Source organism: Idiotropiscis lumnitzeri, chromosome 9 (assembly GCF_059441095.1).
Source record: "Idiotropiscis lumnitzeri isolate Australia: NSW breed Sydney's pygmy pipehorse chromosome 9, RoL_Ilum_1.0, whole genome shotgun sequence".
Classification (NCBI taxonomy): domain Eukaryota; kingdom Metazoa; phylum Chordata; class Actinopteri; order Syngnathiformes; family Syngnathidae; genus Idiotropiscis; species Idiotropiscis lumnitzeri.
The window spans coordinates 8501005-8606818 of NC_142399.1; the positions used below are offsets into that span (position 1 = coordinate 8501005).

General features: G+C 40.9%; 9 protein-coding genes and 1 non-coding gene across 18 annotated transcripts; 7 read left to right on the forward strand and 3 right to left on the reverse strand.

Annotated features, from left to right (window-relative positions):
* Window positions 1-268: 268 nt before the first annotated feature.
* Window positions 269-19285, reverse strand: sgms1a (sphingomyelin synthase 1a). 2 transcript variants are annotated; one of them, XM_088304245.1, is made up of 6 exons: window positions 19130-19285; window positions 6197-7051; window positions 5110-5227; window positions 4829-4982; window positions 3547-3713; window positions 269-2912 (listed from the first exon to the last, which is right to left on the reverse strand). In XM_088304245.1, the coding sequence occupies exons 2-6, from the start codon at window positions 6796-6798 to the stop codon at window positions 2736-2738; spliced, it is 1218 nt and encodes a 405-aa protein (XP_088160371.1). In that variant the 5' UTR covers window positions 6799-7051; window positions 19130-19285; the 3' UTR covers window positions 269-2735. The 2 variants fall into 2 exon arrangements, with proteins under 2 accessions (XP_088160371.1, XP_088160372.1); XM_088304246.1 differs by lacking the exon at window positions 19130-19285 and adding an exon at window positions 12889-12906.
* On the forward strand, window positions 18382-24704 carry LOC148330115 (multiple inositol polyphosphate phosphatase 1-like). 3 transcript variants are annotated; one of them, XM_088304242.1, is made up of 6 exons: window positions 18382-18554; window positions 19924-20725; window positions 22056-22250; window positions 22585-22682; window positions 23046-23176; window positions 23903-24704. In XM_088304242.1, exons 2-6 carry the CDS (start codon window positions 20149-20151, stop codon window positions 24306-24308), a joined length of 1407 nt encoding a protein of 468 aa, XP_088160368.1. In that variant the 5' UTR covers window positions 18382-18554; window positions 19924-20148; the 3' UTR covers window positions 24309-24704. The 3 variants fall into 3 exon arrangements, with proteins under 3 accessions (XP_088160368.1, XP_088160369.1, XP_088160370.1); XM_088304243.1 differs by lacking the exon at window positions 18382-18554 and adding an exon at window positions 18578-19083; XM_088304244.1 differs by lacking the exon at window positions 18382-18554 and adding an exon at window positions 19129-19668.
* Window positions 24705-26754: 2050 nt separating this feature from the next.
* Window positions 26755-40744, forward strand: LOC148330116 (bifunctional 3'-phosphoadenosine 5'-phosphosulfate synthase 2-like). Its single transcript, XM_088304241.1, has 12 exons — window positions 26755-26993; window positions 29555-29669; window positions 30142-30377; window positions 31468-31606; window positions 31746-31864; window positions 33136-33249; window positions 34148-34259; window positions 34602-34807; window positions 35494-35629; window positions 36584-36852; window positions 38212-38441; window positions 39360-40744. Exons 1-12 carry the CDS (start codon window positions 26967-26969, stop codon window positions 39499-39501), a joined length of 1845 nt encoding a protein of 614 aa, XP_088160367.1. The 5' UTR covers window positions 26755-26966; the 3' UTR covers window positions 39502-40744.
* A 2924-nt stretch (window positions 40745-43668) lies between these two features.
* On the forward strand, window positions 43669-61142 carry LOC148330117 (phosphatidylinositol 3,4,5-trisphosphate 3-phosphatase and dual-specificity protein phosphatase PTEN). Of its 2 annotated transcripts, XM_088305061.1 has the most exons (10): window positions 43669-44410; window positions 53527-53611; window positions 53705-53749; window positions 53827-53870; window positions 54474-54712; window positions 55611-55752; window positions 56998-57066; window positions 57398-57564; window positions 58862-59167; window positions 60000-61142. In XM_088305061.1, exons 1-10 carry the CDS (start codon window positions 44332-44334, stop codon window positions 60183-60185), a joined length of 1362 nt encoding a protein of 453 aa, XP_088161187.1. In that variant the 5' UTR covers window positions 43669-44331; the 3' UTR covers window positions 60186-61142. The 2 variants fall into 2 exon arrangements, with proteins under 2 accessions (XP_088161187.1, XP_088161188.1); XM_088305062.1 differs by lacking the exon at window positions 56998-57066.
* Window positions 61143-69615: 8473 nt separating this feature from the next.
* trnak-cuu (transfer RNA lysine (anticodon CUU)) lies at window positions 69616-69688 on the forward strand. The gene has a single exon. It is a non-coding gene; the product is annotated as a tRNA-Lys (tRNA).
* An 8886-nt stretch (window positions 69689-78574) lies between these two features.
* fas (Fas cell surface death receptor) lies at window positions 78575-82559 on the forward strand. Its single transcript, XM_088304847.1, has 9 exons — window positions 78575-78692; window positions 78940-79040; window positions 79845-79982; window positions 80072-80192; window positions 80269-80339; window positions 80417-80506; window positions 80604-80650; window positions 81073-81091; window positions 81177-82559. Exons 1-9 carry the CDS (start codon window positions 78616-78618, stop codon window positions 81455-81457), a joined length of 945 nt encoding a protein of 314 aa, XP_088160973.1. The 5' UTR covers window positions 78575-78615; the 3' UTR covers window positions 81458-82559.
* A 563-nt stretch (window positions 82560-83122) lies between these two features.
* On the forward strand, window positions 83123-87862 carry itprip (inositol 1,4,5-trisphosphate receptor interacting protein). Its single transcript, XM_088304914.1, has 2 exons — window positions 83123-83263; window positions 85058-87862. Exon 2 carries the CDS (start codon window positions 85125-85127, stop codon window positions 86709-86711), a length of 1587 nt encoding a protein of 528 aa, XP_088161040.1. The 5' UTR covers window positions 83123-83263; window positions 85058-85124; the 3' UTR covers window positions 86712-87862.
* A 284-nt stretch (window positions 87863-88146) lies between these two features.
* LOC148330121 (glutathione S-transferase omega-1-like) lies at window positions 88147-90207 on the reverse strand. Its single transcript, XM_088304685.1, has 6 exons — window positions 90044-90207; window positions 89186-89294; window positions 88896-89118; window positions 88710-88811; window positions 88516-88622; window positions 88147-88409 (listed from the first exon to the last, which is right to left on the reverse strand). Exons 1-6 carry the CDS (start codon window positions 90069-90071, stop codon window positions 88259-88261), a joined length of 720 nt encoding a protein of 239 aa, XP_088160811.1. The 5' UTR covers window positions 90072-90207; the 3' UTR covers window positions 88147-88258.
* Window positions 90208-90277: 70 nt separating this feature from the next.
* cfap43 (cilia and flagella associated protein 43) lies at window positions 90278-101522 on the forward strand. 5 transcript variants are annotated; one of them, XM_088305650.1, is made up of 22 exons: window positions 90278-90356; window positions 91413-91515; window positions 91671-91748; window positions 91846-91971; window positions 92038-92142; window positions 92214-92321; window positions 92694-92867; window positions 93973-94179; window positions 94268-94354; window positions 95458-95538; window positions 95678-95806; window positions 95886-96005; window positions 96621-96728; window positions 96828-96914; window positions 96988-97076; window positions 97172-97295; window positions 97893-98005; window positions 98248-98407; window positions 98481-98645; window positions 100228-100305; window positions 101002-101155; window positions 101230-101522. In XM_088305650.1, exons 2-22 carry the CDS (start codon window positions 91459-91461, stop codon window positions 101403-101405), a joined length of 2526 nt encoding a protein of 841 aa, XP_088161776.1. In that variant the 5' UTR covers window positions 90278-90356; window positions 91413-91458; the 3' UTR covers window positions 101406-101522. The 5 variants fall into 5 exon arrangements, with proteins under 5 accessions (XP_088161776.1, XP_088161779.1, XP_088161780.1 ...); XM_088305653.1 differs by having other exon boundaries at window positions 92697-92867; XM_088305654.1 differs by having other exon boundaries at window positions 92700-92867.
* On the reverse strand, window positions 101409-103197 carry sfr1 (SWI5-dependent homologous recombination repair protein 1). Its single transcript, XM_088305655.1, has 3 exons — window positions 102914-103197; window positions 102086-102448; window positions 101409-102018 (listed from the first exon to the last, which is right to left on the reverse strand). The coding sequence occupies exons 1-3, from the start codon at window positions 102989-102991 to the stop codon at window positions 101830-101832; spliced, it is 630 nt and encodes a 209-aa protein (XP_088161781.1). The 5' UTR covers window positions 102992-103197; the 3' UTR covers window positions 101409-101829.
* Window positions 103198-105814: the final 2617 nt, after the last annotated feature.

The following is a 105814-nucleotide window of genomic DNA, read 5'->3' on the forward strand; positions in this document are numbered from 1 at the left end:
CCACTGTCTTTGGCCCACGCCCACACACTTTCTATTTTATCGTGCAAACATTACTCGTTAATTAAAAAAAAAAAGGGTGGGGGGGTGACTTTGGATGCAACATCTCAAGTGTAAAGTTTGAATGAACTAGAAATCAGTACAGGAAACAAAAAGTAGTTTACCTCAAATGATGCAACTCAATGTGTCCACCTGTTGGCTACTTGTGGAACTGCCATGACGTCATTCTTTCAGCTGCACGACTAGAAATGACTTCACTGAGAATCCAATGCTATATAATAAAACCTTTTTATTCAAGGGTATCCCCATGTAGATTCCTTTATCATATCTTACAAATAGATGGTATATGCACAAAACGAGACAAACTGCGTGTACAGATGAACATACAAACAAGGTAATTAAAAACAACGACAAAAAAAAAAAAAAAAACAACAGCTTGATTGGCAAACCAAAGAGACAAATGTCTTCTCCGCCTTTCATCAAACATTATTACAGTCCAATTTGGACAATTAGTTCAACCTAATCACTACATGGCTGCACATGACGAACATGTTGTGCTCTTGTGGAAAACATAAGAGATGATTGGACAACATCGGTAGAAACACTGCTAAGCTTTTTGAACTGTGTGCAAAGTCACAACAAAATGTCCCTAACCTTCTCCCTTTGAAATGCTTGATAAAAGAAGAAAAAAAAACTGTTGTTTATCTGTAACCTATAACAAGGGATTTGAACTTGAAATTAAATTGTCAGGTTTTCAGCCTTTGAGCATCAAGGGATCATTCACATTCACATTCAAGGAAAATGACATCATTCCCACTTCACACCACCGTCTTGTCTCCTTTCAAGACATCTCACGCAAGGATTGTTTTGTCAGTATGCTTGGAAGACGGGTGAAGTAAAAATACACCGTCTTCAAATTGAAAAGTGAAGAACAGGTGTGGGGAAGCTGTGATTAAAAAAAAAAAGTAAATAAATACACTGCTCACAAATATTCTGGGTTATCAGTCCTTTGGATGAAATTTCCGGTTGAACTTAAAAAGCCCACGATCCCGATTTGTTTGTGGGCAACAATGATGCAAGAACCAAACAAATTTTTGGGGAGGTGTTTTCTAACAGTTCCTCTGAGGTAGATTCCCCAGCCCTGTTCTGTGTATGAAGCACATTCAGAACCATTTCAGTCACGCCTTAAGCTACTGTTTCACTCTGTAAACTATTTAAACACTTGACTAGAACCTTCAATGAACATTCTCTAAGCAGGAAGTGATGCTTAAGAAGGGGTACACGCGGACCGATTTTTAGGCCCAATTTGATGATGATCAAGGAAGTCAACATTGGTCCGATGTCTCTGAAGGATTATCCTTTGGTGAGGTGTGTTAGGAGTGATTTTATTTAAAGCCATCTCTGATCAACTAAGACCAACGTTAACCCAGTTAATGGAAAAGCCGTTGTAACCTCGTCAGGTCCATGAACTAGTACACTATTTGTTCTCACCATTAAGACAATACAGCACGTTCAAAGAACAAAATGACACTACCGCTTATGGTCGACCTTTCACCTTTTAGTTAATATTTTTGATATCCTACTTAATGGACGATGTGTGACAAGAGCAGTAAAAACACTATTCTGTAATCATGTCAGGGCTCTCTCACATAAAAAAAAAATGTTTAAGACATTGAAAAGCGGTAAGCGTGTACCCCACTTTAGCGCTGGTGTTGCTTCAAAACTTAACTCGATATATGAAATGAGACAGACATTAAAAAAAAATTAACAGTCGCAATTCCTGTTATCCAAAAGGACATCATAAAGCATCAATAAATACACAGGCGGGACATGTTTCACACTCTAATTTGGGGAAGACCAATCTTGCAGTAAGGCTGGCATTTTCTTTTTTTTGTTTTGTTTTTTGGGGTGGGGGTTTACATTCATGGGGACAAACCGGACCCCTTGTGACTTCAATGTAGCCCAAGGGATGAAAGACACGCGGTACTTGAAGTTGTTCCACAATCAAGCAAGAAAAGGCACTGTGATATTTTGTTATAGATCCTTAGAATTTCTTGGAAAAAGGTAAAAAGCTTAAAAAAAAAATCAAATAAAATAAATCTTTTGGCGGAATTTTCCTTTTCTTGAAAAATAATCATGCTTAGAAAAATAGTTATTTGCACCTTTGACTCATTTGAGTAAATTTAGATTACAAAAACGTACTACTTAATAATAATTTTTTTAAAATGCAGGTGACATTTTTACGTCAAATATGGTTACTGTCCAACAAAAAAAATATATTTTTTTAAAATCTCAAATTTTTCTTTGTATTGGGGATTTAAAAAAAAGGATGCTTTTTAATTGGACAGCTATGACTGGGAGAGGGAAAAGCATAAAGACAGAAAGAAATATGATTTTGTGCTAAGTGCAAGGGGTAAAAAAAATGTTTGTGAGATACATTAACATTACTGAAGGTAATTTTTTAAATGCTCGAAACTCTTAAGTCATACACAAAGAGGACGATATACCAAAACATAAGAAATATTAGACAAAAAGAGAATAAAAATACAAACAGATAAAGGATGTGATAGGAGAGAAAAAGAGGGATCACCTGCTTTTAGATGAAGGAGGGGAAGGACTGCGCTACAACAAAACAGTACGTTCCTCCATAATAATAAAAAATTTAAAACAAAACAAACAAAAAAAAAACAGCACTTTTGGAATTCACAGTCCTGCCTGTCGTGGGGTCGCGGCGAGCGTCACTGGACCTCTAGCCGGCTGTACATGACGCCGCGGTTCCACTGCACAGTTCGCACCCACGGCGGCAGCTGGTAGGAGCGCGGCACGAGACCGCTGACGTTCTCCTCCAAGTACTGGAAGGGCCGATACCACCACACCCGCGAGAAGAGGTTATTCTGCGTCGTCTCTTTCAGTGACTGGTGAGCACAAAATACACGGAACATATTTGTGTACAGGTAGCGATGGAAAGGTATGAAAATGTCACAGTTACCATGACGCAAATCATCACGAATACTGGCATCATGAAGGTTAACGTTCGGGAAAAAAATGAAGGCACCATCATTTTTGTTCGCATGAGTTTTTTTTTTGTTTTTTTTTTAATAATTCTGTTGAACAAAAATTCAAAAGCATTTTTTAAATTCAAGTTAAAATGTGTGACCACTGTGGGGATGTCTATTATTAACTGAAGGATACCAACAATTTTGACGATAAGTAGTAGAGAGAATAGACGGATTTCAAGATGATTAGATTTGATTTAGAGCTGATAATACAAGTTCTTGCCCATGGCTTCAAAGCGGAGGTTTGTCTGCTAGCCCGTGACTCAAGTCAGGAAGACTTGCACTTCAGGGCTGAAGTCTTACATGATACTAGTGGTTTGAGGTATTTTTTGGCTCACATTAGAAATTGCACAACTTTAGGGGTTTCTGACTTGAGATATATTCCATATTTAAGGCAAGCGCAAGCATAATGAGATTTAATTGTCTCATAACATTTTTTTCCTTCATTATAACAGAAAATGGGAACATAAATAATGCTGCATGCCGCATTCACCTGCTGGTTGGCCATCGTGTGGTACCACCAGAAGAGGCGTGTAGTGATAAAGTAGGCCACAACTACATCCACAGTGTAGTGGTCGTGCGCCAGAAGGATGCAGAAGACTCCCACGGCGCTCAAGGTCCAGCAGAACCAGTGGTACCACCAGAACCGTCTGGGGGAATCTGCCCAAAAAACATATTGGTTATAATATTCGTTAAAGGAGGTCACTGATGGTGCAGTGGTACACTCGCCCGAGTTGTGTGCGGGCAGCGTGGGTTCAGTTCGCACTCAGTGATGGTGTCTATGTCTGCCCTGTGACTGGCTGGCGACCAGTTCAGGGTGTAGTGCTCCTTTCGCCCGTAGTCAGCTGGGATAGGCTCCAGCACCCTCCCGCGACCCTCTACAGGATAAGCGGTGTGGATAATGACAATGACACGTTTGTTAAAGGGAACCCCCCCCCCCCCCCCAAAAAAAAAATCTTATTGGCGTGCATATACAAAATAGTTGGGTCTCTGGAGCCTCTGCCCACCCATGAAGTGGGAAATTAAACCTTTTATTAGCTCCATATTCCTAAAAATGTTCCTGTGAGCGAGCTGCTCTGCACTTCCACCCCTCATAACTAAAAACGAAACAAAACTTTGCAAAGTAACTGCCCCCAAACAGTTTCTCAACCAACGACATAACAGGGCAAGTTGCAAAATACATGCCCCTTCAAGGCAAATATCCAACACCTGATTTATGCAGTGTCTACAGTAATTACATTTTCTTCACACTTTTACCAATTAAAAAAAGTAATTAAAAAAAGGCATTTCACTTCATTTCAATGGGGGTAACTGATTTGCCATGCAATTACATTGAGTTAATAGCGTGGTTTCAGAGCAATTTTACTTGCAAGTCAGGGTAGCAGTATCTCCTTTAAAAATTTTTTAAAAAGATGCAGTAGTTTAATTCTCCACCAGAGGTCGCTATTGCATCAGTCGGGCAATCTCATTCAAATTGGCCAGGAAGATAAAAATATCAGCTCATAAAAACTTTCACAAGTCGACCCTGTTGCTCTTAAAATGCCTGGTGTAAAAAACGGCCAAGCGTGCTGAGGAACAGAAAATAGTGTCACGCAACCATGCAGGGACGTGAGAATGAAACCAACATGCAGCGTGCTAGCGGTTAGTCAAATATGTACAGTCAGTTTCCTGTGTGACTCCATTTCATGGCACACTTTAGAGAAGTGTTACTTTTTTGACTTTCAGTCTTGCATTTCATAACGGACATTTGTAGCGAGTCGAGTATCGTGACTTACACTCCTTGATGAAGAGGTATGTTAGCGTTAGCATGACCGTGTGGCCGCTGTACAGGTAATCTCCGCACATGGTGTGGGAGCCAGTGATGGAGAGGCCCCCACCAGCAATCATCTTCATCACTCTCCTCATCTGCGCTTCCCAGTCTCCCAGAAGCTGAAAGCATCACAGGCGCGTGCACACTTAATCATTGCAACAGATATTTACGCATGAGTTTCCACAATGACTGACAGGTTTTGGTCACTAATCCATTGAGGCCAATTAAGGCTGCAGTGTATCATACCTTCGGGGAGCATTTGAAATGCATCCCAGGGACAGGCAGAGTGGTGATGTACATGGTAATACACCGATACAAATAAAGTGTACCCACAATGAAAAAGAAGCGCCTGCCGATGATTGACCTGGAAAAATAAATAACCAAGTTACGTTTTAAGTACAGCAGTATTTCTCGAACATTTTAGAAATTAGAAATCCCTTTATTGTCATTGTACTCAAGTGTGCAACGAGATTAGATTTAAAGTAAATGCCACCAGTAAAAATTCTTAGCAATCCAAGTACCACCAGAATGACCAACATTGCAATATGTAGACTAAATGTTAACCCAAAACAAGGCAAAGATTTTAATTCCTATTTATTAATGTTAGAATCCACAGTAACATTATGCTTAGTACTTTCAACTTTAACCCCAACCCCTGCTCACAGGTGTGGTGTTACGTGCCCTTCCAGTTATTAAAAAAAAGTTAATCTATGCAAATGTGTTGGTTTTAAATGGAAATGAACAAATACAAATACGCTGTACTGGATTTAAAACAAACGAGTTTCAGCAAAGTTTGCAAATTCAATACAGTTTTCTGAAATTCAGTGGTGAGTGAATCGCTGCTACATACAGCAAGTGTCTAACTAGAAAAGGGTTCACAGGTCAGATTATGTTACTTTTTATTACTGTAAATTTGCCAAAATCTATCCTTTAAAAATTACAATAATAAAAAGCAGGGACACTCATATGACGTATTAGGTAAGGGACACTAAATGCAACTGCCTCACACCAAAAAGTGCAACTCAGCTTCTTAGCTACACGACGTCATTGTAAACTAAGCTGATATTTCATTTTAAATTTCGAAAATAGTAACACTGTCTCTGTATGTTCCATTTGGTTCCCTTACTGAAACTAACTGTGACCTTAAAACCAAGGATCATACCAAACTGGGATTTTTGGCGTGCCATTCCACCCCTAGAAATTCACATTTAGCTGGTTTGACATTCCTGCGGTATACGGCACTTCCAAAAATTGTTGATTAAGCTTTTCTATTATTGGGAGGGCTTTATTTGTTGCTACCTATAGAATGGGTTGTGAAGATTAAAACCAGTACCTGTGCTTAAGGACAGCCCACTGTATGAGCCACAGCGCCACCAGCAGCATGCCATTAATCTCGCAGATGGAGAAGGCCCATTCTCTCCGGTTGAACAGGTCGAAAAACTTGTCGGGCAGCGGCGGGGTGTGCTCTTTCGTCGGCACCCTCTCGTGGACCACCGATATCACGATGGTGGTGGTGACAAAGCACACTACCGCGTAGACGAACGCCACGCCTGTCTTGCCCCACTCAGATGGGAAGGTGGTGCGCGAGGCCTCCATCGGAGGGATGGGAATGTGCACCATCTCCGCCGTCCGCAAGGTGCCATTCCTCTGAGGTTTAATCGTCCCGTTGGGCAGGCCGCCGGCGTGCCCGTTCGCGTGGCCGTTCTTGTGCGCCTCAATGTGGGTCTCGATCCGCAACGTCTCCAGACGCTCCAGCAGCTGCTGCCCGCTGTCTGACGACACCAGCAGGAGCGGCGGCGTGTGGAAGTCGTCCCGCGTAAGCCGCAGCAAGGCGGCGCCGTCCGTCCGGCGGAGGGCGTCTATGTACTCCGGCATGCCCTCTTTGCTAAGCCATTCGGCGACGTCCTCGGCGGACCACGAAGCTACCTTGGTCATCTTGGCCGGTGGCCGCGTGCTCGGATGGCAGGTGAAGGGTCGCAGAGAGGTTCGGCGCTCTTAGAGGGCAGTCTTAAGTCCACACCGGCTCCGGTGCATGCTGTTTATAAAGATGTCCTTTATTAGTCCCACAATGGGGAAATTTGAAATGGAGCATCGAATAGGTGGTGGTGGGGAGGGGGGGCACCCGGAGGGACCCCTTGTTGTCAAGGTCAAAAGGTAGATGTCCAGGTTGTTTTTCTACGCCGCACACCTGTCGAAGAAAATAAATGCTTTACTACATCACATAGCACAAGGCACTTTGATCCTCAGTGTAGAGAAAGTATTCCTGCTTCAAAGTAGCCTTTTAACCAAAAGCAGCCCTTGGCAAGTCTCTTTTTACCGTTTTATTTTTTTAATCTCGTCTTTTCATCATTGGCACACGGCCACTTAAACTTCATTCACCAAAGGTGACTTTTGGACAACTCCCGACCACAAATCTACAATCTTTGCAAAATTAGCACATTTCTAAAACTACAAGACATATCATTTATTACTCACTGAAACCGGTAAGTCACAAGTTCTGCTATTTGACCTTTTTGCATGTGTGACACATTACGAAACTTTTGAGCCTTTTTTTTTTTGTGTATCAACTCAAACACATGTAACCACGAAGAAAAACAAATATGCGCATTAGTGGACATATTGTATTAAAGTAGAAATTTGTCAGCTGATTCGAGGTTAACTAGAGGCCAGAGATGTTATGAAGGGAAAAGGAAAACATGAACAGTGGACATTTCCAAGGCCCCTGAGGGACACAATTTAGGGGAAATTATGAAGTTAAACTTGGAGTAAACAGCATCATGAAAGTAATTCCATGCTTTGTTTCATTTTTTTTTTTTTTTTTTGACTCAGCAATGGACGTGCAATATGTATCAGAAACTTTGTCTTCAGCTAACTAATATTTTTATAATTAGGTATTCTACAGATTGGGCCATTGATTAACCAATTGGCAATGCAAAATAATACTCAATTTGTTACGCCCCTTGTTATCAAAGTTAAGTTGTTTTTCCGGTTATTATGATAATTATGAAGGGCGGCACGATGGCCTCACATTGCAGAGGTTGTGTGGAGGTTGCATGTTCTCTTTGTGCCTGCATGGGTTTTCTCTGGGTACTCCGGTTTCCTCCCAAATTCCCAAAACATACACGGTAGGACGACTGAACACTCTAAATGGTCAGTAGGCGTGATAGTCCGCATGGATGCTTGTTTGTCTTTGTGTGCCCTGCAATTAGCTGGCAACCAGTTCAGTATCCCGCCTACTGCCCGAAGACAGCTGGGATAGGCTCCAGCACGCCCGCAACCCTCGTGAGGAAAAAAAGCGGCTCAGAAAATGGATGGATGGATATTATTATTCACAATTGGTTAAAACATCCACCAACCCAACCAAAATGGACAACTTCTTGCTCAATTCCGGGCATTGGTTCTTGAGACTTTTTGTCAATCCGGATATGATAAAGATGACACAATATTTCATGTCAAAATGTGAAACTGTTATAATTATTTTATCCATACATTTTCTCCACTGCTTATCCTGTACAGAGTCACAGGAAGTAGACATACACTTTAAAAGAAAATACATTTACAGTATTTGAAATGCAGTACAGGCAGGAAGACATCTCTTTCCAAACTGCCAGAAACCCTTATTTTTTATGATTATTTTTTTTTTTTTTTTAGAAGTGATTTACTTCTCGTAAATCTGATTATGAAACACACTGGGCAACAGATCATACAACAAGCAATGTAACCTTGACATTCATCGTTTGCATTTTCATGATATCATTTGTTTACAGAGCGTGATATCCGTGATGGACACCGGGTGGTTCTGCTAGAGGCCGGGAGGTAGCGTGAGGTAGAGTTGGCGGTCAGTCAGACAGGAGGGAAATGAGAGGATGGGAGGGTGGGGAAGAGGGGGCACATAAATAAAGGAGAAGGTCGACACTAAGGCCGCCCCACCCCTGGAAAGGCTGCTTTAGCTCAGCTCAGAGCAGACAGCCGCCACAGAGGGATCAGTACCTCGTGGTGCGGCCCAACACATCCTCTGTGGTTGCAGAGCTGAGCAAACGACAGGTGGGAGGTGCCACCTGTCATCACACTTATTCCGACCGAGATACAGAAAACAACTAACAGTTGTGTTTTCAAAAACAAACATGGATCTGGCCGTGTGACAAGCCAGCTGCGTAGCAGCCGTGTGAGGCTGTGCGAGAGAACATTACTTTACAGAGATAAAGAACATGAGACAAAGAGCACTTAGACCAATCTGAGATTAGCTGTCAATGACTCAGCGGTGTGCCGAGGACCGACCTTTGGTCTGTGAATCGGCTTACAGCTGGCGCGCTGAGAAAATAAGCTCACCTCAAGTGTACTAGCGACAGGAAATGCACTATAATCCCAAAAGTGGGTATGATCCAGAAATCTGGAACGTGTTTGTGCAGTCACATTAAGCAGTGCTTTACTCTCACTTTCGTTGGTTGCAGAATTGAAAGAACAAAAAACGCGCTAATTACAGGCAACTGAACACCTCTGAATAGTTACAACAACAACAACAACAAAAAACATTACCTTACATTCACAATCACAAGTAAAGAAAACACTCGTGCTCACTTAATGACCGGCTTCATAGTACTGATTATCCAGGACTGAGCCATGTTGCAAGCTTCCCAAAAGCCCAACAAGAACCTCACTAAAGCTGGGCGTCAATGGGTGGACTCAAAAACAAAGGCTGTCTGGACAATACTCCTATTCGGAAAAAAAGTACCGATACCACTTTACCAAGCTGACATATACTGCAGCCGTTGTGAGAGATACTTATGCAGTGGAAGTCAACCCAAAAATATTCTTTGTAATAAAAGGGCATAAAATGAAAGGGCAAAAGCAAAGTTGACGATACATCCACATCCCTACTTGTTACTCCATTTTTGGCTGTTATTTCTTCTTTGTCCCTTATAAACGTATCCACTTCTTTTGCGTGGTGCTCCCTTGCATTCAAACTAATAAACCCATCCATCATCTGAGCCGCTTCTCCTCACAAGGGTTGCGGGGGTGCTGGAGCCTACCCCAGGGATCTTCGGCCAGTAGGCGGGGTACACTCTGAACGGGTTGCCAGCCAATTGCAGGCCACACAAAGACGACCGACCATCCGTGCTCACAAACACACCCAGGGGAAATTCGGAGGGTTCAATCAAGCTACCATGCATGTTTTTGGAGGAAACTGGAGTGTCCGGAGAAAGTTCACGCAGGTACGGGGAGAACATGCAAACTCCACACAGGAAGGTTGGAGTCGGAATCCAACCCTGCACCCCTGAACTGCGAGGCCATCGTGCTAACCAGTCGACCACCGTGCCGCCGACTAAGAAACTGCATCACTAAAATGCTTTGTGTTAGCAGCTGCATTCACGTGAAAGGTGTGGAAAGACTGTTGGACAATCATACAGATGGATGTTAAATTGTCTACAAAGTATTGTATTTGAATAAAACACTAAAAGTTGATTTTGGTAAAAATAAAAACATTTATCACATTGGCATGACATTGTTGCATATTGAAAAACGGCACTTTTGTATGGATAACTATTCAATGGTACGATGTCTCAAAAAAAAAAAAAAAAAAAATTAAAAGGGGGTATCACACTGCATCCAAAGCTAAAACAACGCCAGAGCGGTGCTCAGATTCTAATAATATTACAGACAATAACGTCAAATCAAATATAGTTCAATTGCAAAGCATAATCAAAAACCAAGAACTATTCAGCCCTAACACAAAACTTACTTGAAACGGTAGATTGAACATTCAAGGTCACCCACCGCCTGAATAAATATTTATCATTTCGAAATATGGCTCTTTGTCTTGGTGGTGCGTTAACTGACCACAACTTCCCAGTCATACTATTCATGCACATATGTGTTTACTCAAGGCAAACAAGCCACACAGCACTGACAACATTCAGTTACCGGAGGTGAAAAGAAAGTTTCCAGCCCGTTTTGTATAATTACGATTATTATCAGTATTTCTGGCTACAAAGCATTACAGCAGTGACAACCAGCGTTTGAAAGAGCAACAGTCACAAGAAGCTGAACTTTGAGTCGTAATAGCGCTCACGCAGAAGCACGTCGTTATCGGCGACTGGCTGGAGATGATAAAAGGAAAAGTGATATAAAAAAAACGATTTGGTGAGGTTTACCTGCTCTTTATTTTATTATGCTGCATTTATTTACTCTGGCTTAATTCATTTTCAATCAAAATTTGGTATTTGCCGGATTGACCGCAGCACAATAGTTGAATTTGGATATAATCGGAACTAAAGCAAACATTAACTCTACTTTCGCTTTTCATTTGGCATTGTCACCAAAGTCTTATATCATCCAAAGTATAGACTCATTTATTAAATCGACATGTCTGCACTGCTCATCTTAACTGTGGCATCAGTTTTTTCCCCAAACATGTAGCAAACACCAGCTGTGGTATTTGTTGAACATCTGCGACTTCTAACGAAAACAAAAAGAGCACTTGCCCTGCATGCGTTACATTTTTCCACTATGAAAATTCAGTGGGGCCGAGTAGAGCGAGAGAACCACAGGGCAGTGCACGTGATGCAACCAGAAAAAGATCCCACCCAGGAGGACAATACGTCAAGCTGACACAAACATAAACACGCCATCCGCGCCTCGTCTTTATGAAGCTCGGAGTGGAAGCAAATGAGTCATTTGGGAGATGTTTTGAAAAGGTCTTGGCAGAGGATACGAGACTGGAGATTGCTTTTTGTGTCGTGGAACTGAAATACGGCAGAGAATCTAAAAAGCACACTGAACGTCGTCTGTGCTTTGTCCTCAAGAAATCTGTTGAGCTCTAATTAAGTATGCTGCTCACAAATATTGTACCGTGGATACGCTAGGTGATGACGTGCACTGCTGTTGATCCACTTACTGATGGATCCATTTCTACGTTTTTGAGTCTGCGGGGTCATTGGTCGAAATGTGTCATTATTCTCAAAAGCCATTGACATTGCAACTCCATACAACCATTTAAGCCAGTCACTGCCAGCCCAGGTAAAATGGACTTTTTGACCTCTATACCAGTCAATGGCAGTGAATGTTAACATGCATTCGTCAAACATCTTCGGAAAAAGAAAGTCGCACATAACTGCAGCGTTTTAATACATTCATTGCTGATATCGACATCAAGCGTTTGCCGTCGCTCGGCCGGTTTTCTTTCTTTTGAGTAGCAAGCAATTAAATCACGGTTCTTGAGTTGTTTGGGGCACTTTCAAATGATGCCTTTTCTCATTAAAGTTAAATGAGTTTAAAGAGGCTTTTATTGTTTAAATTGTAATGATCATTGACTTGCACTAAACGTGTAGGACAGTTAATAATGTCAAAATGTTGCTTAAAACACTTCTTTTGAAATTGAGGACCCTGTAAATCAGTGATTCCCAAAGTATAGTGCGCGGGAAACGATAAACTGTGCCCAGAGCGCTTCACAAAAGCTCACATTGACTCACTCGTACACTAAAGGGCAGTTGCCGCCCAGCAAGGCGCCACCTGGCCCACGGGGAGAAAAATTAGCATTCGATGTATCGCCCAAGGACACTTTGACAGTGGACAGCGAAGAATCATTGCCTTCTCAATGTGTGTGCAGTTAATCTTTAAGAAATGTTTGAACATCAGGAACAAATTTTCCTTGACCATTATATTTTAATTGACTCAAGAACAGTTTAATTATTATCCAGAGTAAACTGTCATGTGCATTGTACCGTAACAGTGGCTAAAGTATATTAAATATACTTGATAAGGAGTACACATACGACTTGCACCATTGCTTTAACTACATGGTACGTGGAGAACTACTGTACATATTTTGGGAAACATTTCAGGGATTATTAAATCTAATTTCCATTCATTCCTATGGGAGAACTGAACATTCGCGCACGGATCGTGTTCAACATGACATTGTTTAGAAAAATTCTTTCATCCTTTCTGCTCTCGACAACGCAACGGGATTGGCCTCGCAGGATTTGACAACTGTGTCACACACTTGTCAACGCTTTCTTTTCTCACCTTTTCCTTCTGCCTGCCTCATTCTAGCCCGTGTGATCAGGAGCCAGCGCCGATGCCTGTTGCCGCCGCCGCTCCCAACATTTGCTTCCCGTTGCACATTGCAGTCAGTTTTGTTTTATTTCCTGTCCTCCAAAAAAAAAAAAAAAAAAAAAAAATGCATGTTGTGATTTGGAAACTAGTCAAGGCAAAGCCACCTGATTTTTTGGGGTGGTTTTGACATCAAAATGGTGTCCAAACCTTAGGGTATAGTCCTTCAAGATGATTCTCAAATTAGTTCATTAATATGTCACATAAAAGAAGATCGATGTCAATGGGCAGCAAGGAGGAAAAAGAATAAAAAAAATTCTAAATGTTTGCTATAACTACTTTTCAATACAAAAACTGTAAATCACGTTCCAAAAAAACAATTGCCCCTGAGCCCACTTTAAAAAGGGAGTGTTTTGTTATTCATTGTCCAAAAGGGTGTGGATCTTTGATTGAGACATATTTTTTCTCCCCCCAAACAATGGCATCCTGTTACAGGGTGTTTACTTTGTGGGCTAAAGGTTGAGACTCTCACCTGTATCGCTTTACACTTGGCATACAAATACGCGACAGGTTCAATCTCACACAACTGCAACTCCACTTGGTAACTGTGTGTGCAACCTTTGGAAAATTCAGTTTTGAGCTATTAAGCAATCGAAAAACTCCATATGCTAGTGTTTATTTTTAACTTGCACTCCCCTTGATGACGTTGGGTTGGCGTTATTAGCAAGAAATATGAGTAATGTTGTTGGAAACGCTCCTCTACACACCCCAAATCAAGTCTGCAAGGATTTCTGCAGTAAGTGACAAAAATCAACAAAAGTCCAAACAAATTGTGTGCTGTAGAATCTGTTCTGGAAATTTGTAAAACAATGTGTTCGTTTCATAAACGATACATTTAGTGGTTCAACAATGTTGTAGGCATATAATGTTAAACTGCACCTGCATTATTCCAAACAACATTGCCACAAATCCATTGGCAACCTAATTAACAGGAATTACATCATGTTGATTGTAAAATTAAACAATCGTTTATTTAGAGCATGGCATTAAAAAAAAAAAAGGTGTGCTGAGATTTAGTAGCTAATGCGATGTTGCTGACAACAGTGCCCCCCGACCCTGCTGTTAAAAGAGGACAAGGTGCTCTCCAGGATGCTATATTTAGCCACACGAGGCCCTTTTTATTGATCGTTGTGGACAAATGACTGCTCAAACCCAATAAAGAAAATAAGCGATCATTGCCGCCTGATTAAATTCCACAGAAATCTTTAAGATCTTTAAGTGCTTGGGGCAAACAGTTGTGAATCCAGCTGTAGGGATTCTAAACAACAACACAGCATACTATACGGTGCCATGTCCTTGGCTCATTGTGGACAGATCAATGTCTGGGCATGATTTAGGAGAGGTTTAGTACAACATGGCAACATCATTTGTTAATAAAAGCAGCAACCTAACCACCTCCCATGTTTCCCGTGCAGTGAAGCCCTGCATGCCTATCGTTTTTATATATTCATTTTTGGAATGGGTTTTTACAGGACTCAGGCAAGTCTGAATTTATTGTTGCACGCATTCAGTGTCGTATCAGTGGTGCAAAGAAGAGTCAGACGGATCCCAACTTAAGTCTCGTCAGAACTGTTGTTCCCACAGAAAATAGGATGCCTAGAGTTGTACAGTATGCTTTGTTTGCATGTGTTACTACTCCGTGTATAAAGTAGCAGTTGTTTCAATAACAATGGGACAAAAGTTCCCAATAGTTGTCAAAATGCTGAGTCAGGTTTTGAACGGCCACTTCAACCTGAGTACAACACATCAATAATTTTGAAAATCGGAGCATGGATTCAGGAGAATTTGAGTATTTGGTGTCTGAAAATAATTGAAGGTTTTGTGCAATATCATCTGTAGAACACGTAAAAAAAAATCTTCAAATTAGAGTAAAACAGTACACCATTGTTTATAGTCAACATATCCCTGCAGTAAAGTGGGATTCACAGCTATCATATCACTATGTACAATGACTACCAGCTAAAACCAGGAGACTAACTTATTGCAGCGGAATATTTGCTCACAAGACCTGGGTCCAATCATCCCGAACAAATAAGCAAATACACGTCATCCTCCAGAACTTAGCAACCACACTGTATCACCAACAACTTGAATGAAAAGGCCATAAAGAGACAGCGACTCCTGCGGAAGCCTCGAGGGAGCAGAGCAACCTAGCCATCTGCTAATGAGGAAGCCTGTTGTAGTTTTATAAGCCCCTGATTAGGATGGCAGGCCTGTATGGCCTTGGGGGAGAAGCACAAGTTGCAGATTGTCTCTGTTCGATTCAATGTCCTGCACACACCACACTGTGGGACTTGTTGTCAACAGGAAACCATTAGAGTGCATTTAGCTCATCCTTGTATTTACACGGGGTATGTCTGCGTGGCGGCTTAAAAGTAAGCAATTACGCTAATTATGTACATATGAATTATTAATTGTAACAGAGAAGGAGAATATTGATAGCTTTTCATGTAACAAGCATCAGAAAAGGCCTACATTTTCATGACTTAAATTGAAATTGAAGCACCATCATGCCTTGTGCATTTCGACGTTAAGTTTTGCGTGACTGCAGTAACAGCCCAAGTGGAAAAATTATCACTAAAGGTTCAAAGCACCGACGTAACTGTTTCAGAAACTTGGGAGTTGGCACGACAATGCTTTAAGATATTTTACTGACCATCAAGCAGTTTGTTAAACAGGGGTGCCCATAAGTGGTGCGCCAGTGCGCATAAGCACGGGAAATTGAATGAAGAAGGGAGGCGTGTGACAAGCGACGTGGCGACGGGTTTGAAAAGGTTGGGTTTCCACTAACGGCTAAAATCATTGTGACGGTGGCTAAACGTGTCGATGAAGGGCCATTAGCAAACCAGTAATCTCCTTGCTGCCACGACGTCAACGGTCTATGAAAATATGTCCTTCCGTGAAAGTGGTCTGTGGTGCAAAAAACAAGATTGGACACTGGACTACCGCCCTACAGAACTGTGCATAGTAAGCTAGCTAGCCTTGTTGAGATGTGTTGAGTCTGTAGGTTCAACCATGAGGTCGGTGGGAATAAATAAACGAGCACCAAACGACAACCTCTGGTGCTCAATTAAGAACCACACCAAAATGGTTACGAGCACTCCTGACGATAAATATATGTAGGACGTGATTGTATTGTCATTTTATGTACTGTATATTTTGTTCATGAAATGGCAATACATGATGTACACTTTTTCCGTCCCACAGAGAAACCAGATTAGTAGTTTGGGAAACTCAGCCTGATAAGCCAACAGCACTTAAGGGAAAACTAGAGTCTTTGAAGGTAGCCCATAAAATGAAACTTGATCACATTTTATGGATGTGGCCGACAGATGGTCAGACGCTGATTTTAGAAAAAGTATAAACAACTGGCATCAAGTTGGTCTTGGGCCAAAACCTAACACATGTGTTGTTGTAAAAACAGAACACCAACACAATATGTTTTTCATCTACTCAGATTTTGTACTGTGTTCCATTTCAAAAGTAGGACAATGTAAGAAATGCGGTAATAAGACACCGCTTAGGTATTTAGGGTTTAGGCAAATAGCAATTAGGGCTTGACAATATTTCAGCAGAAATCTAACAAACTGACAAATTTGAGACACAGTGGAAGGCAACGGAGGGAATAAAGACTACTATTGTAAACAAACGACTACAAGTCACAACAGGAGGATCCCTCAGCTCACGAAAGCAGTGCTGCTGAGAATGCCTTTCATGAAATGCATTTCGGCAACCATGTCGCTGTGTATTTGTTACTCCGCTGCAAAAACTCTGTCCTTAATTTATTGTGGTCTTGTGTTTTTCCTCAAGTACCGTACACAAAAGTAGGCTAAAGCCAGCATTCCAAAAAGCAGTTGTGGGCCACAGGAAACCGGGACATCATGCGAGTGGGAGTAGAACTTCATGTGTTTCTAATTATGGCACAATAAAAATAAAAGCTATTTTTTCCATTCTTTGGGAGGGCAACTACGAGGGAAACAAAATGCTCAATCACTAACAGCAAGCTCTAAGTAGTAAAAACTTTGTGTGACCAAAGGATGGCAAAAAGCCATCTTGTTAACAGAATTCGGCACAGAGTGCAGTTGGTGCCAGAAGAGTATTTTTTTTTCATTGGGTATTCAAAGAAAATATTGTGCAAAGGTTCACCAAGTCACATGCAGGCAGGCTTGGGCACGAAATAAATTTGCGTGAACAGCAAAAATGTCAGCATGTACTAATTGCAACATCATGATCATCAACACAGCGGTATGTTGGTGTCAACTTAGCCGCCATTTTTGTGACTTAAGCTGTCAGTTAGAAGATGATAACCTGGAAATGGAAGAGAAAGCCTGCACTGATATAAGCAGGGGCTATTCATAATTAAAGTTCAACGCCACCGTCAAAAGTCGACATAGCAAAGAGTGTAATCCTCACGAACCAGGACATAAAAATAAAATGAACTGCTCTGAATTTGTATTCGAAAGTAGCACAAAAGTCAACTTTCAAAATTGGCGCTTTCACTTTAGAAAAACGACATATGCGATCGACAAGACTGATGGTCACTACTTGAGCGTTGCACGTGCCCTTGAGCACAGCACTGAGCGTTACTAGGAAGCAATACATCTATCTAAGACAGATAATATTCTTCCATGCCAACAGCTGTTGATTAAGTATACCAATGACTCTTTGTCATTGATGTAAACTGAGAGTAGTGTTTCCCCACTGCTGAATCATCATACATCCGGACAGAAACGTCATTGTTTCCACCAAAGAGTGGAGGAAACCGTGTGCTGTCGCTGCTTGTGGACAGTCAGATATTCTTTTCTTTGGCAGTGACACATTCTGGCAACAATAAACTCCTTTGACTCAACTTCGATGTTTTGCCTCCCAACTTAACATTGACTGCAGGGCGCTGTTAATGCTCCGCCTGAGAGAAGTTGCTTTCTCAACACAAAAAAAATTTAAATAAATCCCTATGACGATTTGGTTGCGCACACATATACTGTAAAATATATAAATCCACCCATTCAAGAGATTCAATTCTTATAGGAAGGCTTTCCACAGGGAGCGTACTTGTGAGAATTTTTTTTAAAAAAATTTTCCAGAGCGCATTTGCGAGGTCACAAACTGATGCTGGAAAATATCACCTGTCTCTCTATCTCCGCTCTAATTCAGAGCTAAACTTTCTCAGTCAGGAACTATCAGATGCTCAGGGAATTGTGAGCTGGGCTGACAAAATCTCACCTATTTCAAAGCTGGTACCATGTAAATCAATTAATTTGTGAAATTTTACGCATACATACATAATGCCAGTCCGTCGTTAATGACCAATTAATAAATACAATATTTTTTTTAAAAAGCACAAAAAAGCTGAAACCTATTAGTAAATGTAATGGGGAGGAAACGTTCACTTGGTCCCGCCCTGTTTCACCGACCCAGTTCTAGTTTAAACCTAACAACCCTGCGCCACAGTCTAAAGCGAGCTTTACTAGTACTACCTCAAGTAAATATTTACCAAGGGGCGAGCCTCGGTGTGGGTGCTTTACTGCCCCAGTGAAACGTTAGCCGACACACCTGTGACATAGACATTCGTCCACACGGTAGGTTCATTTACACGCTAAAAAAGACACACAGGCCGCATGTACACGAAGGGTTCGGGCCGATCGCGACGATGTGTTGTGAGGCTTAAGGGGCTTAGAGACTGGAAAACCTAAAATAGACGAGCTCGGCTATTTTAGCTAGCTCGCTGCGTTAGCAAAAAATAAATACACACGAGAGACCGTTAGCAGGCTCAATCCCGCACCGGATTACATTTACTAAAGTGCTAAACTACCACCGCAAACACTATCAGCTACGTCATGCCACGTTCGAACAACAAAACGGAATACGGCAAGACGGTCACTCTAAATCGGCGTCATCGTTCGTGCACGGCGCGACCTGACAACAACAATGTTCGGCTCCTTCACAAGGCTAGGGAGCAACTTAGGTTAACCGCATGTTGACCGTCAAACTGGGGCGAACGTGTGGATGTCAACAGGAACGAAAGAGGAGCGGAATTTCCAAAGAATCGGAGCCACATTCATTGGCTTGGTGTTGACTGACCGACCGACGAGTTCTCATCACTCGCGGGTGAGACGACTGCCTTCGTCGTTTGATAATGTCATAATTCGTTTACCTTGCCGTAGAATCTTTGAACTCGTCCTCTTCGGCGTGTCGCGGTGACCACTGCGACGCGCAAGTCGTCACTCTTGTTAAATCCAACTAACGTCCTCTCGAGTAGGCGCTTAACAACAGTACAGAGAAGTAGGGAGTCCTTACGTGACGTCACGCATGCTGCATTCGGCTGCTCTCGGAGAACGTCAACTCAATCCGCCCTTTGAGGAATAACATCTTACTCCCTGTTATTTCGTGACGTATAAACATTCTTGAATTCTCAAGCGGTAACTTGTAATGTAATATAGTGTTTATTTTGTATAAAAGTGGCAGCGCCACAAAGCATCGCGCACAGAAGTAGTCACATGTTGGATCCCGTGAGAAGTAAGTGAACACAACAGCAGTGCACAACCACGCAGAGAATGCAAAGCTGGAGTTTGATCAGCTTCGAGGGTTCTTGCAGCCATCTGTTGGCCAAAAAATGTAGTTTACACTTAGACTAAAAAAGTAAGCTATTTAGCATGAACTGTTATTGCTGCACAGAATAATGGAACCAGTCAGGTCAGTCCTATCTATAACATAGGCCAAAAATATATGTTTTACATTCTCAACTGGATGCATAGGTGTTACAAAAAAGATGTGATACGGCACCCACGTCAACTTTATACTGGTTGCCAGCTGGATTTGGAAGGGGAAACAAGGGCATTGTCTCACATTTACTGCAAGTTGAATGGCATTCTTGTCCCGTTTGCTGATCTTGGTGAACACGTTTTAAATATCTTGTGTGATAACTTGAAATACTGTTTTCTTTTACAGATTAAACATGTTGAATTGACCACTTGAGCATGTCACATAACAGAGTACCTGCAGTACAGATAAAACTCTATCACTTCTGCATGATTTAGAAGCCAAAGTTCAGGTTGTGAAACTCTCCTCAGTGCAACACGTTTTTTTTTGTCCTTTAAACGGGCAACACATTTTTTGGGGTCTTTTAAACAAACTCTTGGACTGGACAGCATTGTTTTTGGACGAGGCTGAATCATGCAGATCAACATTTGGAGGATCCTCATTGTTTACTTGGTAGGAACTCTAAGCTATTCCAGCTGTTTTCTCAACAAAGCCAGTCCAAGTATTCCAAGGATCGCCAAATATTTTGGCACAAAAGGGCGCTATGAAGAAGTGAACCCCCATCTTTTAGAGGACATCCTGGCTGTCAACACTTCCATCCTGCAGCCCCCATCTCCACAATGCCGTCCCATTCATCTGACCGGTATTCTCAGACATGGCACGAGATACCCGACGAGCGCGATCCTCAAGCACATGCAAAAGATGTACAATGCGGTAAAAAGTGCCACGCCTGGCCAAGAGAGCTGGGTGTGCGAGATCCAGACTCGTTGGAGCATGTGGTATCCTGATGACATGGATGGTCGGTTAGCCCGGAAAGGCGTGGATGATCTCAAACATCTGGCAGTCAGGCTGTCCAAGCTGTTCCCCACGCTGCTTTCTGAGGAGAACCTTCGAGGAGGATTTGTGAAGTTTATAAGCAGCTCCAAGCACAGGTGCATCAACAGCACGCTGTCCTTCATGGCGGGACTGACAGAGCTGTGGGATATTCAAGGTACTCAACGCTCAATGCAGCTTTATTTCTATGGCATTTTAGCAACAACCGCAGCTGTAAAAAAAAAAAAAAAGTGCTGAAGAAAAAACATAATATAAATGACACTGGGAAACAATTTTAAAAAATCATTGGTTAGATTTTTATGCTTAGTAAAACAAAAATTGGCATGATGATTCCAAAATTGCAGTGTTTTTTTTTTTTCTAGCACGTCAAGTTTTTTTTCTCTACAGTTTATCCTCCACATAAGCAAAATTCCACTGATTAGCGGTAGTAAGACAATAGAAGAGCTGATTGGAATCATCAACAAATATGTGGCAACTTGTTAGTGCAGTCACAACGGAGAGAGTGCAGTGAGAGGTGTGTGCAGCTCCCATTGGGTCAGTAGTATCAATATCTGCAAAAAGTAGGGCTGGCTTTTCTCTTAACGGTGTAACCTTGGGCCTACCGTTGTAAATTATATGTTCCATGCAGCCCCACTAATCAAAACACGGCATTCTGATTAATATTGCGTTTCTGATGCTGGTGGATTTTGTCGCATAACTCATCTTCCACTAAAGCAAAATCAACCAGAATGCCATGTTTAGACTAGTGAATGCATATAGAACATATTATTGCAAATAATTGTCGCGGGTTAGCTTCCCCTTTAAGCTTCTAGATGCGTCATGAACCAGTTGTTGTGATTATTGAGCCCTCTAGATGGCGCACTCTGTTCAACATAGAATATATCAAGAGGAGTAAAAGAAATGCAATCGATTTATGAAGCATCTTGAAGCTTCATTTTGCCATCGCTCACTGTCAGCCCTAACTCAACAAAAAAAAAAATCTTCCAATGTAATAGATATAATACATAAAATATTATTTTCAATTTAAACTAAACAGTCTCGTTTACGTTGACATTCAGCATACAGGAGGTGCAAAGTTTTATTCCATCCTAGTTGCACACTCCACTCGCTTGTGTTGGTAGGTGAGAGAGAGAGAAGCAAGATTGAAGTCAGCTGTATGAGGACGCCGAGATAAAAAATGTCTCTGGTCGGTATGCTGAAATTGTAATCTCGTGATCACAGCATGCAATGCTCATGAGATAAATGAATAAATAAGCTAAAGTAAATAATGAAATGTAAAAACTGAAGAAAAAAAACTGTCTTTACTTTGCATTATGTTAAGTCATCAAAAGACAGTTAACATAAAAACAAGAAGAAAGCTAACTGACATTGATGGCAAATTGATGGAACATCCGCATGGTATCAATCTATTTACCTGTGTGGTCAGATACTATGACCAGCGACTTTATGCAAACACACTAACTGTTACTTCCCTGTCACCAACTTAGATCAGACATTTGACTACGAGGTGAATGACGCACTAATGAAGCATTTTACCCACTGCACCAAGTTTGTGGAGGACGTTGTCAGGAACCCCTTAGCCCTGATGGAGGTCGATAAGTTCAAAGAGGGACCAGAGATGAGGATGGTCCGGGAGAAGATAGCGAACCAACTCGGAGTCCCCTACCGGAACATCACAGCCGGTTAGTGGTGTGATTTCCTTTCGAAGACATTCTGAGTTCTAGGACGCTCATATTTCTGTTCAAAACAGTGATCACAATGTCATAAAAGTATGCAGACTCAGCACTTTTTAAATAATAGATCGGTTCCTCTTGAGAGAATTTTCAGAATGACATTTAATGCCGCAAGAGGCTATGGAGCAACACAATATATTTCACGCTATGAAATGCACAAGTAGTAGCATTGGCCAGAAAGGGATAACGTAAACAAGCGCCAAGCTTGAGTCTTTAAATTTTTACAAACCAATTCAGTCATTTCACAAAATGTTTCCTGCATGCTCATCTAATTTCTCCACAGACATGGCTGATGCTGCAATGAATCTTTGTGCCTACGAGTTGGCCATCAAGACAGTCAACTCTCCCTGGTGTCAGAGCTTGGATGAGGTTGACGCAAAGGTATGGGGACAGAAAATTGTAGGGGTGCGTAGACATGAAAATTATGCTTGACGAAGTAGCAATTATTTTTCAGCAGTCTGAGGGAAACCGAGGCCTTCTCAGTTCGAGCTTCCAATTGTACAACCCAAGCGGCATTTTGGCTGTACATGCTTAAGTCATTGGCCCACTAAACCCACAATGCATTTAATTATCAGCTTTGTCACAGTGGTTAGTCCTTGACAAACAAGCCGACATTATTCACATCACAAAAGACGTTTTGTCTCCGAGCTGACCTCCAGCTCAGGTAGCCTGAAACGTTACCTAGCATAGTGGAGGACTTAATGTGAAGACCACCTTGCCTTACATTTTTTTTGGGGTCAACAGATAGTGGAGTATGCGAATGACTTGAGGCAATTCTGGAAAAGAAGCTACGGTCACGATATTAACAGAAAGTCCAGTTGTATTTTATTCCATGATGTCTTCAGTCGTCTGGACCAAGCGGCCAGCGAAAACAAGTGAGTAAAATGTCCGTCAACCTGAGTCTCTTTCTGACTATATAAGTTTCAAAGGTGCCTTGACTTCCAATTTATGAGTTTTTTTTTTAGTCATGCTGTAGCTGGGGGGGGGCAGTAAGTAAGTGTCCTTACATGTGGTTACGGAGAACCAGCTGCTGATGCATTTGCAGCAATTTATTGAATGGGACAAACAGTCACAATTATATATAAAAAAAAAAAAAAAAACTGTTGCATGGAGCTGCTATGACCGCAACTCCCACAACGCAGATACAGCTCTTGACATCAAACACATTAAAAAAAAAATCTTTACATTCACTTTTATGTTTTACGGTAAACATGGGCTATTTGCAGCGAATAGAGACCAAACTGTGAATGGAGAAAATCTGCTAGGGTTTTCCACAAAATAGTAGCAAAGGACTACTTTTGTGCAAATTCAAGTTCAACTGACTTTCCTTTGCACCAAAATACCAACAAATGGCATCTAAGAAATATTCCTATGGCCTCAGCACAAAATTTGAGTTTTCAGCAAATAACAGAGGACATATTCTGAATATTCCTGAATACCAAACCTGACAACCTCACTGTTAGCAAAAAGCTGTGAATAATTGATTCTCCCTTTATATTGCTATTTTAAAAAAAAATCTGAAAAAACACAAATAGGCAGGGAATTAGGTCAAAACCATTTCTCCCTCATTCTTAAAAGGATCCTCTTCCAAAACAATTTAGGTCCGGCCAACAGGTGAACGAAGCAGTGACGATCCAAGTCGGCCACGGAGAGACCCTCCTTCCGCTGTACACCCTCCTGGGCTTCTTCAAGGACGCCAAACCCCTGACATCGTCAAACTACGACTCACAACACCAACGCTCTTTTCGCCCCAGCTTGGCGCTACCATACGCGGCTAACCTGCTACTAGCGCTGTACGACTGCGGAGAAAGCGACTTGAGGTTGCAGCCACTGATTAATGAGAAACCAGTGAGCTTCCCTGGTTTGACTGAGAGTCAGCAGGCATCCATGCCGCTGTATAAAGACGTCAAAGAACACTACAAGGAACTCATCCAAGGCTGTGACTTTGAGACGGAGTGTGAACTTTTCAATAGACCTAATCAATTTTTAATTAAAGAGGCCTTGTAAATGCTACCTCTTCAAAAATACAAGACAGGAACACATGTGGAAATAGAATGTACAATTTCAACATGAGAAGTGTGTCAACACAAATACCTCAAAAGAAACAATTTTGGGATAAACAGTAATATGAGTCAAATTGTTTACATCCACAAGTGTGTACATTTAGTATTACCTCAATTAATTCAGTTGTGCCTTGAAATATGAATTTATTTTTTTTTTGGTGGAAAAATAAAAGTAAAAAATAGCTGTTCTGCAAAGCGCTTTGTTGGCGCTACAACTGCTGTGAAAGCGCTATATGAATAAAGATGGATTAGCTTAGATCAGTGGTGGGTGGTCAAGGTCTTCTCTGCTGGCCTAACAAAATAAACATATCCTATGATAAAAGTTTATCATATCACATTATATCCCAGTGTTCTATTTTTAGGTTGGAGTTTTTATCCAATCACAATTCAGCTAGCTTGTGTTGCCCCGCAGATTTCAGAGTTCGGTATGCCTTCAGATCGAACTGTGTGGGCGTCTGTGCTGTGTGAGTGAACGGGCTCTTAGAGTTGATAGACAGTTGCAACAGCCAATCAGATCACAAGTTGGTGACAGTAAGGCCTTCTCACAGGCCCCACGCTGAAGGTGACTTAACGAGCCTCGTGATTCGATACTCACTTGTGCGAGGGCAGCGCTATGCAGAATCAACAAATACACACCAGATGACCAGACAACGGTTCGAAAGTCTAAAATATAAATCTTGATTTTTAAACCCACAATGGGCGAAGGAGGGAAACGTGTGGATTTGATTGCAGATATACTTGCAAGGCCTTTTTCAATACGGACCTTTCAAGAGAAGCTAGCTGAGGTCGTCCAACACCCAAACGTGCGTAAGTGTGTATATATTATTTCTCCAGCCTAACAGCATAATCTATGTACCTAAAATCACTTCCGCAGTTCCTCATTCTCATATAAATCCGCCACGGAGAGGTAAATGCTTTTGAGATGTTGAAGTGGTCATGGGTAGGATGTCCACATGAATTTTGGTGCCAATTGATCACAGTTTTTGGACATAATAAGCAATGAAAGCACAATGATTTCCAATTGAGTTTGCAATTGGTAGCGTTGATAATCGGTACATTCAGTGACTCTTGCAGTCCCATGCGAAGAGCAGAGGTGGGTGCGGACATATTCCTCATTAAAAGTAGGTGTTTTTCAAGTCGTCACTTACTTCCTAATTTCTCTAAAAGGAATAGATAAAGAAAACTAAATTAAGTCTCATGATAAGAATAATAGAGAAACTGGCCTTGTTCGGGAAAAATTGGCCATCTTGGATCTTGTCTAAGGCAAAGGTGTGATTGAAGCATGCATGCAATTATCTGTACTGTTTAGTTTAAATATAAATTTATACAGGGCACTCCCAAGTATGACAGCTTGAAGCCTTTTTTGGAGGGGGGGGCGGTCGGTCAATATTTGCAAAATTGGTTGCAATGGTGAGGTGAATCGAATTTAGTTCAGTTTCCACTGGCAAGTCAACACAAAATGCAGCCAAATGACAGTTCGAATTATTTCAAAAGCGAGACCACTCGTATCTTAAGGCACCACTGTCGTTAGTTTCTGAAAAGTAAATATCAGTGGTCATTTCCGAAACGGGATAATAGCCATATTTTACAAGGAACAACCTAGCCATGAGTGCACACTCCAAACTTAAGATACAATGCTCAGACCGAAACCTGGGATACAATAGAATAATACTTCACGCAGCTGTAGCTGTAACAAAGCACTTCAAAGAATATTCAAAGATTGCATTTTTTCCACAGAACAAACAAAACTCATCAATGCACAGCTGCATAAGTAGAGGCAAATATATTAAAGTGTGTGCACTTGGCGATGTAAAACAATATCTTTACATCCCAGAATGTTTTTTTTTGACAAACTTAACATTGAAATTTTACATGTATGGCTCTGTTGGTTAAACGTGACAGAATATAAATGTACAAGTGTGGGTTTAGGCTCACCATGTTTAAAACGTGTATTTTATTATAGCGTGTCCCAGCCCAGTGACATAAACACACTTTAATTATAGCTTTACGTTTTTTAGTGAACGACGTTGTAAACTGTAAGTTAACACAATTTTGTATAAACAAGCAGGCTTGGATGCGAACAGTCAAGCTAACCCAGCTAGCATGGAAGTAAATGTTATGCCCCGCGGCGACGAATTACTTAAAAGGCTCTTTTTACAATTCCCTCTCGGGACCGAGTTAAAGTTCCGAGATGAGACGTAATACTATAATGAGTAATGAAATACAAAAAACAGCTGGACTCCAATTGTATGCACACCGTAATGCCCGGCGACGGTTCTGCCGGGTTCGAGGAGGCTCCGCCGGCCCACTCGTGTCGTCTCGCTACGGCATTGGCCAACTAACTTCGGCTAAATTATGTGGATGCGGGCGGAGGAGGGAGGAGGAAGGCAGGCTGTGGAGGCTGGGCCAGCCAGCGGAATGCTACGTGTCTTGGAGGCCCTTTTAAAAGCCGCCCTCGTCGGCTTTGGTGACCGGAGCCCAAAAAAAAAAAAAAAAAAAAAAGTTTATCGACGACTGACTGCAGCTCCATCCCAGGCCCCGTGAGCTAAGCGCAGCGAGCCCGGTGTCTAGCAGCCCATCGGCGGCGTCGCCCTCGTCGGAAATGTCCGGAGTGAAGAAGCCTCGTACGGTAAGAGCCAGAGCTAATCACCCGAAAGTTGTCATCCAATTCGCTGAGGAGGTTTGTCAAAACACGTCGATTTATTTTTAATCGGTATAACTTGTTCGAAGTTTGTATTCTTAACAGTACCCCCGCCGGACACTTCATTAGGCACACCTGCAGAAGCATACGAGAGCCAACACAATTGTGTTGAACTGTCTGCTTTGATAACAATGACTTCATTCAAGATGAATTAATATAACAGTGTGTTCATTATTGCGGTTATACATGGCGATTATAAAACCTACGCCTTCTTGATCTAGTGTTCTACACCGCTGACGGAAACAACCACTAAAATGAGCATAATATTAAATCACAATTGAGCCACAATGCCAAACATATAAATGTACAACTCTTGCATTGTCTCTCATTAAATTTGCCAAGTGGACTAGTGACTAGTCAGCACAAATTACCCCCTAAAGACATTGTCCGCCCGCCCCCCTAAAAAGAAAGATACAATACAATACAACTTTACGTATATAGCGAATTTAACATTCCTTCATTTTGATCTAAGTGCATTAAAATAATATTTTTAAAAACATCGTCATCCTCTGTACTATCGGGTGTGATGTTGCGCGCCTTTGGCGACTCTGAATGGGCGTCTTGTTGTTGTTGCCATGAATTCATGTCAGTATGCCCTATTCATAAGGTGGGATGAGAAAGAGGCCACTGTTGAACACACTCAGGCATCAGATGCAGCTCAAGACAGTTTCGATGGACAGGGTAGAAGGTATCATCGAATATGAGTAGCAACTTTTAAAATAATAATATTGAAAAGGTCAAGTACAATTCGAGTCAACGGGATGCCGGATTTTTTTTCTCTCCTGGGTCTTATGGGGGGTTGAGAAAATAATGTATAAAAATCCTGTATCTTTAGAATGTCAAATAAAATGCTAGACGGGATTAACTGGTGCTACACAGATTTCTGACGGGGTGATGGCCAGTGCAGAGAGTCGATGACAACAACTTCATGCTTTTAAATGGACTGCGAAATTAAGATACACAAGTAGATGAAAACTCAAATAGCATGTAAAATTGCTGGCGAACACGCACCAATTATTAACCTATGGTATTTTTGTAATCAAAATAACACGTTTTCTTGAAGCGCTTTGAGTACTGAAAATAGAAAAGTGACAGCCAAATTGTTTGCGGTTAAAAGGAACGACATGTTTTTTATTGGAATAGGTTCAATACACTCAGCCAAATACAATTATCCTTACAAGTTTATTTAATCCACACTTTTAAAGATCCAATAAAGCACATGGTAATGCTAACAGTCTGCTTCAGGGATGGAACTACGGAGCACCTTGAGAAGCTACAAAGAGCACCACAGTCAAGGATTCAGTACAGTAGTGCACATTTACAGGATCCAGGGAGGTGGCGCTAAGAGTGGATCCAAGAAGGTGACATGTGAACCCGATTGCTGCCACATCATCTCTGGCCTTGCAAGCAGCACACTGGACACATTGTACAGTCCGTCTAGCCACCTCCACCACCATTCCTTCCATGCCTCTCACACTCACCACCTCCCCTCAGCAAGTCAATACAGCCCCTTTCATAAAAGATCCTGGTCCATGTAGACACTTGGGACCTGAGCGGGCTACTTGGACTCACTCTTTCATCACAACTGGGAGAAAAAAAAATAAAAGTGGTGTATTTTTCAAAGAGGCTGGAAAGTGGAAAAAGGTTGGAATATTACAACCAATGCAACGTAGCATTGGGATGGGCCCGGTCCACGTATCGAGTGCAGGGAGAAAGCAAAAGCAAAGCATGAATTTGACTCTGACGAATTTGTGACTGGATATACAAGAGTGGAAGACATGACATGAGTCAGAATGAACTGGTTCAAATTAGCTACCGGTTAAGACTTTGATTGGTTGTTTTCCGCTGAGTATTGGAGAGGAACAAACGCTTTGCATCATGTCTTGGAAATGACACGTGTGATTCACATCACTTTTCCCTTATAAAACCTAAGATGACCTTTTTTTTTTTTTGGAAAAGGTCCCAAAACATTCCACCCACAAATGCTCGACATTTCTTCTTTTTGTTGCGTCATGTTTTATCTCACAAATTTCGATTGGCCTCTGGAGGACTTGGGGAAAAAAAAAAGTTTCCCCACCCAGGTTATAAAGTCAAGCTACACATACATTATGTTTCATTTAATGGGATTTTCTTCTCCTACGGTATGTTCTACCCTACTGTGTACACTGAAGAAAGCAAAGATACCTTCGGGGACAATGGAGTCCATCGATCAATGTAAAGCCACATGTTATACAAACAGAATTATGACAATGTAAAGAGGGGGTGGAGCAGGACATGATAGTTTGCATGGTCACGTTTTTACCCTCAACATTGTCCGCTTTTGTGTCAATGTCATTGCATCGAATAACTGAGTTTTTTAGACTGAAGGTCAGATGTTACCAAATAATCAAGAAAAATAAGATGCAGCAGTCAAGTTGCGCAAATCTGTCTTTAACAGGAAGTAAACCAGTTGACGTGACGCTTCTGTCTTTTCTCGTCTTCCTTTACAGAACCTCAACAGGTCTACCAATGTGGTCTACCAGGCCCACCACGTCAGTCGCAGCAAGAGGGGGCAGGTTGTGGGCACCAGGGGAGGGTTCAGAGGGTGCACCATCTGGCTCACAGGTAAATCACATCATACAAATGTTTTTTTTTTTCTTTTTGAGTAACGATTCTAAACAATGACAAGGGTTTTACAAAGTTTTACTTTACTGGGAACCAAATCTCCATCATTGGGTTTGTGGAAGATATTTTCTCTCAAGTATGAAAAAAATAATGTTACATTCTCTTACCTCACAGGAGAGGAGGTGGGGAGGAAAGAGGGAAATGGCAGTAAAAGAGTCTAAAATACAGTCGGGGGCAAGAGATGAGTTACACACTAGTTGCAGTTTAACCAAATGCGACGGTGTAGAAATATGTTTCAAGTCAAGAGTTCAACATTTCTACAGAGATTTCCGCGCTGATCCCCGTGAATTTCAAAGTACTCGAGCTTGAAAAGAGAATGTTCTAGAGCATGCTGACTTCTTAGTAGCAAACATCATATCCGAGGTTGTAGGGCGAGTAACTTTTATTTGACATTCCCTCTTCCTCCTACCAGGTTTGTCTGGTGCTGGAAAAACTACCATCAGTTTTGCCCTGGAAGAGTTCCTTGTATCCCATGCCATCCCTTGCTACTCCCTGGACGGCGACAACATTCGTCACGGCCTGAACAAGAATTTGGGCTTCTCAGCCGTGGACCGCGAGGAGAACATCCGTCGCATCGCTGAGGTGGCCCGACTGTTTGCGGACGCCGGACTTGTTTGCATCACCAGCTTCATCTCCCCCTTTACCAAGGTCAGAATATTTATTGCAACGTGCAAGGTCATCTTGGATAAATAAATGCTTCGCCTCAAATAGATTAATTTCCTATTGTAGGCATTTTACTAGAGGAAAAAAAATCACAGAAACCCACCAAATTGAAATGTCACTAAAATCAGGTTAATTATCTAATTTACTGCCATTGACGGCAAAAGACGTCAAAGGTCCATTTTATTTTTACTCGGCATTTGACAGTTTATGAATTATTGTATGAATATAAAATATATCTCATATATTACTTATATATTTCTTAATTATTCATTTAAAAAATGCAAATGACCAAGTAAAGGTCCGGTAGTCGCAGTAGATAAATGCTTCTCACGACTATTACTCGCATCAAATACAATTTCCACAAATATTTTCTTCTGCTGTGTTTGAGGCCAACTTTACAATGACTAAATAATCGCACCACCCCTTAAATACACCACGACGCTACATTCCAAATGATTTTGCAAATGTTTTGTTTGAACCTGATTTTCCTAAGTAATTAATGGAATTGACTGTCATCTTAATTCTTATTTCACCAAACGTTCTAGTATAATTGGATTTTTATTTTTTTTTTGGGAGCAAGCCTCCCAATTTATAGCAAACTGCCCCCCCGCCCCCCCCCCCAAAAAAAAAAAATATGCACAGTAGCAAAACATTTCTCACATTGTGAAGAATTAATAATAGCCATTTGTTGTATTTACTCTTTGTTTGACGACAACTAAGGTACTTTGATCTATTTTTTTTTGTTTTTACTGGGGGGATACGTTTGAATTAAGCTATAACGGTTGATGTCTTGAAAATTACGCTGAGTCATTTGCATAGACTTCTTCGGATAAGCAGATAATATAAATTCTCTAATAATTTAGAACTCAGTGTAGTCACACCTTTTTTTTCCCTTAAGCCTTTAATAAATCACCTTTACCGTGACATCTGATGCCAACACGTGTATAGAAACACCTGGTAGCTGAATAGATAATTGCCCTGTGCCACTAAATGAGCCAATCTGACTTTTTTTTTTTTTTTTGGGCTAACATTATCAGCCTTTTGTTGAGCATATGCGTCGTTATTTTCCTCACAGGATCGTAACGAGGCCAGGAAAATCCACGCAAGCGCCGGGCTACCATTTTTTGAAGTGTTTATCCACGCTCCATTGGAGGTGTGTGAGAGCAGAGATGTAAAAGGACTCTACAAGAAGGCTCGGGCTGGCGAGATTAAAGGTTCTGTTCCATGGCATTTAACATGCGGCACACATGTTCCCACCCTGTTCTCAATCATCATTCAAGACGAATAACGGACTGCCTCCAGTGTTGTAACAGCATTTGTGTTTTTTTTTTTTTTACACTGTTCCATTGGCAGGCTTCACAGGAATCGACTCAGACTACGAGCGCCCCGAGGCGCCGGAGTTACTGTTGAAAACTGGAGAGCTCTCAGTGAATGAGTGCCTCGAACAAGTGCTGGAGATGCTGCGCGAGCAGGTGGGTGTGACACGTATTCACGCTTTGTCTCTTTTAGCCTGTTTGACTAGGAATGGAATAACCACAACGCAGTGGTTTGACAAATATGCACAAGGTTGAATTCGTGTCATGTAAAACGGCATGCTCAAATATCCTGCATCTGACGGCGATAAGCGCAAACAGCGATAAAGACTAAGCGACACACAAATGAGTGTATTGCTAAATAAATCCCTACGAGTACATCAGCCGACATGCGTCACAGGACGGTTTCCAAGAAGTTGTTGCCACATATCTTATGTGGCTTTGTGGCGACCTGTGACATTATACATCATTATTGTAAATCATCCAGTCACAAGTTGAATAATCACAGGAGGTTGAACATTACAGTGAATTAGAAGGCAGTTTTCAAACCGCAAACCTCCTGTGATTAATTTCTGTCTTTCGGTATGCTTTGAATTTTATGTATGGTAGATATTTATTTATTTATTTAATCATTTATATAATGTCTAGTTAATATCTGCGTAGTCTAAATGTTTACAGTACATATCAGTTTATAATTATTATATATATATATATATATATATATATATATATATATTTTATAAATAGGTATGGTGCCCCCCCCCCCCCCCCAAAAAAAAAAAACCGCAGGTAGAGAGACACCTGCTGGTCATTTGAAGAATCACATTACCTTTTATAATGGTGTGGCAAAAAGAACACAAGTTATGGGGCATTCATTGTCCTAAATAATAATTATAAATAATAATAATAATAATGAAAAAAATAGGCATATTTGTTTTTTTGGACAAAGCTTTATACCCTTTTAGAGGTGATATTAATTTGACAAGTGAACGTTTCCAAAGAGGTCCACGTATATGCCTTTCAGTGACTCTTCCCGTCCTCCTATCTCTGTTGTAACCTGCTGATGACAGCATAGTGTCAAATGTGAACATCGTGATGAAGAGGACTGTTCAAATGGCGATTCGAATTCAAGCAGGATATGCAATGTAACACTTTTGCTGCTCTGCTGCATGTTTGAGAAGATGAAATTCAGTTTGTCTTGTAAAGGTTAAAGGGCATCTCAAATCGGTTCTTAGCCTCATTTAAAAAATAAAACCAGTGAACTGGTTCTGTCGGCAGCCTAAGTTACCATGGCGATGAACTCTGCTCCAAAGAGAGCTCTCTGAATGGATGTTTTTTGTGTTGTGTTTTGAAAAGGAAAATATGATTACACCATGCCATTCAATATCTTACGACCACGCTCTGACATTAATTTCTGTCTTTTCATGTAGAACATTGTGCCGGGTGAGATCATGGAGGAGGCCAACGAACTATTTGTCCCGGAGAACAGGCTGCATCTCGCTGTGGCCGATGCAAGCACGCTGCCTACCATAAGCATCACCAAGGTAACCCGTCTCTCCGCTGCCTATTTTGGCCTTATTTCTCACGCCGCACAGCAGACAGACACACGGTTTTGATAGCAGACATGTTTTGAAAATCCCTGATGAATTTGCCGCTTCTTGTCTCAGTGACATTCAAACTAAGGCTGCGTTTACACGATGTTCGCATCCCAGTACATTCCCTGCCAGACAGCAACGTCGTTCGGATGGGGTCTCCCACGCTCAGTCAAGGTCTTATACTTGATACTGACACTCAATGATAGAATTACTTTTCTATCAACAACTACTTCACTAGCTCTTGTCCCCAAAAAGATCCTGTTTTGGATTGCTTTTGTCGTAATATGTACTGTCAGGTTTAGTTTTGTGCACCCCAGTTTACCCTCGGCCGACTAAGTTTGTCGACCGCACCATGACTGCAAATGTTTTGACATTTTAAAGATCTTGCAGAGGACCCACGGCAATCAAGGCCTGTCATGTTTGCCTATCGTTCCCCTGCATTGTCTCACAACTCGCGTTTTGTCTCAGGTGGCCTGAAACAAGGCCACATAGTGTAACAAGAAGAATCAGTGAGGATGTATATTTTTTTGCTTTAGGATTATTTCTTTTTTCTGATTATATTTTACTATGTTTTCCTTCAACTCAATATTATTTGATACAGCGAGGTATTGCAAGCAAATGTCTTCTTTTTGTTGAAAAGAATAAAATATTAGAATTGTCCACTAGAATATCAACTTGCCACTTGATTGGTTAAAAAAAAGGATGATAATCAACTGCTGGAGAAATTGTGTAGTAATATGATGAGTTTGAGTTAACATTTATCTGATCTGATTTTCATCAGATTTTTTTTGTTATGTTTTTTGTTTTAATTAATTATTTATTTTATTTTTGTTATCTTTGATGACAGTTGGACATGCAGTGGGTGCAAGTTTTGGCCGAGGGCTGGGCCAGTCCTCTAAAGGGTTTCATGAGAGAGCGAGAGTTCCTTCAGGTCTTGCACTTTGGCAGCCTCTTGGATGGTGAGAATCTATACTGTCATGTCCTCTCGATTAAAATTCTGCTCGGACATTCCCTGTGGCAAAGGTTTGGAGCATTTATACAATGTCCTGGATATACCATGTACGATTGCACTCATTAATCCTCAGTCTAAGAGTATTGTACAACAGCTATGTCTTATTCGTAAAGTTTTTTTTTCCCCACTGCTTCCTTCCACTACTTTGTGACATTTAAATATCAAGGCTATCCAAAGACTTCTCATTCAATGACCTCCATTTTGCACCCATAAACCCGAAGCACATTGCGTTACATTTCCTTGCGCTTTGCTTGAACAATTGCGATCACATTGTCTGCTTCCATCTCAGGTGGCGCCATCAATATGTCCGTCCCCATCGTCCTGCCAGTCAGTACCGAGACCAAGCAGGAGCTGGATGGCTGTGCGGCCGTCGCGCTGGAGTTCGGGGGCTCTCGGGTGGCCATTTTGCGAAACCCGGAGTTCTATGAGCACCGCAAGGAGGAACGCTGTGCTCGACAGTGGGGAACCACATGTCCACAACATCCTTACATTAAGGTGTCGTCTCTCTCTCGCTCGATACTCTGCATTTACTGTACATTACAACTTTTACCACAATTCCACATTTTCTATTAAAAAAATATTGAAATGAATGGAGACATGTTCCAAATTTAACTCATACTGTCGAAACTATTTACGTTCCCCAAATGACCACATTTTTCAATGTTCCTCATTTTCTGTGGCAGTTGCAATTTAATGCAAACGTTTGACATATTGGATTTCCCTCTTCCTGACACATTTTTTGACGACTTCAAACCATTCCAACTTCAAAATGTTCTGCTAATTTGGGACTTTTGGAGAATGACTGTATTTTTCACAGAATTCACATAAAGTAATCCACCAACATGATACCCCACAAATTTTCAGATTTTATTTTTGACGTTTGAACTATCCAAGACTCACTTCACTACCACAGCCTTATTACACTGGTATTTTTTGTATGATCTACTTATTACATGAAATATTTAGATTCAGTTGTTTGTGGGTTCTTTTGTATAAAAAAAAGAGAGAATTTTACTTGTAACATCAACCTGGCGTAAAATTCCTAATAAGTGAAGTATTGACGGAACAGGGTGTTGATTTTTAAAGCAGCTTTTGTATTTGTGTGTGCGCACACCAATGGATGTAAACATAAGGAGGGCGAGAAGGGTAACACCAAACTTACATTGTCAACTTGTGTGCAGATGGTTATGGGGGGCGGTGACTGGCTGGCCGGTGGTGACTTGGAGCTGCTCGAACCCATCAAATGGGACGATGGCCTAGACCAGTATCGTTTTACTCCGCGGGAACTCAAGCAGAAGTTCAAAGACATGAAAGCAGGTCCAAAATACAACACACATCTTGGAAGTCAACTTTGAAGCATTTAAAAACGTTGACATTTTTCTTTCAGAAGAACATAGCAAGGGAGCAGACGAGAATATGAATTGGTAAATTGAGAGCATGGTGGTGTTTGTGCTAATGAGTGATCACCAGTTGTCACTCAGCTTGACTGTGGAAGATCTTTGCGGTGCAAGCATGATTTGTAAAAGTCAAATCCACGCATGAGCACCCGATGGAAAACCATTTGAGCATTTAGTCAATATCCTTCCCATGTACTAATACGCTCTTTGTCCTCACTCCTGAAAAAAAATCAGTGCACTAGTAGGATAACGAATAAATACTCAAAGGGCTTTATGGCAGGCAGTTTTAGCATTCATTCAATCCCCTTGATGGCCATCTTAAGGTCCATGCACTAGTCCACGCTTTATCATTGTCGGACAATCGCATGTTACTAGTGAAGCAAAAATGTTTACTAGTCTATTAAGTCACTAGATGTTAATTTGTATAATTTTATAATGTTATGTGTTCCAATTAGAATTGCGTTAATTTCCATCTTGAAGTCCAAGTACTAATACCCTACACTCCATTTTTGAAATATTTTTTTCCCCAGTACTAATATCCAGAGCTGGGCACTTGACCCCTTTTTTGCCGGTCAGTCCCCGACCTTCAGGCTGTATCTCAGTACCGTTACGGCCTTGGCCCTCTGGCCTTATTTATAAAAATTGTCGGCCCGAACCCAGTTTTGGCCTACAAATATGCAGAAATGTCATACCTTAGTGAAAGTCATTATACAAGTGCATACTCGTTCTCGTGCACAGCAATGTCCTAAATACTAGTACATAGACCTTAAGATGGATTTCAAGGATCTCAAATAAATGCTCAAACTGCTTCCCACTCATGACGGCATAATCTAATCCTCAACCACCAACCATGTGGTGTTTTGTCTTCCTTCAGATGCCGTATTTGCATTTCAACTGCGCAATCCGGTGCACAACGGCCACGCTCTGCTAATGCAGGACACCAAGCGGCGTCTGCTGGAACGCGGCTATAAAAACCCAGTCCTCCTGCTGCACCCGCTCGGCGGCTGGACCAAAGACGACGACGTGCCCCTGCCCTGGCGCATGAAGCAGCACGCCGCCGTATTGGAGGAGGGTGTCCTGGACCAGTCCAGCACCGTTGTGGCCATCTTCCCCTCGCCCATGATGTACGCTGGACCTACAGAGGCAAGCAATTGTCAACTTGTTGAGTACTCTGGCGCTGTGCTTACGCAGAAGTGCTGATATTTGTGTAAAAAATTATTCTGTTAAAAAAAGACTGAGATTCAACTCCTTTGTTTCCAGTTTATTACCATCTAGGGCAGAGGTCCTCAATCCTGTTCCTCGAGGGCCGGTATCCTGTAGGTTTTCCAATTCTCCCAACTGCAACACAGCTGATTCAAATGATCAGATAATCAGCAAGGTCTACAAAAGGTAGATAACGATCGTTCAGGTGTGTTGCAGCAGGGAAAGCTAGAAAACGGGCAGGACACCGGCCCTCGAGGAATAGGATTGAAGACCACTGATCTAGGGCTTGGAAAACATGTCGGATAAGTGGACCACAAAAATAGGTCGACACCAAATTTTTGCACCTAAGGGTCCCATGCACCATGTGACAGCAGACCGAAAATTAAAACATCACTGTTCTGTGGACTAAGTACTTTGGACCGTTTTGCGGTCTGTTAGCGCCCTCTAGTGTTAGTGGGTGCAAATACGAGCACGTTTAATTCCTCCAATGGAAGTGAAAAAATAGTGCAACCATTAGCTCACATTTTTCTGGATAATAAAAAAAAGAAAGAAAAGTGGAAGTATGTGTGCTTCTAAGCCACAAGTATTTTGCCAATGTAGCCTGAGTGATGATAAATTCTTGAACATAGTCAACACACGGCCACTTTATCGAGCACCCAATGCGACGCCCAACAAGCATTTTCGGGAAAGAGGTGCTATGAGCGGTCACCTCGGCTGAGGCCCCGGCTTCCTCGGCTGGAGCTCCGCTGCTCTCAAATGTTTCCACCCCCGTGCACCCACCCGCACGTGTGTCTGATATCATTTCTCAGAAGACTGCCTGGTGAACTTTGGCCAGGACAAAAGTGGATTGGCCGGGAGATTAAATTTTAAATCTGGCGCAATTCCCACACTCAAACCTGCTGGAGAGGCCAGAGCTCGAAGTAAATCAAATGACATAATCTTAGCATTAATGCAATAACATCAGCTTTGTTGTCGAGCACGTTATGTCGCACGTATTTTGTTGTTTAAAAAAAAATAACGTATAACACATCATTACACCCACCCATATATATATATATATATATATATATATATATATATATATATATATATATACATTTACTGTCTGCAGAGAAAAAAAGTGTAATATGATATAAATATATTTATTCTATTTCTGCGGAGGTTGATATCGGTTAATGTCATGTCATTTTCATTTGTGTTTTCTATTTTTTTTTTTTTAAGGGGGGGGGGGTGAAATATCAATGCCATGTCGCCCATCCCTTCTCTGAAAATGTGACTGAACATGAACGTCTCCATTAGGTGCAGTGGCACTGCAGGGCCCGCATGATCGCAGGCGCCAACTTCTACATCGTCGGCCGGGACCCCGCGGGGATGCCACACCCAGAGACCAAGAAGGACCTTTACGAACCCACGCACGGTGGCAAGGTGCTCACCATGGCTCCGGGCCTCACCTCCGTGGAGATCATCCCCTTCAGGGTGGCCGGCTACAACAAGTCCAAGAAGGCCATGGACTTTTTCGACCCAGAGCGGTGAGCCAAGAAAATTGCCGACCGAATATGGAAAGCCGTTTGAGAGCATCTTTTTGATACATCCAGATTGAGATTCATGTTCTAGTGCACGCCAACTTTGACATACTAGCTGGATAACTACATGTTACTATTAATGCCATGCACTAGTTGTCAATTGTGTGGAACTAGTATTTCCAGTGACTTGTGGTTGTACAGCTTCATATTTTTTAAGTCGACGCAAACGTGACTCAAGCCGAGATGACGCCGACTAGTCGATCATTATGTTATTGATACTGTTAAGTAGGGGACTATAATTATAAAACACAAGAGGAGGGAATTCCAAAGACAATCAGGAAACTTTCACACAACATGGCCAAACAGGGAATCCTGTCCCAGTCGATGTCACCCTTGTGAAATACTTAAGTCGACTAGTCCCGCATCCGTTACTTTAAAAATGTATACTAGTTAAGATCTAGCCTGCCACTGGCGAAACATATCCGTAGCGATCGGATACATTTAATAATAAGCATCTGTTGTGAGTATGTTGCCTTTTATTCAAGTGTTTTATGTTATGATGTTGTTTTGTACGTGGCACAGGCGCATACTGTGTTGGTTTATTGTGTTTTTGGAGTTTGGCGTCTATGCGCTGTATGGCCAACCCTGTGGCTCTAACGTTGTATACACTGTTATCTCCTTTTGACTCGAGCTTATGTTTTTCCTTTCTTTTGTGGACCGAACTATATATGTGTCCTCAATTTCAGCCATTGTTTTTCTTAGCCCGCAAGCGGACACATGATCCATGTATAGATCGACTTTGCTTATGCACCGCATGTTATTTTTGCAGACGTACTCCCACTTATGAGCGTCATATCTCCTCTCCAATCTCGCCGAAACCTGACCTTGCCTTGCTCTCCCCCTCCATATTTCTCTTCCTGTTAGTCACGCCGACTTTGAGTTCATCTCCGGAACCAAGATGAGAAACTTGGCACGTAGCGGAGAGAACCCACCGGACGGCTTCATGGCCCCCAAGGCCTGGAAGGTGTTGGTCAACTACTACAACTCGCTGCAAAAGGACCAGTAATCAGCACGCCGCTGCTCTACTACTGCAAGACAATGATGGTTATTCTCAGATGGTGTGCTGAATATTTAGGGCCAGTATCGGATGGAAAGAGGCATTGTAACTCATGTGGGTGTCGGGGAACTCTGCCAAATCAAAGTACTTTTGAAGTAACTGATGCACATTCCTCTGAAACTTGTCTGATTTATCATTCCTTTGTGCAATTTCACTCCCTTGCCCACTCAACATAAAATATTTGGAACTGGTTCAGCACACATGGAAGATTATTAAGTAAAGCTATGTATTTTTTAATACAGAAGAAGTAACATAAGAATCTAATCTATTTTTAACTTTGAGCCCAACGATATTTCATGTACTATTTGAAGGATACAGGGGGGAACTTCATGGAACACATTTTAAGAATTTCTGTTTATTTGTAGTAATTGTGCGAAATATCATCACTACCTAAAGTGCCTAAAGTTTATATTACATGATGTGTTAGTACAATACAGCATGCATACAACTTGAAAGTGCCTTTTTCCTCAACTGAATGTTTTTAGACCTTTTCGCAATGATGTCACACCCACACGTACTTCCGGGTGGGAAACGCAAAAAAAAAAATTGTATTAAACACGCCAAGAGTGATTGAAGCAACCTGCTAAATGGGTTAAATGATGATTTTTATCCTTCGTTTCTACCGCTATAGTTTGGATGTGTGACGGATCAGGTGAAAGGAAGATGTTGAGTGATTGGCACTGACTGTAATTTACATTTCAATCGGTAAGTTGATTCAAAACTAGATGTGGTGGAAAGTCAGACCTACTGGAGTTAACATTTAAGGACTGGCTAATTAATTGTCCTTTCTGTTGCTCAGTTTAATGGCACAGACATCCACTTATTGACCATGAAATTCCCAGTTTGCCCCTTTTAAAAGTGACTACTACAACAATCGGCAGTCTCGCAATCTCCTCTGCACAGCAATGTATTCCATCTACTGGATATTTGGCGGTGCAACAAATAAAAATAAACAAAACAAATATGTGTCATTGTTGCCTTTTAAGTCGAGTTATCACTTGCTTCTCTGTCACCCGGAAGTATTCTGGCAGGCATCTATTGTTTACAAACATGAAAAGGTCTATCCTGGTACTAAGAAAGTCTTTGCGGGTGTATGTGTTGTAAAAGTGGGCATTCAAACACTTGCAATATGAGGAGGAAGAAGATGTGAATGTAAAATGCAGTAACAAATAAACCCATTTATTATTATGAATCATTCTTTCATACACGCTTTATATCACATAAATGTTGGTATCACACGTGAGTTGGATTTCAGTGCAGAAAAAAGTAGAAGCACAACGCTGCCCTCTGTTGGCTCAAACTGGTACAGCCACAACGAAAAATGCTGAGAAACAGACTCCAGAGGTCCTCGGTTTACGACGTGGTTACGTCACGTGGAAAATAAGGCACTTAATGTTGTGAAGTGTGTGTTTTTTTTTATTTTATCGAAATGTTTACTATATCTATGACTAGTGATAGACCACGTCGCACTCCTACTTGCGTAGGGTCTCCACCGTCATAAAACAGACCTAAATTGTTTTTAAGGCAGTCGGTGGAATTGAACTTAACGTCCATTAAACATATTCAAAAGGACTTTAAGATGTTTTACTATTGGAGGCAGCACAGTGAAATGCAATATAAGGATTATCTTATCTATCATAATTCTTTTTCAAATCTTTTTTTATATATATCAGTCTAATACTGATGATTTTTTGCTTTTTCACCAATAACACCAACTGATATTTACCGGTGTACTGCTCTACATAAGATGCCCTATAAGCAGTGATGTCCAAACTGCTCCCTTTAGTGGCATGCACAATAATATCAGTCCATTCAGTTGTATTTAACTTTTAATTTCAACATTGGTTTTAACTATAACAATTATTTAAAATTCATGTGCAACTTTAATTACATCATTATTTAATACAGGGGTTTTTCCTATATTTAATCACAAATGTTCAAACTGAATAATGTTACAGTGGCTTGCAATAATACTAAAAATATTGTTTAGGATTTTCTTTACTGGAAAAAAGTTTTGACATCCATGTTCTACCCTGGGGATGCTTCTTCAACCATCCTGACATCCTAATAGGTTAAAGAGCTACTTTCAAGTGATACTTAGGAGGTGTTTGGATACATTTGTATGACTGACGATTAATTGAGCCAGTCATTAAGCCTTGTGCCGGGCTTAAACCAGGATGAGCATTCTCCTGATGAGCACGACCATCTTCTCCTGCAAGAAGCAGATTTTTAATTAGCCTTACATGGGATCAGATCATTTAATCTGTGGTGTTCCAGGTAACCCAATTTTCAAATCTGCTGAGCGGCACTGCCTGGGACTTAATAAAATCTCCCAACTACGGTGCAGCCGACATGTCGTGTTACAAAAGAACGACAAGGACAGCTGTTGGAGTAAATCTCTCCGAATGTGCCGCACACTTCCTGGGGGTTGGATTCTGGAGTGTGTAACCTAATTCAATCCACATTTGCGTTGTTCAACATGAATGTTGGTGATCACCACGACTCTTAAATAAGCCATAATGACAGTTTAAAAAAATGGTGTGTGTATTGGGATGCTTTCATTGTTCCAGATGCAGGCTGTGTCCAGATGTGGTTGGTCATTGGACCACAGCGATTATGGATTCTACATGCGTTTCTGATTGAACATCATCAAATACTTTTTCGGTTCAATTGATGATGGGAAATTTGAGCATTCAATCTGGCCCGCCATGAAATTCTTTGAACCTCAGAGGAATATGAATTCAGTGAACTACAGCTCTGTGATAAAACGCTTTAAGGAACAGATTTGTGAACACAAATGATGCAGCAACACATAGACAGACACTCTAAAAATACACACAGGCTTATAGAGGTGCTGTCATAGGTTGAATCTCGGTCAGTATCATCTTGTTTGCCTGAAGAAAAGGGGAAAAAATGATGTGACAAAAAAGTTTAAGTGGAATAACGGTCTAATGCCAATTTATATCATTCCAACATCAATAATTCGTGGAGGATGATATATTTCACCAAACTATTCCAAAATGTTTTGAGTTGGCCCAAAAAGCACAAACTAGAGAAGACTAACTCTATGTTGTTAATTTGCAGGAGAGTGATATGTCATCGAACTAAGCCTGCACAATATGGTATTATTATTTTTATTTAATTGGACAAGATGACATCAATAAGGTTAGTAGTTTAAAAAAAGATGACAGTATAATTTAAGACTACAATTTTAGTTGGGTTTAAGTCAGGGGTAAGGAATGTATGTATGGCCACGAGGCCCGCTCTAAAATAAATGCATTTATTCATTTTTGTTCTAATTTCTCCTAATAAATAATTTGTTACTTGATCGGATCTGATCATCTGCAACATGAATTATGGATGCCTGCGATTGGATTACAGATATCTCTAACTCCAGTTTGTGTTATTACAATTCTATGGTCGTAATTCCAGTTGAAGCTATCTTTAATATTTATTAATTTAATGTATCTTTTCAGAGCGATCAGTGACGTCATTGTCCTATAGGCAAAAGTAACGTTGCTACTCTTTGTCGTTCACAATTTCGTCACTGATAATTTGAATTTATATTATAAGTAACTATTCAAAATGTATATTGCGGCAACGCAAAAATACGCTGTTATTATCAAAAAGGACAATCCCGGATGGTCAAAGTTAGTATTATAATGTTGAATCTGCTTGCCATATCCACGCTGCGTGTACCGACCTCTGATAAACAATACCATTTATTGTCAATTAAAAGGAGAATTAATTATAACTTGATTATAAAATTCAACAATTTACTATATTTTAATATATAAAGCGACTCAGTTATGAGCGAAGAAAAAAGCGCGAAAAAAGTGACATTTTATGTGAGAAACTTCCCTAATTATAGTCACACGTGATCACTTTGACAGAAGGGAGCCGTCGCGTGCTTACCTCTCGTATCCTTCCGCCTCGATCAAATATTAACAAATTGTGTCCTTCTTTTCACATCAAATGTCTCCTCATTTCGCATTTAAGATCAAATCGTAATTTACAAGATTTATATTTGGTCGAATAATCTTCTACTGGTCTGTTTGAAACGAACTGAGGGACTACACGGCGAAGGCGGCGGGATACGTGTACTAAAAGCCCAGCCTGCTCTACCTTCTTTTTTCCTCGGTGGAGGCCATGATGGGAGCCTGAGTTCAGTTGGAGCGAGTAAAAAGGAAAGATGATTCCCCGGGACGGAGCTGTCAAAGCAATCTGGGCATATTGCTGATTTTTCTGGAGTCTGCACACATCTGAGGTGGAGCCTGTCACTCTTTCCCCTACCCCGCGATGTTCTCGACGAGCCCTCGGTGACAATGTTGAATCGCTAAGGAGGTCTTTTTTGGATCGTAGCGAGCTAGCCTAGCTCCAACCCCCCCTCTCCCGTCCGAGTGACTGGATACGGGCTTCTTTTTTTCCCTCCCCCCCCTTCCTTCGGGGGTTACCAGTGAGTTTTCTCCTCGCTTCGGACCGAACCCGGGGCCTATTTTGCGGACAACTGCATGCATTTCGCTGGGGAGTATTTGGAAGAGCGACCGCGGGATTGGAAAAGTCGGGCCTTCGCCGAGGAGAAGCCGAGCAAGGCCCGTCTTTATGTTCCAGAGGAAGCCTGTCTAATCCCAACGAGCTCGGCTGGCTAGCCCCGAGGAGGACCCCCCCTCCCCTTCGCCCCTTACCGCGACCTACCGAGCGGAACCGCCGTGTACCACCGAACCACCTAAAAGACTGCTTTCATCCTTTCCCCATAATAGACTCCTGTCAGCCGCTGCAATGACTGCCATTATTAAAGAAATTGTCAGCCGGAACAAAAGGAGATACCAGGAGGACGGCTTCGACCTGGACTTAACATGTATCCTTTCCTCCTGTGGGTTATTTTACTCATCCATAACGCCGCGCTCATGGTTCTTATGAATCTTACAATGAGAAATGTGAGGGGGAGCTAGCGGGGGGCTAGCAGGGGGAGGGGGGCTAGCTGGGGCTGTCATCAAGCGTGTTTGAAAGATGGTGGATCTGTCAAAGCGGCGTGCACTCATGTCACCGTCGTATCGCAGCAGGAAATTCCCGTCCTTAATAAAATGCAAGGCAACCGGCTGGTGCTGCTTGGCGCTTTAGCATTTTGGAGTTTTATGCACACCGTATCAGAACCGCATGCATGTGATTCCTAACAGACGATAAAACGAGTGGCAGTTAATTGAATTTACCAGTCGTAATGTAGTTTTCATAGATTTATGGTGTGGTTTATGAGATAGACCTCTTAGGGTTGCACGCTTGGGCGAAATGATGATCACAATTTTTTTTCATCACATTTCTTCATGGTATTTTCAAGAAATTAAGTTCTCAATGGAACATGAAGAACATGATTTTTTGTATATAAATAATTAAAATGGAAGCATATTTACCCACTAATTCAAAACATACCAAAGGCTAACTTAATTAATATGCTATTACAATGTTACAAATTTATGTTCCGTGTACCCCTTCGCAAAAAGATCTCTACCATCGAAATTAATGTGAGTATTTTTTTTTCCCCGTTTTGATTGTGGTGTGGTTCATTAAACTATGTCCCATATAGAAATAGGTGAAAACACAGTTGCTAATTAAATACTAGTGGGTTCATTCGCAAAATCGCCGTGCAGTCTTAACTAGACTTTTGGCTGGATTTGCAGATATTTGGCCTTTTAAACAAAATCGGTGATCGGTCGTCATTTGCCAACTGAACATTGACGTCATTGATCGGATTTGTAAATTTGTAAGATGTTACTGCAAACACAATCTCGTTCACGTCAGGTATATTTTAAGCTGCCGTTAATGATGCAAGGTTTCTCAACGTATACAGTTGTATTTTTAAATTATTTTGTTAAGGGTGGTCTGGCTTGGTTGTGTAAAGACTAGTCTTCATTTTTTTAGCTCCAGTTTACACTCACATAATTACTGCTAGCCCTAAATAATCACCAGCTCTCACAATACAGCTTTTTTTTCAAGCTTTTTTTGTTGTTGTTTTTAGTCAAAATACATGGTTACCTAATGCACAAAGTTCCTAGTCTTCCGCAGCTATACCAGGACTGTTCACATACCAAGGACATTTTTCATTAAAAAACATGATTGTCCTAAACCTGGTCGTTCGTAAGTGGTGATTCCACTGTATCTTGTTCGACCTCGCTTGGTGTTGACTCAGGAAAAAAAAAAAATGTGTTCGCTTATGCTGCAGCTTCATGAAGCCTTAACCGTGTGTCGCCCCCTATTTGTTGGCTGACTACTGCTTGAGTGAATGCTGCATTAGATATACAGTGGAGCCATATTTTAAATGTATTGCAGACAATCAGGTTAATTTAATCGTGGGAGCCAAAATCGCAATCACGACTAAAATTCGACTAATTGTGCAATCCGAGTTTGTAATTTTTCCTACTCCATTGAGACCTTTAATTTTCTGTCCTGGTTAGCAGTTGTTCTATATTCAGAAAGAGAACCAAACTGACTTTTTTTTGGGTGAATATTAATTTGTCATTTCCATTTAATTTGAAAAAATGGAACTATCCATAAAAAGGAGATCTTTGCATTTGGGTGCTTGAACTTCTTAAATTTCACTACCTGTTTGGACCATCTGGTCATTTCTACATTCATCGGCTGGTGCTACATCTTGCTTGAGCGTTTTGTAGTTTTTAGTCCTGTGTGAAAGCCATATGAGTTATACGCGCATGTGTGTCCAAGTGGATGTGGTAACATGAGTGGAAAAGTAACGTTGTTTCATTTTTTTTTTTTTTTGTCTTGTTTTCATCGTTGAGGCTTCGGTTACCCTCAACAATCCTCAATTCCATCGTTCAAAGATCTCAGAACTGCCCAACACTCAAAAACTTCACTTGTAATCTTTGCTTTTAAAACAAAAAAAAGTGACAAATGTGTCAACTTTTTTTCGAATGTGTGGATCATCAGTAAATATTGAGTTGTTGTCCAAGGAGACATTGAATAGTTATAAATGTCAATGTAAGTAAGGGCTTAAATTTTTGTATTCCTAAAACATCCGCTAAGTTTTTTTTCTTTTTTTTTTTAATGTCTCACCCGTCTACAAGTATATAGTATAGTTCTAGTTATTCTTACTTGCATGTGTTGTCTAGGTGATACGTCGACATTGATCGGTCTGTGCCGCATTTCTTTTGAGTCTTGTAGTCGTGGCTATAAATATATATTGGCGTTCTGGATAATTTTGCATGCACGCGTTGCCTTGTAGACTTGGTGTGGCCAGTATAAATTGATTGATTGTGTTTTTTGTCGACTTACACTTGAAATGATTGATTGATTTTGGTTAGCCCTCTATGAAGGCCTTGGTTATCCTTAACGGTGACACATGACACTTATAAATCTGTCATTCCGCCATTTTCTTTGTAGTGAATATGAACATTTTTAATTTCCTCTGAATTGACCATAACCATTTAGTCGTGTTTGGAAAAAAAGATATTTGCCCCGGTGTTTGTGATGTTTTGTCTTTTTTTTTTATTTTTTTATCTTAACTTTCTTTTCTTAATCTTAAATTCTCCTGAAAGTCTTAGAATTGTCGAACGCTAGCTTGATTTGGCCATCTAGAAAGTTTGCATTCCTTTTGTAACATTTTTTTCATCTCACTATTCATACTCGGAACTGTATCGACATTCTTTGTAGCAAATGGGATACATTTCGCAATGTCTGGTCACAATTGGTGCAACCATCCGTTATCATTCAGTTGTGTTGTGGTCATCTTTTTTGTTCCTGTACGAGTTGTCTTAAATCCCTTCGAATTGGCTTTAAATTCTAAATTCATGCATTGGCAAATTTAAGTACCAGTTTTTGGAGGCTTCCAACCACTGGGATTTTCCTTTTTTTTTTTTTTGTCATAAGGTCAGGTGGTCAACCAGATGTAATGTCTCGCTTTTGCTATCAGTGTGTTGGTCCCTAAAAAGTCTGCAATTTGACTCCCTTTAGCCTGAAGATACTCAGTGTTGGCCCTCTGGTTTTTAGCACACTGTTTGGAAGTGACTTGATGCAGTTATTCAAATGCCAAACTTACTTTTTTTGTGTGTGTGCTTTTTCAGGTACACATGCATGTTGTTTGCTGGATACATTGAATGGGCGGTTTTGGATAGTTGTTTGAACTAGGAATTGGCATCAATTAATTGATGTATTTGATTGATCGATGGTGTCTTATGTGATTTGGATTGGACTACTGGGCTGCATCTTGCAGAGTTTCTAACTAGTTTGCTGTCGAAAGAAGTTCACAATGACAAGAGCTACATCCAGGCTGCGGCACCACTCCTTCAAGACAGCATTAGAGAACAATGGTGTTAAAGCAGGAGTTCAGAACATTCAGAGGCATTCTCTCATATCATTCAAAGTAATGACTCTATGATTCCCCCTCCCCCCAATTTTAAAGAAATGTAGTCAAAGTTAAACCAAAATCTCTTCATCAAAGTTCCATACAGGCTAATGATACTGCAGACAGAGTAGAAATAAATTGGCACGTTGGCGACCAGCCATGAGGAAGAGGTGCACGAAAGTCAATGTCCAATGTGTGGGAAGAAAATAACAAAGTGCAGTGTGTATGCATAGCATAATTAACTAATGTAATGCATTTATCTAATGTAGAATATTACTGCTAGTTAGAAGGTATTGTTTCAAGGATAGGCCCATGCGCCTTTGCACTTGCAATTCAATAAAACTGACTTTAAGAAAACAAACATGTAAATCTAACATGCAACGTTAATATCCAGCTGACGCTACACACTTATTCGCTGACGCCCACATCACTCACCAGGCCTGGTCTTAACTTTCAGAGCTATAAGCAGGTGGAAAATAATACTTTCACCTCACTTACAAAATAAATTTTTGCATTCTATCAATTTGTATCCTTTTATTAGATTTCCTACGAATGTAGCCCAACCGATAATGGATTTTTTTTAATGCTGATTTTGATATTTGGCTGCATAGAAATCAAGGAACCAATTAATTTTACAACGATTTAAGTAATAATATAACCTCTTTTTTGGTCCGCAATGTTTACTGATAGAAAGATATGAATTACAAGCAGAACATTTCCTCAAGTGTTTGTTTATTGTTACAAAAGAGAGAGAGAATCTGCAAAAACTGAATTTTTTTTTTTTTATAAGGTGCCGGGGGATGTTTGATAGTTTTTATCTTTGTCCTACGTCGTACTGTGTACAAAAGTAAAGAAACAAAAAAAACCCAATTAGCAAAAAGGTTGGCTGATTTATTTATTTTTTGGTCCATTTTCAAGTGGCTAATGCCAGTCAATTAATTGGTTGGCCTCTAATTGCTATTACCTGTTTCTTTGGATTGTAACGCCTCCGTCGTTTGCTCACGTGGCTGGAAGAACAGCTAAAGTCAATCTGATGTGTTGGCTGTGGTTTTTGTTGCGGAACTGTGTACCTAGCAGAGTTCAGTCAGATGTTATCTGATGAAATGCGTCATGGCTCCATGCTTTAAATGATTGCTGCCTCCGTGTAGCTTGCGGTGAAGGAGGCATGTCCCTCAAAAAGTGCGAGGGTGGGCGGGGGGCTCGATTGTGCGATTCTGGTTGTTACAATGCGGGCCCTGTTATCGCTTTTTGGCGCGGCGTCTGAAACAATATGCAGTTATGTAATACGCAGTTAAAGTGGAGTTAAGCAGTGATCTTGTTTCAGCCCACCGCCTCACTCCTCTTTGCTCTTTTTCTTGACTACTCCCACTCTAATTCTCCCTCCCAGCTTACCCCCTTTCCTCTGCTCTCCTCCTTTCCTGTCCCCCCCCTACTCCACCCCATCCCACCAATAACACACCTCCCTCCCCCCTCCTCGCTCTCAGTTATAGATTTGGCGTATGCATAGAACCCAGGCGAGGGTTGGGTTTCAAAAGAAGGCGTCCCTGAAATGGCAGATTTTTTTTTTTCTCTCCATTTTTTTCCCCTCCTACTCAGAGCTTCCGTCAGGGTGGTGGTGGTGGTGGTGGGGGGGGGCTCGCATATGCATTTCCTCCCAGCTGCATAACCCAAGCCCCGCTCGCCCCACCCACACTACTCCACCTCACCTCCTTCCCTTCCCTTCATGCCCTGGCCTGAGTCTGTCCTGCGTTGCTGCAGATGTTTAAAGAAAAAAAGACCCACTTGAGATAGTCTGACTGGGATCACTTTGTCAAGGGTTAGAGAAGGCTATGAAACATTGTGTTTGACTTCTAATAAATGCTTTGATGCACGGCTGGGATTATTGCCGCCATCCATATGCTCACTGGCTACTGTTGTAAGGGAGCCATGCACTCATGGCTCACTGTAGCTCTTTGAAATGGAAACATTAACAAGTGTAACCTATTGTGGGTGACTATTTTTCTTTAAATAGACTGTCAAATATTACCTGTAATACAGTGCTTGACAATTTTAACATTTTAATATTACACCATCTGGAAAGCGCTTTGTTACAGCTCCTGCTGTTGTAAAATGCGCTATATAAATCAAGTTGTATTGTATTTAATATTTAAAAAATATATTTTTTAGCCCTGTAGGCACAGTTAAAAGTTACTTTTAATTGATTTAATTGTTTTAGCTGTTTTGTAAGTTTAAAAAAAAATGTTTTTCCCCAAATTCGTATTTTTGGTGTTTTATCATTTCCAGGACTTAATGTTGGCGCCTCATTAAGATTGGATTGTCTCTTCACTGGGTAGTGTCGTAAAATTATCCCCCCCCCCCCTGCAGTAGTCGAAATGGCAGAAAAATGACCACCTGGAAAAATTCAGCTTTTCTTTTCCCTCCTCAATTTCCGGTTCTGGCCCAACTGTCTGTGTAAGGTTTCCTGGCACTCTTGAGTCTAAAAGTGGGTTTGAACGTTTACGGTAATAAAATCAGTCAGAGTAGCCAAGCAGGTCGTGCCTAGCCAGTTGTTGGCTAAGGCTAGCAGCTAACAGCACTGCCCGGACTTCTCCCTTGCTGACCGTTGTTAATTCTAACTCCACCTCCATCGCGACTGATATTATGACACCATTTACTAGCTTCCTGTGTGTTCAGGTTGCGAATCGTGCGCAATGTGCTAGTTTGTGCGGCAGTGTTTGTCATCATGGTCAGTTGCTATTGTACTTTTTTTTTTTTTTTTTTTTATGGGCTCCAAGTGATTTTCATACAAATATGTATTGAAGTTGAGACTTTACTTGGGTCCATCACTAGTCTGCTGTATGTTCGCCTTTTGATTCAATTCAGGTTACGTTGAAGTAACTGAAGGTACCCTGCTTTGTATTTTTCCTCTCTTCTTGAAGCTGTTGTGTTTGTGCGCACAATTTGCAAAGATGGTGTGTGTTTCCAGCTTTGCTTTCTTTAGCAGGGGGCTTGACATTCACTAACATGGCTCAATAGCGATGCAGGGCGGAGGGGGGGGGGGGAGCTCAACATCAAAACGACATATCCAATTAGAAACACTGAGCTTCCCTCTTTTGGATACAGGAAGTGTGAGAAAAGGTTGCCCTTTAGTCACTGGTTAAAAGTGTGAAATCCCTCGGCTTTACGGCGGAGAGCAGACTTCACTTTCAGGTAGACGGCGGCGGTTGCTCGCGCCAACTCGATTATTCTCTCTTCACGGCAACCTGACACTGATGTGCTCCTCTTTTAAGAGCGTATGTGTGTCGCTGTATAATTGGCCCTGACGCTTCCAGTCGCCCCCCCCAACCCCTTCCTTTGCTGCAGCCCTGTTCGATGACATCATGCCATTCGGAAAAAGAAGGCAGTCGAGAGGCGCACAAGGCAGTGCCCCTTTCTTCATCTTACGTTTGTCTGCACGTTCACTGGCCGCTCTGTTTAGTGCCCTTTGTTGCCATTAGATCGGGAGCTGCCTTTTTGCTCTCACGAGATGAGATTTTTGTAGTTATGATTATGTTAGACAGTTGATTGATATATATTTGTCAGATTTGCAGCCATGATGCCAATGTCCCGTTACACGACCACATTTTATTGTATTTAGATGTGGTGACTGGAGACTCACTGTCACGTTCCAAACACTCAATTACTACCGTACTTAAGGTTATTCTTTGAATGTTCAACATTTCTGTCCTAGAAGTGTTAAAAATATGAAAACAAATATTAACTGTAATTATGAATGATCGAGTGCATTGGCATAGGTTAGTGGTAGTCTATGGCATGTTCTGACTTGCATTTAACGTCGCCACCTTAGGTAAGGAAATCGAGTAAACCAAAGACCAGCTGTGTCAGATTTTCTTTTAATTTCACTTAACTACTCAATACTCGCTATGCTGGGGTCATCGAACCGTTACTATTGATTCCGATGGCCTTTAAAGAAACACAAAACCAGATAGCACGTAGAATGGCTGAATTTGCAGCAGAAATTGTTATAACCCCATATTCTTTTGTGAGCCTGGTCAAATTATGTCTATTTTGTTTTGTTTTTTTCTTTCTTTTTTGATGATAAAAGCACCTGGTTTGCCGCTCTGATGCCAAAGTACGTTCTCCTCTGGCTTTAGCTCTGCACAAATGCACTTCCCCAAAGTTCGTTCATCATGACAATACCGTTTATTTCTGCCAGCTCAAACAAGATTTTTTCACCTCTGCCACCAACGAGCCTTTTTCTCTCAAGCCTCTTACTGATTTAGTTTTTTTTTTTTTTTTTTCAGAGCCACTCTCAGTAAACTGGTGACTTTTTTTAGGGGGTTAGTGTGTCCTTTTTGTAGTTGTCTTTTTGAAGCCTTGAATATGACTTGCTGCATACTTGCTTGTAAAGTGTACTTTGCTATTTCCTGCTATACCCGCGTCTTGTCATTTGTCCTAGTTAGAGTAAAGGACAACTCGTTTTACAGTCCCCACAATTACTTATGAATATTGGTCTTAGGGGTGAAATTTCAACAGGAACCTAAAATGCACAAATTTTTGCAGGTCAGCTTACTTAACCTTCTCTAAATGTCTAATTGTTCAGTGTTTCAGTACAGTTTTTTTAGAACTTGCAAAGGACTGAATGACAACATTTGCAGTAGGTTTAATCCATGAATGGACACATTTAAACCGTCCTATGTTTTGACATCACGAGACCAAGACGGCATTTAACAGTTGATCGGGAGTAACTCGCCATTGCAATGCTGCAAACAAGATGTTGTCAGACCAAGTAGAAGTGGTCCCTTGGCTGTTCAGATTCTTGTTGAAGAACAGAAAGGTGGGCAAAAATACTGAAACATTCAACAATTAGACACATGCATTCAAAAGTTTAGAAACCCATTTTTAGTTTGCTTCAGTTTTTCTCTCTTGAAAAATAACGCAAATGACACCATGTGCACGCCAATCAACCGATTTGCAGCAGCGAAAGTCAAAATCACATTTCTTCCTCATTCTTGTACTCCGTTTGAACTTCATGTGGCTCATCCCGACCGTACCTTTTCTGCTTCGACTGTCTACCATGTGATATTTGCCCCGGGGAACCCGGCGTACCTAGCAAAGCGTCGCGAACGCGTGCAAACTGAACTCCAGCAAGAGATACTCTCGTGTTGCAGCCCTGCTGATATAACATTTGCGCTCTAAAAATACACGCAGGTCACGGAGCGGAGACTCTCCTCTCGTGCGCCCACATGTGGTCCTGGCCCGGGCTCGGGCAGGAGCGCAGTTCTTCGTGTCCTTTCTCCTCACCGTCAAGGCCATCTGTCACAACACGCCAACACATACATACACACACACACACGCACCCCCCCCCAACACACACACACAGATCAGCGTCACTCCTGCGCTCTCATCTAGCCGCGACTGTAATGACACGACGGTATTGACGCCAGCTCGAAACTTTGTCACGGTCTGCTGCCCATGCCTGCGTTCATTTACTTGTGTGCTCTAATTCCTAGCGATGCCGATGTCTCGTTAAATAGCGAAACAAGTAATTCATTGTGTTAGTCGCTGGCCAAACGCGCCTTTCAAAAGGCTCCATGCCCTCGGAAGCTGCACCGTTCCTTGACCCCCTCCTGACTGAACAGATATCTACCCAAACATCATTGCCATGGGCTTTCCAGCAGAGCGACTCGAAGGCGTGTACAGAAACAATATAGACGACGTAGTACGGTGAGTTGCTTTGCTCTTGCTGAAAAGTGTTTGCTCTGTCTCAATCTCGTTTCCTAACCTTTGTATTCCTTTTGGTCTCTCTCCTGTAAACAGGTTTTTGGATTCAAAGCATAAAAACCATTACAAAATCTACAACCTGTAAGTATTCCCCACAGTTTACATCCACTTTCTGAGTTTACTCTTCCCTGATTTCTGACTGGATGTTCACGTTTCAGCTGCGCAGAAAGACACTACGACGCTGCCAAATTTAATTGCAGAGGTACGCCACTTTCTTCCCCTTTCCCCAAACGCCCACACTTTTCCATAACAAGTCATGACTCACTAAATTGCAAAAGTTATGGGAATTGTCAAAGAAGAAAACGTTCCATGTGAATTAACAGGAATTTATGAGAATAAACCAAAATTAAAAGGGTGGCTTTTAATAAGGAATGTTTGTAGAGGTGGAGAAAATTTTTCCATAATAGACATCGAAACAACCAAATTCCACGCAATAGCGGTGAATTTCTGATTCTGTATTGGCCAAACGCAGATTAACAGGTGGATTCACTCACATTATCCTAAAAAAAGGAACTTTTGCCGACTTACATCTCCATCTTAAGTGCGGATTGCTTTTCTCCATGCTCCTTTTGAAATGTCCACAACACAGGTTTGATTGGGTCATAACAAAATACTTGAATATGATCCTCTTTCCCTCAAATTACCCTCAATTTTCTGTTAATTCCAATGGAAAGCTTCCCGTTTTGATTATTGCCCCAGCTTTCCTTCCCATGGAAATTGACCTTAAATTTTCCACCTCTTTGCAATTCCTATGACTCACAGGCTTGTTAAAATCTCACCAAAATGTCTGTCTGGCCTCTTCCAGTTGCACAGTACCCCTTCGAAGACCACAACCCCCCTCAGCTGGAGCTGATCAAGCCGTTCTGCGAAGACCTGGACCAGTGGCTCAGCGAGGACGACAATCATGTAGCGGCCATCCACTGTAAGGCCGGCAAGGGCCGCACCGGGGTGATGATCTGCGCCTATCTCCTCCACCGCGGGAAGTTCCTGGAGGCCCAAGAGGCGCTCGACTTTTACGGCGAAGTCAGGACAAGGGACAAGAAGGTGAGTCTAACCACAGTAGGCAGTCCCAACTCAAACATTCAGGTTAAGAATGCTTTATTACATTTTCCCCATTAGAATTAAGAAGTGGGATTTAAAAATTATGATATAATCAATTAATCAGACGATTATTTTGGCAATTAATCGATGAATCAAACTTACCCATGATAAAAATGTTTCAGGTTCCATATTTTACGGACTATTAGGCAGTGTGTGGTTGCGTTGTTAGGTGCAATTTTGATAAACCGGTCTATTTAAAAAAATAAAATAAAATGAAATGAATCACACAGAAGACAAAAACCTAAAATATAGCAAGTAAACACGCACACCCAGAAGCTGCTCTCACGTTGTGTATTCGCTTCCATAATTGTAGATTCGTAACTTTTATGGGATTCTCTAATATGAAGGCAAATGAGTCATGAATTCATCTGAAAGATGGTTATATGTATCTAATTCAGTTATGGTTAACTTGTGAAACATCCACTGGAAGTCTTTTAAGCGAACCAGAACATGTGTGACGTAAACACAAATAAGTTCAAAACCAGATTATATCAACAATGAAAACCTTTCTTGTTTCATCAAACAGTGATATGTAAACGTGCGAATCACTGAACCTATCTATAAAATGTATAAATAAATACAATATACATGTCTAAATTTTTTTTTCTTAATTTGTGTCAACTCAATAAATTGTTTTGGGAGGATAAGAATAAACATTCAAGTCATTCAAGTTCAAACAGAAACGACGGGTGCCTTAAACACATTAAAAACACATTTCAGTTAGTCGCCTCATTTTTTTTTTCAGCAGTAAATATTTGCACTGGAATAACAAAGCCCAAAGTGGCCGACAGGTGCCTGCCGTGTTTGCCCTCTCTGAACCTGTCGGGTTTTTTTTTGCCAGGGAGTGACCATCCCCAGCCAGCGCCGCTACGTCTACTACTACAGCTACCTACTGAAGAACCAGCTGGAGTACAAGCCGGTGGCGCTGCTCTTCCACAAAATGGTGTTCGAGACGCTGCCCATGTTCAGCGGGGGCACCTGCAGTGAGTCACCCGCGCTCATATGCTCATGTTCAACTTTGGGAGCTGCAAATTGGGTCGGAGGCACGCACAAAATCGCATAGTGCATCGTAAGGCTCACCCACGCTGCGTTTTTTTTTTTTTTCCCCCGCCGAGGACACGGTGGGTCCGGAGTGGAGCTTCTCGTCCTTTTTGGAAGCAAATTGGAGCGCCATACTCGCGACCCGCTTCTTATTGATGAGGCCCTCCGCTTTTATTCCTCTTCAAGGTCGACTTGACCTTTAAATAATGAAGCTTCTTAGATATTATTAGCCCTCGTTCAAGAAACGGTTACCTCTGGAGGCTCTCAAATCACAGACATACCCGTAATATTAATCATGCCCAATGCACGGGAGTTATTTTATAAATTTTTAAGACTATGATACACCTTCAGGGACAATAACTCACTGGTTTACGTTCACATAGACTTAATGTAGCACAAGGATACAGTTTTGAAAACTGCATTTTTCCTTTACTGTTAATTCAGTTTCTATTATTTCTTGAAATCGCCAGACTCAATTTGAATTCCTTTTGTTTGTGCCTTTCATGTGCAGTCTACATACACAGTTAAGCTCAAAATTGTCTATACGCATTTCCGCCTAATGGTTATTCATTTTGGGCTTAACTGTAAAGGCGTTTACATGTGTGTCTGCTCTGTTTTTGGTGGGAAAAGGAAACAAATAACCCTGTGATGTTAACTCGTACATGTGTAACTCACAATTTTGTCTCGTATGTGAATGCTGTGGTTCAAAAACTCATCTGTAAAAGATTGCTGTGGCTTCCTTACTCTTAACTGGATGGATTCTGCCTTTTGATTCCTAATCCTCCTTTTTTCATGCTTTAAAAAAAAGTGGACCTATTCTGAGTGATATACGTGTACCCTAAGTCAACAGAGATCAAAGAAGCTGATTTTGATCGTTTTTATTTATTTGTTTACATATTTTTTTAAAAAAGGAACCATTCTGACTTTTTTTTTTCCATCAACCTTTTGAAGACTTATATGTATGCTCATAGGCCATATATGGCCCACGGGCTGCAGCTTCCCCACCCCTGCCTCAAGTGTTTTGGTCAAGCGCGAGTTTCCTCGCCCCATGTAAATATATTTGTAAATATTTGTGTCCACCTCTCTTGTGTTTGTACCTGCTGTTCTCTCTCTCTCGAGAACCCCCACCCCCTTGCAGCTGGGCACCGTTTGTGACCGTCATCTCCCTTTTTTCCCCCTTTCTTAAGGAGACAGTACCGTTAAAAACAGGAGCGAGCCGACCCCTCAGGGCTTCAAGAAAGGGAATTGGCATTGGGGTAAATGAGCCTTTCATCCATTTTTACATTCCATTCATTTTCTTTTACCAGGCCCCAGAGATCCAGCATCCGTAGGCAGGACCAGTCTTTAGGTAGCAGACGTATTGCCTGGCAGGATAAAAACCAAGCTATCAGAATAGGGTCCTGCATCTCTGGTTTTTGGGTCTCTTCATGTGTAGCATGTTGCTTTCTCTCTTTTTAATGTCGGTGCATTTGCATGCATTCACTCACGTGATAACACATTGGCGTCCTCACTCGTCTCGGGCGCTAAAAGCTCCTTCCTCACAATCACGCCTCGTATGTGTGGCGTCCTCGTCGCCGCCTCTTGCAGATCCCCAGTTCGTCGTGTACCAGCTCAAAGTGAAGATCCACACGTCCAACCCCACCCACACCCGGCGCGAGGACAAGCACATGTTCTTCGAGTTCCCGCAGCCGCTGCCGGTGTGCGGCGACATCAAGGTGGAGTTCTTCCACAAGCAGAACAAGATGATGAAGAAGGTCAGTGGATGCTTGAGTGCTCCAAGCTGTAGCTCACTGTGCCAATTTGCACTGTGGGACTATTTCTTCAAGTAGTGGCCCTCACTGGCTCTGTCATCCACTTAAAAACTATGGCCTGACTGATGTGGATTTTGTGTGGCTAATTCAGATATTTGGCAGAATCAAATTCAGATAACAGATTATTTAAAAATATATAATAGTAATTTCAATAATGCTTACAACAAATATATTAATTACAGGCAGGGCATTTGACTTACATTTTTTTGGGACGTCGTTGCAATGTTTAAATGTCATAAGTTGTAATGTGTTTCAATAAATACAATAATCATTCAAATTCAGAAATGTTTTAAAATACATTATACATGTTTGAATGTAACAAGTGTACAAAAACTGAAAAAATGTGTAGTACTCTGTTATTAAGATATAGCCTTAATTTGTTCACCATTTCAGTCATACTGATATATTTTCGGTGGAACAGGACCCAGTGACACAGCTCAGGCCCAAACTTCCCCCACTATATAAGAACTTGAGCGCCTTCGTTGTATCAAAAGTTTTCTGGCGCAAGCGTGACGTGCGGTTAGCTCGCTAGCTAGCAATGCCAACAGCCTGAATCTTCCCTTTGGTAGTTCCCCTAATGTTAGAACATCCTGAGAAAAAGATAGAAGTGAGGAGGGGTATTTTTTTATTATTAAATGTCAGACGTGACAGCCATTGTATGAGAGAGTTTGGTTCCGTTTTACAGCGCCTCATTGTTACGCTGTGGTAAAGCCTCTTCTGCTGGGCCCAAAGTGCACCTTTTGTTAACATGAAGACCCAGAGAACCAACTATTTGTATGCAGGCAATCAAATAGTCAATATTCCATTATATGTCTCCTTGAAGACAAATAAATGGCCCCCTCAAATAGATATCTCCCTTTTCCTCTGTTTGGGAAACACTGTCAGGTCGTAATGATCTCATTTTATAAATGCTATTATTCACACACTGACATGAAGGGGCCATTTTATGGAAAATTGACTTTTTAACTGCTTGTGTACAAAGAGGTGAGTCTTTGAAGTGCCTGCCTACCTATCAAGTGCGAAATTACGCAATCAAGTTTATCTTTTATTTGAAAATGACTCTCTCTACATTAATATAAAAAAGGTGTAAATCAGGAAATTGGCCATATTGTTAATAAAGTCTACATGTTTGCTACAGCTCTCCTTTGAAATCTCAATACATTCATGTCTGGAATGGAAGTTTTTGGAGTAAATTGTCATCTATGCTTGACTGACTTAATTTCTTCTTTGTCCATCCCAGGACAAAATGTTTCACTTCTGGGTGAACACCTTCTTTATCCCCGGGCCGGAGGAAGGCGTGGAGAAGCTGGAGAACGGCGCGGTGAACAACGCTGACAGCCAGCAGAGCGGCGGGAGCAGCGGCCAGGTCCAACAACAGCTGCAGCCGCCGAGCAGCGCCGAGTGCAGGGACGGAAGCGTCGGTGGTGGTGGCGGCGGCGGCAGGGACGGCGGCGATAGGGACTACCTCATCCTGACGCTGACCAAAAATGACCTGGACAAGGCGAATAAGGACAAAGCCAACCGCTACTTCTCGCCAAACTTCAAGGTAAATCTGGAAACTCAAACGACAACTGATGGTAAAAATAAATCGAAAACTAAATTTGATAATCAATTCATCACTTAGACACTTTAACTCAAAAATAGTCACAACCCTTGGAAGTTCAGCTTCTCAGCAGTAATTCTTAGCGTTTCGGACATCCCATTATCGTAAAAAATATTTAAAAAATACAAAAATGAATACACAAATGTGTTTTTCACAGGATAGTGACGATATAATGAGCAACTGTGTAATTTCTGGTAGCTCTTAGTGAAATGTTGATGACTCCTGACCAAGAAACTAGTGGACGTGAACATCGTATGCCATATTACCACTACAAATTAAAGTGAGTGAAAAGAAAGACTAGACTCAGTCTGCCCTAGCCACCCAATCTCCGCTCCGTGACGGGAGTTGGCGGAAAACTCCATGCTTGCCAGATGATGCTCGCCATCGCTGAGTTAATTAAATCTATTGCGCGGGAAATGAAAAGGCAATTCTTCAAATAAGTAGCACAGTATGCTTGCTTCAAGATTGAAGTGAGCATCAAAACAACAGAATTAAATGTTATTTAAACACCAAAATGTTTATCCAGACGATGTCATGAGAAAAGTCTGTGAACATAATCTTAATGTATAATGTGAAAGGCCATAGACAGGCTAATAGGCATTAGCGTAGATGTTGCGTTTCTTATAAACCAACAATTACTAATTTAACATACACAGAGAAGCAACACATACAGAGCATACAACAATACTCAAGTCACTTGCAAGTTTATTTTGTTTTCCGACAACACTTTCCTCTTACTGATGTCTTGGTTTTTTTTCCCCTCTCACCCCCACAGGTGAAGTTGTATTTCACTAAAACCGTGGAGGAGCCTTCGAATTCCGAGGCGAGCACTTCGACATCCGTCACGCCGGACGTCAGCGACAATGAGCCAGACCATTATCGATACTCTGACACCACTGACTCTGATCCGGAAAATGAACCTTTTGACGAAGAGCAGCACACACAAATCACAAAAGTGTGAACTCTTTTTAAATAAGAAAATTTAAAAAAAAACAACAACATCAAGAGATGAAATTATACAGCAGAGAGAAAAAAAAGGAGAAAACTTGAATATAAACTTATAAGAAGAACCTTTTTGTCCCTTACCCTCCCCCCAACCCAGATGGCAATAGAATATCATCATGTCAAATGCCAATTTTAGGGGGAAAAAAGATGAATATCCTGACCAATATATTGTTTTTTTTTTTTTTTGTTAGTTTTTTTTTTGTTTTTTGTCTTTATTTTTTTTTTGTTTTTTTTCCCCTTTTGGCACGGCCATCGACCACGTGCAAGGTATTGACACTGTTGCCCGATGGGGAAAAAGGTGCTGTAGCTATAAAAAAAACAAAACAAAAAAAAAAACAAAAACAACAAATGTGTTTATATCTATATACATACATATATGTATATACATATATATACATTCATATATAAAGGATTTTTTGTGTGTGTGTGTCAAAGACAATGGAAAGAAAGAGAGTACCACAATCAGGAGAGACGGGAGTTGAAGTCAAGGACGATCTACTCGGGACAATGCTGCTCCTTCTCCTGTCCAAACCAAGGCCAGTGCTGCAGTCACTTTGTTTCACTCCCTCTTTTCTCTCCTCTTCCTCCTCCTCATCTTTTACTCCTCCTCCTCTTCCTTTACTGTGAATGCTTCTTGTGCTCTTTGCAGGCTGTCTCACGTGACTTTTTTTGGCCTTTGTGCAGTGCAAACTGCATGCGGGCCGCGGGTTTGGGGGGGGCGGGGCGGGCGAGGGTGGGTTTGAGGGGTGGGCGTGGGGGGCGGGGTTTATGAAGAGGCTGTGATGATGTCTAAAAGCATTGCCATTCCTGTTCCCACTGTGTATACGTTTAAATTATGCAGAACAAGGCATCCCATGTAATTGTTAATGTTTTTTTTATCCTAAGATAATAAAAATATAATACACAAAAAACAGCAGGGAATATGAGTGCTTGCAATCATGTGACCATTTAACACTTGCATACCGTTCGGGTTAAATTTGATGGCATTATCACGTTCCGACGTTGCGCTTTCTAGGTGGGCCACCAATGGCCAAGTTGTGGTGATCCTGCCAGATCTGACACTGGTCTTGATTTCAAACAATACTTAACAGAATTCATTATTATATATGAAGGCCTACCTATGGGCAAAGCGTGTAGCTAAATGCACGCAAGTACGTAGTGCTCAATGTGTTCGTGAATGGGGTTACAAAGAGCACAAATGATCAATTTGAGTCTATAAAACAAAAACGCGTTATGCAATGAGTTATTCATGAAATTTGTCCCGTTGTGCCTTCCTGGCCCTCATCAGTTAACTTCAGGTGGCCCGTCACCGTCACATGGTGGCCATCAGGCCGCTGTTGATGTTAAAACCTGCGTTATCAATACCAAAAAGTTATTGTTTCACACGGAAATTTCATGCAATGTTGAAAAAAAAAAGTTACCAGTGTGTGTTACTTCGAGGAAAATTGCAGAAGTTTTGAATCTGCATAAAAAAAATTGGTGTGTTTTTATGGAACTAACTCGGGCCAATATTAGCTTTTTTATAATGTGCCAATATTTTTTGCAGATTTGTTTAAAGATGTCGAAGCAATGCAACAGAAGACGAAGATATGGCATTCTGCCCCCCCCCCCCCCCTAAAAAAAAAATGCTGATTTATTTATTTTTTTACTCAGTTGGAAAGTTAAATACTAAAGGACAAAGTATTGGAAAAGTTGGTCTTAAGGACCCGAAAGATTTTTTTTAATTATTTATAGATCTTTTTTTTTTTTTTTTTAATTAATCACGCAATTAATCGGTTAACAGAATTTTTTTTGCCAAATATCAAACTCTGCAACAGCCTCAAAAATAATATAGCGATTTCTTTACTACAAGTCAACTAGAGTTGCAGATTGAAGTTGTGACTTGAAATGCTTTGCCTGCCTAGTGTTGCTTTGGTATTATGTAGTCATCGTGTGCCCGACTGCCGAGCTACCGCTTAAAAATACAGCAGAGCAGGTAGTTGTGGCTTTAATGTAGCTTCCTGCGCTTAAAGGTCAACGCAACAAAAGGTGGGCGGAGGGGAAACGGAAGTTTTATTATTTGTCAAAATTCAACTACATATGCGAAATTAAGACACGGGCGCAAATCATGGTAATCCCCAAAGGCCTACAATGTGAATAACGTGCAAATACAAGTCATTGTTGCAAAGTCTTTTGTGTGCTATGGAAATGGACTCAAGTGGAATAAAAAACAATGGTTGCGTTTCTTGGAATAGCAACTGGAGTGAATGCCTCGTTCTCAGCATTGAGCTGAAAGTCAGCGATCATGTGGTCATTCCTGGTAAGGTTCCATTTCTTTGACATGTGGTCATTATTGATATATGCTATTTGTATAATGGTCCTTAATAAATTGCCACGCCGGGATAACACATTAACTGAATGTCAGTTTTGGCCAAGTTGACTTTTTTTATGACACATGCTAAGTTTGACTCGTCATTTCTGGTGAACTTGATTTTTGACACACGGTTATTAACTGCTCCGTCGGGATAAAGTTAACTAACTGTGAACCTTCTGGTAAGTTTACATGTCTAACAAAGTCATTTTGACACATGCTATGTTGTGATATGTTTGACACTTGGTTATTATTAATTGTCCCGGGGGGGATAAAGTTATCTGTTTTTCAGGTGAGTTTACATTTCCCCGACACATGGCAATTCCTGCTAAGGTCGTATCGCTTTGACACATGGTAAGTTTGACACGTGGTAGTTTCTCCTAAGTATGCATTTGTGTATTTTATTATGATGATTTCATGTTTGTGTTACACGAAGGAATTTTTTGATGAGTTTGCATTTTTAACACCGTCGTTAAGTAATTGACATTGAATTTTTCTACTAGTGCAGTGAAATGTCATACAGGTCCTCTTATTCCTTACTAGTGAGTCAATGCGACACACTCGTAGAATAATGTTTTCATACTTGTTATTGAGCTACTAGTGCCACTTTTCCTTTACTAGTACAGCTTAAGATGGATAGCGAATAAATACTCAAATGAGCGTTTAGTAGCATGTACTAGTAGCACACAGATGTTGACTCACTCGTGCATAGTTTTGCTTCAAAATCAAAATATTTTTCTTACAAAAGTGAACTACTCGTGAGGACAAAGAGTGCACTAGTACACTGCCGCTAAGCTGGGTATCAAGGATGTTGAGTTTCTCCTTGCCATGGTCCACATGAAGGAGGAAGAGGCCTGCTGCCCCACTTTGGTCTCTCCCCAATGAAAGAGTAACCGGATTAGCGTCCGTGTCTCTTGTGATAGTGGCGAGACCCCGTCGAAAACGCACCCCCCAGTCTCCTGATAATAACCTATGAATTTCTGATTATATGAACATATATATCCACATAAGCCCCTCCCCTCACACTTTTGCAAACACATTCTCAGTTTATTTTTTCTCGCTCCGAAAAATTTTATTTTGTTCTACTGCTTTATAGATCACATTAATTGCAATGGAATGAGTAGTATTATTACTATATTACAAAACAAAACCTTTTTTTTTTTTTTTTCATTCAATCAATTGTTGTGACCAGAGAAGTAAGGGCCAACTCCATATCAGTCTGCATTTCTAACCCGACTTAAAAGAAGGCAGTTAGCCCACAATAGTTGTCAATGGCTCATTTTGATGGGGTCATTGTAAATGTTGCTCCTCTAGACCCAAGAGTCTTGTGGGTCATGGGGGAGGGGTCTAACATCCAAATATGCAGATTTACGCGTGGTATTATGACCAAAACGAAGGGGTGTTGTAGTCTGGCCTACAAAGAGGATAAACCCAAGCTTGTAACCCCATTTCCCTTCCATCTGTTGGTAGCACGGCCGCACTCGCTAGGAACTTGGCAACCCCAACCCCTCCCCACCCCCCTTTTCCCTCTGTCTCCATCTCCCCATCCCTCGTTTTCTGGCCACGCACAGCTGTGTTGCGTTTGGATTAGGCCGAGAATAAAACAGGAAGTAGAAATTAAACAAAAAAGCTTAAACACACATGGAGCGCGGCGCACACACTCACGCAGGCCCTCCGTGCAGCAGAAGGGGGCCTGTGGAAAGTACGCACCCACACACACACACACAAGCGCACACACATAATAAATATGCTCGAGAATGTACAAAGTCCTAGCCAGCCTCCCACTGTCTCCCCATAAAGCCAGCAAGGACCACAGGCGTAATATTGGATCAGTGCAGTGTGCCCACACTGGTGCTCACACATATGGCGTGTATGTGTGTGCGCGTGCGTGCGTGTGTACATGCATTCCTCCTCCTCTTCTTCACGGTGGTCTGCGGAGGAGGAGGGGGGAGGAGTTATTACGCATGCAAAGCAAAAAAGTCCTAACGTGTGTGTATTCGCTTTATATTAATACTGAAAAATCGATGGTGTTTTCTGCTAGCTCGATTAAGGTGTTCCGCGTGACGTTAGCGTGTTCGTATTCTCTCCTTGTAAGTGTTGCTGCTCCATGTGTGAAAGTAGCAGTTGTTTGAAGGTTTGGAATCACCATGACATCTTTGCTCATTTGTATTAGGCCAACAATGGCCTTTTTCATTTTATGTTCGCGTTAAATTAGCCCGAATAGCATTTTACATTGTTAGCATTTGGCTCGCGGAGTATTATGCTTTGTGTGGATTGCTCCGTGTGTGTTTAAGTAGCAGTTATTTGACGCTTCATTTTCCACGACTTTGCTAATTGCGACAAGCTCTATTTTGGTGTTTTGTATAGTTAGTATAAAGTTCCTAAATTTAGCTCATCTTTTTATTATAGCTCTGTTTGTATGTGTTGCTTCTCCATATACGTTAAAGTAGCAGTTATTTCAAGGTTGATAATTACCGTAATATCGATGCTAATTTCCTTTAGCTCGACTATGGTGTTTTGTATTATACGTTAGCCTTAAGCTAGCTTTCTTTTTGTTTCAGGATACATGATTTGGTTGAACGTTTTGGTGTTTAAATACATGTTTCATTCTTTTGTTACATGCTTTTTTGTTTGCGTTGCTGCGCAGTGTGTTATAGTAGCAATTGTTAAAGCTTTATAATTACTGTAACATTGAAGCTAATTCCGGTTAGTCAGATCAAAATGGATCTATTTGCATGTGTTGAATGTTTTGAGATTTAATTCCTAATTTCTACTGTTTAAAAAAACATTAAAGAGTATGTCCAATTCATACTATCAAACATTTACTCTGAAAGAGTGGCATATACCAAATATATTTGACCTTTCTGTCAGTATAAACCAAACGATGCTTATTTTAAACAACCCGAGGTCAAGTATGCTTGTGGGTATCATTTTCCATATCTCAGCCCTTTGCAAATGATAACCTTATAGCTGCAAATGTAACAAGTCACGATATACTTGACGGAATGTTTTTAGGCCAATTAGCAACGACAGCCGCGGGAAACACGAAAGAGGAAGTAGAAGTGGGAAGCTTCGAATACTGTAAGCATGACGAGATGAGTTGCGTTAAGTTTGCTAGCTCAATGCTAACATATATTGTGACAGGCTCACTGAATTCAGTTTCAAACAAATGCTACTTTAACATACACGGAAAAGTAACACGCACAAAGCATCCGCCTCTTCTTGCTCTTAACTATATTGCATCACTCTCAGAAGGTTTCGTGCCGCCTGGCATATTCTGGTACTCTACGCTGAAGACGTGCAGTTTGGGCTTGCCTGCATCATGAATAATAGGCCTGGAAAAAAAAAAAAAAAAAACAGAGCTTCAAAATCTGTAATATAGCCGGGAAGAAGGCAGTAATAAGAAATAATACGAATTAAAGCACATGTGGGCAGCAACAGCTCGTTTGCGGTTTTGCTAGCTGGACTGATTGTTGATTGAAATATTGGAAGTGCTTTGATTTGACTGTCAAAACCTCACTCACCTTATGACTCACTCTGTGTGTGTGTGTGTGTGCGTGTGTGTGTGAGTGCTTGCGCCTGCACATGCATGTGCGTGTATTTTCTCATCAATGTTTATGTGCGAGTATAGGAAACACATGGAAACACTTTTTGCTGTCAATGCCACTGACCCTTCCCCTTTCTCGGCACACACACACAAGTATATGTACTGTATGATCAGTGTGGTGCATATTTAGCATCCATTGTGCTGGATACTCGTCCCTATGCATAGCCGGAAGCAAAATAACACAGCATTACCATACGACACACACACACACACACCGCAACTGGAACTTGCATTATGTTTAGCTTGGCTTTCAGTGGTTGGAACCCAACGCAATGAGAAGTCCTCCTCCTGCAGGGTTTGGACATATAGTACTATACTGTACAGTATGTACTTGTACATACATGTAAATGTGCGCACACGCACACACAGACGCTCACAGTAGAGGACAGATGGACCACATGTAGCACACGGTGCGCAATGCAGCACATCTTAGTTTTATAACCCAGTGCAATGACGTTGCACTTATGTAGGACATTTGCACGATGTTTGGTAACAATGCATATATTTCTGATGAATACAGATATTTTCTCTTTTTTTTTTTTATATAGAATAAACCAAATATGAGAGTTGTATGTTAAATTTTCTTGAAGAAATAGAATTCCCAACAAGTCTAATTAACATTTTAAATGTTCTGTATTACACACAGATGTTAAATATAAATATTTTAATAACAATTTGTCTTTTTTTAAGGTTGTTTTCTTTTTGTGAGAATTTTACTGAGTATTCTGTATATGCTATAACATTGTAAAAAAGATACAAGAGGAATCTTTTTTTCTAGATACAAAAGTAATGTGACTGGCTGAAAACTATTAAAATATTGTTTGCAAATAAAAACATGTACTCTACACTGAAATAATTCTGGCACAAACTTGTGTTTTATATCTATAAAGAATATTAAGTTAATGTAAAAGTAGTCCATTTTATTTGTGCTTAACTAACATAAAACATTGACGTAACGCATCTATAATTACATATTATATATTGTCTTTTATATAACTTAAAAACCAATTTAATTAAATAATTAATTGTAGTTTTTGCTTGTGACACAATTAGTTTTTATTAATGTATTTTACTCAATGTTAACTCAAATGGATTAAATGTAAAAAATATATTTTTTTGTGTTTAACACCCAAAAAAAATCTCTTATGAAAATATTAAATGAAACTTGGAGTTCTAGGGGGAATTGAATGTTCACTCACAAATGTATTTTCCTATTTTTAATGAGTGTCAAGTACTGTAAGATTTTCATGAAATCCAATCAAATATGTTTTAATAAATCTTGTAACAATAGATTAGTTAGATTTTCGTTGCTCTGATCTGATAACATCCGTCCTTCAACGTAACACGGAAGTGCTCACTTAATTGTATAAACATGGAGCGTGACATTTACAGGAAGTGTCTTTTAAGCATACGTGAAGGTAAAGTTTAGCATCACGCTGAACGTCCTCCTTGTCGCCTTGGTAACCATCTGGTGTACGTCTCTATTTTTGCCAATTTTAATGTCATAAAAGTATCTTAATGTTCATTTTGAGGTCATCTGAAATGTTTCATTAATGTCATTCTTGCTTGATACTATTAGTTTTAAATCAATAAACCAAACTGGATAAATGAGGAGCAAATAAAAGCAAAAACTGCCAATGATAGATTAAAAAAAAGTCAACACACCCCTTTTCAAATGCCAGCTTTTTTTTATGTCGTTTCATGATGCATTTAATGCCTTTTAAATTTTGGACCCCTCTCCTGATAACTTTCGAAAGAGATCACTCTGAAGCTCCTGTAACATGATTAATTTATTGTGATTTTTTTTTTTTTTTTTCATAAATCTGACATTGGAACTAGGGTGTGAAGATTTTTTTATATCCCCTCCTATGCACTCGCTTATATCCTTGGTAAAGTGTCACTTTGGCATGCTTTGTTGTCTACCTGACTTCCATCCAGAAGTGAGGGAGCGCGGGTAATCCCCCCCCCCCACACCTTCCTCCTCCATCTCGTGTCAACGGGAGGCTAATGTGAATCAGTCCTATGATGACGATGACACTGCCTAATCCTGAAGCCGCTAACTGATACCCACGCCGTATACTTCACTCCCACCACCAGCGCGACCCCGTGACCAGATATTGACGTGTTGACATTTGGCCAGAGTGAAATTTCAAAGTGAGTCGCTGAAAGCGGCAGTGCGCAAACTCTTTTTGCCAGTTTGTAGGGCACTGATTTAAAGTTTTATGACTGCGATAAAATCAGGGTCAATCAACTCCACGTTTTCGAATTGACATTATCGCGCGACGGTCTTCATGTCGTAAGTCTCTTGCTTGCAGACTTGACGAGAAATATATTACCTAAATAATAAAAGAAAAAAAAAATTGCTAATACCAAAAGTATTTTTGTTGACTTTTGGAATTGCACATTGTCCAATAAATGAGATGTTTAGAATTCTGTTTGTAGAACCACAACTGTCAAGTTTTGTTACTATAATTTTTAAATTAGTGTTTTTTTTTTTTGTTCATTATTTTTAAAGTCTTAAGTCCTGTACTTTTCGTGGGTGGGTGCCGTGACTTCATCATTGTTAGCATGAGGAAGCTTGTTTACATTATTTGGTCTTTCTCAAGACAATGATGTCAGTTGTTAGCAAGGTCACCCCGCAGGCAAAATGAATAACTATACGCTGACAACATGGCATCGAGCTGCACGAAAGGCGGATTTATTGTGGAGTGAAGCGCTTCTAGTGTCTCATTAATGAGTGTTTCGTGTGTTTAATTACAAACTGGGTGGCGATCAATCACATATTTGACCTTATTCGAAACAATGTCTTTGATCCTCCAAAATGCTTTTGTCCTGAAAACATCCATATTTATTTTTTATTACGCATATACAATATTATTGTAACATAACGACTTTGTTATATAAAACGTTATTTTTGTAATGTCACAATTTTAAATCTAAAATGCAAGATAAATCCCCATTATACATTTGTACTCCCAAAAATATCACTTTATTTTTGTAGTTTTTCTTTCAAATAAAATTTCAAATGTATGCTTGTAATGTGTTTTATCACGTAAAATTATACTAGTTGCCATATTTTTTTGGATACTCTAATTTATTGGAAAACACAACAAAAAACACATTTATTCAGGTATTATTACAACATTTTAACTAATATAATGCTTTATTTGCTCAATTATTCTTATAATATTGCACATTTTTTACTACCAAAAAATATTTTTCTTGTAATTGGGGATGCCACTTTTGAGACTGATACCAATTGGAGTTGTCACTCTTGGTTATTACACAATATAAAAAGAACTTTATTCTAATAATTTTTAAATTTATTAACACACAAAATGACTATTTTCGTATTTTTTTTTAATTAGACTATTAGTAGTAGTCTTATTTTTTTCAATTCAAAATATGCTTTTATTCTCTTACTTTGCTGCCCGGCTAGCTCAGTCGGTAGAGCATGAGACTCTTAATCTCAGGGTCGTGGGTTCGAGCCCCACGTTGGGCGCAAGTTTTGGCTGCCAGGATGGCCGAGTGGTCTAAGGCGCCGCGTTGAGGACCCAGTCTCCCCAGGAGGCCTGGGTTCGAATCTCGAATTTCCCCATTGTGGGACTAATAAAGGGAATATTTTGGCTGCCAGGATGGCCGAGTGGTCTAAGGCGCCGCGTTCAGGACCCAGTCTCCCCAGGAGACTTGGGTTCGAATCTCGAATTTCCCCATTGTGGGACTAATAAAGGGCATCTTATCTTATCTTATTGTTTCTCAAAAGCTGAACTTTGTTCTATACTATACACATTTTGAATCGATAAATACTGTATTCTCGACCGCGACCCTTGTGAGGATAAGCGGCTCAGATAATGGATGGATGGATACTGTGTTCTCATCGTGCAACTTTTTATCTTGAAACAATAACCACTATCTCACATTGTCGCAACTTTTTATCTCAGAAAATGAAGCCTTATCTAAAAACCAAAGTATTATATTTGGAATAATACACACGTCGTCACTGAAAAATGACTTTCCACCAAAAAAATCAATCACGCCAATTGACATCCTTAAGTAGAGTAAAAAAAATATCCTTCCCAACACTGATATGGTGCATCTACTCCTCAAGCTGAGGCCTGCGATGGATGTTAACTTGGGGGTGGAAAGCAGCCCCCCGTCTCGCAGGGGGTGTTAGCGAGCGGGGGTCATCTAAACCGGATCTGCGGCAGAGTCGCTTGAGAGGCAGCGGGCGTAATCTGGAGCTGGCTTTGTGCTGGCCAGATTAAAGTCATCATGTTTTAAACCGTTCTCACGGCCACAATATGCCTGCCATTGCTGCTTTGCTACTTCTCGCTCCATGTGTGTGTGTGTGGATCTCCTGTCACACACACACACACACACACACCGTGGCGGGTTCAAGAAAAGGACACCTTCCTCGCTATTTCTGAAAGCGGGATCTTGAGCACATTATCTGAGACGACTGGCGCATGTTCTATTCATCTATTAATTTGCCATCAGCGCCAGCGTATCGTCGCCGCCGTTTGAGGGGAAACAGCTGCTAATCCTAATCCCGACGCCCCTCGCGCCCCCAATCCTCCTGCTACGTATATAATGTCAAATCAGACCAAGCAAAATAAAAAAGATCCACGAGGTCTGCTTTGAGTGGCGGGCTCCAAATGAGAGGATGCACTCGCTTACTGGATAACTGACATGCTCTCAGATTCCACATGGCATCGTGTATGTGCTGCATTGGAGTGCAGTGGTTCTTCATTTTTTAAAATCCCCCATTATGAAAAATACTTTACAAGTACAAGCATCATGACCACGATTTGAATACAGTGGCGTAGTAGGCCTAAGTGTTCAGTAAAAACGAAACAGGAGTATAATTCCCAAAACGCATATTTATATATTATATTTCAACGCCACTGCAACTTTATTGACAGAATTAACATTACTACTACGCTTAAATATCAGGAAAAGCCCATTTTAGATGATGTAGACCAAAAAAAAAAAAATTACGATAGACCTATGCAACTAACTCATTTCGTGTTGATCTTTGAAACTGGCGTCAGGGTCAATTTTTTTTTTCTCCAATTTTTCATGTGGGCTCAACGGAGTGTTATGGACCCCAAGTGCAGGATTCACTAAATGGCAAAAAGTGCCTCACAAAGCCACATTTGAACCACAAAATAATAAATTTTCCTTCAGGCGTGTCGTCATTATTCCCGTGGTTAAGCTGGAGTCCATCCCAGGTGACTTTGGGTCGAAAGGCGGGGTACACCGAAGACCGGTCGCCAGTCAAGGCAGTAGAAGTGAAACGTGTGAGACATCGCGAGCAGGTTTTGCTGCTGCGCTTGCTGCACTTTTCCTGCACAATAGGAAGGAAATGACGAATCACGCTCACCAATTTGAGCTCACCGCGCGGCTTCAAATTCCGCAACTTTTTTAGTCTGTTTGACGTCTCTTTCAAGAGCCAACATGGCATCTGTAAAGCTGAAGTTTACCGGTAATGAAGAAGGCGGTTCAGATGAGAAGCGGCTAAATATATTAACACTGACCCCATAACATAGACAATATTTGGTGTCATAAAAATGTACATGCTTTTTTGTTAACACCTTACTCCAAATTGACGCCACGTACCCTCCGCAGTTGAATAAATAAATTAAGTTTACACAAGCAAGAAAGCATGCAATTTTTTTTCAAAATCTCTTAGGACATTAACGTGACCTACAACCTGTAAACTCAATTGAGGGGGGGGGGGTAAAAATTTTTTAAAACAGGAATTAAAAATAGAACTTGTCATACTAGGTTTGCATAAGTGTGCACACCCCCTTATAGCTGGAGATATATATCATATTGAAACTTATTTTAATTGGAATTCAGCAGACTGCCATCACCATTTAAAGGGCCTCTGTTTAACCCCAAATAAAGTTAAGATGTTCTAGTAGGCTTTTCCCGACATGTTTTGTTTACTTGATATAAATGTGCCGATTAGTTTGCCTAAATCTTTCTTAAGACATGATAATAATGACATTCCTCCCCAAAAGAAACAATAAAAAAAAATATTTTCAAATTTTTGCCAATTTTCTCTGTAAATTCTTAAAGGACAACGTAAAAGGCAGAACAAAACCGAACCGGACATTTGATTGTTTTAAAACACTCCCTGTCGTTTAATATCTTTATTGTAAGCGTAAACAGCCCAACAAAGAAGTTGTTGCATTCATTCGTTTTTTTTTTTTTTTTAATCCGCCGATTAATCGGTTATCTGCCTTTTATTCTGTTGGAATGTGCATCTGCCTTGAAAAGTCCATATCTGTCAGTCGTTAGTGTTGACTTAAGTCCACAGTATCCGTTGAAAATATAAGACAAACAAAGCCACTGAAACGAGCGCCTCCATTCTTACGCCGCCGACTCAAACGCACGCCTGCAGTAGAACTCCTTGAGTGGAGCTCCAAAACAAGCAGGTACGCTTTGTGCGTCTCTATGGTGAGTCGCTTCAGTAGATTTATTGTGTTGCCATTGTGCGTGGATGAGGGCCTCGGCGCAGCTCGACCTCTGGTGCCATCTGTCCGTGACGGGGCAGAAATGCAAATGCGAAGGTAGTCGCACAATAATACGCCGGGCTCTCCATTAAGAGCGGCCTACAGAAATAAACTAGGTCAGACGGACCAGCAGCCAACTGTGTGTGTGTCAATGCGTGTATACGTGTGTGTAATAAGGCACACGCGCCTCTCTTTGTGTGGGGAAACGCTATACATGTGTGCATAGAGAAAGGGGGGGGGTGGGCTTCCAGTTAGGCCTCGTAATATGCATACTGAACACACTCCTCCATCCATTAGGTGATCACTCCGATCATTTCTTGGCCGCTATGTGTTCTTTATCGCTTGCTCGGGTACAGTCCATGTTTTGGCAAGCCAAGCTCAGGAACCGGCCCAAAAAAAAAAGGGGGCGGCGTGACAAATAAAGGCTCTTAGCCTAGGCCGAAATTAGACCGCAGCCGGAGCGACGCTGATAGGTGGCGCATTAAAACTCTCTCTCTCGAAAAAAAAAATTGCTGGCTGGATGATGCAACGGCGAGGCAACGCTGGCATAATGCAGACAGATGCGTCCTGCTCACTCGTATCGCTGCGACGACGCCTCTGAATTATGAATGAGGCCTCCTGCGCCTCCCTCAATGTAAAAAGCCTCCTTCTTCTTCCCGTACTCGATGGAAGGGCGATGGCGGCGGTCGTCTCGCGCCTCGCGCCTCGCTCCGAAAACATCTTTGAGGCTTATTGGAGGGGCCTGCTTAAATCCCCTTTGTGTCTGTGGACATGCTCAAACAAAGCAGATGGCTCTTGAGTGTGCATGGAAGACAATTACTGCGGCATCTCCAGACCACCAAGGCAGCTTCGAAGTGCTTTGTGGTCAGTTAATACAGCGCTGCCTCCAAGGTCGAACGAGATCTGTTCAGTTCTGTTCCGCTTGAAAAATTTCTATTTGGACTAGACTGAATCTCAGCTATATGGCGGCACTATATCGCATGAGCGATTGTATTTTATTTTACAGCAGTGGTCCCCAACCACTGTACCACGGCCCGGTATCGGTACCTGGGCTACTTTGGACCGGGCTGCGTTGGGCCACACAGATCAAAGAAAACACTTTCGGTTTATTTATTATTCGAGGTTGAAAAATATTTTATCTTCGTTACCGAATTCTCTCCGTTACATTCATCTATGATGGACTCTTGACGCATGTCAACATGCTAATTGTCTCGGTAATGTTAAAACCACAAGCTAGCAAAAAACAGACCATGTATGTCGTATGTAAACTGCTCTGCAAAATATACCCCGATTTGTACAGAATCCCCCCCACCCCCTGGTTGGTGGTCCGCAAGAGTTATGGGTAGAAAAAAGGTTGTTTTACAATTATGTCAGTGCAGTACCATTTTTTACCACAACTTGCTAAGCAGCAGTAAGGTCCCAATTTAAGAGATCCAGTATAACATGAAGTTCATTATAATTCATTCCAAAATGTCTCTAATTGTCATAAAACCTTTATTTCCGACGCAGGCAAATTTTGAAATGAAATCTATACTTTCTGTCACGTACAGTAAAACAACACACAGGCATAACACTCTTTCATCAGTTAACATATGGCAGCTAGCCAGCTAGCGTGAGAGGAAATGAGGTTGTGGGCCAGATCTGGCCCCCGGGCCTTGAGTTTGACACCTGTCATGTATAGGCCTGCCAAAAAATTGTAGTATTTCTGCTCTTTGGGAACGACTACTATTAATGAAGCATTTTCTTCTTCTTCTTGCTCTACGCTATGCTTTTCCTAGTAAACCACAGCGCCGCCTGGCATGTTGTGGCGCAAAGTGGTACTACACTAAAGACGCACGACTCCAAATTTTAACTTGCCTGTACACTGTAAAAACTCCAAATTACAATTCATTGAAGCTAACAAAATGTTACACGTTTAACTTCGTGGCTGCTGAGGTGGCGTCGTGAATTTTCTTTTCTTTTTTTTTTTTTTAATGCAGTGGGCAAAACGAGGCTGAATAATGAATGCTCGCATGCCGCTCGCAATCATCGCCGACATGAGTCGTCTATTTATAGGCCGCTCAAACATTTCCTCCTCCTCCTAACTGCTAACTTTCTCTGTTTTTTCCTTTAATCCTCCGACTGATCTGGGCCTCCGATTGCACATGCAGTCCAGTCACGGGGGAGCGTTCTCATTTCCTGCCGTTTGGTCCTCTCCAACCAAAGGGCCTCCTCCTCCTCCTCCTCCACTCCCCGAATTTTCTGGCCTTCCTCCGACGGAGATATCCCTAGTGACTCTCTTGAGGAGCTTTTTTGTGTGTGAACCAGGAGGAGCAGTACCCAAAAAAAAAAAAAAGTGAGTGGGTGTGCGAAGGCGGGGGCACATGTGGCGTGTGTGCGGAGCCCTGCAAGCATGATGATGCATGAAGTTAGAAGAAAAGGTGACATGAGGTTAATATTTTCCAGGCTGGTGGGTGGGAGGTGATAGCTTTGCGTGTGTGTTCATGCGTGTGAGTGGTGTGTGCGTGCATGTGTGCTTTCATTGCATTAAAAAAAAAAAAAGTACGCGTGGGCGAATAGGAAGCTTTTCACATAAACTGTTGCCACGATAAAAGACGGATTAATTGATTTGTTTGGCTCATATATTCAAGAATGTTTAGAGAGGGAAAAAAACAGCCAAAGATGTGTTTTTTTTTATTTTAGATTCACCCAGGTCAACTGATTTGAATTGTTTTTTTGCATCATTCATATGTAAATATATTGTAAGTGCATTAAATATGATTAACTAAACGAGACTGTTTTTGCGTCTTGAAAAAAAAAAACAGTGGCTAATCTCCCATTCAGTCCAATTAAATCATTTGTACCATCTTTTTCATCTGGTATTTATTTTGCATTTTAAAACTAATGATAGTGGGGAAATTCACTCAAGTCAATCCTTAGAATTGTTTTATTTATAGAAATGTTTCAAATGTAAATATATTGGTAATACATTGAATATTAATTAAATATTGTACTGTTTATTTCATCCGTTTTTATTTTTAGCATTTTAAATAAATTCCTGGAGGGAAAATGTCACTTGTCAATTACTTACATTTTTGAAAAAAATTTACACAATTATGTCATTTATATATATTGTCAATGTCTAACTGAAATAATTAATAAATAATTAATAAATCAATAAATGATTGTGATTTAGGCAACTGAGCTACTCGACTAGCAATACGATACGCTATTATAATATTTTTGTCCAACTTGGCCTCTCTTTCGACCAAAATATTCGAGACAGCTTTCTGTATGACGCCGTCATCCTACACAATGGGCATGTGTACCTAATGAAGTGAGCCACTCAGAGGAGAGGTAAAGGATGGGACACGCGGGGTTTAAGCGAGCGTGGCCCGGCCTACAGGCTCGGCTTAGCCTCTAAAGTCTCGCTCGGGATTTTCCCTCCCAATATCAATAGTCTCGACAGATCCGTCACGACGGCATATTCCAGTCGCTCTTATTCTTGTCTTTCCTCCAGCCAATGGGCGCTCCTCTCCATTGTCTTGCCAATGGATGCCCCCGCCGCCATCCTCAAATCCCATTTGCGTGTACGGGCCGTAGATACACTAAGCTCTAATTAAGCAAACCGCTGGACGTGTTGCCGCAGGGAGGGGGAATCTCTTCACTCAGACACTTGTATGGAAAGCCGTTGCAGCATTTATTCCATATTGTTGATTTCCCGCTTCAGCACTTTGCACTGCCAGACCAGGAAAAAAGGTCCATTTTTGTTTTCCCAAAGTGCAGCTTTTTGTGATGTACCTTTTGAAGGTTCACAAGTGAACCCCAAGGGACAAAGAAGTACTGTTCATGGTTGGTCCAAGCTGACAAAGGGACCATATCTGTTGTATGGAATGCGGTGTAAAGTAAGAAAAAGTAGGATTAAATCAACACCAAAGATGGGCGCTTAAAACGAACTGTCGACGGTTCTTGTAAACAAATAAATAGCTTTTATCTTTATACTGCTCTACTTTTTGTCATGTTTTATCCACTCCTGCTTTCGTTATTTACTGCGCATTTTTGCACCCTAGTAGAACAAACAGCCGTTCTACTTTTGCTCTGAGTTGTCTTAATAGTGAGGACAAAGGGTGAACTAGTACATGGACCTTAAGCTGGATATCAAGGGTATCCCAAAAAAAAAAAGAAAGAAAAGCTCAAACGGCTTACCATACACATGGCAGAGTGGCAGCTTTACAGATTTACTGCATGTGTACAAGCATGGACTTAGAGTGCCTTTGAATGCAGTGAATACAAAACCGCGTTGGATCAGTGGAAGTTGCTGAGCTTTCCCCCAGAGACTCGCGTCATGAGCGCTGAGGTTATTTCCTGTAGCGCAGGAGCGGCCCGACTCTCGACTTCCTGTTCTGTGTGCACGCTGGAGCCACAGTCCCATTTTTGCCTTCCCATGACGAGCAGCGCCGCAAAATTTGAGCTTCTAATATTGCAAACGTACTCAACACAAGAGCTCAAAAGCTAAAAAAAATGCTAATTCAGTTTGTTTTAATTAGTTTATAAAGCGGGCTTGTTTGAAAATGCTTACTTTTAATTAATCATTTATTTATTAGTTTTATGATTCGTTTTTTGTTTTTTTATATATATGGAATTTTTCTTGAGTGCAAGATTTAAAAAAAAAAAAAAAAAGTCACAATCAATATTGTGGAAAAAAAATCTGCAAACTACACCATACAAGCCATACAGTAATACCAAATTAAATACATTTAAAATTAAACAAAAGCCAATACATGAAATAAATTGACAACAATAACTAAGGAAAATTTTTGCTGCAAATTTTTTATAAACGTAAAATGTAATTTCACGTCGTTATTGTTGTTTCTTTTAAAGACTACATGTTACCAAAATGTTTTTTTTTTCATTTTGGTCATTTCATTTGTTTACATTAACCATAACCTTTTCACAAAGCGTCTAGTGGTGAACACATCTGCCTCACAGCTGAGAAAGTCTCTGAGTTTGAATGTCGGCTCAGGCCTTTCTGTGTTGAGCTCGTGCATTCTCCAGTGCGTATGTTCTGCTCCCTCTAGTGGTAGATAAAAGAATAACTGCCCAAGTATTGTTCAGTTGTGTTTAACTTTTTTAAATCACACATTTGCATTTCAACTTTAGAACTGTTTAATTTCAAATATTTTTAGGTGTTGTGTTCATGTAAAAGAAAGTGACTATATTCTAGTTTTTGAAAACTAAGTAGATTTAAGTAAGACATTTTGTATTTCTCCCACCTAGTGTAGGGTAATAGAAATATTTGAAACGCTTTGATTTGCTCTTTTGAAATGTCAAAATACTTTTTCCTCACACCTTTAGGCAAATTTAGACACTTTAACTGAAGTTTAAACTCGAGTAAAATATATTTCTTTTTTTAAAAGTACTGTTAGGGTTATTTGCTGCATAGTCGCCTTCTTTCTTACAAAGTGTAATGACGCCCTCTAGCGTGTAAATGTGAAATAGCATGTAACTCCAAATTTCAAACTTTTATTTGAATAATCAGTTTATACAAGTGTAAATGGCATTGAAAAATACTTCACACAATTCCACATCACTTATGAAATATACTTATTTGTGTTCAGTGTTTTTTTTTATAACGAGTTTGTTTAACGTCATTTTTTATTATAAATTATAAATCACATACTGTTGATTTGGGTCGGTTTCTGTGGGGTTTTCCATAACATTAAGTATATATTCGGCGCCCGAAATGATTTTCCTATCAGTTTATTATTATTTGTTTTAATTATTTTTGTCTATAAATTGTCCGAAACTACGCATTTATGCGTATTATTATTAACTTCAAAACGAAATAAAATCAAGTCATTCAATTGACTCATCGGAGTTGTGCGCATGCGCAGAACACTCCACTAAGTTCCACGTTGAACGTAAAAGCATGAAGACGTCTTATTCATTCTCTTCGTTTACTTCGTATTTTTTCATCCTTATCTTGTTCGACTCCTATTTGTCGCTGTAAGTAAAAGTTGAATATGCTATTTTAACGTCTGTAGGTGTCAGGTGTTACGTCTTCACTTGTTTGACTTACGCTAATGCTAGTTTACTTGAAAACGCAACATATGATTAAAATGAAAGTTTATGTGGGTGACATTAGTGTGAAAGGCGCCGGTCAAACTGCTTTAAGAAGCGCGTTTTCGTTTGTTATGTTCTATTTCTAAAATGAATCGTCTACTTTCACTTTTGATTTCTCCTACACGACTAGGGGCATCGACGAGTCATTACGACCGCAAAAGAAAAGAGAAGTCCAGTGTGCGGATGGGGTGTACCAACATGACGCAACAATTTGTTGCCTTTGTGCTATAGGTGAGCAAACTACTGCAAAATCTTTGTAAACTTTACTATTTGAAACGGGGAGTATTATGCAAAAGTGGCATTTTAATTTCTTCTTTGTACACTTACAGTACAATAAAATGGTATTGAAATAAATGATATTGATCTTTTTCAACCCACTCCCAAAATATAACAAAACAACAACGCAGTTTTGTGTGGAAAAAATATTACTATATTGTTTCTAAACGTAATGAAAGACTGTGCAGAAATAAAACTGTAATTTCTGTAATTTTTGTGTTGAATGTGGGCGTGGCCTAGTGTTTGTGTGGTTGCAAAAGGATCGAAATCTTTAGAAAAGTGGATGAACAGTTAGCACGTATGCCTCACAGTTAAGAAGTCCCGGGTTCGGTTCCGGCTCTGACCTTCCTATGTGGAGTTGACATGTTCTCCCTGTGCCTGCGTGAGTTTCCTCCTGGTACTTCGATTTCCTCCCACATTCAAAAACATGCGTGTTGATTGGACACTCTGAATTGCCCCTTGGTGTGTTTGTGAGCGCGGATAGTTGTTTGTCTTTGAGTGCCCGCAGACGTCTGGGATAGACTCCAGCACGCCCGTGACCCTCGTGGGGACCAGTGGCTCACATAATGGATGGATGGATGTATAATGAATAATACAGCAAATAAATATGATTTAAAAACAGTCCTCAGTACGGTGCAATTTGTAACAACAGCCGGTGTGAGAGGCTACTGGTCGGCATTGACGACTTGAATTCACTTTACTTATTGTAAAGGGTCTCTTGATGGTCCTACTACCACATCAAATGGTTTCTCCTTGCAGGTCAGCGTTTGGCGAAGCACTGCACTGCTGCCAGTCCACAAGATACGCAATGTGAGCTGTGTGAGCCGGGCACGTTCAACAGCCACCCAAACCAGGACAACAATTGCAAACGCTGCACGTCCTGCTCACACCGCAATGGTACACTTTAAGATTTTTTTTTTTTTGTATTTTAGTCTGTTGCTGTTTTGTTATGACAACTATTGTTGTCTCTTCATGACTTCTTGTAGCCAATCTGGAGGTGGAGACGGCCTGTACCCGAGCTCGCGATACCAAGTGCCGGTGCCAAACGAACCACTATTGTATTAGCGCCAATGATCAAGAGTGTAAACTGTGCAGTTCTTGTACAGAGTAAGTTGATCATCAGATACAATATATCAGGTGACGTTTGTATCCCCTGTCCAATTGTTGTCTTTTGGGGGCACAGGTGCGGTCCGGAAGGTGTCAAAGTAGCCTGCACAGCCACCAATGACACTGTGTGCAAGAACAAATTAGATGGTATGGTTTAATAATTTTCACTGTCATGGATTTTTGTGTTGTGTGGGAAAATCTAATCATAAATGTATGTGCGTTAGGGAGAACTCGTGTCTGGGCAGCCGTCGCCTTGGCTTGTGCAGTTGTCACCACAATTGTCGTTGGTGTATGCATCGGAAAGAACAGGAAACGTGAGTATTCCTAGCAGTGTACAGTTTACGTTGTTAGGTTTGTGTTTGCGCGTCTTAATAACGGCATACGTCATTTTTGGATGATTTGACTGATCAGGAAGGAGCAACCTACAGAGCTCGAACAATCCATCCACGTTTGAAGTGGTAAGTATTTTGTTTTGCAATTATGAATGCATATTTGTGATGCGTGTCAAAACAGTCGTTGTGGCCCTGAAACGGATCTCTGGGGAACCCCAACATGTTCCATTTTCATTTTAATGAGCTTGAAGGTAATGCAATGTCTTTGGCTTCTCAGGCAAATGCTTTTGATCCCTGTAGTAAATTAATTAGTGAAATGACATCCAATGTCAGACTCGTGCGAAATGCTCTATTTGAGAGTTCATGTATTGTTCTGATTTTTCTGTGTTACTTGCTAGCTCCCCATTTTGTAGGAAGTACAGGTTGGTCGGCCGTCTCGAACCATCGCTATGCTTGTTGGCATGATTTTAACCTTTTCGATGTGTCATTGCGACAATTTGCAGCTACTTCACTGACTCTCTTTTGTCCTTTTTTTTTTTTTGCCCCAGGAGATGGAGCCATTTAGCAGTAAGTAACATTTGTGCACCAGTCTACCAACCGATTTTTTTCCAAGTACCGAGTCCATTGTAATGTCCTCATCTTTTATTTTTAGTACCGAAGACGGACCCTTCGCACTACCTGCCCGCTATCGCAGACGAGCTCGGGTGGAAGACTATGGTCAGAGTGGCAATGGAAAGCGGGATGAAATTTGTCACTATTGAAAGCTGCCGACTTGACCACTCGCAAGACAGTCAGGAGCGCACGCTGCAGCTACTGAGGATGTGGGTACAGGAGCAGGGCATGAATGCGATGGCAAAATTGATCCAAATCTTGCACAGGATCAAGCAGAATTACAATGCACACGAAGTGAAGCGTATTTTAGCCCGAAATTGAATTTGTGCTATGCACTTTTTTTTAGAGCACAAACATGATGATGATGAACATTTTTATGTCTGTTTTACAGTTAGAGAAATGTTTGTGCCAAAATCTTTTTTTGTGCAATCTACATGACTTAATTAGATTAATATGGGTCGAATTGTTTACATGGAGATATTTGTGTCACTTGAGGTTGGGAAAAACGCTGACCAACACACAATGAGTCTAAAATGTGGTGCAGTTGTCTCTCGCTGTATCACGGTTCACGTTTCACGCTCTCACTGTGTCTCAGATTTTTAATTTGCACATATAATTTTATTTCACTTTTTTTTTTTTGCTCTATTCCTGGATGTAGCAGTGGGCATTTTTCCGCATAAGCTGTTAAAGGCAAACTAACTTGCACCTGCGCGGTGACTAAAAAAAACTCTTTTGTGTGTGTTTTCATTGTTGATTATGTTGGTGACCAGCATGAAAACACAACAACCCCGGAAGTTGCTAGTTTATGCTGTTTTTGCCCCCTCCAGTTTCGGCTATCATTCTTTGAAAAGCTCCAAATATTTATTTAACGGTCACAATTCAGCAATGTGACGAGTTGTCACACCTTATTCGGAAATAAAAATAAATATATGGTTGCTACTTCAACTGCGATAAACGAGGGGCTATTTTATTGCTATTCTTTACTAGGAGGAGCTGAACGGCAACATTCACATCAGCATTTTTACTCGTGATTATTTTCCATGCAGTCTCTCTATTTCTGTTGCAACTTATTTATTTTAGGTTCATCCGGAAATGTCACTGAAAAGCCAAAAATCCCTTTTTGTGAGTAGTGTATATAAAAGGTTGATTTAATACTTGTCTGTTTTGGAAACCTGTGGCTGTTTTTGTGTGTGGTGCAAAATGTATTCCCGTCACTATACTTCTTAGAGGCTATTTTTGAAAATGTTTTGATTTAAACATATTCAAACAACAGATTAGAATGACATGTGCTTGAAATAACCATATAGTGACCAGAATGTTTGCAAAAAGAATGTTTTGAAAAAAAATGCTTTTTTATATATCTGTGTATTGTGGTAAAGAGGCTTTTAAAATGTATATTTAAAAATTAAAAAATAGATTTGAACGTGTGTTATGTTTCAATAATCATAAGGACAATAGTATTGCAGTAAAGAGTTCTTTTTTTAATTTTCTTTGTTATAACTAGGTGTCAATCTAGGGAAAGAAATTAGTATGTGCATAGAAGTAGAAACCAATATGAAACAAAATAAATTGGGAGGTGGAAACAATGTTCATGTGTGTTGGAGGAAAAGGTGTTTTCAAAAAGGTAATTTAAACAAATTCACACTGATTACTTATTTTTATCTTAAGTTAACATCCATGTTAACGTTTATAAGGACTAGAACTAGTGCAGAAGTGGAAACCAATATGTAACAAAATTAGAATGATAAAAAGACTAGTGCCACAAAGGAATTCATCATTTAACTTGCAGTGTTTCATTTAGCTTAGAGGACAACTGTGAATCTGTGTTTTTTAACGTTTGTAAGTGCAAATAATTATGAAGCTTTTTTTTTTTCAATATAGGCCATATTTTCTGTCAAAAATTGCTCCAATATTGACGCATGCGCACTATGACTTTTTGGCCAAATATGGCGATTTCTCTTGGGCGTGACTTCCGTGTCTGGGTGGAGCGCTCAAACAGGAAATGTCAGCGTAAAGCAGCAGCCTTGCACTCTCCCTTACTGTGAGGCCCCAAATAGCCACAGAAAGGCTGAGAAGGACCACGTAAAAAAAATCCCACCATGAAACCAAACAGATTTTGCGTTAAAGGTAAGCCTTGACTTTATTGTTCTGTCCTGTCTCAGCCACCGTAGTGACTACAAAAAACGTGTGCGTATCAAACTTTGGCGCGATGCTGAGAACTGCGAAGATCGATGCGATACTACTTCCGTTTTTTAAACGACTATTCTCTTTAAAGTAACTTCATATCAAGAAAAGCTTTTTTTGTTTGTTTTTTTGTTGTTGTTGTAGTAGTACCGGACTGCAATGTGACTCATGTGTCTGGAATCACGTCGTAGTAGCCGTACCCGCGTGTTCCTATTTTGTTGCCTTGACAACAGAAGAGGAGTCGCCTTGGCACGCTCGCGTGAAGTTGGAGGAGTTCTAGTCGTTTTTTCCCCTACAGAAAACTTAACCTCATGATTATACTTAAGGCGTTTAATCACAGAAAAAGGTTAGACTCTTTATGGTTTCCCATTACTTCAGCCAGTGGTTGTATAAAAAAATCGGTTTTAATGTAATATCATCATGACAAATGCATTAAAGAATCCTAAGTGTTCATTAGAAAAAAATGAGGCAGTGGTTTTAATCCCCAAAAGTATATTCGCGATCATAAGCCGCTGCCACATTAATAAAAAAAAAAGGCTCAGCAAAATGGAGAGTCAATATGGAGAGTCAATTCACAAACTTTCTTTACGATAATACGCCCGAAGCATTCCCACTAGTCTAAACATGGAATTCCGGTTGATATTCCGTTTGTGGAATATGAATTAAGCAGAAAAATCCGCACATTTTGCCTCATACCGCCACTTGCTGTCAACTGAAAATGACATCACAGTGCCTAAGGCCTGTGGTAATCTCCATCACAGCTCACCTGTTTTCTGGATTTATTCTGAGCCGACATCTTGGGCCGTGCTGTGGTGCCCCGCCAGGGTTGAGCAAAGTGCAGCAAAGCAATGCAAGGCCCTTATGTAACTTCTTCTTGCAATGTTAATCATATTCTTTCCTGAATGTTGTCATCTTTTTTCACAGTTCGTGATGTATAATATTCTTATGGACACCCCCCCCCCCCCGCCTTCTAAAAGTTTTTGCGGTGGAACCATGTTTGCAGAGATGCTGTAAACATGAAAAGGTCATCCAAAAAAAAAATAAGTTTAGTCTTCCTTCCTCTTGTAAGTGCGTCACACAGGCTGCCACCTCTGTATTTCGTCTACTTCCCTCCAATGGGTGGAGTGCTTTACACAAACAGCTGGATTTTCTTCCCTGTTAAAACGGCACTCACTGGCCACTCTATTAAAATCACATTTGGCATTTACAAATATGACCTTCCACATCATATATCCACCAAGATTGGAGACTATTGAAAAAATACATTCCCTCGGAAAGCATGGGTGAGTACCGATAACGGTCATCTGTATTTTTAAATATTGACTACTCGCGGAGGCTGACGATACCAGCCATAGATACTTGAGGCAAAGAAAATCTTACATTGAATATGTCCCCCTCGGCAGTGGTTGCCATTACACTGCGGCATCTAGCACATCGGCTTCAACAAGAAAGCTTTTGTCATTGTGTTAAATGACAAAAGTAGGGCCTGTTATTTGAGGTATAACTCGATGTCGTTTGTTGTTAAAGTGATAGCTGTAATTTTTCCATCTTTCCGGGTCGCTGTTCTGTGTAAATGTCCATACAGCTTGATACCGCCAATCAGGCAGGAATGTATCGATGTCACAGATACTTATATTGTTGTATTGTTGTGGGGTCGCTTTGAAAAAGTCTAAAGAAATGTGTCTCAGGTGCTTATTTGCATTTTAAGTGAAGCCACCTTTTTGTTGTCCGTTCCAGGACGTGATCTGCAGTTGCATGATCGCATGCGAGACGCTTAGATGCGGTGACCAGAACCAAACCGAAGATGCAGGGAGCTATCGCGAGGGTGTGTATGGTCGTCGCCGCCGCCATTTTGAACCACCCCTCGCTTTTTCCGCAAGAAAACGCCACAATCGCAGAGCAAGACGAAGAGCTGATGATACGCATGCGGGAGCACGCGGAGAGACTGGAAAGGGAACGGTCCAAGCTGGAGGTGGAGCTCTCGCAGGCACTCGCGAAGGAGGACGAGGGTGGCGGCTGGGAGGAAGGTTACAGTTGGTACTTCTGGGGCACTTTGTCTTTTGTGGTGTTTTTGGCTATTGAGATGGGCAGGGTGGACACGGGCGAGTCGGACGTGAGGGCGTTTGATGACGACGAGGCACTTCCTACCAGTGCAATGGTACTAGACAAGGACATCCTGAGCCACTTCTGCGACCGATGGACTTACAGCTCGTCCCACGACACCGGGAGGGTGAGGGAGTTCGTGGAGGGTTTTGCCGACGACCTCCTGGAATCCCTCAGGAGCATCTCCGATCGAGATGCAGACATGGAGGTGGGGGACTTTGTCGGAATCGGAAGCGTGTTTGAGTCTTGGCAAGTACGCAAGCCTCCGACGTGTGACTTTGTGGTGCCTTTGTCGCCTCCGGATCCGCTCGACTTCCAGGTCAACTTGTGGTGCGAACCGTCAAGCGACATGCCCCCCGACAGGCAGGGCTGCGGCACCGTCCAGGTGAGCAGGTTCGGGGACCACGAGGGCGGGTGCCTGTGTGGTTCCGCCAACCTGGGAGAGGACATGTTGTGCTTACTACATTGTAAAACCGACGCGGTGCACGTCGTCGACCGTAATGTCGATGCACTGCTCTGCTCCAAACCAACGCCGTTCTTGGCCAAAGATCAAGTCATGAAGTGGTTTCAAGTGTCCCTCACCAAAGCGTGGGGGCGCATCTCCCACAAGTATGTCTTTGAGGTCACGTTTCGCAGACTGGACGCGGCGGGCGCACTGAAGATCCGATTCCCATCGGGGAAAGCTATCATGGTGAACATCATACCGGCCATCCAGCTGGTGGACACCGATGCTTATTTGGTTTCTCACTTCCCTTCGGATGGCGACGGACCTCCTGACCCGTTCTGGCCTCTCTCGCTGGCCGTCTATGAGAGGAATCTGCTAAAACACGTCGCCAAATTCCTACCTGTACATTCCTGCCATCTGCACTGCCTTCAGGTGGTCATCTTCCTGCACAGGAAGCAGACGACCCTCACGGGACGAAACGCTTTGACCAACTACCACTGGAAGACGGTCCTGTTGCACCTGTTGCTGCTCAACAAACCGTCGGCGTGGACCGCCGACAAAACCGAGTGCAGACTGCGAGACGTGCTCGGCTTGATGTACGGGAGCCTCCGGGAGAAGAAACTCCATCATGCTCTGATCGGGAATGGCAGGGTGCCGCGAGAGTTGCAGCTTCCCGAGACGATCCGCAAAGCAGAGCCGGTCAACCTGTTTCGAGGTTTGGTGTTAAAGACGGACCTTTACGCGGCGACGATGAGCCACCTACAAGAGATGTTGAGGAATGCCGCCGTGCTTTTACAAGAATACACGCCGCTCTCGTCGTCTCGTGGAGGCTTGGATTACTAAAAATACTTAAACAAGATGGTAGACTTAAAGCACTTATTTTATTTATGGCGCATACATCGACGTGCTGTAGCTTCACTATATGGACAAAAGTCTTACGATATTGCTCTTCATCTTTGATTGAATCATGAGAGGGTTGAATCCCAAAATCGCCTCGTATCTTGAACCAGCGGCGTTGGCCATCCTGCAGTCCAAATTTGCTGCCAAGAAGTTCGGAATCAGACATTACTTCAATATCTAGAGGCGCAAACCTCATAATTCACTAATCAGAGAAATACTGGTGAATATTCTCGGTCATCCAGGTTATTTCATTGGTAGGGCATTGAATCGATCGCAAATGGACTGTTCTGGTTATCTTCACTTCTCATCTGAGCAGGCTTTATCAGACAATGGTGGTTCTCTTTTTATACCTTCTACCTAGCTAAGGTTGAACCTCCATTGTCTGAACAAATGAAAAAAAAAACAACTATTTAGTATAAAGATGATGAGAGGAATTTTTTTTTGACCAGGCTTTATCTGTTCATGCAACAAGGTAAGGCTTGGTTAGGGTTGAATAGTTTTGGACTTTTCATAGTTAGTTTTTATTTTGTTTAGATTTTGTTATTAATTTAAATTTAGATAATTTTAATTCGTTTTCAGAACGTATTGTTAGTCTTTTTTTAGCTTTAGTTTTTTTTTTTTTTTTTAAAGAAAAAACTTCATTTCAGTTTAACTTTATTAGTTTTACTTTAAACAAAATGTTTATGTATTTCTTTAAAAAAAAAACATAATAGTAAGTATTGTGGAGTAAAAACTCAACAAAAATGTAACAAACATTTTAAAAGCAACCAGTCACAAATCAAATTTCATTTGCTTTATGGCCATGGGTCCCAATTCTTTTGTCCATATAGTGTCGTATTCAGTAAACAATTTTCATATGAAGGAGTGGATGTACCTTAAAATACCTGAGAGATCTGCGGGACGTATTGTTTACTCCACTGTATGGGAGTCACTTACATGGTGTCATTGTGATGCCGCAAGTGTTTCGTAATTTTTTTACAAAAATGTATCACAACACCAAATGCGACTAAGAATGCAAACTACCTCATTTTGATGGCAGCTATTGCAGTTTAATGTCAAATTCATATTCAACCTCATCCAATAAAATCACTCGTGTCTTAAAACTGTGGAGGCGTTTTTTTTTTTGCACATGCAAGCGCCATTTCATGTTTTTAAATCATCTTAAAGGGGAAGTCAAAAATGCAATAAAACCTAATATTAATCAGAATGCCATGTTTGGACGACTGGGCCTGTATAGAACATATTCTTGTAAAGAATTTTTGGGGGTTGAATTTCCCTTTAAATCTTGAACTACATATCGTGTTTTAGGCATGAATTGACTACATGCATTGTATCCAACAAGGTGTGACTCACAAGAGGAAAATGCTGACCAACAACATACAGAGTAGAACAATGGGTTTTATTCAGTGTATTTTGTGTGACTCAGAACTTGAATAATGACCATGAGAAAAAAAAGACAGGTAAAGGCATGGGTCAGTCGTGTCTCAACGCTACAGGCCATAGTCAAAGTTGGGTTTGCCCTCCAGGTAGGTCTTGTAGTAGGCCTTGTAGATATCCACGCTGTGCCCACTAACTTTGACAACAGGGTCCTCGGACAGAAGCTCCACCCATTTCTTCAGCTCAGGCACATCGTCCAAGCAGCTTGGAGGTCAAAGGAGAATTATTGTCATTATTATCCTTAGTTCCAACTCTGATGTTCTTTAATGATTCGATCACATGTGACTAATATCAAGGGGGGATTACTCACTCGTTCAAGTCAAAGGCCTCCAGCCTCTCGAACCACGGCCAAATCATGTAATCGGTCATGTTGACAGAATCGCCACCAAAGAACTTTGTCTTCTTCTTTGCAAGGTCCTGGAATATATACAGAACTATTGTCACGGTTTACAAGACAACTAGCAGTCTTGATAATCAAAGCACAAAGAGAAATAGTTAACAAACCTCGTTTAATTTTCTTAACCTCTGCTTGAGTTCAGTGTGAGGTCCAGAGACTTCCTCGCCTTTCAGTCTGCCCAATGGGATCTTGTAGGTTAATGGTGCTATCTGTCACAAAATTGAGATTGTATTCTTAATATTGTTTTAAATTAACAAATGTGTTTCATTTGTTCCATGAGCATTCTCTGTGACCTTGGAAAATTTCTCCAGCAACATCTTATGCTCAGCTTTTCCAAACGCCGTGTCGGGAAGCAGCTTCTTCTCAGGATACACCTCATCCAGGTACTCACAAGTAATGGGAGAGTCGTAAATGACCTCCCCCTTCGATGTCTCCAGTGTGGGCACCTGGCCCAAAGGGTTCTTCTCCAAGAACCAATCGGGTTTGTCTCTCAAGTTGATGTTGATAATGTCGTGCCTAATGTACAAAACAGAAAAAAAAAATCATGTTTGGTTTTAAATCACCGAGGGGGTGAATCACTTACTTGATGTCTTTGGCATTCAGCACCAGTCGGGTCCTCTGCGCAAAAGGGCAGAACCTCATGCTGTACAGTCGGATTGAGCCAGGTGGCACGGGTCCGGGTGCAGCACACCCTTGGAAAATAATCACACAATAATGCATGTTGATTCACATTTGTAACTACAGACACTTTTCGGCACGGATCAAAAGCATATTCAAACCATAATCATGTAGAATTTTTTTTCTCAAGCCTGCGATGCAGGGCAAGTAAAAAAAGTATGCTAGCCTCATTCTAAGCCAACTCAATGTATTAAAATTTTGAGAAAAAATATTTGAACAGGCATTTTTAAGTAACGTTGATAAACAGAAATGCAGGGGTGGGGAAAATTTTAAATTCTTCAGCTGGAGGTTTCCAAATATCTTGGGAAGAAGCAATGAAATTGCCACAATTGTTAGGTTGCCCAACACCCAAAACAAATCCCGAGTCACACGCCCAAGATCTGGAACTTTTTAGCTGCTCGTCATTAACATAATCATGGCTCAATAGCGGCATTTTGCCACCATGAATAAATCGCAATCTCATTGCATTGTCTTGTTTATTCCAATGAGATTTAACACCAGTATGAAAATAAAGCAAACTGCAGCAGCTGTATCTAAGTTAAGCGGGCCACGCCTGCTCCCTTTATATCTCTATAAAGGTGTGACACAAAGGTCAGAGAATTGTGCAGTCACCTGCATTTGTCAAAAAATAATAATTGTGACAAAGAAAGACATTCAGAAGCACTTCGGAAGTCTCAATTTCCTTTCGTTGTGCAAACATCTGCTGAAGCTCGGCTACATAAGCAACATTTTGCCAACTATAAAAATATATTAAATGTCTTACCTTTTAAGACACACTTTACGTCCGGCATTTTTTACAATTAAACGTGTAGGCGTACAGGATGCTTTGCTACACAAGTGAGTCGATTCTTGCGGGGATAAAAATAAAATACGACTACAGATACGGATGGGTGAAAAAAACTGTTTATATTATGCGCTTACTTCCGGGAAAATGCATCAGCCAATGAGAGTTGAAGAAGAAAGTGGGTGGGGCGGTGGCTCGTTTTTCTGTTGCCAAGGATACCCCTCGAGGTGCTTGGTCAATCGGCGGTTTGAAGAATCCCCCAAAAGAGTATCGCGTAACATTTACAAATAAGGTATATGTGTTACAAAATTGAGTGGTCACAGTATTCTTGCTGCATTACGGAGAAAAATACTTGTTAGTTTAATCGGTTGAGGTAAACGAGTATTACAGACAGCAACAATTAGTATTATTTATCTCGTATTGAATACTTGTTCACTATATTTAAAATTGTAATCATTCTCAACATATTCCAGGTTAAGGTGAGTTTTGGCTTCGTGAACGACAATGCTAAACAAGTTGAATGTGCATATTTTGTAATTATTATTTAACACGACATCGCATAGTAGAAAATAACTTTATAAACTTGACTCTCTACATTTATTTTATTCTTTTTTTTAATTTTTTTAATTTATTTTATTCTTTAATTTATTTTAGTTGACTTAGTGACGCAGACAAAAAAATACAATGGCGTAATAATGCCGCGACACTAAGAGAGAACGCTATCCGTTTGGTTTAGGCTTAGCAACATGCCAGTGATAATTTTATAATGTTTTAATGGTGATATTTGATGTGATTATATAGTAATATTATCCTCATCATCTTACTCACTCTAACAAAAAAGTTAAATGTACTATTCTTGTTCGCGGCCGACAGGAAAAAAAAACTGTCGCGTGTTTATGACTAACTCCCTGGCCCAATCAATGATATGAGTCAATTACGTCACCACTCTTCGCCTATTTTAGCGAGAAGATTTGGACTCGATAAATGTAGGCGTTTGATACATTTAAATGCATTGTCCTGTACTGCATATATTCTCAGGTTTGAATTTACAAGGTAAGAAAGCAATGGCTCAATTGGGTCGAAAATAGGTTCACTCATTCAAAGCTTCGTTTTAGTGACATCTTGTGGCGAAATAGGAGACAGCAAAAAAATCATGTGACGTCATTGTTTTGTGAGTAGTGATTCGTTGAATATATAAATGAATGTATAATATATAAGTGTAGTTTATGACTAGGGAGATGGTATGCTTGGGGAAACACAGTATACACTGGTATCTTTGTATATTTTTTTCCCACAAAATAATACCTCAAGGTTTCTGTTATTGAGTGTGTTTCCTCCTCTTATGCAGAACTAAAGTGTTGAAAGGCTGATGTGGTAAAACAGCCTAGTCCACAATGGATGCCAATAGAGAGTCTACAGAAACTGACACTGAAACCCCACCGGAAAGTGAGGTAAACCTTATTCCATTTTGTATCATCTGTACACTGTTACACTTACTTCCTGTGCATCAACATCCCAGAGGTCCTTTTTAGTCATTATATTTCCCATTTATCCTCTAAAGTATTAACACAGCATGTTATTGTTTTTGGTACTATTTATTTAACAGTTTCTCAGCGAAGATGATCTGAATTACTCGGACGAAAAGGAAAAACTGCGGGCCAGGATGGCAGAGATCCGCAGCAGTGTGAGTGAAAAGGACATCCGCATGAAATCAAGTGTATAAAAATAAAACGCAAAGGTACGGTTAAGCGTAATAAAACGGAATGGATCCATGTTATCAGATCCAAGAAATGATCAGAGAAAATGAGAATGTTCCCGAAATCGAGCGACTGGAGCTGAAGGAGTTCAACGTGGACGACGAGAGGCAGAGGATGCACGATGCCGTCTTGGAGGAGGAAGTTTCCAAGGTAACACAGGCAATAAATGACTTGCTTTTCTTAAGATGCCATTTCTGATACAAGTCTTGACCGCAGGTGAGAGATCGAATTGAGATGGAGATTTTAGAGAGATGCTACAAGCGTGATCTTATCAAGAGAGACTGCTGGGATTCTCTGAAAGTTAAAGACAGAGCTGTAAAAGTATGAAATTAATTCTCAATCCAACTCAAATGAGATCATGAATGTAACTAATATGCCCTTGTCAATTACAGGCTTTTCACACGGATCACGAGGTGACAAACTACCCACTCAAAGAGCGACCACAAACCGAGTTGGATGCTCTTCAGAAAGTGGAAAATAAAAGGAAGGCAGAACTGGCTGTAAGTGCAACTTTGTCGAAGTTCGCATTCTCATGACAGAATTTTTTCAATTCAAAACAAGATTTTGGTCCTTGAATAGACGTGAATGCAAACATTAAAATTAAATGGAAAATGCCTTAAAAAAAAGTGCAACTAATATATGATTTCAAGCAAACAATATTCACTAAGCTGCAACTAAACTCAAGTTGTATTCACCATTTGAAAGGAGATTTTGCTCAATAGTATTTATTTATTTTTTTATGAATAAAAGCGCTTACCTGCTTTTTTAGGAACACTTGGGTCACTTATGTCTACTGTATTTTTATATCTTGGAATGCTAAGTGTTTAATGAGGTGATACTTGGTGGCCCATTGGTGCCACACCTTCCGGCAGAAGCAGAAGGCCCAAGAAAAGGGTGCAGATGACGAGGCCGAGGAGTTCTTGGAGGCCCAGAGTGGAGTAGCGAGCAGCTACTCCGCCGAGCTGGGACTGTTACACCCTTACCTCTACGACCAGTTCAGCCTGCACACCACTGAGCAGAAGCTCAACCAGATCGTTCTGCTTCAGGTGAGAATGGCTTCACGATATCAAGATTGCAATGCCGCAATTGTGGCATTAATAGGAGGGTTTAGTCAGGTGTGTCCCCGCTGTGAAAGTTTGTGGCCAAGACATTGTCAAGTAACAATATTATTTTCCTGTCAGCTATTAATAACTATTTGGAAAAGCATTTGAATGCTTGTCTGACTTGTTCAACGGAGAATTGGCTCTCTTTTGTCGCTATGATGACCTTGAATCATTTTTACTTTTACTCATTTTGGTGATTATACATTGGGTGTGCAACATATATCCACTTCTGCTTGAAATTCCGCATATCACAATTTATTTTTGTTTAATAGCCCATATTCATTTGCATGATGAAGTCAGCATGTAATGCACAGCATTTGCGCTAGAGGGAGCCTGTGAGCAACAAAAATAAAAGCACGACTTATGATGACTGTCTTTTTTTACGTGTGCCGCTAAGGCACAGGTGACAAACTCCGGTCCTGGAGGGCCGGTCTCCTGCATTCTCCCGGCTGCAACACACCTGATTCAAATGAGCAGGATATTTATCAGGCTTTTTCTAGAGTTTGCTGATGAGCTGGTCATTTATACATGCATGAAAATCAAACCTCGGTCCTAAAAACTCCTTTGTCGGGTAAATTCCATTCAAGATTTTAAATTGGACTTCTTTTGCTTTGGGCGGCTCTTGAAATGAAATATAATTGTTTCTCATATTTTTAATCTTATCCCTGTCAAATCGTTTCAAAATATACAACATGTTAATTGGATTAGTGTAATGTTCAAATAACAGCATTTTAGTGCTGTTTCAAAGTACTAATATAGCATTAAAAAAAAAACGAAAACTTGCAAAATCAATAATTGTGTGATCTCCCAAATTCTGCAAGGAACGCAGAGACACTTTTTTTTTTTTTTTCTTTCTACTTGCATGTCACCTTACGCCGTACCTTTTCCTACACTGTCATGCATGCCATCATACGATTCTCAACAAAATGTTGAATAAAGAATAAAATGCAAAAAAACAAAAAAAAAGCACAACAACCTGTGCGACTGTCGCAAAGTAACATCTCTCACTTTTGTCTTTCTCTCAATTTTCTCTCTTCCCAATCTGCAGGATGTGATCTTCCAAATCAAAGTCACTCTCAACACCCAGTTTGACAAGGTGTACAAGCAAAAGGTCCAGGAGATCAGCCGCGTGAAAGAGAGGAACAAGCAAGTGAAGGAGCTCCTGGACGAACTGGAGGTCGACGAGGAGCTTTGGGTGCCTGTCCTGAACGACAGGGAGGTGCCCGAGAGGGTGTTTATTGTCCACGACTCCGAGGTGACCACCCCCACTCATCATCACACGTCATCATTTGATTGTTCACTTTTGTTATTGGTAAAAGCCAAATCTCCCGGTGAAATGCTAGATAGAGGCCGAAAAGTACCTCACCCCAGAAGAGGAGAAGGAAGAGGAACGGAAGAGGCTGGAGGAGCAAAAGCGCATGGCTGCCAAGGTACGCTGCCAAAACAAACGTGGCTTTGTTTTTGAAACTCCTGTTTGTGGTTTCGTCCAAATTCTTCCTGGCTTGGAGATCGGACCAACCGGCGAGCTTGTGTACGTTTGCATGCTAACTCCTCGCAGCAGTAAATTATACTTAAACAGAACAAGGGTTTGAAAGAGATTTAAGATGAAATGTGAAAGGATGAAGTCAAGTTAAGGAGTGGCTGGCTGACAAAATGTCTCTGAGGTCCAGCCATCCTATTTTATTTTTTTTACAGCAGTTGTCTTCATTTGGGATGTGTGTGAGCTGGAGTCAATCCCAGCTGACTTTAGATGAGAGGTGCGGTTCCTCCTGAGCTGGTTGCCAGCCAACCGCAAGGCTCGCACTGACGTCGAGCGGAACCCTCAACCCTCCAAAATTAGCACATTTCAGGAGACCCCCAAAATGGCATGTTTGTAACATTGCACCACCGAAGAGAGCAAGCCATTTTCAACTCTTTAAATTGGTCAATAATTTGTCAAAATAACACCCACACGCAGATTGATCAATAGGGTTGGGGGGGGGAATCTGAAATTCACCAAATTGTGATTAATGAGGTTCTAGCCCGACGCCAGCGATATAATAAAAACGAATATCTATGTAACAACAACAGTGACGGCAATCAATCACCACATGTCACAAGCTGACAGCGCCACGCATGAGCAAAAGTTTCAAAGTGATTCATTTACTTAAAGCAAAATCAACGGCGGAAATTGTTATAGGTAGTGTGAAACGATGTTGGGTAATATCTGGATTTGCGCACGTCTTTTTTTATTTTTTTTGCCTGTTAGACTTATTTTTAAAAAATCCATTAAAAGTGTTTGAGCACCTTTTTTCCATTAAATACTTTTCACTACTCAAGTAATTATTGAAATGAGTCTTTAGTAAGAAGTTAGGCCTTCCACTTAAATCTGATTGGATGAATTGTGAATGCTTTAAAATCATTTACCATTTTCTTATTTTTCTCCTTGATGGAAAAAAAACTATATTTCACAATGATATAGTGTTTGGGTTGATTGAAAACTATTAAAACACTCTCATGAATAGTTCATCATTCATATAATTTAATGTTCCAGAGTGACGACGTCCGAGAAAGGGCTCTGGATGACATGATGGACGGCGTTCTTGAAGTGAAAAAAGACAGTCTGTTGAAAGCGGTGAGTCTGCTTCTACTCATTTCGTCTACATCGCACCCGAGCTGCGTTCGCAAAGCTTTTCCCGCATCACCTCAGTCGAATCAAACAAATGGGCCCAAAAAAGAAAGGACGGGAAGTGCCTATTAAATGTACTCCACAGGAAGTACCGCAGCCCGAGTTTGTTCTGGCCAAACCTAACAACCAGTGGACCGAAGAAGAGAAAAAGCAATTTAAAGAATATGAAAAGAAGGTCAAAGAGCTGAACACAGAGAAGGATAAATACAGAAAGGTATTCCAAATTTTCCACCACACCTGCTTGGAGATTTTGTGAAATACTTTCTTTCTTATTCTCTCACGTCGATTTTTAGTCACTGGAAACTGAAATCAAAAGTCTTCAAAAAACCACCAAGGAGGCCACTGACCGCTTTGATGATGGTTTAAAAAGGCTGTTTGAGATGAAAATCAAGTCAGACATGGCCATATGTCAGGTGAACAGCCACACATACACTTGCGCACTAACACACAACAAACTTATTGTGGATTTCTGAATGTTTTAAAATCATCATAAGGGGGAAAAAAGATGCTCTGGAGGTTAACAGATCATTAGAATAGGAGCATATTAAAATAGGAAATGTATTTGGATATAAGATAAATTTAATACTCATTTATTTCTAAACTTATTTTTGACTTTTTAAAAATTTTTATTTGCAATTTTTTAGGGCAATAGTTCTATTGATTGCTAATTATTGAGCATGATTTCTTAGTGTTTATTCACATTTATTCAGTTGTTGTTTATTTGTGACTATTTATTGGTGTGATTATTTATTTGAATGTGTAAATGTACATCAGAATTTGTAAACAAACGGGAGACTTTTAGTTTGATCTTATTGCCCTTGCCCAAATTTCATTTTCAGTTCAGCTTCAGATTTCTAGCATCCACACCCAGTTTCCACACAACCAGCACTTTAAAAAGTTTCATTTTTAATCTATATTTTTAATCATTTAATGAATATTAGATTCGTTGTTTCTTCTCTTAATTGAATTATGTCATGATGATTTGACACATTAAAAAAAATCCTACAAAAATCTTTTGTATTTTATAGGAAGAACTGAAGATTAAAACTCTTAATTACTCCGTGCTCATGGAGGAGGTGATGAAGAATGAAGAAAAAGAGCTGGCACAAAAACTTAAAGAAATGTCAGCACAGAAGGTAAAGTCATAAAACTTGGATAGTGCTTCAAGTTTTTGGGGGGTTTTTTTGTACTCTTTCCTGTACTCGCTTCCCTTCATCTTCACACTCACATTACAGAAGAAAATGTCCGAAGATCTGCAGACATTTGAAAAAGAAGTTGAATCGTTCCAGGAATGCTACGAAAACATTGTGGCAGACGACAAAGTAAGTCTTCTTGTAGCGTACGGACATCCTCTTGTTGGTGAGCGTCTATTCGCACGATCTAATGTCCCTCAAGGTTCAGGACAAAGACTTCAGGAAGGAGTTTGCTAATCTGCACAAAGCTCATGTTGATCAGCTGTATAAACTGTTCAAGCGAAGACCTAGGTTGGTCATCATTGCTGTTTCATTTGAAAATATTGGCAGTTTTTCAGACTTGTGAGTGTAATAAATGTTTTATTTTTTGTTTTCTTTCCGCTCAGAGGTCAAAAGAAGAATGCCATGGAGGAGTTGGACGCGCTGAGGAATATGCCAGAGGGACTGAACCAGCCAGTGTGGGAGAAGTTTTGTCAAATCCGCAGAACAAAAATAGTCTCCGAGCATCAGGTGACAATTTAATCTTCATGCAAGAACCAACAACCATACAGAAATAGTCACGCTCATTAGCTTCTTGTTCTGAAGCTTTTTGCACCAAGTAGCATACTTGGCTCAAGTGTCATAAAAAATCGGATTGAGGAGATATAAAAATATAATCATATAATATAAAAAAAATAAAAATAAATAAATAAATAAAAAAAGAAGAAGAAAGCGTCCTTTTTACTTAACGGGACATAGATCTGTTATCCGCAGTGAAAGGAAATTCCATGTTTTCTTATATTGCAACACAGGGGTAGCAAATACAATTAAAACAGCAGGGGCCCCAAAATTGAACCTTGTGGAACACCGTACTGCAATGGGACAGAGTGGGACTCGCAGCAACTATGGCTAACACAAAAAATCCTGCCTGCCAAGCAGGATCTAAAATATTCAAGAATTCTTTTGCATACCACTATTGGGACTCGTGCCACACTTTGAGAATCACTGCTCTATTTGACTCCCATTGATTTCTGACTTTGTGTGTTTGTGCATGCATTTGTAATACTTTTAAAAATTAAAAAAAGAAAAAATAACCATAAAATAAAAGGAATGCCACTTTTTCTGCAGATCAAATCCACAGCCGCCAGTCTGGCTGCGATGCAAGCAAGCTTGCTGAAGAGGCGAGAAGAGGATGAGGCGTCACAGCAGGAAATTGAATATCTCGCAACAGAACTTGAAAAGTCTGTGACGCTTCATTTATTTGCATATGATGAAAAACTGACTTTTCGGTGGCATGTATAGAAACTGTTGAGTCTCTAAAGTACTTGCCACCCATCAAGTGTTAAACGATGATATTCCCCCCCCCCCCACAAAAGTCTTATTGTGAATTTGGCCTAATTGGCCATGTCTTCTGCATAAAAGTGTTTGTTGTGGTGTACCTAATGATATGACCACTCCCTTTTTCTCTGTTGACACCTTCAAGCTTGCGTGAGGAGAAGAAGAACTTCCTGACGGACATCACGGTCCAGTTTTTGCTCAAACAGGGCCAGGTGGAGGTGACCAACACGGATCTCATCCCCGACTATAGTGAGTCGATTCTTCTCCACAGGGGCAAAGTGGAAGAACTCAACCAGGCCATCAGGGTCAGTGGACCGCACTCAACCCGCCTCGCAAAAGTTCAACCCGTGTTTCACCTTTCCTGTTTCATCCATTCAGACCCTCGGCGAGCAGAAGATAGCCATGATGGTGCAGACCAAAGACTTCCGGAAGGGCATCATCCAAGTGGAGTGGGACAACACCATGAGGAGGATGCAGATGGAGGATCTCAAGAACAAAGAACGGGACATCCAGAAGCTGCGTCTCACAGAAGACCACAAAGAGGTACGTGGGTCATCTATTTTAGCCTTGACAAATAAGATTTTTAATTTTTTAAATTTAGGTAAGACAAGCAGTTGTATTTATGTGGCGCAGATTTATTAACCTGCATTTACATTCTGGGCTGAATTCACTTGTGTTTTAGTAGCTTATTCTACGTGCGTGCAGCATAACCATTAAATGCTGCTTCGCCATGTTTGCTTTGAACTCCACTAATGGACCCGAGTCTGCAGACATCAGAGCCCTACTAGGTTTATATTCCTTTAGCAGTTTTTTTTTATATAATCAGGATATCAGCCTTTCAGCAATTTATAGACCAGTAGCATAATTTTAAAATCTATTCTACGGCTGACTGGGAGCCAGTGTAAAGTCTTGAGGCCTGGAGGACAGTATTATATTCTGATCTATTTATTCTGGTTAGAACCCGAGCTGCAGTGTTCTGAATCAGCTGCAGCTGTTTGATGCTCGCTTTACCATCTTATTGAGACATTTCTGGATTTCATTCATTGAGGCAGCACGACATTCGCTACACTCTGCATTTATTTTGTTGTTGAAGTTCACAATTAATGCAACTGTATGGATCCATTAAGCCTTCATAAAAACGATTTTTCGGTATGCAAAAGAATCACTGAATTGCAAATTTCCCCATTTTGGGACTAATAAGTTATATTAAATGATCAGACTGTGCATGTTAAAGTAGCTTACCATAATATTAAAAATACTTAAGTGGGACATCTGTCTTCTGATTCCTAACTCTTCATTTTATCAATCTGTTTTGGACAGTTTCATGCTTCCAAATTCCAACTTTGTGGGACAGTTTCAGTTTGGGGGAGGCCCTTTTCTGACCCCAGTGCACAAAGCAAAGTTCAGAACTGGATTAGTTTTGGCAACAACTTGACCTCAACCCCTTCAAACATTATTTATTCAATCAGTTAGACCACCTCTTTGGCCCATGAATCATGCGCATAATAGCCACGTGGCCCAAAACCACTGCCAATTATTTATTTTCTTTTTTTTATCACGCTTGCAAAAATGCCAGCTAGTCAGAAAGTGATTTTCGGCATCCACCAAAGGATTTATAAGCAGATAAGCAGATATCAGCACGTCTTCAGGTGAAAGCCGCTGCTTCTTTATCGCCATTTAAGCATGTGCAGAAGCAATTCAGGCAGCTCTCATCAATCTTCAGGAAGCACACGACCTAACAGGGAGATCCTCCCACACATTGAAACACCCGCAAGACATGTCCGGGCCGCAGGGAGTGAGTAGTTTGGAGAATAAGCAGGCCCAAAAAAAATCTGATGAGTCACGACTTATTTTTAACATGACGATGACTGCGCATGTGAATCTGCGCCGCGGGCCCCTCAATGCCCGTTTACTTTGGCAAAGTGTTCAGGTAGTTCTCCCGTGGCGAGCAGCGCCACTTCCTGCCATTGTTCAGGCCTCTGGAACGTTGACAATTCAAACGTTTGAATACAAACAAATCCATAAAGTGTGGTCATAATGTTTATTGCGCAGTTGTTTTTACACCAACATGGTAACGGGATATTTGGCCGTATGCTCTCTGTACGCATTTTATTTTTTTTTTCAGTATCTCAAGGCAGACAGTGACAACCGTGTGTGCAAGCAGGCCGTATCTATGAAGGAGACTCAGGCCCTGCAGCAAAAGGTAATGCAAGGCCCGGTCACACCAAAAATACTGGGGACCTGATACATGAGCTCCTGGGACAAAAAGTTCCTGCGCCCTCATGGTTGCTTTGCCAAAAACATTTACATCACTAGAGTCCGACTTAATAAGCCACCATAAGCCAAAACCAACACTGGTCTTGTATATTCATGATGTAATATAATCAAGTTGTAACAATTATTTCACAATAGCGTCTTTAAACTGTACTATTTAATTACTTCTGTGTAATCTTTTTTTTCTCCCTGAATATTAATCATTTGACATTTTCTGGGCTGTATTGTTCAAAGCATTCATTCATTGCACAGCAGTGATGATTGATCAAAATATATATAAAAAAAAAAAGACGTTGATTTAATATGTATTTATTTATGAATTTTGTATTGGTCTGGTCAGGCCACCGTCAGTGCACTTCGGGTGGCTCAACATAATCAAAGTAGTGGACCAGGGCCATCGGGCCACCGTTAATGTCGGAACCTGATAAACAACATTGAAAAAAAATTGTTCAAAATTTATTTTCGGTAGAGATTTTCTTTTATTCTCCACTGTAATGCGATGAAAGTCGAGTCCAAGTCGAACGATCGATGATGTCATTAATATTTTTTTTAGCGATTTGACAACCTATAAAAACATCAATGATGCCCTTTTTAATGCTGTGCTTCCCCCCCCTTTCTTTTAAAGACTTATCAAAAGGACATCAAGTGTCGCAAACAAAAAATTCGACACCTCCAAGCTCAGGCAGCCATCAAGGAACAGAAGAACGCCGCTTTGGACAAGCAGGTCCAGGATATGCACGTGACCGTGTCGCAGATGAGACACATCTACGAGGCCTCAGGTAACAACATTTATAGCATGTATTTCAGACTTGCTCTAAACTCCTTAAAAAAAAATCCTGTTTTTTTTCAATAGCTACGGAGAAAAACGAGGCGGTGAACACGGAGCGGCGCTACCAGGAGGTCCTTCTGGTGCAGCGGCTGAAGGACACGGCCAGGTTCCAGATGGAGAAGCTGGCGTTCCTCAGCGCAGAGGCGCAGCATTTGAGGATGAGGAACGTCCCTTCGCTGGTGCAGATCAAATACGACTGAGCCTTGTGCAGGCAACCAGGTTTTATTCACACTTATTTTAAATAGACGCAAACTACAAATCAAACTGTACAGGACAATAACAAAGCAACAACAAATAAAGAACTCCATATTATCCAACATTTGCTCTCTGAATTGGACTGTGCATTCCATAGTCAAACACCTCTCAGGTTGTAATTTTGAGTTTGATCAACCCTTAAAATGAAACAAACTCTTTAGTGAGCATCGCAAGCTATATTAGATATATTTGGGGAACCTTGAACAGAAGGACCCGCCCTGTTACTCACACAACAGTAAACTCATTATTATAGTCCAACGTTGTAAAGGTTTCTATAAGTTTCACCTTTTAAATTGAACTAGTGACATAAATGAAGTTTTCCAAGGTATTCCAATTCATTGGGATGTACCTAAATTTTTGAAACCACATTCAGGAAGCAAAGTCGTCCTCCGTGCGGTCAAAGTGCAGGATTTTCTCATCCAAACCAAAGAGGTTGATGAGTTCAGACAGGCTGGCCTTGCGTCCCTCCACAGGGATGTCCGACTGGAGCTCATACAACGCATTCTGAGCGCAACTCCGCCACTTGTCGATCAAAGTTTGAAGCTGCGTAAGGTCATTCTGGAGAAGAAGACAAAAAGTTGAAAAAATGATGATTCCCGTCTTCTCACCACATCAAGTGACCCACCTTGTTCCTGTACATCTTAACCATCCTCAATCGGCGTAAAGTCTCCGTCTTGTCCTTCACCTCCCTGCCGAGCCGCTCCCATCGTTGTACAACATCTTCGGGGTGAGAGTGTGCTGGTCCAGAAATCTTCTCAGTAAACCTTTCACTCCCAGGTTTGGCTTCCTGGCAGTCGGCGTCAGCAGACAGGCTGATAAGTGGAAAATTTTTATCACCATCATCATCCGTGGTCCGGGAATGTGTTGGAACTCGTTTGCCGTCCTCCTCGTCCACGCAGAGGCGCTTGGCCACGGAGAAGGGCGAGGTGAAGGAGCGCCGCGCTCTCTTCAGGCGTGCCTTCAGAGAGGAGCTCAGCTTCTGCTGAGGCTGTGGAGACCAGATGGCAGAGCGTGCGGTCAAGAATCAACTAAGCCAGCGCTTGATATTGACGTTCATTACACATCGGATGAGATCCCATACAAGCGCTATAGCCAAAATATCCTTCATAATTTTTTTCTTTTTAGTTAATGCAGGATACTTTCATTAGCTTTTCCAAAATGCGAGAAATATCTCTGAGTATAATGTAGTGTACTCATTACAAAGATTTAATCTACTTGATTATAGAATTATTTCACGAGGACAAGAGTGTTTTAGCACGAGTTTTCATTTTTAACATTTGCCCACCGGAGGCTTATAGAAGGTACATTGACGATATGTAAATAGTAATGTAACGTCCGAGTTTAGAGGGTTTCTAAGTACAACAATAATTATATGATATAAATTAAATAAAAATAAGGCATTCTGGAAACAGTTAACACACACAATATATGTAATATATTTTCAGTAAATTACCGTCTCATATGGACCACACGGGCTCGAAGGTGAACGATATACCGACTTAAATGCGACATTCTTCGGCGTGACCTCCATGAAGCAAACCGCTCTTCGGTCGCTGCTCAAAATAATTCAAAACCTATACGAATCTGAAAAGAAAATAGGTAAAAACAAGGTCTCTTCCGAAAAAGTGAGCAAAGCGGAGCAACAGCTGTATTCTTTTTTTCTACATATTGGATCAACAGTTTTCTGCATTTCCTTGTTTTGTAGTTTCAGAAGCCCTCCAAAGCCTGTGATTGGTGGAAAGCTGATGACGCATGCCCCAGTAGCATAATGGGAATTGTAGTTAATCGTATAATTATCACATAAAGCTCATTGAACTCCGTTTAAAATACCTAAAGTTGCATCCAATCGGCGTTTCTATCGATTTAAATACAGTCTTTGATATATTTCAATTAATACTGTTATGTTTATTGCTACAATCTAAGTATTTATTAAGTTAATTTTGTTTGAGCTGATACGCCCAGTGTTGTCAGACTATTTGTTAGTTACCTTATAGTTTCTATGGACGAGTCATGATGTGATACAACACTTCCCACCAGTTGATTCACCCCCATTCTCAGAGATGTTTCACCAGTCACCTACATTTTGATCTGTAATATCATCCTGCCTGGACACACTTGTGCAATTTCACATATTCCACGTCTAAACTTTGTAGTGTATTCTCACAACTGACTCAACATTTCAACTTTTACTTTCAGACACCGGTTGGGAGTTTTTCTGCCAACGCGAGGCAAAGGTGGCTATCAAGAATCTCGAATCCATGTGAGATGTGAGTGAAGGTGCCAGCTTTTCATCCAACACAGGTGTGAGTGTCATGAGAAGCCATAAATTTATATCAAGTCTGCATGGGCATCCAAAGCATCTTTTCTATGTTAGCGTTAAAGCATTTGTCAGTTTTATGATATTTTCAATGTTCTCTCATGAGATTGCGCGTGATGCTCAAATTCTATTAAAATCCAGCAAGGTCACGGCGTTGGCCATGCACAGAGAAGCTCTTGTTTTCATCTCGCCTGGCGATTTATCACTTTGATTTTCTGCGAAGTGTGAAACAAGCTGCAACAAAATAGACTCCAACATTATTTGGCGTTGCGTCCAAAATGTGGCAGAGAAATGACATTGCTGGCGTTTTTCAACAGACTCTGTTACAAGAGTGCGTACGTGAGAAAATAAGCCACAGTTATGATGAGTGATGGGATCAGTCCTAATTATAAATCGCGGTGATGAGTGAGTGATGATGTCTGCTTTCGGGACTGGGGGGCTCAGGGGGGGGGGGGGGTTCGTAGCTCCGTGTGTGGGTCAGTTGCCGATTTGGACTAGTTGCTGGAGAGAGTCCCGTTCCTAATTATGATAATGAAGACTCTTGTGAGTCTTGTTATTTTCGTGCATAAACTGGAGCAGTGACTGTGCGGCCAACTTTGCTTGCTTGATCCTCCTTGAAATACGAATACAGTATTTGGAAATTCAAAAAGATAAAATCATATAATGTGCTGTGACTGTTATTTACTTTTTTGCATGGCTGTTCCAAATGTGCTCTTGAGGAAGCAGTTGGATTGCCACTCACTCAGATACTACCCCCTCCACTCACAAACTTGTATGCTTTTTTTAAATAAATATATTTTATAATTTTTTAAAATTTTTTAACTAGTCAATCACAAAAAAATCCATCATTAATTGTGATTAATCACATATTTTAACTACTATTTTTTTGCGAAACTTGTAACAGATATTTACTTGAATATGTTGTAATAAATGTAAAATCATCAAATATGAAGTATAATTTAATTCAAAGACTGTTCTAATAGCTTTCTTTGATCCTTGAATATGATCTAAAATGAGTCATCTTAACAGGAATTTTTCTTCGAAACAATTCTCCAAACTTCTACAGTACATTCAGTTCTGCCACCACGTGCCATGTATTTTTTTTCCCAAACCTCTACTTTGTAAAAGAAAGGGAAAAAATGGGGGGCATGCAGTAAATGAAATCTCAAACGCTCTCAAATTTTGGGAGTGCTTGAGCAAAACACTCAACATTGTCCAAATACTTCGGTACCAAACTGCAGCTCGTGAATATGTCCTGCTGGTGCGTTAAAATATTCCCATGGTGCATAAACAGTGTTTACATATTCTATTCCTCGTGTGAGAGCTACAGTAATAAAGTAATCATTGCCTCGTATTGAACCTTTGGACCACAATATGTTTATGCAAAGCTAATCTGCTCGTTGTGTTTTATCAGTTCTGCACAGCACAAACAAGTTGGATCCAAACTGTCTGCTGAAAAAAAAATACTTTCAGCATTTCCAACTTTTTTTCCCTTGCAGCCATGGAATCCTTGTCATTTTTTAAAAAACATTCCCTTTCCCATTAGGTTTGGATTCATTTAAGCTTGCACATACTGTAGATGTGAGTGGAGACCCCCCACCCTCCCCGCCCTTTCCCTCCTCCCTCCTTCGCCTGTCTCACTGTCCTCTGGGCCATTTGTTTTCCATCAGTGGAGCAGAACCGAGTCACGCTCGCCGTGAGTCATGCGGGTGGGTGGAGGTCAGTGCCGCATGGGCGTGGTGGCTCAGGGATCCCACCAGCTCTAATGGCTCCTCGCTGGAGAGATAAAGAATGCCCGTTCGCGCCAAGTTGCACAAAAGTAAATGGTCGGAAGCCTTACAAAAAGCGTTTTTTATCCACCGAGTGCCGTTTAAGAATAAATGTTTCTTTACTTGAAGGATAATTTACTTGTAAACAGCCTTTGTAAAACTAGAGGATATTTTTTTTGTTCTGGGATGGAAGTAAATAATAATTATACAAATAATTAATTGCATGTTCTTGCTCTCTTTCACAATGCAGTGCTTTGGTTGAACAAAT

Bases quoted from the DNA above. Each gene is read 5' to 3' on its own strand.
- sgms1a (XM_088304245.1), bottom strand. From the start codon at position 6,798: ATGACCAAGGTAGCTTCGTGGTCCGCCGAGGACGTCGCCGAATGGCTT. The intron at 5,228-6,196 runs GTACTGGTTTTA...TTATTTTTCCAG, and splicing joins TGGGCTGTCCTTAAGCACAG to GTCAATCATCGGCAGGCGCT. The intron at 4,983-5,109 runs GTATGATACACT...TGATGCTTTCAG, and splicing joins ATTTCAAATGCTCCCCGAAG to CTTCTGGGAGACTGGGAAGC.
- LOC148330115 (XM_088304242.1), top strand. From the start codon at position 20,149: ATGCAGATCAACATTTGGAGGATCCTCATTGTTTACTTGGTAGGAACT. The intron at 22,683-23,045 runs GTATGGGGACAG...TGGGGTCAACAG, and splicing joins TGGATGAGGTTGACGCAAAG to ATAGTGGAGTATGCGAATGA. The intron at 23,177-23,902 runs GTGAGTAAAATG...AAAACAATTTAG, and splicing joins CAAGCGGCCAGCGAAAACAA to GTCCGGCCAACAGGTGAACG.
- LOC148330116 (XM_088304241.1), top strand. From the start codon at position 26,967: ATGTCCGGAGTGAAGAAGCCTCGTACG. The intron at 29,670-30,141 runs GTAAATCACATC...TCCTCCTACCAG, and splicing joins GTGCACCATCTGGCTCACAG to GTTTGTCTGGTGCTGGAAAA. The intron at 34,260-34,601 runs GTGAGAATCTAT...CTTCCATCTCAG, and splicing joins CTTTGGCAGCCTCTTGGATG to GTGGCGCCATCAATATGTCC.
- LOC148330117 (XM_088305061.1), top strand. From the start codon at position 44,332: ATGACTGCCATTATTAAAGAAATTGTCAGCCGGAACAAAAGGAGATAC. The intron at 44,411-53,526 runs GTATCCTTTCCT...CTGACTGAACAG, and splicing joins CTTCGACCTGGACTTAACAT to ATATCTACCCAAACATCATT. The intron at 54,713-55,610 runs GTGAGTCTAACC...TTTTTTTGCCAG, and splicing joins TCAGGACAAGGGACAAGAAG to GGAGTGACCATCCCCAGCCA.
- fas (XM_088304847.1), top strand. From the start codon at position 78,616: ATGAAGACGTCTTATTCATTCTCTTCGTTTACTTCGTATTTTTTCATC. The intron at 79,983-80,071 runs GTACACTTTAAG...GACTTCTTGTAG, and splicing joins GTCCTGCTCACACCGCAATG to CCAATCTGGAGGTGGAGACG. The intron at 80,193-80,268 runs GTAAGTTGATCA...TTGGGGGCACAG, and splicing joins CTGTGCAGTTCTTGTACAGA to GTGCGGTCCGGAAGGTGTCA.
- itprip (XM_088304914.1), top strand. From the start codon at position 85,125: ATGCAGGGAGCTATCGCGAGGGTGTGTATGGTCGTCGCCGCCGCCATT.
- LOC148330121 (XM_088304685.1), bottom strand. From the start codon at position 90,071: ATGCCGGACGTAAAGTGTGTCTTAAAAG. The intron at 89,295-90,043 runs GTAAGACATTTA...TTATTTTCCAAG, and splicing joins CGTAAAGTGTGTCTTAAAAG to GGTGTGCTGCACCCGGACCC. The intron at 88,410-88,515 runs GTGAGTAATCCC...TTGACCTCCAAG, and splicing joins GAGGCCTTTGACTTGAACGA to CTGCTTGGACGATGTGCCTG.
- cfap43 (XM_088305650.1), top strand. From the start codon at position 91,459: ATGGATGCCAATAGAGAGTCTACAGAAACTGACACTGAAACCCCACCG. The intron at 91,516-91,670 runs GTAAACCTTATT...TTTATTTAACAG, and splicing joins AAACCCCACCGGAAAGTGAG to TTTCTCAGCGAAGATGATCT. The intron at 96,729-96,827 runs GTAAAGTCATAA...CTCACATTACAG, and splicing joins AAGAAATGTCAGCACAGAAG to AAGAAAATGTCCGAAGATCT.
- sfr1 (XM_088305655.1), bottom strand. From the start codon at position 102,991: ATGGAGGTCACGCCGAAGAATGTCGCATTTAAGTCGGTATATCGTTCA. The intron at 102,449-102,913 runs GTAATTTACTGA...TGGTCTCCACAG, and splicing joins CGTGTGGTCCATATGAGACG to CCTCAGCAGAAGCTGAGCTC. The intron at 102,019-102,085 runs GTGGGTCACTTG...CTTCTTCTCCAG, and splicing joins TTAAGATGTACAGGAACAAG to AATGACCTTACGCAGCTTCA.